Source organism: Anguilla anguilla, chromosome 4 (assembly GCF_013347855.1).
Source record: "Anguilla anguilla isolate fAngAng1 chromosome 4, fAngAng1.pri, whole genome shotgun sequence".
Taxonomy (NCBI): domain Eukaryota; kingdom Metazoa; phylum Chordata; class Actinopteri; order Anguilliformes; family Anguillidae; genus Anguilla; species Anguilla anguilla.
The window spans coordinates 54811612-54951417 of record NC_049204.1 but is presented as its reverse complement, the minus strand read 5'-3'; the positions used below and the strand labels follow the sequence as shown (position 1 = coordinate 54951417).

At 43.4% G+C, this 139806-nt stretch overlaps 9 protein-coding genes across 15 annotated transcripts; 5 read left to right on the top strand and 4 right to left on the bottom strand.

Moving 5' to 3' along the window:
• Window positions 1–19399: 19399 nt before the first annotated feature.
• Window positions 19400–23374, top strand: s1pr1 (sphingosine-1-phosphate receptor 1). Its single transcript, XM_035412143.1, has 2 exons — window positions 19400–19554; window positions 20483–23374. Exon 2 carries the CDS (start codon window positions 20687–20689, stop codon window positions 21773–21775), a length of 1089 nt encoding a protein of 362 aa, XP_035268034.1. The 5' UTR covers window positions 19400–19554; window positions 20483–20686; the 3' UTR covers window positions 21776–23374.
• A 4205-nt stretch (window positions 23375–27579) lies between these two features.
• Window positions 27580–29708, top strand: LOC118225086. Its single transcript, XM_035413119.1, has 5 exons — window positions 27580–27772; window positions 28093–28125; window positions 28285–28575; window positions 28680–28970; window positions 29159–29708. Exons 1-5 carry the CDS (start codon window positions 27700–27702, stop codon window positions 29350–29352), a joined length of 882 nt encoding a protein of 293 aa, XP_035269010.1. The 5' UTR covers window positions 27580–27699; the 3' UTR covers window positions 29353–29708.
• A 3012-nt stretch (window positions 29709–32720) lies between these two features.
• Window positions 32721–42057, top strand: zbtb37 (zinc finger and BTB domain containing 37). The gene is made up of 4 exons (XM_035415428.1): window positions 32721–33293; window positions 33748–34746; window positions 34982–35081; window positions 35399–42057. The coding sequence occupies exons 2-4, from the start codon at window positions 33767–33769 to the stop codon at window positions 35912–35914; spliced, it is 1596 nt and encodes a 531-aa protein (XP_035271319.1). The 5' UTR covers window positions 32721–33293; window positions 33748–33766; the 3' UTR covers window positions 35915–42057.
• A 1038-nt stretch (window positions 42058–43095) lies between these two features.
• serpinc1 (serpin peptidase inhibitor, clade C (antithrombin), member 1) lies at window positions 43096–49129 on the bottom strand. Its single transcript, XM_035415429.1, has 8 exons — window positions 49007–49129; window positions 47787–48150; window positions 45988–46203; window positions 45285–45422; window positions 44843–45061; window positions 44437–44611; window positions 43678–43742; window positions 43096–43444 (listed from the first exon to the last, which is right to left on the bottom strand). Exons 2-8 carry the CDS (start codon window positions 48147–48149, stop codon window positions 43265–43267), a joined length of 1356 nt encoding a protein of 451 aa, XP_035271320.1. The 5' UTR covers window position 48150; window positions 49007–49129; the 3' UTR covers window positions 43096–43264.
• Window positions 49130–49639: 510 nt separating this feature from the next.
• Window positions 49640–81972, bottom strand: rc3h1a (ring finger and CCCH-type domains 1a). 5 transcript variants are annotated; one of them, XM_035415423.1, is made up of 21 exons: window positions 81841–81959; window positions 76637–76731; window positions 73562–74008; window positions 70478–70616; window positions 69790–70029; window positions 69063–69238; window positions 68564–68764; window positions 67687–67819; window positions 67162–67280; window positions 66952–67064; window positions 66457–66750; window positions 66042–66244; window positions 65197–65615; window positions 64411–64563; window positions 64002–64160; window positions 60908–61127; window positions 60683–60773; window positions 60448–60544; window positions 59647–59808; window positions 57608–57705; window positions 49640–57059 (listed from the first exon to the last, which is right to left on the bottom strand). In XM_035415423.1, exons 3-21 carry the CDS (start codon window positions 73790–73792, stop codon window positions 56903–56905), a joined length of 3405 nt encoding a protein of 1134 aa, XP_035271314.1. In that variant the 5' UTR covers window positions 73793–74008; window positions 76637–76731; window positions 81841–81959; the 3' UTR covers window positions 49640–56902. The 5 variants fall into 5 exon arrangements, with proteins under 5 accessions (XP_035271314.1, XP_035271313.1, XP_035271315.1 ...); XM_035415422.1 differs by lacking the exon at window positions 76637–76731 and having other exon boundaries at window positions 81841–81972; XM_035415424.1 differs by lacking the exon at window positions 76637–76731 and having other exon boundaries at window positions 64002–64157; window positions 81841–81972.
• Window positions 81973–83041: 1069 nt separating this feature from the next.
• On the bottom strand, window positions 83042–94343 carry stil (STIL centriolar assembly protein). The gene is made up of 17 exons (XM_035412291.1): window positions 94011–94343; window positions 93557–93644; window positions 93250–93357; window positions 92960–93075; window positions 92540–92727; window positions 91730–91980; window positions 91552–91635; window positions 90563–90649; window positions 89809–89956; window positions 89592–89701; window positions 88662–88788; window positions 87427–88506; window positions 87110–87284; window positions 86636–86837; window positions 86208–86355; window positions 85482–85783; window positions 83042–85389 (listed from the first exon to the last, which is right to left on the bottom strand). The coding sequence occupies exons 1-17, from the start codon at window positions 94018–94020 to the stop codon at window positions 84669–84671; spliced, it is 3945 nt and encodes a 1314-aa protein (XP_035268182.1). The 5' UTR covers window positions 94021–94343; the 3' UTR covers window positions 83042–84668.
• A 6481-nt stretch (window positions 94344–100824) lies between these two features.
• On the top strand, window positions 100825–122043 carry si:dkey-121a11.3 (uncharacterized protein KIAA1614). Of its 3 annotated transcripts, XM_035412461.1 has the most exons (11): window positions 100825–101208; window positions 104425–104582; window positions 105498–106583; window positions 107547–107616; window positions 108543–108683; window positions 111143–112482; window positions 113979–114129; window positions 114879–115125; window positions 115591–115712; window positions 119010–119185; window positions 119343–122043. In XM_035412461.1, exons 3-11 carry the CDS (start codon window positions 105530–105532, stop codon window positions 119534–119536), a joined length of 3495 nt encoding a protein of 1164 aa, XP_035268352.1. In that variant the 5' UTR covers window positions 100825–101208; window positions 104425–104582; window positions 105498–105529; the 3' UTR covers window positions 119537–122043. The 3 variants fall into 3 exon arrangements, with proteins under 3 accessions (XP_035268352.1, XP_035268353.1, XP_035268351.1); XM_035412462.1 differs by lacking the exon at window positions 104425–104582 and having other exon boundaries at window positions 119013–119185; XM_035412460.1 differs by lacking the exon at window positions 104425–104582.
• Window positions 122044–124133: 2090 nt separating this feature from the next.
• Window positions 124134–132467, bottom strand: stx6 (syntaxin 6). Its single transcript, XM_035415688.1, has 8 exons — window positions 132272–132467; window positions 131117–131286; window positions 130864–130958; window positions 130267–130329; window positions 129290–129418; window positions 128532–128638; window positions 127742–127836; window positions 124134–126806 (listed from the first exon to the last, which is right to left on the bottom strand). Exons 1-8 carry the CDS (start codon window positions 132304–132306, stop codon window positions 126730–126732), a joined length of 771 nt encoding a protein of 256 aa, XP_035271579.1. The 5' UTR covers window positions 132307–132467; the 3' UTR covers window positions 124134–126729.
• A 3244-nt stretch (window positions 132468–135711) lies between these two features.
• On the top strand, window positions 135712–137889 carry ier5 (immediate early response 5). Its single transcript, XM_035416292.1, has one exon. The coding sequence runs from the start codon at window positions 136212–136214 to the stop codon at window positions 137169–137171; it is 960 nt and encodes a 319-aa protein (XP_035272183.1). The 5' UTR covers window positions 135712–136211; the 3' UTR covers window positions 137172–137889.
• The last annotated feature ends 1917 nt before the right edge of the window (window positions 137890–139806 follow it).

Genomic DNA, 139806 nt, shown 5'->3' with positions numbered 1-139806 from the left:
CTGATTTTGAGCTATGCCATCATTTATACCTTGTTCTTGTTTAAGATAAAAACATCAACAGTGCATAATTTTTATTTTTATAAACTGTAATGCTTATAGGTGACCCACTCACTGCGGTGGGATGTGACCTATCAGACTAGAGCGGCATTCTATAGTAGCTTTATCTGCACTGTGGGTGCTGCTTGCACACCACAATGATATTGGATAGCCAGAAAGGCCGATGCTCTGATAGAACTGTGATAGAGTTATATAATTTTTAAAATATGTCCCTCACTAAATTGTGATAATATGTATCTGTGTATATTGGTATGACTGTTTAAACATACATGATGAGAGAGACACTTCCCGACTGGTCTGTTGACGCAAGAATGTATAGACCGTCATGGAATTTATTGGCTTCACAATGCCTGCACATTGGTGCAGATGAATATTGCCTTGATTTTTGGAGAACTTAAGGTAAGTGAGTTAGCGCTCTTCCTTTGATCAATTCATAGAACTCATTTAGTATTAGCCATGTAAATAGTGTTCCAGTTACAGTAAAAGTCAAACTGCAGTATTCAGAACTCGTAATCAAAAAGGCAATCAATTCAACTTTGTATTCCATTTCCTCAGCCTATAAAGATGTAACATATTTGTTCTCACTCCCGGGTTACTTGTTCATATCACTAATATACAGCACAGACTGCCACTGATTAATAAATACAGAACCTTTTCTGTATTTGGGTCAGAGGAAGTGACAGGCCTCCCAGACCCATTTCACAGCATAACCTGTTCTGTAATCAAACCTTGAGTTGCGTACAGTTTGAAGAAGTTCCTGAAATAATGTGAGTACCATCCCCATGTTTCAGTGTTCTGGAGCTGACCTAGAGCTGACCAACTCTGGAGTCACAGGGACAGGCGCCCTCTGCTATGTGCTGCTCTTTTAGTTCTCACTTATTTGCATAAAATAGGCCGCTCTGATATCTTTACCAAATAAAACTCACATTTTTATTTAAGGCTTGTATAATTTGGAACTCAGCACAGCCCATCAATGACTGATTTTCCCCAGCCTGTTTAAAATGAATACTGTGTAGACAGACAGTCCTTCTGGATGCAGTGTTTTTGTCTTCTTTCATTTTGAATTCAATAATAAAAGAAAAATGTCATTCATTTTTTACTTTGCCAAATGACCTGCATTCAGTTTGTGTCTAATTCCAAAATCACATGCATATAATTAAGAATCGTATTCTTAATATTCTAAGCTAGAACTTTTAAATTCTTGTTTTCTCCAAATTTCATTACCATACAATTATTCAAACAATAACTCTTTGGACTGGGGTGGAAATTGACACTTTCTGCTAAATTAACATATGCCAACTTTACTTATACAGTATATATTAATATAAAAATGCATTACTTTTGTATAGTTAAACAACACGATTACAAAGTGGGAGAATTGTTGACAGAGTAAATAAAGATAAACTTGTCCAATAAATACAACAAGAGCAAAAAAACAAACCAAAAAGGGTAATTAGATTAATGAAATAAACAAATCACATTATCCATATTATACATCCCTATCCTCCAATCTAGGCATGAAATGAATGTTTACCTTCAGTAGCTGTTCAGTTCTCCCACGACTCAATGCAGGGAAGTCACTATTCCCTTGGTAGGCTGTTGCTACTAAGAAACAGACTTCTCAAGGGAGTATTCAAGAATTTCTTTATTTGGTTCTGGTGTGTTTTTACAGGCCCTTGTGCCCCCCCCTCCCTCCCCTCTAACCTTCTGAATGTGGAGCGGGCTGCACTCAAAATAGCCAGGTGACAGCCGTGCATTGGGAGAAAACATAGACAGAAAGCCGGTCTTAATTGGAGTTCATTTACAAGACCGAAGAAGCACTCCGTTTACCTCTCTGAGTAATATTTATGCATTTCTGCTCAAAGGTGAGCTCAGTAAACTCAACAAGGAGAACAGGGTCATGATTATTTTTTGCACATGCTTAGTTGCCAAGGAGATAATGGTCCTGGATATTCTGCACATGCTCAGTTACCATGAAGAGCAGGGTCTGTGAGATTTTTTGGAATTCTTGGAAACTCTATTGCTATCACTTTTGTTCCATTCAGATAGTGTCAGTTGAACGACTAGTGCGCAGCAGTTTGTGAATTGTGCCATAGTTGTGCTACCATAAGATATTGATCAGTCAATGAGCAATAGCGTAAATATCCTGGAATGAATATTAGATCCATCCATCCATCCATTATTCATACCACTTATCCTGAGCAGGGTCACGGGAGGTGCTGGAGCCTATCCCAGCATGCATTGGGCGAGAGGCAAGAATACACCCAGGACAGGCCGCCAATCTACGAATATTACATGTTTAAAATAAATACAGGATAGCATCAAAGTTCATCACTTAGCTCTATGAGAATTGAACCACACAATTCACATTTTTCTCTTGTCTATTCAATTAGGAATGAATGAAAAAGCTTTTGTGTGGGTGGGATTTAACTGACATTTGTCCTAATCATTTAACATTGCTCCTGAACGTAACCCTAAACTTACCTCGCCTCTAACGCTCACCATTTTCCTAACTCTATCCTAATTACACGCCTGGGAGTAATCTCATACATGGCATTTTTATATAAAAATTGATGAGAACAGTCTAAATATCATTGATTCTATGAAATATTCACTAGGATTTAAAGAATAATTTCACTGAAAAAAACCTCATGTTAGGCCCCAGTTTTATAGTATCGATAGTTTCTTCTACTGATTAGACAATTCATAGAACTGATTTCAATCAAAGAGCAGGAAAAATGCATAATACATCATTGAAACTATTGCAATGACGCAAGCCACTTTCCTTAAGGATATGCTGATATTAAAACAATAGGAGGTCAGTCATTATTTTAAGTAGACGTGTCAACGCTCATGATTGCTGACTAATAGTTGGGGTATGCACAAGGGTGGGACCAAGTCAAAGAATAGGTACAAGTTGGACAAAGCTTGAAAGGAACTGTGTCCTTTTCCAGCAAAGGGATGTCCAGGCAAATACCACTCATATCCTGTGACACCCAAACTTCCCATCGGTGCTGTCCTTGGTCTTCAGCAGACATACACATCCTTCCCCCAAAGAATCAAGAAACTGTTCAACCTTGCAAAGGAACTGCTGGAGTTCAAAGTAGCGACAAATTAATTTTTAGTGTGTGTAAGGTGCGACAGCTGAAGTACTGTGTTAATGTAGCCTTACAGGGTTATCTGCAGGAGGTGATAAAACGTCTGGACATAGTCAGGAAGGTGGAAAAGAGCAGCAGGATGCCCTGTCATATGACAAACTCTACATCACTGGGCTGTTTCCTGAAGGGATATAAAAAAAAATACAACCACATTTTTTGAGTCACTCTCAAATAAGCAGGAATGAAGCGGAATTATGTTTACAGAATGCTTGCAGCTACCTTATTAGGAGTTTTTAAGAGTCTCTGATGAGTTTGTTGGCATCTACTGTCGAGAACCAAACCAAAAGAATTGTTAACAATATAAGTTTTGGTACGAAGGGGCTCGCCCTGGTGTTTCATAACCAGCCAGTACCCCCGGGAGCACGCCGCAGAATTTCCCTGTGCTTTACTGGGGTCCTCTCAGCATTCAGAGAGGAGCTCATTACCCATGCAAAGCCCCAGGGCTGGAGCTCCGCGGTGCTCAGCGAGCTCCCTTTGTTCCATAATTGAAGATGGTTCTGTGCACTTCACAAAAAAAGATGCTCGGCCTCTCTCCTCTCTCTTTCCCACTAGCTCCCGCTAACGCCCCCCCCCCCCCCACCCAACCCCTCCACTCTCTCCTCCTATCTCTGCCGTCATTCTCATTATACCTCCACAATCTCTCACACAGTGCTTGTGTAACGTGCTTCAGAAACATACACTTGCATGGCAAGAATCTTAGGGAGAAGATCTTAGGGAATAGTTAGCTAATTCTGACCATTTAGTTTTTTAAATTTATTTTTAATTACATTTTTTATACCAAGTTTTACTGTTGGTTTGGAATAGTCATAGCTTCCTGTCTATTTGTCAATCTATCATTTGATAGATTAATATTTATTTCTATTGATCCATCTAGCTTGATTGACAGGCTGCTGTGTCCACCCCAAACCCCTGAATACCACAGTTGCAGCTGACAAAACAGAGAAGATCCTTTTAAACCCATCTTAATACTGCTTGTCCTCGCTTCCGCACATTATATAAACAGGCATAATTAGAAGCTGAATCGCAGACATGGGAATTGCTCTGCAAAAAATCTTTACATTATTCTTGAGGTTCAATCGGAATCTAGTTGTTAGTCAGGTTGATGAAATCACCAGACCAATCTAACCAGATCAAGACGGGGAAATTGATGTATATATCTTATGCCTGATGGTTCTGGAAAATGAATTGTAAGGCTGATGTACAATAAACACTAATGGCAGCATTCTTCTTCTTCTTCTTCTTCTTCTTCTTCATCATCTTCTCCTTCTCCTCCTCCTGCTCCTCCTTCTCCTTCTCCTTAAGTGACTTTATTGGTAGTTTACAATCTACTGAAAGGTGCATATCTCATACATAAAATACTGGTTAAAGCATTCGGAACAGGTCATTCAGTCCCATTTCCCAAAGTGAGACCAAGAAATAAACTGATCTTTACAATGTAATTTATCCATACACACAGAATTTAAAAGTGTATATCAATTTTTAGATCAAAGCCATTTTGCTACAGAATTATTTTATCACAAAAATTGTCATTGTCAATGGCTTACTATTTTTCTTACCATTCCACTGGACAAGTTGCATGGACATTCCTCCTACTTCATATTAACTCCTCGTACACCTTGCTTAAAAGCTCTCTGTCTAAGCATGCAGGCCTTTAGTGTGCACCTCTATTTAACCATATAGTGTGAAAATTTGAGTTAAACACAAGCAGGAAGTGGGACGGAAAACGTCTGCAGATAGCAACGGGCCTTTTTTCTTCATTTGTCTTTCTCTCACAAAAGGCTGTGCCAGCTGTGAAAACAATCATTTTAAGAGGCTCTGGTGAAATACTGTTGAAAGACTTCAAACCGGCATACCTGTGTGTTCCATGCAGGCTGTGCGACTCCATGTTTCTCTCGCTTTCCCCCGGAGAAGTCATCGCTCAGGGTTACCCTTCATAGCATTGTTCTGAACCTGGGTGGGGAAAAAATTAGGCACAATAAAATATCTCTTCTTGGAGTGGGATTGTGGTGCGAGAGATGGGGCCTGTTTGAAGGGATTTCAATCCCACACACTCACGATTAAGGCAGAAATAAGGAACTTAAAGATATGTATTTACACACAGTATCACTGCTATTTCCCCATTGTTAATCATCTCCACTCAAGCCAAATAGAGGTCTCTCCTTGGCTGCATAAATCCAAGTTTAAAAGGCTACTTTTGAAGAGTCTAGCAATCAGGAAGGCCAGGAGCCAGGTGTTCAGGCAGATAAACGCTCCTATCACTTTACAGTTGCAGCTTGCCACACTGAGTGTTTGGCCGTAGTACAGAGTGTGAGGAATTGATGATGAATATCTAACTGTCAGCTTATCAATGACCCAGACCTTTGAAAAACTCAACCCATCCAAGGATGGTGGAGAAAAGTTCAGTCAAGGTTCAGTTATCATAGTAAGATAATGGGCCTAGCATATATACAGTGCATTCTGGAAATATTTGGATGGCGACACAGTTTTTGTTGTTTTGGCAATGTGATCCAGCACATTGTACTTGAATTTAGACAATGAACACTAGGTTAAAGTACAAAAAAGCCAGCTTTAGCTGTTTGCATGGCATGGATTCAATAAGGTGCTGGAAACATTCCATAGGGATTTTGATCCATGCTGACCCAATAGCATGACAGACTTCCTGCAGATTTTTTGGCCATGCATTCATGCTGCAAACTTCCAATTCCACCTCATCCCTAAGGTGTTCTATTGGATCGAGATCTGAGTACTGTGCTGGCCATTGGAGTAATCTGAGGTTACTGTCGTGTTTGTGGAACCAGCTTGAGATGGTGCGTTCTTTGTGACATGGTGCCCTATCCTGTTGGAAGTTTCCATCTGAACAAGGGTAGACTGTGGCCATGGTCAGCAACAATGTTTAGGTATGCTGTGGCATTCAAATGATGCTCAATTCGTATTAAAGGACCGAATGTGTGCCAAGAAAACATTCCCCACATCATTACACCACCAACATCAACCTGAATTGTTGACACAATTCAAGATGGATCTATTAATCCATGCTGTTTATGCTAAATTTTGACCTTACCGTCTCCATGCTGTAGCAGAAATCGAGATCTGTCAGACCAGGCAACGTTTTTTCCGAGCTGACAGGAGTGGAACACAGTGTGGTATACGTTTTGTTTGTTGTTTTGTTTCCCGTACTTTCAAAGACTGTATAATTAGAATTCCTCGCCTAACCCCAAGGTGACTAGCGGGGCTGTGGTGGTTTGCAGAACTCACTAATTATAGAACCTTATCACGGTAGCATTTTGAGCACTGATGACGCCCCGCTCTTTCAATTCACTTGTCCAGCAGATTTCCTCTGTTGATAGAAACTCTTGGACTATTGTTGCCGAGAACACAACGTCCTTACAAAGGGCTTTTCTGCTCCCTGTCCACTAACCCTCACACACGCAGACACACACCTCACACACAGACATGCACACACACACACACACACACAGATACAGGCAGACAGACATATACTGTACATGCATGAATGTACACAAATACAGTAGGCTATATGCTGACATTCTCAATTTACACACACATACACACACGAACGCATACACACACACATAATATCAAAAATCTCAACAAACCTTTTACATTCGTTTGTAGCGTTGGTGGGCTTCATACTTAAACTTTCAAACCTCCTCTTCCTACATTGCCATATGGTGCATTTATTACATTGATTTATCTTGCCTGAACTTGTCACATGAAGTCTTTCCTTCCTATTTCTCTTGTTTAATTTTGAATTCCCAGAATTTGAGTGCTGGGGATCCCCATCTTTGTGAATTACGCATTCCACAAGAACTTTCCCCTTTCCTTGGCCCCCGTCCTCTGCTGGAAACAGATAAAGGCTATCTCTGCTCTCAGAGGGTTCTCACCTGCCAGGATTTTTGTATGCTGTCTCAACACATGAAGATTATCATCATTACATTTCTCCTTATTACTCCTGTCTGCTGCTGCAATCTGTGACATCCTCCGCATGCAAACCATGAGATACATTAACTGGTGGCATGGCAGGTACTGATTAGCATGCCTGTAGCTGGGCTAATCTAGCTTTGTGAATAATATCTTTATATATTTTAATTTATCTGTGGGTAAATTAAACGTTATAAAGTCTAAGAAAATATATTATTATGGCACCTCCTGGTCAGGAAAATATTATAGCAGGATATAGAATCCAAAAACATGACAAACTTTCCCTTTGTTTTCTTTATGTTAATGTTGTCCTAGACCTGAGGTCTAAGGCTGCCTTGTCTCTATGTGTCACCCTCACTCTCCGACCCCTATGTGTGGCAGAGATATACCAGACAACTGCAAGAGGCACATTGTACATTTTCTATGAACTAAAGTAGGTTGGAGATACCATCCTGTATGACAACCAGGTGTGTGTGTGTGTGTGTGTGTGTGTGTGTGGTATGCTTTCTGCTACTCAAGTGAAGGACATCAGACAGCAACTGAAATATATTTGGGCCCTTTTGATGTATTTTATAAATGTTGATCCCTAAATAAAGAATTAAAATGTGTGTGTATGTGTGTGTGTGTGTGCGTGTGTGTGTGTGTGTGTGTGTGTTTGTGTGCGTGCGTGCGTGTGTGTGTTTGTGTGTGTGCGTGCAAGCATGAGAGCACATGCACAGGACCCAATGGTTGAACAGTTCTCATTATTTTTTTTCTCCAATTTTAATACTGACTTCTGAATGCGTCTAAGTTAGAGTCCCTTCCTCCAAAATAAAACATGGATGTAAACCCTACAGCTGTTTCTCCTTTTACCCTCGTCACCCCACTACAGGATTCATCCAGTGACGCAGGATTGAGTGAGAAAGGACCTTTCCCAGTTCGGCTAGACAGATGCAGTCTCCTGTGCCATTATAGTTTCAATTTAATTTCTCTATTTGTTGAAATTGATAGTTTCATATATATTTTAATAATTCCCATTGTTTTAGTTGTGTTGGTATTCTGTCCAGGTTTGTTTCCACATTTTCATAATTTCTGGTTTATACCCACCCCATATGTATGACTCTATAATAGTACAGCACACTCTAGAAATGCTTCAAATATCTTTTCAAGATTACTGTATAATAATCAACTGATCTTCTTTCAGCTATATTTTGCCGTGACATCTTGGAGAACCAAAGTGGTTGGGGAATGTGAGGATTTGTGTACCCTATCAGATGTTAGGGTTAGGGTCAGATGGTCTGGCCCTTTGAGAACAGCACCAGCACATGCAGTAGCTTTCCACACCTGTGGGTGAGATTTGAACAGGTGCAGTGAGATGCTGAGGTAATGGGAATGTAATAATGGTAGATGTGTGACTCGTCAGTTTTTATACACCAGGAATTCCCAGCAGAACCATGGATGACATCAGAAGAAGTGGGGGAGAAGAGGAAGTAACATTCCTCACTAATGTTTTCCGGTGCACCCTTGGTTGTCAAGCACTGCTCCATATCCACACCAAACCACCCCCGCAACAAACTCTCTCTCTCTCTCTCTCTCTCTCTCTCTCACACACACACACACACAAATTCACTTCTCTGAGTTTATTATCCACTGAGTAATCTGTTTACTCAGAGGTTGACATCACAGTGACTCCAAAGTCTCTTTGGAATCACTGCATTAAGTCAGCAAGGACTAAAATTACAGTATAATAATTACAGACATATTGGATGTATGGATCACAAAGAAAGCCACATTTTTATTTTTTATTTTGTGGGCAAAATTTGTGCTTGAGCATGGTAAGCCAAGCTACTGCACAGTAGAACCACTGCCTACTGTCAACCACAGTGATGACTAACAGTGAAAAGCGTCGTCTGCAGATAGAGAGGCCCATGATTAATCTGGCTGAGATCTCCACGCCGCTCATTAGCAGATTGCACGGTCCTGGTTCAGTCTCCTGAGGCTCCTCCTTGTGGGCGGGCACTGCCCGGTCCAGTGGGCGGCTGCGATTCATTGCCGCCCCATTTGCATTCCCCTCAGCACGCCTGGCTGAGCCCTTTTACAAAACCACAAACCGCTTGCCCCAAACCCCTCTTCCCCCCCTTTGAGCCTCATGTGCCACCCCCCCATCCCCACTTGAGTCCCTGTGCTCCCCATCCTACAGCCCACGCTGTTTTTCCCCCTTACCCTCCCTTCCTCTCTCCTCTTCTCTCCCTCTTCAAACTGTTTTACTGGAAATGATAGTGGCTGTTGGTTCTCGCTGATGTGCCGCAATGAATTCAAATTTGAATAGTAGCTGCCTAATTGTGTGGAACTTCCAATCATAACATGCTCCCTTTTTTCTGTCCTAACCAGTGTTTTATCAAGCCAATGTTGTCACAAAACACTATGTCACAGTTTTGTGATATTAAAGTATTTTGTAATGTTTGTGAAGTATCCCTCCCCCTCTTTTATTTACATTTATTGCAAAAATTAGGATTCATTTCCCTTGGAGGGTAGCCTTCACCGTAAAATTGTAGAACTTGGTTTCATCCTATAGGCCTATGGGGAAATTAGAAAAGTCTTAAGAAATGTGTCCAAATTGGGTTAGGATTGCTGTGTTTTTACAAAAGGACAAACAAAAGGAAGTGTGGACGGGCTTTGAGAGTGTAGTCAGTGTGAGCACGGTTTCAATGAAGTGCAGTTGATTAGATTTGCACTTTGTGGATAATTCACTGATTTCATTTAAATGCATAATGAATTGAAATGCCATTGGCGAAAGCTGGTGTGCTCAGATAAAGCATTAATTCATTTTTATAGAGTGGAGTATTGCATGTCTGTTTGCGAAGAAGTCAGGTTTCATTTGTGTTGTCCTGTCCAGAGATCCTTTCCAAAATTCAGGGTTGGAAATCTGATGTCCTTTTTCCTTGCGTTGTTGATTAATTTGAATTTATTTATTGTTTATAATTGTGTTGCATTTTTGTAATTCCATACTTTCCCTATATATTTTTAGATAGTAGGTAATTCATCCAAATGATTTCTGTGCATTTATTCTTGAATTTTCTGCTCAATGTAATTGAGTGTTTATAAGTGCATTGTTTATAAAGCCCCAAATTCTGTTGGCTAGAGTTATATAGATTATTACCCCTGATCCTGAAGCTTGAGTGATGTGGATGATCTGAACTGGGCTGACCTGCTGTAACACAGGAAACTACCTCTGATTTTTTCCCCCAAGAAAAACAGCCTCCAATCTGTGAATTTTAATTGTGGCACACACAGGAAAACCCTGTGGGGGGTAGGGGTGATTACTGTACCCAGTTTTGGTTTCATACACATTAGGATTATCTTTCTTCAATCAAATACAGCACCATTGCAACAACTTTTAATATCCTCTTTCAATGGAAGAAACTGCATTTCTGTAATATTTCATGAAAATAATCTGTTACAACAGGCAAAAATTCTAATGAACTATTCTAAAACAAAAAAGAAATATTTACTTGCCAAACACTATTCTTCATTATCATTGATATTAATTATATGCAAATCAGTACGTTCCAGTCATGGCTGGTGTGTGGACATGAGTTACAGATGTGGATTATGAGGGGGCTTACACACATTATTAGTTGTTACCATAATGTGTGACCAATGCAATTTAATCACTGGTTTGCCCACCCCCACCCCTAAACATGTCTGAGAATAAATTTAATCAAGTAAAAGATTTATTGCCCCCAGATTTCCAGCCATGCACCCGATGTCTCCATGCATGAATTCATTAAAAATGGCCCCTACTTTCATTAACTTATTTATATATTCGGATTTTTGCTTCAAAATTCTCCGCCAGACCAACCAAATTAGCACAACAGGCTTTGTCTCCTTGGTGTCTCATTAGATTGAATACATTTATTCATTCATTCACTGCTCAGTATTTATGTGACTCTTCAATCACGCAGATTTGTTTGGGGAGAAGGGGAGCAATGAACACCTTTTATTTCCCATCTGGGAGAATACGCTGGATGAGAGTGTTTCCACATTTCCCCATTGTTTCTAATGGCATCAGGTGACAGCTGGTGCCTCTTCAAACGATTACTTTCTCCAGGAACATCTGGAGACACAGTCTGATTTCTCTCTAAAGCCAGGCATCCCTCCACACAGAATAATATCTGATTTCCATTAAACAATATGGTTAATTTCAAAGATGTGACTGCAATTCACATTTACACTAATACTACTTATACTACTGCTGCTGCTACTACTACTACTCCTTCTCCTGCTACTACTACTATTAATAATATAAATAATATTATTAATAATAATAATAATAATAATAATAATAATAATAATGAAACTCCAAAAGGCAATGTGAAACCAGCACTGCTGTGATTCAGATGTTTGGCTCTGGGAGCCCCAGGCCTTGGTGAGCGTCCAGGCCAACACTGTCAACCTTGTATATGACGGTCATGGAAGAAATGAGCTTGGGGAGGGGGCGTGAGAAGGAAGAGAGCAGAGATTGCTTCCTGAGAATCACAATTGAGGCAGCGGCAAATGAGCATCGGAATCTCTGCGATGTTGATAAGAGTGGCATCCTACGGTGTGAGTTCCAGTAACAGTGGCCTTTAGTGGCGGTAACCTCCAGGGGCGCACTGATGGGATGTTTGGGCGTGCCCATTGGCCGCTCTCCCCCCGCTTGCCCCGCCCGCTGCACAACTCCCAGACATTCGGGAGGTCAGGTCCAGGGATGTGTCTGCTCTGTGAACTCATTTCCTGTCCCGCTCAGGCTTGTGATCATGTGACTTCAGGGGCAAAACCCTGTCGCCGTCAGAGAAAGACAGGCCATTGTTCAGGGCCTCCTGGCAACCAGCGTAGACACTGTGTACCAACAAATCTGGTCAGGAAACAACACTGGAAAATGTGATTCCGTATTTCCAGAACTTTCAGAAATGTGAAATGTTTGAGGCTGGCCGAGGGTCAGTTTTTTTTTCATTTCTTATGATGATGATACGATGACCCGTGCGTTTTCTTTTTCAATCAGTCATGATATATTAAGCATGCAGGGTAAAAAGAAAAGTTTTTTTAATGTCCAAGTATAGTGAATCAGAGGAGGCCATAGAGGGCTTCTTCTCAGACTGGACAATGCAGTTCTAGGCTTATAATAGATGGGGTTATGAAAATATCCTGGGCCGGGCTGTGGAGCATATTTGTGAAAGGAGGTATTTATGAAGTTTTCCAAGACGTCATCGAGAACTTTATTTGTGAAATACTGTATTTGTCTGCTTTTGAAGACGTTGTATAAACAAGAAACTCAATTATGCGTCTTGTGGCACTCTCATTTTAAGAAAAACGTTGTCTACTGATATTTTACTTCTCTTAATAAATGTCATAATTATAGAAGGCTACATGTACTGTATGTGGGTCTAATCCATGCAGTAGGGCATCGTGATATGGAGGGGTTGATTGGAGGTCCCATAATAAGAGCGAGAAGGAGAGAGAGGGGCGTTGTTAAGAGGAGGGGGCATTCCTCAAACAAAAGCTTTTCCCCTTGGTGCCGTTCACTCTTTTCAGCGGTTGGCGTAGTTTTCTCCGCACCTAGGTGACCGGCCTCTTAGCCAGACCTCACAAATCCTGGCCACGGTGTCATCGCATCTGCGTCGCTTTCTCCCGTAATGTTTCTCTGGCTCTCACAAAGGCTCTGTACTGGAAGCTGGAATTCCCCACGTTCAGTTCTGAGGGAGCGTTAGTGACTCAAGTTAGCAGCTACCACACAGAGAGTTTTTTTTTTTTTAATTACTACATTCTTAACACTCAAACCCACAATCATATACAAGTCTGCAGCCACACACACAAAAAGAAAAAACACAAAATCAACAAAAGTCTTAAACAAGGAGGTTGATACTGAATCAGCATTTATTGGTTTTACATAATCAAGATATGATTAAGGAAAACTGAATGTAAAAAAATATATTTGCTATGCCTTTGTAAAACATGTCTTTAAATTGGGAGAAAGAAGTGAATATAGGAATTTCCCTTTCAAATTTGTAATACACATGCCGGGGTTTGTAAATGAAAGGGAACTTAATCTCTAATTCCAGATCAAAGAGATGAAACTGAACTGCTCACAGGGCTGGGCTGAGCACCGCTTTGGTTTGATGGCAGAGGGTGGATTCACTCCCGCTGTGTGAAGCTTGTTTATGCCTCTGTGTTCCGCCTGTGATCAGGCCTCTGTATCTGCTTACATAATCCTGTGAGTGCGTGTGTGTGTGTGTGTGTGAGTGAGAGAGTGTGTGTGCGTGTGTGAGTGAGAGAGTGTGTGTGCGTGTGTAAGTGAGTGAGTGAGTGAGTGAGTGAGAGAGTGAGAGAGTGTGTGCATGTGTGAGTGAGTGAGTGAGAGAGTGAGTGAGTGAGTGTGTGTGTGTGTGAGAGTGAGAGAGAGAGTGAGTGAGAGAGTTTGTGTGAGTGTTTCTATGAGTGTATGAGTGAATGTGCGTTTGATTGTGCACAAGACACCATTTCTTACTTCAGTTTCATTTACGTTTCCCCATCACAGTGGCCAGAAAACAACCTTACCATTTGTCTAGAGAGAAAAAATTCTTCAAAAATTCACAGGATGTTTGGGACAAATGGCGTCACAGGTGCTTTTGATTAGTCAAGTGTGTTTTATTGCTTCCTTAGTGCAGGTATAAGAGAGCTTTCAGTATCTAGTCTTGATTTTAAGGCTATTGATTGCCTTTGGAGTCCGTTATTGGTGTTTGTCAACCAGAGGACCAGAGCTGTGAGAATGAAAGTCAAAGAAACCAGTATGAGGCTGAAAAATAATTTAAAAAACAGTCAGAGACATAGACCAAACCTTAGGCTAACCAAAACTAACTTTTTCAAGCATCATTAAGAACAAAGAACGCATTGGTGAGCTCAGAATATATGCAGTATATACTTTCCATCAGGAATATGGAAAGTATATACGTCTTTGACATCTGTTAATTTTTCCCTCATCCTGTGCTCTGATGAATTTTTTTCATCCATGATTTTCAAAATGGAGCTGGCACAATTCCAAAATTCACTGGAGAGCAAAGGATTCTGGAATACTATCAAGTGAGTGGTTTCATTTTAACTCTGTGAAGGCAGAAATAAGAGACAATTCCAGGGAATCTAGAGCTTCCCACATGAAGCTAATTACAGGGAAAGGAATTTACAATGCAGCTGAAACAGAGAACACATGTGAAACCCAGGCATGTTAGTACGTCATGTGATACTTTATAAATAGGTATAATGGGCACCAGTATATCATCAGCAGAACGCACTCACCCTAGTGAGGGAGCAGCACTGAGCAGCTAGTCATCACACAAGTTATTGTTTTACTGGGAAGCTGTCCAGCATTATCTGCTCACTGAATGAAAATGTGCTACATTTTGAAGAAAAAATGGAAAGAAGTAAAATAAATAAATAAATGGAGCAACATTAGACAAAACAACTTTGTTTTATTATATTATTTGCAGGTTATCGTTTTGGATTTTGAAGATGAGCATTTATGTTGTTGGTCAGTAATTCATTAACTAAAATATAATTAATTCGTTCATGTGTTCTTCTACTGGTACATGCTGCCTCTTCCTTGGGTCGTGTGTCAAGTAAATCACAAAATGAAAATAAATCGAATAAATTTTAACAATTTTAAGTAGCTTAACATGTTTTAAGCTACTTAAAGCTTTAATAAGCAATTGCCAGTCAAGAAAAACTAAAAAAATCCTGCATGTCATCATCAAGCGGTAATCTATTAAAATAAAATGAGAAATGTTAATCAAATATGTTAATTCAAATTGTATTTATATTCCTTTCTTTAGTGAAATCACCAACAATTAATGTAGTAAACCACTTAAAATTTGGCTTGATAAGCAAATTACATAATCATATAAATTATATATAAATCATATATAAATCCCTACAAACTGACCATTATCTCAAAAGAAAAGCTTGGACCATGACCCCTCCCCAGTGCTGGTAGTGGAAGTGACGGTTGAGGTAAGCAGCCTTCTTTAGGGACTTTGTTTAATGGAGCCCCTAAAGAATTGTGCTCTCTGAGTATTTACTGGTCAGTAGATTGTGATTATCTCTTGGGGTGGGGTTTAAGAGGTCTCCCAAGACCGAGTGTGAGAACCGGAAATAGGAAGCAGAGTGGTCTTTTTGGGGCATGGGGGTGGTGAAAGGATGTAATGATTTTTATCTTCCGTTTTTTTCTTTTTTGTGCAACCTGTGTCTTGACCTGATGTTTGTGAAACTGTTGCAACTGTTTATTTTTCTGACTGAAGTTTTAAACAAGAGCTGAATAAATAAATATTGAGGGGAATGAGCACATGCTTTTTTTTCTTCTTCCTTACACTGTTGGGAAAAAGCACTGTTATTTGCTTTTTCTGAAATAACTTAATATCTTTGTGTATGTATGTGTGTGTGTGTGTGTGTGTGTCTATGGGATGGTACCTGTGCTATTCTCCATGTTAAGTCATGGTTATATCTCATTACTTTGTAATCAGATAATATTTTTTCTCAAATTGTGGTAAAAAAAACTGCGGCCTTGAAATAATACAGCTGAATTGCACCCTTTTTATAGGTGTGTTTTTGTTAAGCTTTCTCGCGTGCTCATTTCCTGCTATCGGATTCCTCGGGCATGCTTTACGAGGGCTGCTTAATGTTGTGAGTACACGACATGGGTATTTTTACGAGCCTACTTTGAAGGAGTACGAGATTACTTCACCGCCCCCAGTAACCTACCCCACTCCACCCCCCGCCCCAAACACAGAAATACAACACACACACATACACATACACACACACATAGACATGCATACACACATGCACACACCTACACGCACATTATATTGTTTAATTTCACTTCAATGCTTTCATTCCCTGCTACAATAATTTGTGTAAAGGATCAAAAATGACTTAAAACTGCTCAAGATAAATGGAATATTGCAACCCACCATACTGCAGCATACACAGTAAAATGTCCAGTGTTAAATCATGGTTCCACTTGGTCTCATATGTCCTCAGTTGGAGTTGAATTAACACTGGACATTTAACTGTGTATTGCCTCTTCATTACCCACATCAGAACTGTTGTGCGGATCACCATTGACTTAGTGCATAAAGTGTTGAAATGCAGGTCTGACCGCACAGGAAACTGGTGTGTCTGTTCTCCTGCCAGGTGCATGTTGTGATGTCAGCAAGCTGTGTTCATGGGAAAGTGGGTCCTATGAATTTTATCATTCTCCTGATAAGTCAGAAGAAGATGGAGCTGCTCTTTCAGAGCAGTCAGTCTGGTGCGGTGTAATCAACTGATTACTGATGAGCTGATTGCACAGCTCTGTTCAAGTCTGAGAGAAACACAGTGTCACATTATCCCTCCAACTGCTGATACACCCCCTTTGAGATCAGATGCACTGCACACAGCTTGGATGCCGTAAAGGACAGTTTCTATGATACTTGTGATGATGTAGGGGATCGTGCTCATTACATCATTATAAAGGCAGGCATTTTTTTCCCCATTTCTTTCTTTCCATGTTTCCTGGCCATTCTCGTGGATGTGGTTTCCCGGTGAGTAATTAGAACAACACAGGTAGTGGAAGGACACTTCCTCCTTTCCTTCTAGAACCGTGACCTCACATCCTCCTCGCTCTCTGCTGAGAGTCATGAAACCCAGTCACACACACAAAGCCAGTGGTACTCAGAATAGCCTAATGTGTCCACCCTTGTGCCCCCCCCCCCTCCAACCTCCACTTTTCCAGATAATTTCTCCCCTTCAATCCCCTCTGACAGCAGGGGGTCTTACTTCCCGAATATCCCAGCTGTTCTGTTTCTCATAAGGGAGTCCCCTTTTGCTCCCAACACTGTTTGTCTACTGTCCATGAACTCCAAAGGTCACACATGGCATAACCTTAAAATGGCACAAGAGCTTTGATTTAAAAAAATAAAAAAATAAAAAATAATATATTGATTTTCCCTGTTTACAAGTGAGGCCTATAAATAAACATGCCTTCTTGCAGCATTATTACACAATGAGCAGTTGTTTTGGTTTTACTAGAATCACAATGCTCATGTTCATCCACAGGTCTGCATGACAATGACATTGGGTTTAATGGACTGTTTTTATAATTGCAGCGCACAAGAGAACACATGCAATCTCCAAACATTCGTTTTAGACTTATGGTAATGTTCCATCATACTACAGAATCTTCTGTGGGAGAGTTAACGTCGCTTTTATCTTTTTCCTCCAAAGAGCATCTGTGTAATTTCACGGGACATCTAACTCAGTTAGGGGGGAAATATGGCTGAAAAAAGAAGGGTGACCACACAGACTCCCAAATGAAAGGCCCCATGTGTCCCTCGCCAGGCACGCCTTTGATCGTCTCTGGATTTGATACAGAGAGATTGCAGGAGATGACGAAGATGGCGGCTTCTCACACCAACCTCCGGCCACAGTCCCACGGCCCCTCTCCTGTCCCGCCTTCCCTCCACATCGGCAGCACATGCGCCCGAGAGTTTGGCTTGCCCCGCCATTCCTGTAAAAGACATTTTCATGTTTCATCACCGGTGGAGTCCACCAGAAGCCAGTTGGAAATCGCTCTCTACGAACCTGATTTCCCATAATGCCACCCAGAGGGAACCACAGTCATCTTACTCACTCAGTCCTGGATTCCTTCCTTGGGCAAGCAACATAGCTGGGACAACTCTTGCTTTCGTAACGGACTCTATTTCCTTTTCATCTTTGGGTTCTACATGAGAAGGAAGTGGATAGTGCTATAGCGGGAGAATTAAGGATGTCTTACCTCCTGCACTGACAATAACACACAATGCACCTGTACCATCCCTCAAAAAGAAAATTAAATTAGGTTGAACAACATTCCTAACAAATTCGATTTCCCACTAAGATTTTTAAAATTACCCTAGTGACTCTTTTTTTCTGCTGTAGAGAAAATAATTAGTCTAATTATAAAATAACTAGACGGGTAATGTATTAGAAAGAGTGGAATAAGCCTATCAGATCACAACCTCAAATCCCCCACAATGGACGGGAACGTGCCATACTTTCCCCAGCCTTTCACCCTGAGGCATGGAGACAGCAGGGATGGTGAGCAGCAGACCTGAAGAGACTATGCTCTCCACATGAGATTAATGTGCAGAAAAAATGGGGCACAGAGGATGGGGGGTCCTTGTGCCGTTATGTTTCAGTACTGGGGAGGACTAGCCCAGGAATATCCAGCTGGTGCGCTCCCCGAGAGTCTAATCCTAATACAATGATGACATCACCACTATAAGGGTTTTCTTGAACACTGACAACCCCATAAGGATGTATTGTGCCATATAATGTTATTTTTTGTGCAGTATCTTGTGATTCCACTGATAAATTAATTAATTAAATTTATTTATTGCAAAATCCTTTTAAATGTTCAATGAAATAAGGTTTAATAGAAAAATGTTTGTTTTAAAACAGAAAATTGCTGAACTGGTATCTCAAAATGAATTTAAATAATAATTCATTTATACTATACAGCGGAACTCAATACCCTTTAGCTGAGCTGACTCTGCTTTTGGATCTCATTTAGGCAAAGGCACAAAAGAGCTCCTTGCTAATCCACTCTTGTTATTTCCACAGACATAGGTTAATTGCTGCATGGCTTGGAAGCCAACAGAGCAAAAACACGCGTTTCCCTCCAGACTGGAATGGCTGAGACTCAGACATAATTATGCTAATAGTTCAGGTGAAGCGTGAGAGCTGCGTTATCTTTTCAGTCAACACAAATACCGCTAATGTATGGTGATTATGATGATGACTATAATAATGTTAATACTGAGAAATATGATAATGATAAAGATGATGATTTTGTTGAAGACCAAAAAAAAAAAAAAAAAATCATATAGCCTTAGCCTATATATGAAACTAAATGTAATTAATTCACAGTTATCGATTTTGTGGCCTTTTGTTTGCGATACCTAAAATGAACCTGACTTAGAGGATGTAGCAATGTGACAAGATGCCAAACCCGGTGTCAGATCACATTTATTCATTTCAATTTCAAATGTTTGTTAGGATTGAGTATTATAATTGAATCCAGTGGCGAACATTTATGACAATTAAATTGAGATCATAGTTGAATTTTAGTTGAAACAATTTAAGGTCTCAAGAATGTAGGCTGTATGGCACGACTTCATTATAATGAAAGTGAAGGGGGAGGGGAAATGAATGAGGGGCTGAACCAAAAAAAAATTGCTTTTACAGCGCCAGACTGGAGTTCGGCTTGCAGTTTGTTCTTGTAGTACACGTTGAAGAACACATCCATCGACTGGAATATATGTTGATACTTAGAATTTATATCAATGAGGTTTTTTTTGTATAAAACGCATGGATATCTACTTTTAAGGTAAGGTCAAACCATACGACACGTACGTAAAGTAATTTAACGTCTTCTCATTAAATAATATTTTAAATTGGCTTTTAAGAAACACCTCTGGGTATTGACGCGCTAATTCAAAATAACTGGAAACTTCTATTTTTATTTTCTATAATTCAGTTATTTAAGTGAATGACTAGACAATGGGTTTTCAATATCCGTTAATTTACACGCAATTTGCCTGTGCTGCTTTTTTAGAAACAGGTAGATAGGGCTACCCCATCCTAAATTTAATTTGTTTTGGTAGGCTAATATTTCAAACGAGAAGCGGTGCATTTTATAACATATGAACATGATGAGCTCTTTGCATTGCCCTGCTTTGTGCCTGCGCTCTAATAATAATTTCCATATTCATTTTATAGGCTTTAGAAACTTTCTGAGAATTGAACTGAGTTCAGAGGGACACAGGAGCTGTGAAAAAGAGCCTTTATGGACAATAGAAAATCGTGATCTCGATTAATTGCGTCAGGGAAAATCAAGCGTTTGGTGGCTAGATTATGTGGACTTTTGAAATAAAAGTAATCGCTAACAGAGTCATTACTTTTTCTCCTATTACAACAATCCAAACCTGCCGCAAGCAGAGCAAAATTGATAATAACGGGGGATGCAAGACTTCAGATAAGTTCCTTCACAGGATTACGTTTCTGTTTTGATGTCCAATTATGCACTGCGTCCTATATAATTTCTAAACTCGATAATAATATTATATTTTCCCCCGCTTTCGTTAGCTTTTAGAACTGAGGGAGATACACTTGCCGGTATATGCTGCTGCCTAATTCATAAAGCTGTACTGAGTTGGAAACGGGCGAACATGACAATACGACCCAGCTCCACATTATGCTGATAATATATGATTTGCTATTCTTTCAGTTGACTAATTATTTCTCGTTTTTTTCAGGCTTTTCACAATGCGGTCCCTCAGTATATGGTTCATATTTCTTGGCAATGAAAAGTTTTTCTTGACGGACAGTAAATAAAAATAACACATCAACAGAACGTTGGTTTAGCCAACAACGAAGCCTTGTCCACTAGCGCCCCTCAATGGACTAAGTGGAGGACTGCACATAAGTAGGAATTTTTAAGCGACAGCGCACGAGGAATAATGGCAGCCACGGATCCTAACCTGATAGCCACGCACTACAACAACACAGGAAAGGTACGGACGGACTCAGGGCTGAAGGCAGACTCTGTGATCTTCATCATTGTGTGCTGCTTCATCATCCTTGAGAATGTGCTGGTCCTTCTGACCATTTGGAGGACCAAGAAGTTCCACAAACCCATGTACTACTTCATCGGGAACCTGGCTCTGTCGGACTTGCTGGCGGGGGTGGTGTACACGGCAAACATCCTGCTTTCGGGGGCCAACACTTACAAACTAACCACCACGCAGTGGTTCTTCCGGGAGGGCAGCATGTTCGTGGCCCTGGCGGCCTCGGTGTTCAGCCTCTTGGCCATCGCCATCGAGCGCCACCTCACCATGCTGAAGATGAAGCTGCACAACAGTGGGAACACCTGCCGCGTCTTCCTGCTCATCAGCATGTGCTGGTTCATCGCCGCCATCCTGGGCGGCCTCCCCATCATGGGCTGGAACTGCATCGACCGCTTGAACAGCTGCTCCACGGTGCTGCCCCTCTACCACAAGACCTACATCCTCTTCTGCACCACCATCTTCAGCGTCATCCTCATGGCCATCGTCATCCTCTACGCCCGCATCTACGCGCTGGTGCGCACCCGCAGCCGCAAGCTGGTCTTCCGCAAGGTCTCCAACGGCCGCGGGAGCAAGAGCTCGGAGAAGTCGCTGGCGCTGCTGAAGACGGTCATCATCGTCCTCAGCTGCTTCATCGCCTGCTGGGCGCCTCTCTTCATCCTCCTCCTGCTGGACGTGGCCTGCGACATCCGCAAGTGCGACATCCTGTACAAGGCCGAGTGGTTCCTGGCGCTGGCCGTGCTCAACTCGGCCATGAACCCGCTCATCTACACGCTCACCAGCAACGAGATGCGCCGCGCCTTCCTCAGGATGCTCCTGTGCACCGTCTGCAGCAAGCCGGGGGGCAAGTCCACGCGGCCAATCATCGGCGCCGAGTTCAGCAGGAGCAAGTCCGACAACTCCTCCCATCCCAACAAGGACGAGCCGGAGTACTCGCCACGGGAGACCATAGTGTCCTCTGGGAACATCACATCCTCCTCCTAGGAAGCCTCCTGCCTTGTGGAGTGTAAATGTCCCTCACCACTAATCAGTGAATGTGTGCGTGTGTGTGTGTGTCTGTGTGTCTGTGTGCCTGTGTGCTGATGTTCGCCCTGGACATTTTTACCCCCGTTTGTAATATTATTCGGAGGAGTTCCCTAGCACTATGGAAAGGGCTGAGGCACAGTGAGAACTCTTTTGCCAGGAAAAAAAGGGCCAAACTGGAAGGAAATGTGTATATAACTACAGCTTCTTACTTGAACTGGAAACTGTTTCTTTTTGTCTGTTTCTTTCCGATGCCCAGAGGACTGCTGGTACTGGACTTTTCCCACTTTCACATGAAGATGCCACAGAGAAGCACTTAGCACCTGATTTGTAACCCTGACTAATGAGTATTATCCTTTGAATTTGCTTTTTTCATGTGAAGGAGACGTGCAGTTTCAGTTCAAGGTGTATTTGTATATTACGTACAGCACTTGTTGTAAAAGTGCAAACAAAGGACTGTTTCAGACATTATTGACACTCTCTAAAATGAGTAGTTTGAAAGAGTGTAGTCTGCAGATATTATTATTATTATTATTATTATTATTATTATTAAATATTTAAGGAATACAATTAATGATGAATTTGTATTTCTTTGACTTAAACCTTAATTTCCATTCGATGTATATCATACCCCTGATTGAGAATGTATTTTGTACTTCATTTTCTATTATTATTTCACTTTTATTGGATAGACCATTCTTCCTGTAGCTGTGCTGTGTAGTTATATTAATAATACATCTTGGAAACAGTTAAAAGCAGTATTGTATAAATGGTGGCTAGACTGAGGAAGCCTGAATGAGGTTTATTTTCTTTGACCAGTCAGGCTTTTTCCTACTTTCTCTTTCTGTGTTGCCATTGGACATGTTTCTGTTTAGATCTTTGAACCACCCATTGGCCTGTCTATTGTGTTTCCATACCGTTGTCCACTTGAATAGCCTTGGCTTTCGTCTAATTTCATGCAAATCAACAGTGCGGTTTGTACAAAGTACATGAAAGGGGCATGATTAACCATGGACTACATGAAAAGCGAAAAGAGCATCAAGCCTATGTAGAAGGCCCTCGTCATCTCTCAAACCTGTCTCCTGGGTCCGTTTGTGTCAGCCTGAAACTGCATCCAACCAATCATTTGAATATTGACATAATTCAAATGTGCATCACAAGTGGTTTGGGGTGAAAACATCCCGCAGAAACTCTTATTTTGTTTTTATGTAAAAAGTGTGTTTGCTTTGTTTGACTCCCATTTATGCTAAGTGAGAAGAAACAATTCAGTGAAGTTAATTGCCAAAATGTGTAGCTCTTTTGTTGTTCATGTTGTTCCACCACTTATTTGCACACTGTAATGTTTGTTTTGTGTTCGTATTGTTGTTAGATGGTAATAAAAATCAAACAAAAGGGTGTGTTTTCAGTTATAATTCATATCTGAACCTCACTTGGATCTCTCGCCTAAAGCTGAAAGCTGTTTGCGTAGCTGTTAGAGCTTGACCAATAGCCTGGGTTCACAGTGCAGTGTACAATATGTGTGATATTCTGTATAAGCAGACAGACAAGCCATTGTTGAAGCAAAAAAATAACAAAAACAATCAAGCTGGAGAAAAAAGCACAGGTGAACTCATCTGGTTTTATGCACATCCAGTAGACCGTTATATTACTTTTCCAACTTGCATTTCTATTTTTTTCTTTGTCTAATTTCAGGTTCTCCCACAATTATGTAATATACACCAGTTGTACTGTTAGTAATCTGTGTTTTCCCTGTATATACCAGTGAAAGAGCTATAATTTATAATTTAACATGCAGGTATTGAATTTAGGTTAAAATTACTTTGGTCTCAGGAATGAAAATATTGAAAGTCATTTTTAATTGATCTGCCTAACAATTTCTTTGTATCACAATGAAACCATGTTACAACAAACACAAAATGAACTTCACACACAAAATAAACAAGCCCTATTCCACAGCAATATCAGCCCATTTCCTAACTTGATTTGTGGTGCTGTGTTATATCATCTTGCCATCTCAAGAGAAGAAAGTGTTTCAAGCATTATGTGTCTCATTAAAGTGTGACTTTCTGACTTGTGTCATCTAAATGAACATGCTGCAGAGCTTAGCTATGGACCTTATCTAGCAAGCCTGTTGGTGAAACTAGCTTTCATATGGTCGACAAGGGGAAACTGTATTACTGGATGATTTATGTATACGAAAATAGTTTGCACATTGTTGTAAATAAAAACAGGATTGCAGTTTCACATGGGTATAACTGTAGGTATTTTCCCTCGATAATACCAGCAAAGGAGCTAATATTATAGAACTTAATGAAAGGCAGAAAGCTGTGAAAGGTACACCTCACTAAAATACAAGAGCGAGAATAGGAGCCATAGTAGGTCTAATATATTTCTAAGTTTTATATTGGGAGAAAAATAAAAATAGGCCATCATAGCAGATAACAGTACGGAAGCTGTATATATTGCCAAAAAGACATTCAAATTTACATTTTAATTAATTAACATACATTGGTGTATTTTTTCAGTATTATTCATCTGTGTAGATGCTGTGTGTTTGGTTGACAGACTCACAGGTTGTTGTTCTCCTGGTCAGTCCAAGTTAATAATAATAATAAAACGGATCCATTACAGAATATATTTTCATATGCTTTCATTTCTACTGGCAGAGGTAAGATTTTCCTTTATATGAGAACACGGCCACATATGTCTTTCTCCACAGACCTCCCCCCCAGTCCCCTTCTCAGAAAAAGACAGTTTTGTGGAGATCTTCATATTTTTATTCCATCATGTTTATCATTTACTGAACTTTGTTCCCATGTAGAATTATTACATTACCTGTTGGTGTGTTCAATTTGGTTTGACCCCCAAAAATGGGTTGTGTATTGCATGTATAATATATTAACAGACCTTGCTTGGTCCTTGTGAGTTCTGTCCTATTTATAGTTTGAGTTGCATATTTTCAAGACACACTGTGCCTTACATTTGTGAGTGCTATTGCTCAGATATTCAATTGATATTTTCTTAATTCACTAGGTTGAAATCAAGGAAATATCATATCAGGATCATATAACTCTGAGTGCTCTCTGTTAAATAGGTTTCGGTAGTGCTGAATTGCAACTAAGGAGTGCTTGTTGTCAAGCTGGTAATTTGCATATTATATATATATATATATATATATATATATATAATTGTAATAGCCTTCGTTTAGGCCACAATATTTACAGGAGGCTTCGGTCACCTCTACAGGAGGAGAAGACCACTTTTAAAACACTGCAGATTCACTCCTTCACATGCAAGTTCCTCATATCCTCACATGAACTGTTGGCTGGGAGACCAGCTGGGGCCAGAAACTATGTGTCCATGCATAGTGGTGAAGCAGTGGTGATGTGGAGAATGTTCCAATGGTCATTAGGAGACAGCAAGACAAACATGACTTGGGTTTAATCATTATATTTACATCGACCTGCACATGTTTATGTATGTTGGCTTTTCTTCCCTCAAGCACCACTGAAATGCCAGTGCTGAAAATGGGTGGCCGAACGGGGGGTAATGCTTGATGGCAAGGTCCAGGTGAACTGTGATCCCCCCAGTACCAAGGTCATGAATATATGGCATACAGGGACAGGATTCAAGTGGCTTGGATACCATGGAAACCATGGATACCGTCAGATAACAGGGAAACGACTGATGTTGTGGGAGCCCATCTCCTTATTCAACAAGATCTCTGTGACATGCAAATACAAAAGGGAAGGATGGAATTACATTTGATCGGATAGAAGCAAAGATATTGGTAGTGGGTAGGTAATCTGTCTGGACACAGCCAAAGACCACGGTGTCATAGGCATTTTCAAAATTATTTGTGGGCAGTACCACAGTCCAATAATTATTAACTGGGTTTTTATAGATTGATGTAGCTTTTGAGATACAATTTGTTCCGATATACAAATTACAGCCAAATGCTTTTTATGCATGCTTTAATGTGCTTTAATGTGTGGGAGCTAATATATTTCCTCTAGATCACAGCTGTTAAGGACAGAACAATATGTTGGCAAATAACAAGTATATTCTTTGGTTACCAAAATTTGGGCCTGTCTAACATGCTTGCCTCCCCTTGTTTTCTCACGTTGTACAGCACTCTGCCTGCTAGAGGTCGTGGTAGCCTCTTTGTCATGCCCCTTTTGAGACAATTATCCCATTTGCACCACCTTAATAATCTAAGTTGATGAAGTAATTGCCACTAATCAAGCATAGTTGATAATTGACAGCAATGTCTACAAGCGACACAAGCAACAAATTTGGGCACATGGTGCACAGAATAGCACTGTTGCCTCACGGTAAGAAGGTCCTTGATTCAAATCCCGGCCACGGCCATTCTGTGTGGAGTCTGCATGCTTTCCCCATCCATGCGGGATTCCTCTCGCAGTCCAAAGTCATGCAGGCTAGGTTAATCGGAGAGTCAAAATTTCCCCAAGTTATGAATGTGTAAGGGAATGGTGTGTGTGCCCTGCGATGGATTAGCAAACTGTCCAGGGTGTATTCCCACCTCTTGCCCAATGCAATGCAATGATTCAACTAACTAATCCTGGTTTCAAACAAGACTTTAAGTAGAGTCAGGTGTCTTAGTGCAGGGCTAAAACACAAACCTGCAGCCACACTAGTCCTATTTGTATAAGACTGGACATCCCTGCTTTATATGGATGCATTTTTCTTTCTACTTTTGTGATACACAATCCTGGTCCTGGAGAGCTACAGAGCCTGCTGGCTTTTGTTTTTTTTTCAGTGACCGATTCAGACCCCAGAAACCTGGTGACCAGACTTAACAGTGCAATCAACTGCTTTAATTGATCAATTACTGTGCTAGTCAAGCTCTGAATAACAATGAATGCCAGCAGACCCTGTGGCTCTCCATGACCAGGGGTGAGGACTACTGGCTCAAAGACATCATTTTTGTATCATTTAAAGTTCCATGTTCACTTTCTTTCCTGACTCTCTTAATATTAGATCAACAAATTGTTTTTATAAATTTCTCAATTAGACATTCAGTTGTACAATTAGGTACTTGACTCTGGTGTTGGAGTGCCTATGGGGACCCCTGGAGGATAACTGTTGAAATACAGTACAAGTTTCATTCCCTGCAAGTCACATGGTGGAGGCAAACTGGTGGCCCTACTTATCATAATATTAGCATATAGTGCATACATACATACATACATACATGTGCTATGCATGTATATATCTTGAGATAATTATTTAATAATTTGCTTTATAAAAAATAGACAATAATCTATCTAAAAATAAATAAGATTCTACTTTGTGGTATGACTTTTCACATCTTCCACATCACTGCTAAAAGATTATGGGCAATATTCACGCATACACATGCATAATTGGGGAAAACATGGTCATAGAAAACTGCCTTGTCTCTGCATACAGGACCACAAGTCGACAGACCTGCTTCTTGATGAGTGTAACAAATACTGGACCTGGCTGGACTGTGACTATGAGGAGCATTTATCACAGAGTCTGTATTCATGAAGTGTCTTTTACAATTAGTGCTGATCTACTGTAGAATCATTTTCTCCTGTCCACATCGCCACCTTATTTATGATGCTAATCCTAGAGCAGCACTCCTACACTGAGATACTTTGTGAGTAAGGGCCCAGGTGAGGTTTTTTATCAGTACTGCTCATACATTACCTAATTCTGTCACTAGATGATGCTCCATTCTAACAGCAAAGTTGGTTTGTTATTGACCCACTTACAGGTCACTGCCCACATGATCAATCAAAGGAAATGTCTACAAAATGTGACTATCAGTACAGGACATTCTAGTCACTGAAGAGGTCAAGTTCTGTTATACATTTTTGCAGATGCAATTATAAGATATGCTGTTTGCTACACACTACCCCCTTTTTCGGAAACTGTCATGTTTGTGGATTGTTGCAATCGTGACATTTGGTAAGTATTTTTGTCGTCTTTTTATTAATTATTCTTTGTGCCATCAGAGCCGTGTTACGCAATTGGTTAGCGTACATTCAGAAGTCTTGGTTACACCCTTTGTGAAATAAAATGCATTTATAGTGTGTTACAAGGCTATGGTTCTTATTTGTCGTGTCCTATTTACTCTTTGAGTTCTACGTTTTTAAGACATGCTGTGTCTTCAGATTGACTTTATAAGTGTTAAGATATCATACTGATGTTTCCTTTATTCAGTTTGGTGAACTGAGCCGTGATTACATCCTGCTGTATATCTCTGTCCATTCACATCTGTTTTACAGGCTTTTGTGGTGCTCGACGATCATACTGGAGTGGTGAGATATTTTTGTTGCCAAACTAGAGACATAACACATTTTTAAAAAATGTTATTGTAATAACATTTGTTTATGAAACTGTATTCTCGTAGCAAAATGCCAAACGAGTCATTATCAATAATGGAATAACCCATGGATCATCCTTCTCATCAATAACAGATAAACCATGGATCAATGTCAATTCTTCTGATATCGAGGATGGAGAGTGGGTGAAGGTGCTTTGTGGAGTTCCCATTGATTACACTGGAGGCTTTTGTCGCCTCTACAGAGATGAGTCCAAGGTCCCTTTAAAAACGCTTCAGACTCAGTCCTATGTTTGCGAATTCCTTCTGTCCTCACGTGAACTCTTGGCTGGGAGACCAGCCGGGACCAGAACGGCAGTTCGATGTGACTACACTCTGCAAAACTATGTGTCCGTGCCGAGCGACAGTTCAGCAGTGGTGGTGTGGGGTACGTTCTTATTTTCAATGTGAGACATGGCGACAAATACAACTTTTTTAGGTTGATGTTTTTATGCAAAGACACAAATGTTGTTTTTTTTTCTTTGCCAACAGGCACCGCTGAAAAGCCAGAGCTGAAAATGAGTCCACAGGTGGTAATGCTTGATGGCAAGGTCCGGGTGAACTGCGAAGCCCCTCGATACAAAGCTTCTGAATGTATGGTATACAGGGACGCGATTCAAGTGGCTCAGACACCATGCAGCCATTGGATAACGGGGGAAAAACTGATGTTGTGGGAGCCCGTCTCCTTATTCAACGAGATCTCTGTGACTTGCGAATACAAAAGGGAAGGATGGGATTACATTCGATCGGATAGGAGCAATCCCACAAAGATATTGGTAGTGGGTAGGTAATTTATCTGGACATAGCCTACAGCCAAAGATCACAGTGTCATAGGCATTTTCAAAATTATTTGTGGGCAGTTAGTTCCTCCAAAAAACATAAACTATGCTTTTTTAAATAATGCTATTTGGCTTATTCTGCTTCAAAAAGTAAATGAGAAATGAAACGGTGCCTTCTGTGTTTATTTTCAGATCCCACAAGGTTGCAGATTTCTACAAACCAAACAAATGCCACATTTGTCTGTGACGTCCCAGCCCGTGTTCAGGACTTTGTGTTCTTGCACACTGGTGGTAGGACGCTCAATCTGGAGATGGGTGGCAAACTCATGCTTGAAGCCATAAATAACAGCACAAGCCCATTTAATCAGACATGTCGAAGCATTTGAACAGTATATGATTTGCTTTACACACTAGCATTTGCCAGTAAATGAATAAACCATAACTCATATATTAGGTAGTCAGTTCATTTAAAGTGGCTGGCATGCTATTGCCAGCCTGAGGAACACAGGATATTTCTGGGTAAAGGTTTGCAAAAGCAATGCAATTGAGGGAATTGTACCAATTTCAGTTTGTCAGCTTATTGATAGGAAATCTCCACAATCCCAACAAATAACCTTTAAACAAGGTTTTCAAGTGGAATCGCTCTGGAAAATGTCAATCCACATAAAGGGATACGTTCTTGGTTGTGTTACCACTGTGGGTAATTGTGACTTTGGAGAAAATAAACAGTTTGAAATTTTGATTTTGCAGTCTCTCTCCTTGATCTCATTTAACTAAAATTTTCAATATAAAAAAAGAGCAACTATATTTTCTCTAGAGCACTGTTGTTAAGGAAATAAATATGTCCTAGAACTGTGAATCTGTTTTATACTTATCCCACATTCGGAGTTAACTCTCAAATCATTGTTATTGGCAATGAATATGGAATGGCTAATTATTTGGTAGTACATGAATACTACCATTTAATTCAATGTTGCTTTTATAGACCATTAGCAGACTCTATGCACATTGAATGTATTTTGATGTACTGTATTGTTGAGTAATGCATACACACAGATTAATTCAGGCACAGAAGAATGGCTTTCATTAAGTCCAAGTTCTTGGCACAGATGTTGGTCACCTTTGATCTGGGGGTACATGAAACTAATATCTAAAAAACTTTGAAGGTGAGCTTACCAGAACAGAAGTATCAATAATTTTGATGACAATGCAAACACATCCACACTCTACTCCACTCAACCTAAAACCTTGCCTGACCATGATGCTTGATGAATATACTCTGGACAGCCCCTCTGCTGGAATGCCAGCCAACACATTATAAACTCCTCAGAAAAGGTTTGGAAATTTGTGTTTGGTCGATCATATCTCTGTTGTTACTATATTATTAGCATTGTATGTTATATCATTGGAAAGCCTGTTCATTTCCCTTTACAATGGTGTCCCATTTGTAAGGATCATGCATTTGTGGGATGAGCAGCACAGCTGATTATGTGGGTGGGGTCCCAAGTGAAATGTGTCAAACAGTGTATTCTCCTGTTGGTATTGACTCTATTGTTTTGAGTTGTTTTGGGGGATTGGATGATTGAACTCTGTCAGTAACAAGGAACAAACAAGACATATTGGTAATTTTACGCTTTATTCATTGAACAAACAGTCAGGAGCCTCAGTAGCGGGTGAAAGAACCATACGCAGCCACAACAGCCTGGCACCTCCTCCTCATGCTGGTCACCAGCCTGGTCACGCATTGCTGTGGGATGGCATTCCATTCCTCAACCAGGATTTGTCGCAGGTCAGCCAACGTGGTTGCGTTGGTCACTCTAGCACGTACAGCACACCCGAGCTGATCCTACAAGTGTTCAATTGGGTTGAGGTCTGGGGTGTTGGCAGGCCATTCCATTCAACCCCGTTGGCTGACCTGCGAAGAATCCTGGTTGAGGAATGGAATGCCATCCCACAGCAATGCGTGACCAGGCTGGTGACCAGCATGAGGAGGAGGTGCCAGGCTGTTGTGGCTGCGTATGGATCTTCCACCCGCTACTGAGGCTCCTGATTGTTTGTTCAACGAATAAAGCGTAAAATTACCAATGTGTCTTGTTTGTTCCTTGTTACTGATAGAGAGTTCAATCATCCAATCCCCCAAACAACAACAGAAGAATACATTGTTTGACATTGGCAGGGAAATTTGTCACATTTCACTTGGGACAAATGGGACATCATTGTAAAGGGAAATGAATAGGCTTTCCAATTATATAACATACAATGCTAATAATATAGTAACAACAGAGATATGATCGACCAAACACAAATTTCCAAACTTTTTTTGAGGAGTTTATTTATCTTCTGTTGTTAAGGTCTTATGATCTTCCAAACAACACGTTCCTCCTTGTTTAGTCTGCCCCTTTATTTAATTAAATCTTTTCATTTCTAGCATATTTAATTAGCCTATTAAATTGTTCATAAATATTTTTGCAAAATTTTTCTGTATTTTGTAAAGTGCTTAATAGATCTTGGCATTTCTAACTGATTAACAAGTTTTTGTATTATTGAGATTTGACTGCCAATTGTATTAAATAATTGGACTCTACTGACTAAAAGGACTGAAGTAAATATATATTTGTAAATATACATTTACTTGATCAATTTGTACTATATGTGAACATTCTGTCCTGTAGACAACAAGCTACTTGTCTAGAGTTTATTGGAATGACCACTGCCAGCCCTCTCATCTTGTCATAAACCAAACCTGACAATTCATGTAATGTTCCAACCACAGAGTAGCACATTCTACAGCACAGTACCAATCACTGAGCTGGTGCATTTGATTTCTATTTGGTTCACCTGAAAGAGGGCCCCCTGCTGGCATACCAACGCCTCTTCCCTTAGCAAATTAGCTTCCCTAGGTGTCTCCACACTCATAAAAAAAGGTTTGAATAAGGTCCTATAAAAGCACAAACACTTGTCATTGGGATGGTACATAAATTGCACCTAGCCAGCAAAAAAACAAGGCATTTGTAATTTTTTTTGCTTATAAAGGTACGTATTAGTACCCAAATAGAACATTTGTTGTACTTGTTCCTTAAAAAACAAAAATGTACCTCCACTGTACCTTTATTTCTCAGAGTACACCTGCTTAGCAGCTTCAACGGTTTCAATCAAGAAGGTTGCATGGCTACTTGAGTGGCTTGGCTACTGACTTATTGATCAATTGGGATAGGTTACCAGTTTTCACTTTTATGTTGTTATTGCATTGTTTGGAATTTCAATTATGAAATGAATATATTTGACATGTATTTGTTTTATATTTTATTTTGTTACTTAATATTAATTTAATCTATAGGCTAGGTTATTCTGTTTACGGTTCTTACCATTTGTTTGAACCTTTTTTGGTATTTATTCAGCGGTGCAATTTAAATTGAAACCAAAAGATCAAAATTATAATAAAAGCTAATGTTCTGCAGTAATAGTATTCTGTTTCTATTTCTGTAAAGGTATCGTTCTCTGTGTTAATTTCAACCTCATTATTTTTTTACACTACAGAGCATTCCACAATCGTATTCATGATAGAGCTAAACAACCAAAAACTGGAAGACATACTGTTCAGTATATTTATTTTAGCAGGAGAAAAAACTGCTAGTGAACCAATAAAAATATGCACGTGGACTACTTACCCCAGAATCCTTGCATTCATATTTTAATACAAGGCATGATGGGACTGGAAGTTCTATGTAACCCGTGTCCTCGCTTTGCTCCTTCCAAAATACATAGGAAAGAACAGCATTTCCCGGAAGATTAAGCGTCTTTTACTGTATTTTGGCCCGCCCTGTATAATGGAAGTATGTGAGCGGCGAAAGGGAATAGCTGAAAAAACTAGATTTTTGAAAATGACTTAGTAATTGATGCACGGGAAATTGACATTTCCATACGTTGTTTGTCTACGGTCGCACGTATTGTTTAGTTTTGCATTGCGTATTTCATGCTTTGTTTTTGTGATTTTTGGGGTTAAACCAGGCACCACCCCGTTTCAGGCAACAGAGTGATATCGGGTAGGCTTCGGATGATCACCGTCCTGCAGTATGTTGTACTGACCGAGAAGGGGGGCTAAGGCACGGTTGTAGTGAATGGGCTTCATCGGTGGACAAAACCAGAACGAAAAAATATCGAAATATGCATGTATTAGCTATGTATAAATAAGCCAACAGTCATGAGCTAACTCGCTAGCTAACAACGTTAGCTGATGTGTTATTAGTAAAACTGATTTTCTTCTAAAATAAAGCGAGCTAGCATTGCATTCCACCTCAGTTCGACTGCATTCCACCCACTTAGAAAGGTAAGAGCGAAACTTTATGACATTTTACAAATGCAAGGATAGTCGCGGTGACTTTGGGAACTGTATAATTTCTATTTCTGGATGCAAGCTCGCTAGTTCGCTTGCCAAACTTTTCTCAGAACAAGGCATAGGCATATCAGTGTCTCTTCGGATAGCGGCAAGCTAACATCGTTATCAACTAGCTAGTTTTAATCTGTATCTTTAGTTCACCTAAGAGTAGTGGATGTCGCCAGGTTGGCAATTTCAGATCCTAAATGTTTTTTTATAACAGTACGCGAGTGCATGATGGGAAATATCTCAATGTCTTTTTCTACATGTCAAATGATTACACCATGCCAAGGTTTATATTAGCTTGCTAAGCCGTACGAAAACGTTTGTGAGGTCCTGCCGGTTATGCCATCTCTATTGTGTACAGTGCCAGTTGTGTTAACTAGGTAAACTTCTCTGTGATTAGGTTGAGTACAGCAAGCAAGATGGAGAGAGCAGGCAGCATACAACTGGACATCCCTGATTTCAGCAACTCTGTGTTATCCCACCTCAACCAACTGCGCATGCAGGGACGTCTGTGTGACATCGTGGTCAACGTGCAGGGTCAGAGTTTCCGTGCCCACAAGGTGGTCTTGGCTGCCAGCTCGCCATACTTCCGAGACCACATGTCACTGAGCGAGATGAACACCGTATCTATTTCAGTGATCCGCAACCCCACAGTGTTCGAGCAGCTCCTGTCCTTCTGCTATACAGGGCGCCTCTGCCTGCAGCTCGCTGACATAATCAGCTACCTGACAGCGGCTAGTTTCCTGCAAATGCAACACATCATCGACCGCTGCACTCAGATCTTGGAGGGCATCCACTTCAAGATCAGCGTGGCTGACGTGGCTGAAGACCTGGGGGGCAGTGGACAGACTCATAGGGGTGGGGGGCGGACCTTGGAGTCGGGAAGAGGGGGCGGGGGCTCGCGCTCTCTCAGCCCTCGGCACAGTAGCCCCAGGGTCGTAGGCGTGCGGGGAAACGGAGAGGGCGTGCTCGATATTCGGGACGTTAGAGAGGTGCGAGAGGTTACTCCCCCGGACGAGTCCATGAGCCCCCAGATCGTGGAGCACAGCGGATTGGGCTCGGAGGGTCTGAGCCGAGTCAGCAGCGTAGGGGGCAAGGAGCCCATCCTGCGGATAAACCGGGCGGGGCAGTGGTACGTGGAGACGGGGCTGGAGGCGGGGCGCGGGGGCGAGGAGGACGTGCGGGTGGTGGACGGGCTGCGGATCAAGACGGAGCGGCTGGAGGAGTGGATGGGCGCGGAGACCCAGGCGTCCGGAGAGGAGGGGAGCAGTGCGGAGGAGGTGGCCGCCATGGTGATCGACACTACGGGGCGCGGGGCGATGCCGCAGGAAAGCTACATCGCGGAGGCCTCTGGGGCCAAGAGCTCACACCCCTCCAGCAGCTTCAGCGAGACAGAAAGGTGTGTGAGCAAAGTGAGGACTGCACGTCAGACATGTAGCCTCATTAAAATCTTCCATTTGTCTGTGTTTGGGAACATGGAATGTCTTGATTTCTTATCGCCTGTTTTTAATCGTTTATTAAGTTGTCAAAAAGTGGATTAAAAAGGATTTTTTTCCCCCTAATGAAACCTGTTAAAGATATTTTGAAAAGCGAGCTTGTGTAATGGAAGTCTTTGTTTCGCTGTCCTTTGTCAGGTTCAGTCCAGCAGACAGTGTAGTGGTAATGGCTGAGCGGCAGAGAGCCAAGAGCGAGTCTCCTGGCAGAGTGGATGATCAGAGGCATCCCACATCGCAGGTGTGTTATCCGTGTTATCACCCGGCTTTGTGCACACATACGTGCACAGAGACGGATGCAGTAAAGTAAGGGATAAATTCTCTGTGCTCTTTGATTCTCTTGAACTGTGTCCCCATTTTGTCAGCACTGATCACACTGTGTGCATTCTCCAAAACATGCTGCTTGATGTCACTTATTTTCTAGCCTCAGCTGTCAGGTTCAAAATTCTCAGTGTTACCCAGAAGAGAGTTTATATCTGAGAGGCCAGTTTGAACCATTTTCTTACAGAAATTATTCATTTGCGATTTACTTCTCCACCTGATCCATTTTATTACCAGAGGGAAGAGCAGGCCATTTTTGACATGGGAGGATATGAGGACTACTTGCGCGAACAAGTAGGCGACCGCTGGTTCCGCTACAACCCCCGCCTCACCTGCATCTACTGCTGCAAGTCCTTCAACCAGAAGGGCAGCCTGGACCGGCACATGCGGCTGCACATGGGCATCACGCCGTTCGTCTGCCGCATCTGCGGGAAGAAGTACACGCGCAAGGACCAGCTGGAGTACCACATCCGCAAGCACACGGGGAACAAGCCCTTCCACTGCCACGTCTGCGGCAAGAGCTTCCCCTTCCAGGCCATCCTCAACCAGCACTTCCGCAAGAACCACCCGGGCTGCTCCTCCCGGGAGGTGTCCCACAGCGCCTCCCCCGAGACCACCACCGTCACGTCCCGCGGCGGCAACAATGGGGACGGGTCGCCCGGTCAGGAGGAGGCCGAGGGCGGCGGCGGGGGACTCGGGCCGCCATTCGGGGAGCCCGTCCAGCCATCCGTCTCCACCACAGGCCCCGATTGATGGGGGAGCTTTGGGACGGGGTGTCCAGGTTGGAGAGCCCAAAAATTAACACGCAGGCGGCTAGCTCTTCACGTTCTGCTCTCCTGCAGAGAGGGTTCGAAGGCTCACGGACAGAAGATGGAGGGTGAAAGTGAGGCTGCACCTCACGTGAGATGTCTCTTCAAAAGCGGGGTGGCTTGTTGAGCTGAAGACAGCTAGCCACCCCTTTTTTCTGAAGAGAGAATGGAAAAGATGGTGGTCTTCTGAAATAGGTGGGATCGTTTTTTTTAGTGGATCTTTTTATTCATCCTCTCGGTCAACAGGACTAGGTAAAGTGGTCATACATTCAGGATACAGAGAAAATAGCAAAACTGAATACATTTTTAGTACAGTTACTTATATGTCGTCTCTTATAACACATCTACCTTCACAGTAAATCCGTACAGAATAAGGATCAATTCTCCAGCGACCTCAGAGCCCAAATGGGTGCAGTGCAGTTTGCATTCGTCCTTTTCCATTTTATACTTCTGTTACAGCTTTTTTTTAAACCTGTTTTGTTGAGATTACTTGCTTACACAGGGGTTTAAAAATGCGGCGCTTTGAGATTATAGTTACTGTTCATCTATAGTCACAGTGTATTTATAGCTTTGCAAAAAGCTTCAGTATCGGATATAGCTAAGTTGGAAAAGAAAAATTGTGGAAGATAATATATTTTATGTCCTTTATGGAGGATTAAACTGGTAAAAGTAAAAAATAGAGAGAAATTATTCATAGTTATACTAAAATAAATATGAAAGCCTAAACCTCGGCATAAATAAGTGACAAAATAATTGTCAAGGGAAAAATTAAAAACGTGTTTCTAATATTGTAATCTGTCAGTCAGAAACCACTGACAGTATCAGACATGCCAATGGGTAATCAATGCACAGGAACTATATTTAATTATGCTTGCCTGAAGCCATGCTATATTGCAATGTAGCTTGAGCCCCAGTACAGTTTTAGGAATGGGTGATGGAAAATTACAAGGCAACTGCTCTAGAGTCCAGCACTGCTCTAGTGTTGGCTACAGTGTGGAGTGATTGGTTATAAGATATATATTTCCATCACAATATGGAGGTAATGGAACCTACACTGTGTGTAGAGGTTCAGCTATTACTGTTTGTACAGTATGTAGAGTTTTTAAAAAAATTTTTAAAGCATTCTTATCCCGCCTTGGCCTAATGGCACAGTTTGCAAAGGCATGGCAACAGTGATATGTTATACTTACAGGCTATTATGCCAAGTTGTGTGTTTGCTCTCTATAGACTAATACTGGTGGGACCCCTTATCACAAAGCATTTCTTCTGAAAGGCCCTAGCCATTTTCTGTCCACTAAATGTTATTGTAGTTAGTTGGACAATAATAACCAAATGATTCCAAGATAATTCAAAGGTAATGACAGATGAGCACCCTTCCCTTTTAAAAACTGAATATCAAACAAAAATTGCAGAAACCTTTTCATCAATCCTCAGATTTACAGTGACCATATTTTGAAATGCAGCAAATGGTGTACTATAAAAAGTTAATAAACGGTAGGAGGTAAAGGTAGTTAGTAAAAGGTACTAAACCTTGATTATAAGAAATTCTTATTTCGAGTCTGTTGATAATGACAAAAAAAGCATATTTCAATGATTTAAAAAAATAAACATGATTATGACTTGGGAAATGGTTCACAGTCATGAAGTAAACTTAATTATTATTTTATGAAAGCTCTTTTCAAATGGGTATGAAAAGAGCTTTCGTACCTGTTGTACTAGCTATGTCTTTGTCAACATCCTCACTATACCAGGGATGACTATAATATAGGAATGTGAAAAACATTCTAAATGCTACTAGAAGTGAAACTGGGTTCTCCGAGTTCAAGGAATATCACCGCTATCATATTATTTAAAGCAGACTCACTTTGTGATTCTAAATAATTATAATCTGGGCAGAAACCAATCAGTCTCAAAGACAGGGGCCACTGTATAAAATGAGAAAACTCAGCCACATTCATGTTAGCTAGCTAACAAATTTCTTTTAAAGGATAGTAAATAATTAGCTAAATAATTTTTGGGTTCGGGGAGAGAGGTAAGAAAAAGACCAGTTTTCCCAATTTACTACCATCTGGCTGTCTGGTGTGAAAAGTGCTCTTAAATCAACTGTATTTGATGGAATGTGAGTATCATTTGATGCAAAAAAGTGAAACGATAAATGTTGACAAAAATACGTGTAGATTGATGGAAATTAATTAATAATTGATTGTACACATTTATTTTTGTCAGCATATATCTGTTTCATTTTGCCAGGTTTAATCCTCCATAACACCTTTTGCCTCGAGACAATCTTAATAAGTTACTTAATAATGATTTGGGTCGGAAATAGATCCATGCCTCTTAATTACTAGCAATTTGGAAACGATATCCATTAATATCTTCTTTTATGTCCCCTGGTGTCTTCAGGAAAAGTACACTTAGTTTAATTACTTAATAAGTGCTTCTAATCACAATGGTTTGTGTCACTCAGTTTAAAGAAATGCGTACTGTTTCAAGTGTCTTGAACGAATGGTAGAAAGGCATCCTTGGACCAAACCAGCACAATGTCTGTCAGTAAACTGGTGAAGACATGCAGGGGGAAAAAGTTTAATTTAGTTTATTCAAAGAGCTCAAATAAAATCTTATGCATTTAAATAATCTGACTGGCATAGTATTGGCATAGCATTTAAAGCCAGCGAAATTGAGAGATTGCTTTATTTATCTGTATTTATTTTAAACTCTTTTTTAGTTTTTTTATATTTTCCAAATGATGAAAATCAGCTGCTGAATGTTATTTTTAAAAAAAACCTAATGTAGAAAACACAAAACGGACTTCAACTGCAGATAAGCTAAACTACAGTTACCTCTCTGGATTCAGTTACCTCACACACATATCAATACGCAATACAGCTCTGCTACAAGCAGATTGGTGCATGCACTCTGCAGAACTGTAGGTGAACTTCTCTTTTTTTGTATGTTTTGACTGTTTTATCTCTTGACTGCTTTGGAAAAAAGGCAGCCATGTTTTATATATCGTTCAGCTTGGGCTGCATGTCAGGACTCTTTTTCAGTCATAGCTGGGGGGGGGTGTATTTCACATCTGAATCTTGGGAGATGGAAATCGGTGGAGTAAGGGATGTGGGAAATGCGAGTGAACGACAAAGAAATCATGACGTGATTATACATGGATGATCATCTTAATGAATACTCTGTGGAAAGACAGGAGGATATTGATTGGGGAATGTAGAAATTCCGTGTGGAGGACCATGTGCAGAGAAGCCAGAAATCCCTTCCTCAGAAAAGAGGTCCTTTGCCTCAGGCACATGACCGAAGTTGACGGTTTCGAAATTGCCACGAATAGCTGTTTTATTTGAACGATTGACGGGATTGGACGGGATACAGGAGTCCTGAGATGCATCAGTACAACTGAGGCGTAGTTGACAACCAGAACAACGGTCCACTTCCTCTTCGAACACCTGCAAGCCAAAATGACAACATTGAGCACTAATAAAAAGATGTTTAAAACTAAATACCAATTTTTAATGACTACAGATATATATTATATATACATGTATTTAAGCAAAATTGTATTTATACAGCCATTGATTTACGACTAAAATGTTTAAAGGAAATGCTATAGCAGCAAAATGATCTGGCTGTTATCAATGTTTAGTCATTTTTAAAAATATGAGCTGTGAATCACTTATGGGTGTGAAAAGATTTTTATTGGTTGATTGCGAGTGTAAAAACAGCTACTGATTTTATATTGTTTTATTTTTCTTCTCGCTTAGTGACAGATATGGCAGGTATCCTTTTCTTCTTTACACACCTCTGTCTACACTTCAGGTCCTCAACACTTACAACAGATATCAGGTATTTTATGTTTTTTTATGCTTGTTTATATTTAAAGTTTAATATAGACTGGGTTTTAGGGTTGTCTTTCTGTAATCCAGGGATAATATCTTAGGTTATATGAACTGTTTCACAAGTGCAGTTTTTGAATATATTTAGTTCCTTTCAAAAAGTGCAAAAATATGCTAACACGGTGGTAGCTAATGACTAAGATAATAAACATTGTACATCTTAAGTTTATGGTAGCAACAAGACAATGACAGTTGCTGCAATAGATTGGCCAGATGGTTCATTATTATACATCAGAAAGGCATCGGCGACAGGGCTACTCACAGCTGTTGGCGAACTTCCAAAACACTCCCGAAGTAAGGTTAAATCTTCGTTTCTTAAATCTTCCTTTTTTTGTTTAATGTTCAAAATAATATTGGAGTGTAGCGTATGATTTCTAAATATGTAATCTTTACTGGTCTTATGTGTTTCTTTTATGGGTTTCAGGCTTTCTGGTGTAGAATGTGTGAAAGAAGTCTGATTATTGTTAAAAATTGAAAGCACTCTGATTCGAACCGTGAACGATTTTCTAATTATGACGATCGTGTGGATAAAAAAACAAAAACATTTTGTTTACAGCCTGAAGATAATGTAAGTTCCCTGATACTGAAACCACTTCTGTGCAGGACCTTGGTTTGGTTTGTGCACAGCCGTTGGTTGAAGTGTTTGTTTATGTAATAACAGAAATATCGTGCGATTTGCCCACTTACTGTATGCAACACATTAGAAAGTGTAATGAGAGGCAGAGAAGCTCTCTGCCCTTTGGGTGATGGAGTTAACTTGCCCAACTCTGGAGGAAACACTACCATTCTGCACTCTGTCTCTGTGCAATTTTAAAAAGTCTCAAATCCATTAAATCTTTATTTTAAAGCTTTAATAGTTGAACAACCAGAAAAGAAATTGTATATTTATAGTGTAAATATGAATATCTGAACATGTTTCATGTATGGATGTAAACCTAAAGATGTATTGTTTAACATCATTGACATGAACAAGCTTTCTCACACAAATTCACCATTACATAGCAGTAGTTTCATGTGTGTTTATGTTTTTTGTTTGTTTGCCCTCATTTACCTCTGTTCTATGTGAATTTTGCAATGCCATCTTAACAAGCTAGTGAAATGTTTTCATTTAAGACCTGCAATATTGTAGTTAGTAAATTCAGTTACTCCAGTGCAGCTAAGCTGTGAAACGTAAGCTGTTAAACACTGATTTCTGACCCAAGATTCGTTTCTCTAGAACAGACATGTGCACTCGCTTTATGTTGTGATGGGTCATATCAGAGGCAGGATTGCAACACAGGAATTTATCACTTAGAGAAGATTCTGACCACATTGTTCATTAAAAACAATTTCCTAGAACATACTTATTGCAACTCACATTATCATAATGCTTACAAGCCGGGCTGAGCGTACATAAAGCCTTGTGTTAGGACTTTTGCAGTCTTATATAAAGTTACAAAACGACATTTAAAGATTCTGACATTAGAATTAAGTAATTTGAGGACACAAATAGTTGATGCCGTGTCACCTGAAAATATGACTATTCTACAACTTCCCTTTTCTGTTCAAAAATCAAACTGAAGCAACCAACTGGTTAATCATTTTGTTTGGATTGCAAGAAAAAAATCTGCATCACAAAAAGAATATGGGGAAATTATTAGAACTGATCATTATAAAACCATGAACTTCAGCGAATCAGTAATACGTTTTAAAAAGAAATCCCTTTAAAACCTAGTTTTGTTTGGTGTTCTCAACTTACTTTTTCTGAATTAGTGTTTTGGAAGTTTTGCTTTAGTTGTGTCCTTAGATTGCATGGTCCAGTTGAAAAATAATCATTATGAATACATTTGTAGAATAGAGTCTGGGTTAAGCTTTGGGCCTGTGGTTGTAAGGAATGGTTAGGTTTATTACTTGGGGTCATTTTTGTGGGCCAAAGCATTTTTTTTTGTTTTGTTTTGAAGCTTTGTGTAAAATGATTAACTTGTAAAATTTATAACTTCACAATGAACCACTACACAGCATTCAATAGCCAAACAGTACTCATTTTAAAGACTCGTTCTTGTTCTGAAACAAAATAAAGCACTTTAAGTGTTACTGTGAAGGAAACTTTATTATGTCTAATTAGTATGTGAATGGCCCAAAGTTTGTTGGATATTGCAAGACCCATGCATTTCTAATATGAAATAAAATGCTGTTTTCATAAATTAAATTCAACTGTGTTCAGTGTCTTGTTTGACAAATCTTATTTTACTTACCAGTATCTAATACAGTACCCTCCAGCAGTATGATGACGGGAGAGTGAAATTTGTTATTTTTGATATATACTAAAGTAATTTGGATCTGAGATCAAAAAGATTAATATAAGACAAAAGTATTGCTCCAGTGTTTTTCCTTTTGCATGGATTGTTCGCTCATAAAAGAGCAGAGAGTGTCTAGTCTTGAGTTTTGTTTTCATCTGTGGAGATTGGATTTGGAGTCAGAGGCATACACCGTCATGAAGACCAGAGAACTAACTACGGCTGAAAAACAATTAATCTGTAAACTGAGAGAACATAAGAATTAAGAAGGATAACATAAACTGGACATATCAAGTACAGGAGTTTGGAGTCATGAAAAAGAAAGAAACCACTGGTGGACTCAAAAATAAACACTGTACAGATTAGCCAAGGAAGACAACTGCAATGGTTGATGGACATCCTAAGAGCTGTGAAGAAAAACCCTGAAACAACGGTCAGTGACATCACCACCGGTCTCCAGAGGCCAGCAGTGAGAACCACCATTTACAGAAGACTTTGAGAGCAGAATCATACATGCTACACTGCAAGATGCAAACCTCTCATCAGCAGCAAGAATCGAAAAGCCAGATCTCAATATGTGTAAAGAAATTCCTCCAACCTCATCGCTTCACATCCTGCAGCAAGACAATGACCCCAAACACAATATGAAGGCACTGTTATGGCGGCTCAGGAAATTTAGGTGACTGAACGCAGGCAGCCTGATCTCACGTGGAGGTTTTTCTGGAAGCATATCAGATGCACGTTGTGTTAAAATATTTATTTTGGGGGAGTGCTTTTCCTCAGATTACCTTGTTTTTGTACTATGAGATAGAAACAAACTCTGCACTTCTCTAATGGAGTTAAATACTCCCAGGATTGAAAATGATTACCTGACTCGCCAAATAGAGGAAATATATTTCATTTAGAAGCGCTTCGGTGTCCGCCGTGACATGGAAGAAGAAATAAACGCGTTTCTTTTTGTGTTCATTTATTTTGGAGGAGAAATAAAGAGCAAAGCACAGACTATAACACATTTCACTTTCTTCGGTGGCTATAAAATACAGGAGGACCGCGTTCTGTTCGAAGAGCGGCGTCGGCGGCTCCGCGCTCTGGGCACAGGTGTCGCCGCAGCGCAGGTCCCTAGCTTTTGGAGCAGGGGTCGGCCACGTGGCCCATGAACACCACGGTGTTGATGGTGGCTTCTCGGATGAGCAGCAGGAAGGGACGGTTGGCGATGAAGCGTTCGCGATTGAGATTGATGGAGCGGCCGATGGCCACCACAGCTGTCACCGCCGCCGCCTCGCTGCCTTCCTCGTTCACCTGCGCATGAATGCGAGCAGTGAAAGCTGAGTGTACCGCAAACAAACAGCCTGACAACAGTCATTGTCAGTGCGCTACCTTTGTGGTGAACAAGTATTATGTCCATATATATATATATATGTGCAGTTGAAGAGTGGAACTTCCTCCCCTGGAGTCTATACCAGTAACATTGTTGATCTGTTAAATGTGCATTTGCTCTCTGCACACACACACACACACCATCTCAAACATACCTCTAAGAAGGCTTTGTGGTAGGCTTCTGAAATGTACAGGTTATTCCCCTCGTCTTCAACCATCCCTGAAAATGACACCAGAAGAAATGTAAATACTGTTTCTAAATTAATAGTGGCATCCAGGTTTAGTCATAACTTACCTTACTTTACCTTACCTTACCATACCCATACCCATACGTCAAACAGTTGACTGAACAGGAGACATTCAAATGTACTATTTTTTTTTCATGAATAAATGAGATGAATATTTTTATACAGCAGTATACAAAGCAACATCATGTTAAAAAAAAAATTAAAAAAAAACTAATTGACTTGCACACTTTCCGTCCTTATTCTGGGAGTCCTTTTTACCATGGATGACAGCTCTGAAATGGGATTGTCACTTCCACTTCCATAACTATTTTTATTTTTTTTGCTTGTGAACTGATTTCGTGAATTTGAAAGGCAAATACCCTATCTGATTCAGGTCTTAATTAATTAACATTCATTTTTTCAGAAAGGTCCAGAAAATGTTTCTGTGCTTCAAATACATGATATTTGTATTTGAATACTATGGCATTTGAATACTGAAGGACAATAACTGAAGCATGGAACTAGTCCATGATTCTTCAGCTGTTAGTAATTGAACAGGGTCATTGCAGTCATATAAGGTGAAGAGACAAATATGACAATACAGGGTATATAGAATGGTATGAACTCTACAGTCTATTATTGCTTTCTCCAGAGGGTGCTGGAGAGATGGATACTCTGTCACAGTACCTGGCAGTCTGGCCTTGTGTGAGTCAAAGAGGTCCTCCAGTCCCAAGGCCTGCAGTTTGTCCTTCAGACTGAAGCTGTCCTCAATGTGAAACCTGGGCATCTGCACAGCCACCGTGGTCTCCTTCATGGCATCCAGCCAACCAGTCAGCTTCTTCAGCTCAAGAGACTCCTCCACCTCAACACAAATGTACATTCTTCATTTAAATACAGTCACTGCACAATATAAATGCATTTACACTCATTCAAACTCAAGCAATGTAAGGAAATCAGTGTACCTACAAATGACTTATAAAGGATTACAGTTACTCCTTTATACAGTTTATACAGTTAATACAATTCAGGCATGAGGAAAAATTAATTGGTAAACAGCATTAACAAAGGCAATGGCAACTGTGCTTGTACCAACCTCAGACAGAGGTGTCCCTTTAAAAGGTAGGATCAGCACCATTGTGATATCTTCACCCCTATATGGCAGCTCCAGCACCTGGACCTTGTCATTACTGAAGGTCCCATAGCGGAATTTGGTTTCCTGATACATCATGGACACTGTGCAAGTCTTGGAATCACTGAGGAAGAAATCATCATTGAAGACATCTTCCTTATCAAACTTATTTTTCCACTGGCCCTGTCAGAGAACAAGCAGAACACAAAGACATACTGAGCAAAAGAGATGAGGGCCAAGAGGTCAGTAGGCAACAGACAAATAAAAAATGGTAATCAAAGTGTCCGGCAACATACGCAAAATACACAATCTGTACCAAAGAATCGAACAAGAGGCATTTTGCCCTTTAATGCTGCAGAACATAGGTTACCATGGGCCCAGCTCACTTCGCCTGATCCACGCTCACCTTAAAATAAATGGTGTTAACCAGAACCAGCATTGTGTTGCTGTTTAGCACTCCATCTGGTAGTGTTTCCTGAATCCTGTTCTCTGTCTTGTTGGCGACCCACTCATTGATAATCTTCCGTGACTCGTCTGGCTTCTCCTGTAAGATAGGAATACTTATGCAAATGTTATATTTCAGTTTTTTATTTTTAATAAATTTGCTAAAATTTCTAAAAACCTGTTTTCGCTTTGTCATTATGGGGTAATGTGTGTAGATTGATGAGAATAAAAATGAATTTAATCCAATTTATAATAAGGCTGTAACGTAACAAAATGTGGAAAAAGTGAAGGGGTCTGAATACTTTCTGAAGGCACTGTATAAAATGTCTTTCTTTGACTCAACTCAAAGATAGCTTGGCTGTAGTGGCGTGGGTGTGGGCTGCAGTGTAAAAAGAAGCAGGCTACACCATGTGTTTCAGAGGAGAACGTTGGATGCCTTCCCTCTCCTGAAGCAGTAATGGAGATGCATGAACGTGGCATCAAATAGTTAATTAGATATTACAAATTAGGGTGGGAATTGGATATGTTGGGTGCCAAATTTATAAAAAAATAAAAAAATAAAATAAATCAATTTAAATTTAAATAGAAGGACAGGGAAAATCTGGATCTTATGATTTTTCATGCACACAGCAGCCATCAAGAAAATGTGAGAAAACAGGAGTGACCTTGAAATTGAGTGGCATCATTTTGGCTCCATATACGAGTTCACTGATTTGTTGGTACATCTCATTGAATGCCAGGGATTTCTCTCCAAACAGACGGTTAGCCAACATCAGGTCCGTCGTCTGATCTTTCTTGCGGTACAGCCGGCAGTTCAGCTTGGCGAAGAAAAAGTGAACTTGGTCCGATGTTTTCTCCTTGATTGTGTCAAACTCAAACACCTGGGGGTGAGGGGAGTGATACAGAGGTCAGTCTGAAATAAGTGAGATGATAAAGGCTGTTCATTTTGTGTTCTGGTCACTTCCGTTGGTATCACACATTCAAATGTAAATGTTGCACAAGCGCGTACCAACACACGCAGTACCTTCAAAAAGTATGATAATGGTAGATTGAAATTACTTATTTTAGCTAAATTTGGATTTGAGATCAAAAGATGAATATGGTACAAAAGTACAGACAATCAGCTTTTCTTTATGGCATTTACATGTTTCATCATTTTACAGAAACAGCTGTTTTGTGTCAAGTCGCCATCTTCAGCTGTGCAAAATTATGTTCATGGATGAACCTAGAAGTAAATCAAAGCAATTCAGTCTGATATCTGGTTGCATAGCCCTTACAGTAAATGCAATAATTGCATCAAGTCTATGACCCATTCACCTCACCAAAAGTTTGGTGTCTTCTTTAGAAATAGCTTTCAGCTGATCTTTGTCTTCAGTCTCCTCTTCAGTAAGTATAATGCATGCTCGATTGGTCTTTTCCCATTGATGAATGCTCTGGTTGCATAGGCAATGTGTTTGGGGTCACATTGTCTTGCTGCAGGATGAAGTACCAACTGAAGAAGTTGGAGGAACTTCTTTGTACATAGCCAGGCAAAATCTGTCTGTACACTTTTGAATTCATCCTAATGCTGCCAGTCTTTGTCACATCATCAGTGAGCCTGTTCCAAAGCAGTCATACCTCATCCATACTTCACAGATGAGGGGAATGCTTTGGAAAAAGAGTTGTTCCTCTTTTTGTTTTTTCCTCCACACTTGTGGTTTTCCATTGCTTTGGCAAAGGTTTATTTTAGTCTCAACTGGCCATTAAACTTTGTTCCAGAACTCTTCTGGCTTGTCTCTGTATTTTTTGGCAAATTCTAATCTGGCCTTTTCTTGATTCTTGCTGCTAATGGGAGGTTTGCATCTTGCAGTGAAGCCTGTATAATTCTGCTCTCGAAGCCTTCTGCATACAATGACCTGTGATATTTTCACCCCTGCCCTCTGAAGACTGCTGGTGCTGTCACTGGCCATTGTTGTAGGGTTTTTCTTAAGATTTGTGTCATCAACTGTAGTTGTCTTCCTTGGCTGACTAGTACAGTGTTTCTTTCTTTCCAAACTACTGTACTTGAAAAACCCAGTATCTGTGTGTCGTTATTCAGCCATAGTTATTTCTCTGGTCTTCATGATGGCTTGAAATACAATCTCCATTGATGAAAACAAAGGTTAAAACTAAGACTAGACACACTGGTCTTATGGGAAGTCAATACAAAAGCAGTAAACACCTGTCAGTATTCCATTAATTTTGCACAGCTGAAAACGGGTTGACTCAACACAGCCTTATCTGTAAAATGGTAAAACATACTTTTCTCTCCAGTTTATCTTTTAATCTCAAATCCAAATGGCTCAAGTATGTAGCAAAAACAACAAATGTAATCTACCATTACCATACTTTTGGAGGTCAGGGTATAAATCATATACAATTGGGTAGTTTAAGATGACAACCAGCTGAGATTTTCAGTGCTGTTGCCATGTAATGGGCCCCTCACGTTCATGATCTGTGCCAGTGTGTTATTGCAGGCACCCAGCTTGGTCATGGCAAAGGCAGTGGAGATACTGATGGGGGACATGAAGATGTTGGAGGTGGGGGCCTTCTCCTTGGCCAGGTGTTTATAGAGCGACAGGGCAAAGCGGCTGTTGGCCTTTGACAGTTCCCACACTCTGGGGTTTGTGTTTTCTGGAATCTTCTCCGGCTCCGGCTCCACTTCCGCGGCGTCCTGCTCAGGGCTGCGGTAGATGCACATGGGCTCTAAGGGCAGGTCTTTAGGCTTGGCACTGCAGATGTCATAGGCAGCCAGGGCAGCCGAGAGCAGAGACAATAGCCAGAGGGACTGCACGCAGAGAGAACCCATCCTACAGGATCAACAAGGTTTTCTGTTTATTTTTTAACCAATCCTATGACCAAGGAATAATGATATTTTGACAATTTTACCCATCAAACACATTAAGTTACTTTGATGTAAAAAAAAAAAAAAAAAAAAAATGAAGAAATACTCCTTCAGGATTTCATGAATGATGCACAAATTCATCTCAAGTCCTTCAGTGTGAATAGCCAACTAAGCAATTTAAACAATCACAATTTATTCAATACTAAATACGTAATAACAGATACATTAAAGGGTAGATTAATTTTCCGGGAATAACTCTTGCTGGAACCACGATTGGTTGCAAGACATTTAAAGAGAAACTGCACTTTCCGACAAACAGTAGAAGTCTAAAAGCAGTAAGACCCTCTTACTCAGTTATGCACTTAAATAGGGAGGAAATGAGTTTGCTCAAATTCGGTATACCAACCCTTGTTAATTCCTCAGTGTTATGAGCGTAAATTTGCTGCATCACAACTGTCCAAACTTGTCAAATGGAAATGTAACAGAACCATCTGACAGGGCACAAATTACGCAATACAAAAATGAATTCTGCAATGGAATATAAAGAGCTTACAACCTGGACTGTAATACCTGATATAAGCAGAGATATGATTAATCTTACCATTGACATAGTTTAGCTATATTTTTATGAGGAAATGACATTGGTTTACATTAATTTAACACTTATAAAACAAATGAAACACCACATTAACCAAAGCTTAATTTCAGGCTCTGCAATACTTCCGAATTGCCAAAAAATATAGTTTGACAAATTTGGCACGTGTTTCCATCCCCATTCTGGGTTGAAATTTGTTTTAAATAAAACTAAAATGCTACCTTACCTGTATCGAAGCTCCCTCAATAATCACCTGATGTGGAGCAGAGTCAGAACAGAGTAAGGGCTATCAGTGTAGGTACAAAGGCACCCCCTAAGGGGGGGGGGGGGGGGGGGGCACGGGTGTCAGTGTCCTGCAGGTCATCTTGGATATTGTGAACAGGAAAATTTGCTCAGATCAACCTTTGAGCTATTGACTGGTTCAGATCACTAAACATCACAGAGGAACAAATGGTGGTTCTTTTGATTCTCAAACTCCTTGAGGTCATTTCATATTTTCAAAACACAAAAACATATGACATTTCAGATACTTCAGAATTTGTGCCAGATTCGTCAAAAGCACCATAAGCTTTCTTATGTTGTGGTGATACCGCACAAACACATTTCTTCAAAACAAATGGAGGGTTTTCCTTAAAGCTACTTAAGACTAAATTATTTGAAAACCCTGGGGACATTCACTTACTGCAAGTTACCATCTGCAAGACTAGAGTACCCAAAATAGATATGCAACTTACAATTTTAGATTATCATCAAGGAAATATAGGATCTTGGGTAAATGTGTGCCCTATCATAGCAAGTTACTGTAATGGACACTCTGCTGACCTGTAGTCTGTGTGTGAAAATAAAACAAGAACAAAGGTAAATTTACAATATTATTTAATCACAGTCCCTGCCAGTAAAGAATCACTGTTGCACATAAGTTACATTTTTTTTTTTTAATTCACAGGTTTTTTTTTTGTTTTTATATTTTCTTCAAACTTCCAGTTAGTTATCCCCTCCCGTCTCAAGGAAACAAAACAAAAAGAAGCAGATTGTATTATACAAAAATGCAAACCCATTTCACACAGTGAATTCTGTTACAACAAAAAAAGGTATAATAACAGCTACATCCACATTGGAGAAATATAATTCTAAACATTCCTTAATGGAGTATAATATAAAAACAAACAAATTTCTTTTTCTTGTTGAAGTTAAACTTGTACCTTAATTTAAGCAATCTTTTACAAGACAAACTTGGGAGTAATCATCAAAAGCAATTACACTTCCCAATGTTAGGAATAAAATTAAAAAATAATGCAAAGACAGCCTGATCTTGTTACAATTAATTCCATTTGTATAGGCAATGAGCGCTCAGATTGAACGAGAGAGAGAGAGAGAGAGAGAGAGAGAGAGAGAGAGAGAGAAAAAGGAGCGAACAACACTCCCATTGGGACGCCTATTCACACAGAAAATCAACTCCTAGTGGCTTTCCTATAGCTACAAGCTAAAACACTAGCGCCTGTGTGCACGCACGTACGCGAGCACGTTACTGGTTTGTCCATTCCTTCGCTATGTTCTGTTTTACAGCTGGCCAGAGGCATTCCGCTCTCAATAGTGAATGTTTTAGTACTGGGCGTGAATACAGCAAGACTGATACAGTGACCAATCTCACAGATATCCAAACTACAAGCTTGAGCTAATTGATGATACATCAAGATCAGCAATCAGTACACCTTCCCACTGCAAGCAGATCAGATTAAATACTCTGTAAATCCATTCCCAGGTAGATTCCAATGACACAGTACCTCTAAGGTCACACTGCTTTGTGTACACACTATCAATGCATGCAAAAACTATTGGAAATAATCCTCACACACTGCTTTCCAGTCCACTGTGTCATTCTTCAGGAAAATAATAATTCAGGGAAAATGGCATAACTGTGTATCAAAGCAGTATATCCATTTCTGTAAGAAATTCTATAAAAGAAAACCTAATGTGATCAATGACTCCCAATGAGAGTAAAATATCTACTTAACATGTGCTTATCTCAACAAATAATGCAAATATAGTAAAAATGTGGAGGACTAGCAACGGGTAAACAGATTAACTGAAGATGACAATCAATGTGACGGTTTAACAATCTTCATAGAGGAAAGGTAAAATATTCAGTTTTTGTTACTTGACTACATTTCCTTTAGCAATTTAATACCAATAGTTAACATTTCCTACACGGTCAGTTCCAAGTCAGTATTTTGTGAATCTAATTGCTCAGTGTTGTATGCTCAAACATAGCTGTCATTTGAATAAATATGAAAACACCACTGCAGATATCTGGGACAGATTTAAGACCAACTGAACAATGGAGCTCCATGGTGTTGGGTTTGGGCAGGCTTTGCATTGACCAGACTTGTAAACAGATTTAATTTTACAACAGATTTAAGAAATCTATTGAACAATGGTTTTCCTCCTCTCTAAACAATTACTGTTTACCCAAAGCTCACCCAACTCCACACACTAATCTTAAATAAGAATCTTCACTCCATGACTCAACTGCAAGCTCAAAGAAAAACAAATGTGAATATGTCAACATGCCCCCCCACCCCCCTCGCCCCCCACTTACGCTACGGTGAGCTTTATTACCCGAAACACACACCAATCAATACTGCACAACAACGAAACATGCCAAACTAAAGATTTTCTTCCCCAATTAAAGTTTTTTTTCTTCTTCTTTTTGAACAGACACAAAATGGTTAAGTAAACAAAGGTTATAATTTCTGGCACTGAACGCCTTTGTCTCAGAAAGGACAAGCGATACTCAGCTCTGCATTGGCAACCAGTTAACTGACAGATGTTTGCATTACTGATTCTGTAGAGATCATTTAATATAAATGCTGACTCTGAATGAGTGGATTAATAGTTGCACATTATGGTACTATTTACAGGCGAGTGCGTGCCCAAAGCTTAAATATAGTCAGGAGCCTGCTGAAAGGCACTCCGAAGGATGGGACCGACTGACTGACTGCTCCGGAGATCTGAATGACCGCACCGTCCAGAGCATTCCTATGCAAGGCAGAACCTCAGCCAGTTCATTCAAACCCTGCTCCCATTTCGAAAAAAATCAAGCAAAAAAAAGCCATGGGGCATGTGTGCAATACATTACTCCACATGGGCTTCATCAATGCTTGGCCAAGATGAGCACGAAAACCTTTGCAATAGGAAAGATAGAACCGTAGCATTACTTAACGCAGACCAAGTCATCCCAAGACAGAGCCAGCTAAGGGTATGGAGAATTATTTTCTTCTTTTTTTTTGTGTGCTCATTTCGATTGATGGTAAATGAAACACCAGATAATTACAGGAGTGGTTCCGAGACAGAAACCACTAATACGTATGATATGGAGCCAATAGACCTTGGCTCAATGCTACACACCACTTTAAAGATGTTACATTTTTTTATTTAGAAGGCGTGCCTTTCATCTACTTCTCTATGTCTAAGCTAGGCTCGTTCTTATCCAATCTTGACGATTGCTTAAATGTCAAAAGCTCTTTCCCAAGCAATAGTAACAACGATAATCATAACAACAACAATAGTAATAATAATTGTAATGTTACACATAGATTATACTTAAAAAGAAATCCCACCAAAATTGGTGCTTTAAGATTGTAGACTGTCTCAAGAGACCAGTATATGTCGGTCTACAAAATAGTAACAAACACGTCAAAGAGAAGCATCACCGGAGAAGACATGTACCAAGAACGTACATTATTAGTTCCACCTGTCCGATTCATCAATGGAGAGCCCGGTCACGTGAAAGCCGTCCGAAGACACGGGAGATCTAGATCTCAGAGACGCAGGAGTCTGATCCTACCCTCCGGGGGAGCTTGTCTCTTCCGTTTTGGTAATGCTACACCGACTACACTCCAGTGTCTTCAGAAGCTTGGCAATTTCTGGCTGTAAGTGCCAATGTAAAGCAAGTGTCAGCCTGCATCCAGGAGGGCAACAGTTTCTCAGGAAACCCTTGGTCAGTGAATCTGTGCACGTCCATTACCTGATTAACTACAACAATTTGTCAACGAGTCAGATTGGTTTAATGTTTTGACACAGCCAGGGAACCTATCGCTGTGCAGATTATTTGCTTGGAGGCCAAATTACTGTGAATTACTGTGCATGAACACGAGGACTGGGAATCACTGCCCTATAAATAACTTAGAGAAGTGATGTTCAGCCATCTGAGTATTTAAAAAAACAGGCCACTCCCACACTTGCCACACAAACGTCATGTAATCAGTAAATTCAATAATGAAAAACAGGGTCAGTGTGAGCGCTACATTTAACATCAAAGTGTCAAGCATGTCGGCCAACATCTGCTTTACAAGAAAGTAGCTGATCGCTCGGCCATTTCAGCAGCCGCTGAGACGGGTCTGTAATGCACTCACACGGTTTTACAGTAATTCAAAGACTTTGCTTCAATCTCAAGTTGCTGCAAGGCAATCCGGATGCAAAGAGAGTGGACAGAATCGGTTTACGCCAGTGCTACGAATGTCCGCGGATCAAACAAAAGGAACTCCATTACCCAGCTGCCATTAGCAACTGTGTGCACTGCTGTGAGAACTGCTGCATTCAGTGGCTACATGCAGCCTTCCAGACGGCTTCCATGGAAACACATGGTAGGCAGTCTAGACTTTAACTAAGGCTCCATTTCACTGCAATGCCAGCCTTGTGACACAATCCAATTCCAACGACAGCTTGTAAATCACACTGAAGTCAGAATGAACTTTTACTCAACCTCGATGAGGAAGCGAGAAATAAACAGAGTCACAGAAATTAATATTGCAATGCTACTTGTCAAAATGACCCGTTAATGGATCAGGTAAGCATCCAGTCGACATAACATTACTCGGGACACATAGTTGTAACTTAGCACATACACAAATGAGAAATCACGCGGTGGTTACAAACTCCAGCTTGGCATTCAACCTGCAGTGCCCGCAACTATGTTTGGTTATTCTGAATACCCAAGTGAAAATGACTATGTCAACAACAGGGAAATGTATGAGCATTACTATGCAGCCAGGTTTCTATTTAGATTTAACAGTCATATTTTTGATAATATTGCTATCTCACCAACACAGATATCGAATGCCTTCATATCCTGCTTTAGAAGGTAGACATTAGGTCACTGATAAGATTACTGAGCTCAAAAGGTAGCTACATATGGACAGGATTGAAGGACACAGCAGATGGGTGGGTCGGAGGGGGGGGGGGGGTCATCTGTTTAAAATCAGATCAAATTTCAAACAGGCAGGAGGGTATTATATTCAATCTCTAGAGACCACTGGTCCACCAGGACCTTAAATTGCGTTTTTGAAGTTTCAATAAAATGACTGCGTCTCAAAAGTGAGACATAACTTAAGTGAATACACCTACATACAGCTGAACACTTTTATAAAAATAAGAAAAGCCTTTAGGCGATTCCATCCACCATTGAACATTCAACAATTTCAAAGAAAAGATTAAAGCCACAACTGCTCAAATATGAACCCTTACAGATGTGAGGTGGAAGTGAATATTTTTCCTTTTTGGAAGACCCAAAATCTGTACCTTCGCCAGCTTTCATTAAAACTTAAGACACAACCGATTGGCCTGCCAGTATTATAACCCCACCCTCTTCTCAGCCCCTTGGGGAAATGGTCAACCGAAATATGAATATAGAATAGAAAAAAAAAAAAAAACGTCTTTTCCTGCAACTTCATAGAAGTTAATGAAAAAGAAACCAATAAAATAAAGCTCGGTTCAGTTCACAGCTGTTGGCAAAAAATGTGATCAGAGCATTCTGAGGGCATTCTAACAAAGTAAGAGTGCAAATGATCAAAGTGCTGACGCCAGCCATATAAGGAGACTCCTCTCCTGGCCTGCACAGTGCTGTTTTCCTGACAGGATGTGCTGCAAGCAAGAGAACAGAGTGCGTCGGCAAAAACTTGAAGTCTGTGCAAATACCCCAGAGGAAACAAACAAGCTGAATGGCACAGTGTCGCCCTGCTTAAGACGAGCAGGTGTTTTTTTTTTTTTGTGTGCAAAACGTATCAAAACATCTCAATAACAAAATAGCAAAAAACGCATTATAAAAAATACATATTCTTAAAAACAGAATATGTTCAAGAATTGTGTTCTCCCTTTATAAAACAAAAATAGGCATCTGCCTCAGTATGAAACTTTAAAGAATACCCTCAGAATAATAATTTAACTTTATACATCGAGGATTGCGTAAACACATCCACCTCTGTCCTTCGCTCCAACTATGAAGACCTCAGTAATTCTGATCAACACCATGCCAACAGAAGCCTTGGGCTTAAAAAAAAAACAAAAAAAAAAACTTTCCAACTTCCCCTTCCCTGGACTCTTGTTGCGGCTATTAAAAACAAAGTCTGAAATAAAAGCTTGAATTCCAAGCCAAAGCCTGCTTCCCCCCCCTATATCAGCCATGCATGGTAGATCAAATTCAATGTGAAAGAGTAGTTTGCTGTGGCTGGCGTCTGCCTATTTCTCCAGGGGTCTGCTGCCTGAGGAGGCGTGGGGTTCATGGCCTACTGGCAGGCCAGTTGACTCCTGAGGAGCAGTGGGCCATCCAGGCGCATACCATCAGCCTTACGGTCACAGCACACACTAAAGCTGGAAAACACACAGGTTTAAAGAGGTTCACTCCATCAGTGGTACATTTTCACAGCTCGACAGGTCGAGAATTCAAGACCTGATCATTGAGTTTTAAAGGAGCATGAAAAGGTATCATTGATAGTAAACCAACTAAAGACTACACTTAATTTATAAATTGCAATTATGTTGATTAATTACCAAGTTTAAACTGATTCCACAAAATAACTTTAGCAAAAGATTGAAACACTGAGGCAACAAAGACAGTGACGTCTCTGTTGGGGGACTGTAGATACCGTTCGCTGATGGTATGCTCCCTTCAACGGTTGTCTAAAAGGGTCAGGTACAGGGAAAAAAAAAAATCTATTTTCATTAATAATGGATTCATTAGGTCATCTCTACTTAAGTGATGTCAACACAAAAAATGCACTATGAAATGGAAGGTATGATATAAAATGGTATTGGATCATATTGTGAAGTTGTCCATCTGCTTCAGCAAAGTTTGGTAATAAGAAAGGAACTGTAGGCTTACTGATGATCTTAGCGAATACCACTCCTGCGTTTTTTTTTTCCTTGTCAACATTAAATGCGCTACCTCAAACTTCAGCAATCTAGGTCAGGGTCAACACTATGGTCAGTTTATGATGGGCACTGCACAAGGGAAGTTTGCCTACTCAGGAAAAAAAAAATTACTGTTAAGCTTGGTTTATGAAGACAAACAAAAATCTGTGTCTGACATTCCACACAAAAGCCATGTAGGCAGGACTGTAAGGAGACTACTAAATATGCAGCTCTAGCAGAATCCTCTTATAGTAAAAGCTGAACAACATAAGCTGACTGAATTACAGCTGACTCCAAGATGGTAGGTGTGTAATTATTTCACCAGGGAAACTTTATCATTATCGTGTTACTCCTTTTGTTGCAATTCCTGGCTTGTGTGTTATTAAATGCAATGATTGAAAAGAATCCATCTTGTAAAAAAAATCAAATGCCCTGGCACCCAAGGCAATGAGAAGTCATATATTAAGAAAAATAATAAAGTTCATTCACAGAACAAAAAGAGGAGAATATTGAATTCACGGCAGATACTGCTTATTTCTAAATAAAACAAAAAGGTGTATGTGCGCAGGTTGTGTGTGTATGCATGTGTGTCGGGTCTCCAATCGTTTATGCACCCCATCCACATGAGAGAATATCAAAACCGGCAACTTCTCTTATTGGTTGAGCTCCAGCCGTAGCCCTTGCATGCAATGAAGCTAAAGGGGTTGGAAACCGCAAACAGTCTTTATCGAAACTGGAGGCGAGGAAAGGCCCTGGGTCGCCAACCCCCAGCGATGACACGGGCGCAAGTCAGCGTTCTGCCAATGTGGGTGGGGTGCATCAGACCGAGAAGCTGGACGAACTGCATCTATAATTCCCCCCCCCCTCCCTCCCCAGCGTTGGCGAGGGCGGGGTCGCCCTGTTATCGGTGGCGGTGGCGAGGGGGCCCGCGCGCTCAGGAGCAGGGGTGCACCACCCCGTTCTTCTGCAGGTCCGAGCCGCCGGGCCCCAGGTCGGAGGACAGGCTGAGGGAGGACGTCTTGCTGGACAGAGACGCCATGCTGCCGCCGCCGCCGTCCGCCAACATGCCGCTGGAACCGTTCGAGCCCTCACTGGAGACCAACGGAGAGGAGAGACAGAGAGAGGACATCACAGTTCATTACCCATTACAGGACATGCATAATTAATGCATAACTGTACACTGCTTATATAAAACCCCGTTTTGCACATCACAGAACTGGGTACCTGTGGTGTACACCAATTTTTGTTCAGAGAGGTTATTCTGGTGTATATAACCTTTAATAGTGATCTCTGGAAATGTTTTTCGTCAGAGGTGCATTTAAAAGGAAGATAAAACGTGCAGGACTGTTCAACAAATTTATTTTAAAAGGTCAATCTAACCGATGAATGTCAAAACATCAAATCCAGATCAGCATGTAAATTAACAGCTCAATTAAACTCAATTAGTTGAGCTCGGCTGCACTGGAGACTGCATACAAATTGGGCTCCTGGAACCAGCGTTGGCAACAATTATTTTAGCAATGAGGACTGGCCATGCACTTGTATCCATTAGCATAGGAGTGTGACCGCTGGTCTGAGCAAACGGGGACCAGGCAGTGCCCCCCGCCCCCCCCCATGCCCACAGTAGCACAATGCTGACCTGAGCGCTATGGGGTCCTCTCGCTGGACTTTGTGGTCCGGCTGCCCGTTCTCCGCAGCCTTCAGCTTGTATTTCACATCGTGGGCTGCGTGATTCTCCTGCAAGGCGAAGCAATACGTATGTGCAATGAGCATAACAGAGGTCAAAACAAAGACTCGTTCCATTAGAAGAACAAAAAATAAAAATGACTAGGCCTAAATGTTCTAGTGGGCCTTCCTGTATAGTGAGATGAGCACCATCTGATGCATCTCAATGTGCAACTAAGAAACAGGACAAAAAAATCCATTAAAACTCAACAGCCCTTCTGAGGCAGGGGGAGACACAAGTGGTGACTATTGATGGGCATGGAGAGGGAACAACAGGTTTATCTTCACATGATCCTGAAGCACCCGAATCAGCAGGACAGGGGCGGCTGGTTAACCTCTTCCAATGAATTCAGTTATTTCATTTTAAATGTTGCCAACGTGACAGCACTGTGACTGAATGGGGATAATGCAAACGGCACAAAGTGGTTTGACACAGGGCTCTCAACTGAACTTCCCTTTGGACAACATTCATTCCTTAGCCAAAAAATATATTAAACACATCGTAAGGAGTTTGAAAAGACATTTGGTTTTCTTGCAGTAAGAATTTTTGGCAGGAAAAAAACAATTTGCCATCGTTTATAATAATCTGACTAGTAAACACAGCCATGTAATCTCCACTCACAAATGAAAACAGAGGAAAGTCTAACTAAAAATCTATTGGGCGGCTCTGTTGACCAAAACTGGCCAATTATGCGAGGGCTGCACCTGCAAGGCAGGCTGGTGTTGTGTTTGTCCTCTGTGGTTTCCATGAAACGCCCGCTGAAAATCTTGGCCTGACGCCTACACATTTTTTAAGCGGTGTGGAAAAACGGGGCCGTTCTTCTTTAAGAATCTGACCTTGTCGAAACGGCGAGGTTACTGGTTACTGCAGCATTAGTGACGCAACATTATGAAAACACAGGAAATATTGAATTACGCCATTGGTCAATTATTTACTAATAAACCAATTATATATCATCCCCCGGAGGAAGCAATTTGGTAAATTCAGTCAAGTCAAAGATTAACCAAAAAGCCTTTGCTGAAATCTGCCCAAATAAAAAGGAAACATTTAGCATAAAGTTCAGGGCACATGGGTTAATTTTAAGGAACGGGCAGGTAAATGAGGAAAATGTATCCAAAGCAAGGGATTAAAATGCGTTGTTTAGTCTAATTACAGGTAAGAGCATGTACCGATTCTCTTTCTATACAACACTTTCAGAAGAGTCATTTGCACAAAAAAGCAAACATCCATAATTAATTTAGAAAGCGTTTTTATCACAACACCAGAATACCACTGATGTGCCTCCGCTCCAACTCTCTGAGTGACTGCTTAATTGCCAGCAAGTCACCAAGGGCCCGAGAGGATTTTGATATGGACAAACTCGGATGGCGTCTCTCCAGGAAGCAGAACCGGAGCCCTGTAACTGATTCAAACTGTGGCGGCTACGGTTCTAGCGCTATCAGAGGGGAGGCTCGATTTTCCCGCTCATTTCAGCGTCCCGTTAACAGACACCTGCTGGACCTCCAGGACGGCCCGCCCCCGTGGAGGGCCCCCGTGGGGAGGGGCATGCATGCGGCGCTCTGTGTGCAGGCGGACGCGTGCGTCCCATCGGTGACGACTGCGGTGTTATGGCAAAGGAAAGCAGTGGGAGAGGCAGCGCACACCCTACACAGCCCCGGCCATGCAACACAGCAAGCGAGCGCACCCAAGGACCGCACCCAGGGGCGGCACACAGGGGCCGCACCCGGGAACCGCACACAGGGGCTACACCCAGGGACCACACCATCCGGGCCAGAAGCACGCTTCCAAAAGCCCCGCTCTGGATCCAGATTCGCTTCGTCGTTCGTTGTTAGGGGCAGCCCCTGCAAAGGCCCCGCTCTCCCCCACCGTTAACCAGGGATGACGGGGGAGGGAGGGAGGGAGGGAGGGAATGTGGGGATTGGCACTGGCTCCGGCCCCCTCTCCTCACTCACCATGGCCATCTCGCGGGTCCTCTTGCCGATCTCCCTCTCCACGTGGTGCAGCTCCAGGCTCAGCTGCTCGCTGGAGACGTTTCCCGCGGACCACTCGCCGGGCCCCGGGGGGGCGGCCAGGGCGCCGGCGTCCCTCTGCAGCAGCAAGGCGCTGCCGGCGGCCTGCGACAGCGGGGGGGGGGGGCACAGGCGCCCGAGCACAGGGATCAGCTGAGCGCCTCGGTTCGGCACAGGCAACGCAACACAGGGCCCGTCACTGGTGTGAACATTCAACGCGACACGCAACGGGCTTAACGCCCTTTTACACAAGGGGCCAGATGAACTGCAGGGCAGGAGTTACATCCCCACCCGCCCCCTGTGGAAATGGACTAGCGGGAGAAACACCAGCAACGAGGAAGCGTCATCACAACACAGGCCCGCAGGACAAATCCACCAGGCAAAATAAAACGCTTGAGAGGCCCAAGCAATGCACACAGACAGAGCACGTTCCAGCAGGCATTACAACAACAAAGAAATGAAACACAGGCAATTCACTGACTGTGCAAACAGACCATTAAAGTAGTGTACAGAAGAAGTTCAGCCACTACAGTGATTCAGTTACATTGGTGAAATCTCTACTGGTAAATAAATCATGACAACTACCGTTTTCATCATTACTGCAGACTGAATTCCATCAGTCGCCAACACCAAACTCTAGTGAGTGAGATGTTTCCAAGGGTTCTGTCCGTGCATTATGAGAGACAGAACGAGAGTTTGGCGGGAGAGACAGGGGATATACGAGACCGTGTGCACCATGCTCACCTCCATGCCGCGGACGTGGGTCTGTTGGTTGATCTGCTGGTTCACCTGCTGGAGTTCCATCTTCAGCTGCTCCCTGTCCTGGGCTGGGATGGGCAGACTGGAAGAAAGAGGAGAGGAGAGGGTGGAACAAGACCCATTATGTGAGAGAGCCACGTGCCAGAACTACTGAGAAGCACAGAATTAACATAACATCATGGGACTGGAATGAGGAAGACGAAGGAGCTCTGCTCCTTACCGCTCGCTCAAATGTCCCTGAGGCGTCATGTTTTGGTGCTGAGGGTAGGAGGCCCCGCCCCAGCTTCCGTGATTCCCGTACATGTAATCAGCTGTGTGCGGGGCAGACAGACAAAAAAAAAGCAACATTACAAAACAGAGTTTCATTTTCGGCTGCAAAATGAGGCCTCCGCTAAGCAAAGGCACAACTGAACGCCCGCGGGCGGAGCTGGAGGTCATGGGGCACCTGCTACAGTGATGTGTTTGGTGGCAGATCCCTGGGAAGAGGCCATGGCCTGGACCGGCCCGGTGGTTTGGTAGCCGGTCTTGGAGGTGCGGGAAATGGCCCCGAAGCGGGACACGGTGGGCAGGGGCCCGAAGGGGATGATGGGGTCGTCGTCTTTGGCCTCGGCCGACCTGCGCTGCATGTCCACGGCCGGCTCCCGTAAGCCTTTGCTGTCTACATTCTGTGAACGGAGAAAAGTCTCCACTTTACGCGGGTCCTTCCAATGCAAGCTCACCTTCAGGCCACACAATGCATTTCAGCGCTTATCTTTTGAAACACGTTTGCCCAACTATGCACAAATCAACTTTTAAATAAAATGAGCAAACTTAGCTTCTAAATTTAAATGGCAAATGTAGACACGCAGGGCCAACACATACCAACTGACAACAGAAACAATGTCAGATACAGTGTGCTCGCCATTGCAACAAGACTGAAATCAAAGAAAATTCAATAATACTAAGATATTTAAGCAACTGTACACTAAGAAGTTAATAACCAATATAAATTCAATCTTAAACTTAATTTTCATTTCAAGTCAAACTTAACTGCTTTTCATGCACAAGAAATAAACATTAATGCACACACAAAAGCATGTGGACGCCCCTTATAATTAGTGGTTTTGGCTATTTCCACCACACCCACTGGTAACAGGTGCGTAAAATCAAGCACACAGCTGTACAAACTCCATTGACAAACACTGGCGGTAGAATGGGTCATGGGTGACTTTCAACGTGGCACTGTCATAGGATGCCACCTTTCCAACATGTCATTTTCTGCCCTGCTAGAGCTGCCCTAGGTCAACTGTAAGTGCCGTTATTGCGAAGCAGAAACGTACAGGAGCAACAACAGCTCAGCCGTGAAGCGGTAGGCCATACAAGCTAACAAAACGGGACCGCCGAGTGCTGAAGTGTGTAGCGCGTAAAAATCATCTGTCCTCGGTTGATGCACTCACTAGAGTTATAAACAACTCTGGAAACAATGTCAGCACAAGAATCAGTCGTCAAGAGCTTTATGAAATGGGTTTCCGTGGCCGAGCAGCCGTACACAAGCCTAACATTACCATGCGCAATCCCGAGTGTTTGCTGTTTTGGTGTAAAACACACCGCCACTGGACTCTGGAGCAGTGGGAACGCGTTCTCTGGAGCGATGAATCACGCTTCACTATCTGCCAGTTTGACAGACAAGTCCAGGTTTGGCAGAATGCATAGTGCCAACAGTTTGGGAAAGGTGCTTTCCTGTTTCGGTACGACAGTGCCCCCGTGCACAAAGCAAGGGCCATTAAGAAATGGTTTGCTGAGTTTGGTGGAGAAGAACTTGACTGGCCTGCACTGAGCCCTGACCACTACCCCCATCAAACACCTTTGGGATGAATTGGAATGGTGACAGCAAGCCAGGCCTTACGCCCAACCGCACTAATGCTCTTGCGGCAGAACGGAAGCGAATCCCTGCAGCCATGTTCCAAAATCTACTGGAAAGCCTTCCCAGAAGAGTGGAGGCTGTTACAGGGGGGTCCAACTCCATATTAATGCCCATGGTTTTGGAATGAGATGGACAACAAGCACATATGGGTGTGATGTTCATGTGTCCACTTACTTTTGGAAATGTAGCGTATGTATTTCCAGTGCGTAAAATTAAATACCATACGATTTTGTTATGCCTCTCAAAATAACATTTCATCACAAAAATAAAAGAACACGCTTGCTCCAAACCACTGAAAGCAAACGCCTCTTCTGCAAATGCACTTTGCTCAGTCAACAGAGCATAAAGAGAACAAACAAAACCCGGGCGAATGGGAGATAACCTTTTGTCTTCCGTGGAGCGCTCTTCTTATAAGGACAAAGGTCGCCCGGGAGAAAGGCCTAATCGTACAGGACAAACGCAATATCAAGGATCTCCCGTCTTTGAAGTCGCTGGCGTCTGGCTTTGCATAGTGATGCTGGGCATTTCCCTGCACTTATCCCGAGCGCGTTTATTTTTACTTTCGTTCTGGTTAGCTGGCATTTTCTCCGCGTTTGTGTTTGGGAAAGGAACGGGAAGCAATGAACTGGACGCAGGCCGAGGGCCAATATTTACAGTACAGCGCGCAGGTCCTGTATCTTCGCATTGGCCCACCTCCCACGCATGGGGCAACCCGAGTCACTGCTATACGTGCCTTTTCGCAACGCTTTGCACAACCAGCGGTTGCACAAAAATCAAATAACTGAGAATAACAGAGCCTCTTGAGTTTACAATCAAATCTGCCCTCTTAAAACACCTTCGTTCATATAATTTTGCTCTTAAACTCTTCGGGCTGCTTGTTCTGGGACAGCTACAAGTTGCTGCTACTTTTATTTACTCTTTTTTTTTTTTTTTTTTAAACTGAATTCATGGTAGGTTAAAATTACTGTTCCAAATAAATGAATGATAGAAGAAGCAGAGACGTCACAAAACAAATTTAACAAGCTCCTTGAAGCATCCGTGTTCGAAGAGGCCAACAGCACCCTGGTGGTTTTATGTAACACCTGTGATGTTCACATTTTCACAAGGAAATGTACGACCCACAGTAGCCAAGCACAGGGTGTGCAGTTTGACACGTAACAAGGAAACAGATTTTAGTTTCATACCAGCAGGTACTGACTATTGTAAGGAACAATGGTATACATAAAGTCTACTGTCTCACTTAAAAGGAAAGTATTCATTTTCATTATTTATTGTAAATGTGTATTTGTAAAGACACAATAAAACTTGCAACAATGATGATGGAATCTCAGTGGAGTTGAATTATTCCCTCTGTAAGATGGTGTGTTAGAGGCTACCTAGCATGGGTTCTGTCATGGGATCATGATCGCTGCCCCTCATTTTCCCTTTCTGAACCTTAACCAATACATCAGTACGGAACACCTCTGCCTAGATTACACCAATAATTCTATCTACCCCTGGTGCCTTGCCCATTTTTAACTATGATGTTGTCCTGGCATCAAAACATACACATGTAAAAAAAATTCCTTGCCCAAACTAACATTTTTTCACCACAGTTCCATGCAATGCTCTTCAGTACCGTTCATTACCAACTCACCATCATCTCCATGGCACCACCTGCCATGACGTCTTTGGACTTGACTTCCTTGGCCCCAATGTAGGAACTGATGGTGTCACATGACCAGGGGGAGTACTGGCCAGCGTAGTCCGGCTCCCGACACTTCCCGAAGGCTTGAGGGTTCTCTTCCATGTACTGCTTTCAAAAGCAACCACACAACGCGAGAAAAAGAGTGAGAGAAGGCAACGCGACCTTTTACGACGACTCCTCCGGTTTATCACGACAATTTCACAGCAGAGGCAAAACAAATTCAATGCAACGTGAAGCAGAATTGTCGAGGCTGCACGTCGACAAGCTCTCAGCTACAAAAATGCAAGGTGCAGGCACTCCACAAGGTGCTGCTCTGATTGGCTGGTGGCGCTGCACTGTTGCCGGGCAGAACTCTCACCTCTTGCGGGTAGTTGGTGGGGAAAGTGTGGGGCAGGGTAGGCGAGGGGGCGAAGGGCGGGGGAGAGATGACCTTCCTCTCCTCCAGCTGGGCCATGATCTCCTTGCGCCGGCGGTGCAGGTAATCCAGACTGTGCTGGGGGCGACAGGGGTCCTGCGGGACAGAGGAAGGATGCGTAAGCGGGAGAGGGACACCAGTTCACCCAAAAAGGGAACACACTGTGTGGCAGGTAGAGAATTATACCTGCTAATTAAATGCCTTTAATATTATGTACTTTGTAAATATACTTCGTTAGTATGCAATTTTCAGTAATGGGTTGAGAAAGAGGAATCTTTCAGACCTACATCTGAGATGTTTTTTCACACTTTGGAAAAAAAAAAAACGATGACCAATGTCATCACCCAGCCCACTTCCTCATCAACACAAAGCAACATCTCTCACCCAAACTGCCCACATTAAAGCAATAGTGACTTGGCTTCCTGTTTAGATTACTGCTGCAGCTTCACACTTTGCTAAACACACAGAGGTCACACAGCTGCATTACAGTTTACTTTTAATGTGTTAAAAGATTTGGAAAGTTTCAATCCAAACACCTTTTGAACACAACCCAGTAATTATTATGCCTTTAAAATGGCCGCCAGTAACCGGGAGACTAAGACAGGAATTTGGTGGAGTACCTTGTAAAAAGGAGTCACTGGGATGAAGCCTATTTTATTAGCTTATTAATCATTTGCGTGAACTGTGTACGTGCAAACGGATAACACACAGACGCAGAGTTGCGCTCACCCGGGCATATGACCTCATCTGGCTGTGGTGGGGGCCCACAGGGTAGTAGCCTTCTGGGGGGTACCGGTCCCGAGAGGACTCGGACAGGTACGGGGAGCCGGCGGCCGGGGGCGGGGGCGGGGGCGGGACGTCCACGGGCACGGGGCTCATCCTGACCGGCTCGTCCCGCGGCTGGAAGGACTGGGGCGGCGGGCCGGCGTAGGGGGAGTGGCGGCGACCGTCGTAGTGAGGGGGGTACACGTGCTGGGTCATGGCGGAGAACTGGGGGCCGGACTGAGGGGCGGCGTACTGCCGGTCCTGAACGTAGGGGCCGGGGTACGGGTCCTGGTACGGGGGCATGCCCGGCTCGCTGGGGGGAGGGGCGTTACGGATGTAGCGCGGCTGGACGTACTGCGAGGGCTGGTAGGGGTACGGGTTACCTGGGGGGAGGGAGAAAACAATGCCACATTTAAAAACCTTCAAACTAGTACACTGGCATAATGCTATAACGCTATAGTACTACACATACTACTATACACATAAGGCTGCAGGATGAAAATGTCTTCATGGAATGTTTATTTGAACTGCAGTTGTCATCCTTATTTTTTTATATCTAACACTCCCTGTTCAACTAAGTGGTTTCCATAGAGGAACCTAAAACCAACCACGAAAACAGAAACGCAGGCCTAAATAGTCCTGAAGGCACTTTTCCCAGCAGAGTAAACTTGCATGATTTGGTTTTACGACGATACATGATTTAAAGCTTCTTTCCTACACGTTTTACATCAACAGCTTGTACTCCACGCGGGTCTTTCTTACGGTGTTAAATACGATCGGGGGGTAAAGGGACGCGTGAGGCCTCTTACCCGCGGGGTACTGGGAGCTCTCATACTGCGACGCGGAGGCCGGGGGCCTGGGCTCCGGGTAGAACAGTTCAGGCTGCTGTTGGGGGTACATCTGGGGCACCCTGGGCACCACGGGCATCTGCTTGTGCATGGAAAGGCCGTCCGCCATCCTGGGGTGGGACATGCCGTGGGGGTTCATGGCCATCACAGACTTGGGGTCCAAACTGAAGAGAGTAAAACGTCAGTTGGTCACGAGGTCCCATCCAGCCCTGTGATTAAGCCACAACTCTCACACTCTACATGTTTCTGGAGAACTATGAAAAGTAGAGCGGAATCAAGGCAGCTGGTAGAGATGGGACTAGACACAGACTCGACCGAATGAGGAAGTCCATTCAGAACAGGGGACGTAGTCGGTCGTATCCGATTGGCTACTCACGAGTCCGGGGGAGACCCTGGCGCGCTCAGGCTGACGGAGTCCATCTTGCCGGGCTTGCGCCCCGGGTCGTAGGTGGGGTCGGTGTTGCGGGAGATGAGCTGCGACAGCGCCGACCCGGACCCCGCCGCCACGATGCCGTTGGTCAGGGACGAGGGCTTGCGGCCCATCACCTCCACGCCGCCGTCGTCCTCGGGCTGCAGGCCCGGCGAGCAGGGGAGCCCCACCTCCTTCAGCTGGGTCAGGGATTGGCTGAGGGGCCGGCGGGCCGCCAGGCGCTTGTTCACTTTTCGGTACCTGAGAGAGGAAGAGAGACCGCATGTCAGTGGTGCACAGCTCTGGAGGCTTCCGGCCGGGCTCCGGAAAGCTTTTTGGCCGGGAGCTCGGGAAAGCTTCTGGCCAGTCTAGAGAAAGCTTCCTGCCGGGCTAGAGAAAGCTGTGGAAAGCTTCTCAGCCGGTCCCCGTGTGGCCGTTGGTCACGCGTCTGAACACACTCACTTGTCGAGCTCCTCCTGGGAGTGGGCGAAGGTGCAGCTGGCCCCGCGGGGGCAGCCGCCCTTCTGCTTCATGTCCCGGCACATGTAGGTCTTGTACTTGCTGTGCTGGGGAGGCTGGAGACGGAAGAGAGAGGCGTTTCTTCAGCACATTCACAGACTGTATTACTACCGCACCGAGCATAGGGACTCTGTGAGGAAAGCTGTGACTAACCTGCTGCTGGTCGCTTCCCTTCTTGCTGTGGTTCTGGATGAAGTCCACCAGGCCGTGGACCACCGTCTTTACCGCCACCAAGCCCTTATCCAGCTGCTCCCAGGTGGGGGGCGGAGCATCTGAGACGACAAAGACAGGGAGCCAATCAGGACCAATGAGCTCACTGTCTGAGTGATGTACCACTCAGCTTCACTCCTACCATATAACGCAAGGTGCCTCTCCATTAAGCACAATCAAACAAGCTGTCACAGTGTCTATGACACAAGCAGCAATGCAGTCAGACTAAAGCATGAGTATTTGGTCATGATGATATACAGCTTTATTCTGATCTGATAAAACAGAAAAAGAGGCTATTTGTTGGGTGGGGAAGCATTTTTATACAAGGAAGTGCAGTTTGAAGTATGCGTGCGTGTGTGTGTGTATGTATATCTGTGGTGTGTGCGTGTGTGTGTCTGTATGTATATCTGTGTGCGTGTGTGTGTGTGCGTGCGCGTCAAAGAGAGAGAGAGAGAGACGGTGTCAGACCTGGACTGGGGTCGATGTTGGCCAGCAGCTCCAGGTGCGGTCTCAGCCTGTTGAGGTTGGCTGGGTCCCCGGTCCGCTGCAGGGCGATGGTCAGCTCCTGCACGCTCTGGGCGAAGGACGCCGGCGTCTGCAGCTAACGCACACAAGCAGAGCGCACGTTCAGCAAACAAGCGGCCAGCTAGCGGCCAGCACACCCTTCCCTCACGGCCTCAGCAAAATCTGGCACCACCTAGTGAACGCTTCCTGTGCAGCCCGCCTGCTGAGCGTGTAAATAAAGCACTGCCATTTACGAGGGGGGACAGGAATGCACTTCATAAAACAGCTCTGCAAACACAGTCGTTTTTCCTAAAGCTACATTTTCAGACATGCAAATACTCAATTCAACACACCAGCGGTTTTGCTTAATTAATGTAGATTAACGCGCTGTTTGGAAGCCGACCAAGGCAACTGCCAAGTCTATAAATTCTGTACAGCAGCCACATTTCTGATTTAAATAATACAACTGTATTTCTCTGAACTTCTTCTGTTCTGTTTTCTATAACATTTCCTGTAAAAATTGTACATACAAACGGTTCTCCGTTTATTCTTCTCCATTTCAGAATATGAGCAGTAGGATCAGTGATTTGATTTGTTCAACATTTATATGTGCAGTGCACTTGCTCATTATAGCTAGCCCTCAGCAGGTGACAAATACTGCTACTGTGTATTCAAGAACCCGCCATACAGCCAATGTGTAAGCGGAGAGGAATTTCTCTATATGGCGCAAAATGGTGTAAGGTCATTAACAATGAGCCTGCGAAGTGAAGACGGTGTCTCTGGGCTGTCGGACAGCGCGGCGGGGGGCTGGCGGGCGCTCCCGCGCAACGCAGGCGCGCACCTTGTCGATGATGGACTGCATGTGGGACTTGTGGGACTGGTCGCCGTACAGCAGGGAGGACCACTGGTCGGGCGCGATGCGCAGGCCGCCCTCCATGGCGATCTGCACGATCTGCGAGTCGTGCTCCCGCCGCAGGGCCTCGTACGTGCGGAACTCCTCCTTCAGCTGCATCAGGGACGAGTCCTCGTCGCGCTTCGTCACCTGGCGACAGACGCGCGCGCGCGGCGGACGGTCAGTCAGTGAACCGCCATCCGGAACGTACCGGACAAACTCCGGGGCTTTAAAATCAGGGCTGGGATCGATTCTGCTTCCATTCGGTCAATTCGGGGAAACGACCCACAAAATGGCTAATGATGCCCAAGAGGATTTTTTTTCAAATCGTGAACTGAATTTAAATTCAAAGGGAGCTGAAACAGAACCGACCCCGACTCCTGCTGTAAATGTTGTAACTGCGGCTGTCAATCACAGGTGGGGGGGGGGGGGGCAGAGGCGGGGCTACCTTGAAGCAGGAGGCCCGGTAGAGGAGCTGCACCACGTGTCCGATGCTGGTTTTGGAGGCCTGGGGGAAGCGGGGCTCCAGCCTCTGCACCACAAACAGAACCAGAACTTTCCGGGACAGGGCCGAGCCGTCCTCCAGGGCGAGCAGAACCAGCTTCAGGGCCTCTTCCTGCATAGCTACAGAAAACACACACACAAAACTCTATTTCTGCTGTAAAACAGAGCAGCACCACACACACCACTTCCAGAAATAAACACGGCTAGGGTTACAGAACTTTGAAAACTCCCCAATGACATCACGGTTCTTTTTACTGCTCAGTTTCACATAATAAAATCTCTGGCATCAGAACCGCTCCAAAATAAACAGGCTTTGGCTCAGTTAACCAGTCCAGCTTCCTCTTCTCTACGCCAGTGATTCCCAAACTGGAATAAAACCGTCATATGACGAAGTCTGGCAACCAAAGCCCTACACCATTTTAAGAGTACACAAGATAAATGAGAAGTTTCGTTTACACTATCAAGTCACGTAGCTAGTAAAATATACCCTATAATATGTAGAATTTACATCATAAACATTTCAGAAATGCATTAGAACAGCAGAAGGAAAATACTGTCAGTCCAATTTATATTCCTTATTTGATAAATACTGAACGATTCAGCCTTTTATTCAGAGTAACGGTACAGATACGGTCGGCACACGGAAGTAACCCCCGTCCCCCCAGACGCACCAGGGCCCAGGAACTGGCAGCCGCGGGCGCGCACGGCGGCCCACAGGTTGGAGGACAGCTGCTGGGGGTTCTGGTGCTGGAGGATGAGCTCGGTGACGGTGCGCTCGCCCAGGGAGCGGGCCGCCCGCATGGCCCGGATGCGGCCCTCCTCCTCCACCAGCTGGCAGTGCACCAGCGTCACCAGCTTCCGCTGCATGGGCCGGCTCAGCATGCTCTGGGCCGCGCTGCTCAGACCCACCCCTGGGGGAGAGCGGGGAAGGGGGAGAGGGGAGAGGGAGGGACCAGGGACACAGAGGAAGAGGTGTTGAACAGATACGGACCTCAAAATTATTTTTCACATGCATAGAGAATGAATTTTTTTCCATAAGCACAGAGAACTTTACCTATGTGTTTGACACATGCAGAAATACAACTCACAGCACTCATAAAACCGCACACTGATGATGTAAGCACACGGGCTACACTTCTCTTTTTTTTGCGGACTGCAGTGGCCTCCAGACAACCTATAACTTCTACTTAGCCATGCTGCCACAGCCATTGGCTTTACAAGAGGACGCTGGAGCACGGTGTGTCTCCCCCTGCCTGGGGCATGCATCTTTGGGCTAAGGCGTAAGGGAGGGGAGCTGGGGTGGGAGGAAGGGGGGAGGGGGGGCGGGGTGGGGGGTAGGGGGGCCTGGCGGCTGCTCACCGGTGCAGTGCGGCTCACCTCTGGTGCTGCCGAGAGGTTTGAGGTAAAGAGCCAGCTCCTCCACGCACTTGCGGGCCTCATCGTAGTGCTTGGTGTCTTCCGCCCCCGTCAGCAGGGTGAGGGGCTGCTGCTTGGGCACCTGCAGGGGACAGACGGGAGAGCCTCTGAGCGCCTTTTTTTTTACGCTAACAAAACGCAAAACGTCCCGCAACAAACCTGAGGCGCCTCTCAAGAGCGCCATTCCGGGAAACAAGGCTTCAGTTACACGGCTCGCCTCGGGCCGAACTTCCAGAAGTCCCTTTCATTCCCGACTCTGGAATTCTTCCAGGACATTCCAAAATTACCTATTTAGCGACGTCATCACAAACAGCCCGACTGTGAGCAACGGACAGCGGAAATTCACCAGTGTAGCAGTCGCACAGACGGGAGGGGGGGGAAGAGACTCCGGAAACGGAGCGCTGTGTTTTCCAGGAAACTCATCGTGACTCAACAGGATCCGTCATGTGCCCGAAGCCGCCTCTGGACTGCACGGCGCACCGCCTCGCGACGGAATCTCAGTTTCGGAAAAAAGGCCTTGCTTTCATCTGGCGGCCCGTCGGGAGGGCCTCAAAGAACACGCGCCATGGAAATCAATACATGGTTTCATACTCTCAAAACATCACCAGACTGTCCTTACAGCACGGAAGATAACATCGAAACCACAAAATTCTCTGGTTAAAAAAAAAAAAAAAAAAAAAAAAATTATCCAGTTTCAACTTGAGAAGGTTCAATAACGTACGGCTTTTCGCTGTTGAGACTGAAGCGTTTCATAAGCTCACCCTAAAGGGAATGTGTGTGGGTAAAACAGAGCTGATCTGACCGGTGAAAGCAGAACTAAGAACAAGAATGAGAGCCACTCCTTTAGACCCAGCTTATCATCTGATCAATTTAATTAGGGTTCATTTTACGCAAGCTTGCCGTATTTACGAAATTAAAAACAAGTCGGAAAAAGATGTTTCTTCCATTTCAAGCTTATTATGACTCACATAGAAAATGACACATTGACTAGTACACAGTGTCGTGCTTTATTGAGCTCATATGCATGTTCCACCTGCACCCACAGGCATCAAAAGGTTCCGAAAACAATATTTTTGGGAGGAAAACAGTACATTTGTTTAACACTGGGAGTTGCACCTGTATCCTAAGGCGCAGTTCTGGCACGTGGGCCCTAGGGTCTGTACTGAATCCGGACCGTGCTGTCGCTGACTGCGGCTGGCTGCCCCACTGCGTAAAGCAGCAGATGAGGAGTCTTCCTGACTCATGTCTGTGTCTCCTGAACTATGATGACATCACACGTCACACGCTACCGAGCAGAACGGCCTAATTTGCTGCCCTGAGGTCCGGGCTCCACAGAAGGCTGAAATCAGTACAGGAATCAGTGCACAGCTGCGAGAGGAATTTGTTTTTAAATGAGGTCTCCCCTTTATACCATAAGCATTCCATAGCATCAAACCAAAACATTTAAAGCCTCTTGTTTCTATTGGCACCAAAGTACGGAAGAGAAGAACTCAACAGACAGGATATTACATTCCTTTGAGGACTGTCATAAAGGCAGGGATTGGGTGTTTTTCCTACCCAACAGAAACTGCCTCAGCTCAGTTTCATGTAGTGTGGCATAATGTTTTCTATCAGGATGGACCTTCAGTTGCAAAATCTTCCAGGATAACCCTGATGACTCAGCAAGGATTGGTATGCAGGCGCACACACAAACACACACACATACACGCGCACACACACGCGCGTGCGCACGCACACACACACACACACACACACACACACACAAAGCTGCCAGTATCGCAGGGAGCTGAGGCCACACCCCGCAGCACTGTGTCATCCTGTCTGAAATCTCACCCAGCCGGAACAACCGCTCCACACTGCCTCAGACCTTGTGTAACGCAATTCCCAAATAGCCAATAACAAACATTTCCACAGACTTCCGCTCCATCTATCCCTTCTGTTGAGGAGAATCACTGACTTCCATGATGTCACCAAGTGTTCCCCCCTTCCCTAAGTCAGCACAGCAGCAGGTGCCACTCCTGTCCCATGAATAATGCATCCTTTTCAGCAGAGCAAACATCCCCCAACAAGCTGTTCCAATCGTTTCCGATTAATACCCCTGAAGTCTTTAGCAGAGCTGACGAACAACAAAACTAGCAGCTTTCTGGTAGTTTCACAGCGAGGGAAAAAAAAAAAAAGAGTTGAAAGCAAGTGAGGCAAAGGGGAAACTCCCTAAATTCCTCTGCATGAACAAGAGCTAAAAGTCAACTCTGAGTCAGATTAGGGAAAATAAATCGTTTCAAGTAGGGGCTTTCAACCTTACTGCACGTCTAGGCCACAACATACAATGACTGCCGGAGCAGCACATCTTTCCGGACCAAATAAGCCTAAGTTACTGTTTAACTGATGGCCCCGTGTGTAAATAAGCAATTAGGTAATTTACAATTCTGTACATTTGATAGGCACCGTAATTCTAAATTTGATGCCGCCATCTGATATCGTAAACTAGACAGAAAATATATGGAGCAGCAGCATGAAATTTAAGCCTTTATGAACCTGAGCATGGCAATGTTTCTGAACCATGACTTTTCTAAAAAATGAAGAACAACACCAAAATTCTCTCTTAAATACGAGAGTGCCAAGTCCAGGTAAGGCACTGCATTTACGTGAGCTCACGCCAGTGTCTGCAGACCAATCATTTCAATGTAACGCCCAAGCGAGCCTCACTAGTAAGCTTCGCTCAGGAGGACGTGATGCAGCACCAAAGAACACTCTTTGTTCACTGAACTGCAGGGAACAGAAGTATTTGCGAGTATGCGTGGGTGCATCCTTTAAAGCGCTCAACCACAGCCCACGATTTGCTGTCAACAGGTCTTGGTGTCATCGCGCACAGATTGTACAACCCAAGGCACATTAATCAAGCTACATTTTATTCAGGACAACAACTACGGCTTTAGGCCAAAGGCAAAACACACACAATAGAGCCAGACGCGGTGAGACGACAGGGGGGAGGGGAAGGAGAGATTAACTTTGCACGTCGAGTCTTACCTGTCCACCAACCAGCTGCAGCAGGGCGGAGTTGACGGGCAGCTGCTCGATGTCGGTGTTGATGGTGGTCTGGTCGAAGGGGCAGGCCTTGCGATGCAGCTTGTTCAGGCACATCTTGCAGACGGTGTGGCCACAGCCCAGGCTGATGGGCTTGCGGATGGTCTCCTCGAACGTTTGGGTGCAGATCGGGCACAAAAGGAATTCCGTCCATTGTGGAGCTTGTACGGGCATTGTAACGGACGTGCGCTATGGGGAAACTGCGTCTCGAGATCTTTAGTTTCTTGAGTGTGTGTATGCGTTAGCTTTTTTTTTTTGTTTTTTTAAAAACAAAAAGAAACAAAAAATCCTACAGATTCCACTGGAATCAAAAAAACTCTTCAAAGCATCAATATTCTTAAATATTTTCAAACATCGTGGACATTCAGCACACAGTGTGAAGTATATAACCTGAAAGACAAAAAAAGAGAGAATACTTAATGTTGGCAACATGCACATCACATCGGACACTGTTTGTTCTTAACTAAAGAAAGACAATCTTCCTGCTTTCCTAACAGTTTTGGTTGACTGCAGTTTGCGAGTTGAAAATCTTACGTACGTTTACCCAGATTTGCCACCACGTGCACAAAAGGACTGAGCAGCCGGACAAAGAAAAGGACTTTGTGCTGTAAGAACATGGTAACTGCAGAGCTGGAGCTGCCCAGCTCCATGGTGGTGTCCATCAAATGCGAGCCGAAGAGTAAACAAGCAGATGAGTTGCAGGCCTATTTATAATACAGCCATTCAGCCAATAACGAGAGCATCTCTGAGCAGAATTCGAGGCTACAAAGCCAGTACAAATATTCTTACCAGCCCTGCCTTAAGGGGCCTCAAACCCAGCACATATCTGGCTCTTACCAGCACTGAACCCTCTGGCATACAAGCCAACACACATACCATTCCTTCAGTGGTTCTAACCATCAGCGCAGGTAGATTGCTTAAGACATCAGCCAACCTTTCTTTGCAAGCACCGAAATGAGCATTGGCCCAAGCCAAGGTCATTTCCAAGAATCCAAAATCATTTTGTTAAGTCTACATGACCAAGCATGTCGCAAAAATACAAGCATAACCTGATTGCAGCACTAAAGATAAAAAAACTGCTTTAATTACACAACACAAAACTGTCTTTAGAGCTGTGATTGGGTTTTCCTCTCTGCAATCAAAGATAAGAAAATGGCCAAGTATTTTTTTAACGATCTATGCTTCCTTCTCCATGGTTTCAATTGTCGTCTATATTTTTAAAATAACTCAAATGTTTACAAGAAATGCCATTATATTAAATTTACAGCATTGAAAGCATTGTGGTCTTTTTACGATGCTTCCCTGGGTGCTTGTGCAACATACTGCCAGAGTTCCGTCCCTGCAGGAGTTCCTCTTCTAACCAGCATCGAAACCACAGCTGTGCACCAACACACCCAGCTTCACCTGTACTCACAAGCAGGTGTTCTTTCCCTCTACAGGACTTCCAGGAGGCTAAATATAGCCAAGAGCACACGCTGCTGATAATGGCGTCTTATCTGCAGTGAACGCAGCGCACGGCTGTACGTCCCTGTGTGACTCTGACAAGCGTGCGTACATGAAATAGGAAGAGGAAACGTCCCAGTGTTGGTGTGTGCATGTGTGTGTGTGCGCACATAAGTGTGTGTGTGTGTGTGTGAGAGAACGCCCTCTGCACACGCCCTCACACCAGGCGACTCAGTGTGACTTCTGGGAGGGGAGAGGAGCGAGGGAACACCCTTTTGTTCTGGACCAGGACCAGAAGCAATAGGCACGGGAAAACCCACATTGCTTTCATTATGCTATAAATACCCGGCACACTGCAATGTGCTACATTAATAAACACAGGAATGCATGCATTCTTGGACCATCTCTGGTGTGTGACTCCAAATGCAACTATGGGACATGGTATAATGGTCATACAAAGCTTTTAAAACATAAACTAGATCCCTCACTGCATGGTACTGAACATACAGGAAATAAACTGTTAATGAGTGAATTTCAGCTCTTTCCTTCCAAATGCCAAATTAAGATTTGATTTCACACGTGCCCCCATGTACATGAGAAGTTCAAAGAGAGCAGTTCATGATGAAGTCACAACGATCAAGAAAAACCGGTAAGCAGTTAAGATATTTCGTTGCCCTTGACATTCCCTCTCAGAGCATCCTGGGCAATGCATGTGAGGTAGGCTATCTTGTATTGTGTGCGCCAAGAGGCACGGGAGCTTAATGAGCACCAAGCTGAAGGCTTCTCATTTTATGGCACATAAACCATATAGAATCTACTGAATAATAGACAATACATATACTGTGCTCTCTGCCAACTGAAGGAGTCTCTGGCATGTGAAAAGACTTGTTTTAAAGTACTTCGTTTTTGTGGAGACATTACCACTGATGTACAGCAAACAAGGCTACACACAAAACCGGCCACACTTGCACATTATGTGCACTAGCTTTGTGTATATATTAAAAAACAACTAGCCTTTCAGAAAAATGTAATCAGAGCTGTTACAGAGCTAAAAGCAGTAGCCCTTATTAAACTGGCACAGTAATTCCGACATTTGACAGGCTTGATCACATGCAGATCAGATACTGGCTTGTCGCCTTGGTATACTTTTAAAAGAAAAATCATAGGCTCATTAGTCCTGTCTTGTGTTGAGGTTGTCTGCTCGACGATTTGCGATCTTATAAGCTACCAGTCCTAAGAGAAAGATCACATACAAAATGCAATAAAACAGCATGACCATAAAACATGCAATGTAAATTATCATTAGGCCCAACTTTATTGCTTTCATTTCAAGTTGTTAGGTCAAGTCTGTGTGTCAGGTTACATGGAAACAACACATTACATACAAATTTCTCTGCCTCCACGCTCAATCCGTACTCAGGCTGTAAGCAGAAACAAGAACAGCCTGTCCATCTGAAACTAAATGACCAGACTACAAAAGTTCTTTACATGACAACTGTAGCACAAGACATGAAATTGAAACAAAAGGCCAGACTGTACATTTCACAAAATTCGCCAACTCAAAGGCCTCCTGACCTTGTGTTCTTGTCCACCCTTTTCCCAGACAGTGATGCAACACACCCCCACTTCCAGAAGAAATCCGTAAGAAATGTGCTGTGTCTTGCATCTCCCTGCCGAGCAGAGTTAAGATTACATGACTATATATACTCACTTCTGCTAGACACCCTGTCCAACTTGGATTTAAAACCAGCAATGGTAACACATCCATCTTCTCAATAAGGCAACGTCAATACAGTCCATAAACAGCTTTACATAATGCCTGTGCTAATTCACTCATTTCATACTATTTTTTTTTTTCCATTGAGGACCATAGTTACTGATTTAAGATTTTCCTTACCTTCACCTACTGTCAGTAAATCTATATGATCTAGGATCTATATGAAAACTTGGCAGACTATGACCATCTCAAAGCTCTTACCTGGGGACTAGAAATAGCAAACTATTTATACCTGCAGTTCTCACATGGTGTGATAAAGAATTTTAAAAAGTCAAAATGTACAATAACCTTTTTTTATTTTATTTAAGGTGGCTAAAAGATTTCTGATAAATTTAGAAACAAACATACATGACATATGTACTCCACAAAGTAGGGTGGGCTGAAAAAGCAAAAGTACTAATCAATATTTCATTATAGATGAAGTTTAGAGTTAAACACCCTACAAGCTCTACATAGATAATGATAATAGGAAAACTTCCAGAATGTTAAAATTGAGTCACACAGTACAGCCAGAGGGCTCTTGCTCAAAAAGGCATTTAGTAAGTCTGATTTTTTTGGTCCTTCCTCAAAACATTGCAGCAATCCACAACTGATGAGTCTATTTTACTTTTTGCTAGAGTATTAAACAAAATAATTAATTGAATGAGAGTCGAGAGCACTAATCCACATTCATTTCTAATTCAATATCTACAGTGAATTCAACTCCTAGTTCTGCACTTGGGTAGTGCTTGAAACGCATTTTTATTAAAGTTCTACATTTAGACACGGCAAAGACACTGCACTCAATGTTAATTAAGATTAAATCAGACTATATCTACAGCAGCTAAGGGTGAATAAAAAGAGGACTCCACATTGTCAAACAGAGAGAAAAAAGGAGATTTATAGGTATATATCCAAGCATGACTGACTGTTCTCTCTATGCACCTTGACAGAGTCGCCAATTTGGTCATGGAGCCAAATGTAACCGAATCAGCTTCAGCTGTCTGGTGCCAACAGAAATGCACACAGACAAGTAAGCATTAAGACCTTACAAAACAATGATTCAGGTCACTGCTATCAGCTTGCAGATGTATCCCTTATCAAAGAGGTAACTACACCTATAGGATAACTTCTGGGAAGTAAGACCATTATTCATGCTGTCTCCAAACATTCATCAGCAGGCAAACATGTAGTTTCCTTGTATTTTAGGGCAACCGCATCATTTGATTGTTTTGGTACAGAGGATTTAAATTAACCTAAAATGTGACAAATGCAGTAATTAAACCACCCTTAAGTCAACAGTACTGGTTTTACAGAACACACAAACGCCTATCTGAAAAGTAACCATTTACATGCCTAAAGCAATCATGTCAAGGAAGCCAAGGACTAAAGCAGCTGGCCTTGAAAGATGAGGGTACATGGAAAAGGATGACTCATATCAAGTCATGGTTTCCCCCAGGTATTGCTAACAGCGGATGAGCCACACCTTTGTTGAATTCACGAGTGTGTAGGCAAACATTAGATAAAAGGCAACGAAACCTCAGACCCAGATCTCCATAATAATATGTTTAATAATTAAATAAGTTGTGGCATTTAAAATCGGCATTGTGCAGTCAGGTCTTCACCAGGTCAGGTGTTGGCTATGCCTTGTGCATACAGATGGCGACTGCACACCGCTGCTGCTTACCCCCTGAGGCACGTCCCCTTCCACTACTTTTCTGGGGGAAACCCTGCAAGTGATGATCACACCTCTGTGGTCTTTAATCTAAGACCATGTGTGCTGCTACTCAGTGGAAAAACTTACGGCATGGTTCCCCCAGAAATGCACCCAAGGCAATATCAAAGAAATTCAAAGCCATCAAATTCACCCACAAAACAAATTTAAAGAGGGTTCTGCAGAAAGGTTTCCATCAACAACCGTCCTGCGAAACATTAAACAATGAAAAAAGTGTGCTTTGGTAGCTACACCAACACAAATGTAGATATGCACCGATGTTATGGATTGCCATTTAACTGCCCATATGAGTATAGCAGCATTGGACGAGGGGAAAATATCACATTTGAAATATTTTGTCACAAGTAAGTTTGACACTACATGAGCATAAAGTAGGCTACTTTGTGAATCAAGCAATTAAAGTTTCCTGGTTAATCCTAGATCCTTTATACTTAGTACCATATCAGCAAATAAATGAAAATTAGAGCATTGATTAAACACTAAAATTTACAAGATGAAAACACCAAGAATATGGTTTTGCAACAGCTGCTATAACTTTTATTTAACAGAATAATATTAGTTGTCATTTAATTGCTGAAATAAAAAATTAAAATCCAATGATTCAAAAGATTGTGGTTTCAAAAAAAACCCAGTCAAAACATAATGTAAACATACTGTACAGGTTTTAAAATGTTTTTAATGTGTTCATAAATATCGGGAAGCAGCAAGCCCAATGAACGTGGACAAACTATAAAACTGATGCATCAAAGCTATATATGTGCAGATAAGAAAAGATAGAGAAAGAAGAGAAGTCCATTTTTATTTTGGGTGATATGCTTGTACACAGATTGCTGCCATTTTAGAGTAAATACAAAGTGCAGCATTTAATATCTTTCCTGAATCTCAATCCTTGTTTTTCAGAAATCCACACAATTCTCATCACTACCAAACACGGACTTATTTAACTAAAGTTGACGAAATCACTGTCACATTGCGCTTAGGTACATGGTATGGTTACGAGCAGTTAGACTTTTAGCCATTGCTCATCTAAAATATTGGTACCTCACACAGAACAGGTTTTAAACAAAGAAAATGACTTAAATAAGGTGGGGGTTTCCAGCACTGTCCTGGCTGACTCATCTTGCATTTTCCATTCAGAATCTCACAGCCATAAAAAAAAAGAAAATTCTGAAAGTTGACAGAATTATTTATTTAAAAAATAATAATTAAAAAAAAAAAAAAACCCTTATGACCATTTAATAACGCATCCTAATTGTTGAGCAACTGTGACAGTCTTTTCAGATCTGCTAACCCGTAGTTTCGCTACCCTAAATCGTGACTGGCTTGTAACAGCACTGAAGTGCTTTCCTTCCACGCAGTCACAGATAAATAATAGTTTCTGCATCTACTATGTAAACAATCGGTTGTAAATTTAAAAAGCCAAATTACCCATTACCAGAAGCACAGCGTATGCTTCAAATGTATCTAGTGTTATTTAGTCTAGCCAACAACGAACTGACTTTACTCGGCCAGCTAACGTACTTTGTGGTTAAGGAAATCCATTGTTAGCTGAACTACAGGCTAGCAAATGTCATATCAATTGTTGCATCTCCGCGAGTATGTTAGCTGGTAACATATCTAACGATAGCTAATGTCAGGCTGAAGACAAAAGTAGCCTCAAGTTGGCCAACTAATTTCTTGAGTGAGGCACGCAACTCTTACACAGCATACGCGATGAAAAACTACATTAGGACACCTAAGCTTTCACGACGAGAAATAAATAGCCAGGGAGCGACTAAGCTAGTCATCAACAGTCTCAACTGAGCGAACAGATTGGGTTGCCACCCCACCCATTATTTTGCGGGGACGAGGCTAGCTAGCTGCCTACTTATATCAAATGTTTGTACCGAACCGCCGCAAAGGACGTATAATTTAATATAAATTAAATGTAAACAACTAACGCACGACAAGTTTGTGTACAGATCATAAAAATATAAAAAATTAAATGACGCACTATTTTCCAGTTAGCTAACTGAGCCAACGCTAGTCATATCCAGATTACAAACAAAACCCACTGAAAGCCTGCGGCCTAAAACAGATGGGACAAAGAAATTGACTCGTACGATATATCAGGTAGCGAATTTGCTATATTAATAGTCAGTACTGAGAGGAGGCTATTATCAAACACTTCTAACAATCTAATCATGCAGCTAATTAACCAGTTAACAATCAGAAAATGTTTCTGGTCAACAAAAAAACTGCTGTGCTAGCCACCTGCCATCCAACTATAGCTAGGCTAAGTAGGCCATGGCAGTAAACTAGCTTGCTAAATTACCAGAGACGGCTAGCTACAAACAAATCAATTGGTGGATTACATTGCCTAGTTTTAACACAACTGACGTTGGCCATCTACACAATCAACTTACTATTAAACGGATCGCTTAGCTAGTAATATTAACTATGTGCCATGTCTTAACGTTAACTAACGTTATATCTAATGTTGCAGTTGACGTAATGTTGCAGTTGGTGTACTGCTAACAGGCTACCTGCCTACCTACCAACCACCGTTCCTAAAACGAGAAAAAATTCTACCCAACATTCCAACCTGCTACCATATAACATTATCCAGGATAACCTTTTTCTTATTTTACTTTGCCCGCTGACTTATGGTAGCTACGCTAGCTAGCTGGGCCACATACAACGAACACAGTAACGATAACTATAACAAATGCTAAAGCTAGCCATTTAGATCCCATTGTAGTTGTCGTTTATCGAACTTGGGCCAAGACCAGGAAAACGGCTACTGGTGGGCTCGTTTGCTTGCTTATTACCGCTAGTAGCTAGGTAACTTGTGCTAGCCATCAAAACAAATGCTAAGCACAATTACATTAGATAACCACCCGAGCGATGCGATGGGGGTAGGCAGTTTAACATTAGATTAGCTAGCTAGTGGCTGTTAGCTACTTTGAGCTAAACAAACCATGAATCACAATCATCGAGGAATATACGAATGTTAGACTAAATTAAGACTTGCAGCTTATAATTTTGTTAACAGAAACCTAAAATTCAATAAAAATAAATGTTCGATCGTCGAGAGGCCTTTCTCCAGCGTTATTCTTGAGGATAAGAAAGGCAACCGCAAGCTCACTTGGCTAGCAGTTGATCATACGCAAACTAGCCAGCCATCCATGATACCGGTATCCGTGTTTAACGCACAGTTTAAACCATTGCTGTATAAAACTAAGGTTTTAATAACACAGGAAACAACTGGAAAACACACAACCACTGAACACGGCTAACGTTACTTACAATCTCCGATTGAACGTGGTCAATCTTCAGCTGTTTTTAGGCAAATATCGTTGCATTTTCTCGGTCGCCATGTCGACCGTGCAGCTGCAGCCGAAGTTCTATGGAAAGGATTACAACTGACACAAACACCCCGCGGGGGGGCGGGCAAGAAAGCATAACCCTACGCACTGAACAAAATATACCCCGTGTGGGAAAATTGTGCAACTGCATCATTGGTAGACATCTTAAAGACAAAGAGTTTATATACTAGTTTTTTTATTTTTTTGTTATTTAATTTTTTTTTTACTCAGAGCTAAAACTTTGACCCCAGTCAACCTATGGCTACGAACTGTCCATTCCGTAAGGTGGCTTCAGTTGATACACGAACGAAGAAGTATTAACCCAACATGATCTTCAGTCAGCATGAGGATTTTGGATTTAGGATTTTACAAGATTCTTCCCGATTTAGGTACATTACACATCAATTCAACTTGACTGGTTAAAAAAAACCCCTATATACATTATGCATATTACTGTATAGCTCTACAAGCAGTGCATTTTATATGTAGTGAGTGAACAACTGATGGGGGAACAGCCTCAATTTAGGCGCTATGACTCCTTGGCCTAACTGCCATTACCGTCAAAAACTAAGCATCACTTGCAAGCACAAGAAAGCTTTGTTAATACAAAAAACAAAGTGATAAAAGCCTTGGCTGGACTTACAAGACCCTTAGTCATACTCTGTACTTAACCATTATCCAGTTATTGCTTAAAACTAATTTGAAGGTCACTGGAAAAGCAATGTAAAGTGGCGACAGCAGCAGCATGTTGTAGTCTGCACACAGAAATTAACAGGAGATGTTGCAGATGGGGATTCGAAAATGAAGGAATTAAAGAAATAAAAATTAATATCTTCAGAAGTCAGAGACTTATTTCAATGAGACTCGCTGAAATAATTGCCTATGGGACAAATAATTTTAAAAATCTAACCTCAAGAGCAAAATTTATACATGTTGGCACATACCCATCCAGTTTCAGTACTGTGCTTCTGGTTTTTAATTATTTTAACATTTTTATCTTTGCAGTACAAGCAACCACTAGTTGGCAATGGTATGCAATTGATTTGCATTCCTTACAGTACATTTAACTTAAACGAAAGTAGCCTATGTTGCATTGTGCATCAGTTTATTCCAAGAAAATGCTTCCGACAATTTTTTAAAAAAGAATCAAGATCTTTATTTAAACACATAAATGCTGAATATAACAAACACACACAGTCTTAAATAAGCACATAAACGTAAACAAAATAAAGCTATAATACTGATTTATTCACAACAAACAAATTTGTGAGAGGAAAAAAGGGCAGTTTGAAGATACACCTTTATCCTTCTTCTTCTTCATTGTTTGGAAAGCCAATCTTACTGCAGTCCCTTTAAAGACAGTCATTCATAACCTGGGCACAAACTTAAAAACTTAAAGGCAACCCCTAGATGCCGACAACAGTCAACATATCCACTCAATGTGCGCAATGTTTGCATTTCTTTTCCGATAAAAGCACCAAAAACACAAGTTAACCATGTCACAGACAAACATACATTGAAATGCTGGAGGCCACAGTGATTTTAAAACAAATAAGGACTGCTGGTAAATCATGGCACCCTGGCAAGACTTAAAATCTTGCACCTGACCCTTAAGATACATTTTTAAAAAAGTTCTAATGCAACTGGGATATTTCTTGTAATTCAATAGGAAATAGTTGTACTTGTTCTACCAGAATTACGTATAATGACAACAGTGTAAAAATAGACAGAATATAACAACCATAGATAGAGTAAGTGAGGTTTTATACATAAAAAACACAAATTAAAAGTAAATACACAATCACTATACAATCAAGTTTGAAGCTTACATGTAAACCATTTGAAAGGGATAGTTCACTTTTTGTAGTTTTATATATATATATCATTTTAGATTTAGTGTAGGTTTTTGATTGCTCCAGACCATTGTTGTCTACAACAAAGAATATTTTTGATATTTTGGCCTGCTGGCTTTACAATGGCTGGTATGAGGCAATCCCATGTTTGTTGTTTAAAGCAAAACACACACTTAAGGTAATTTAGCTTGCATAGTGACAATATGCCTGCAGAGGTATGTATACATGTGTGTATTATCTAATTATTATAATTTTTTAAAATTACATTTAACCTTATTTTGGACTGGAACCATTTAATACGATATGCCACCGGAGACTGCTGCGATTAATGACAGAAAAACCGATAAAACTTAGAAAGAGGTATCTGTTTATAATAATGAATGAACGCTATAATTTATTGTGTTCATATGTATAGCCTCTGGAGACATAACATCACTGCACATGCTGCTCTGAAGTTACGTCATGTGCATTTTTTGCTTTAAACCACAAATTTGTGATTGCCCTGTACTAACCATTATAAAGCAAAGTTGTCAGAAACTTTTGTAAATATCAAAAGTAACCTTCATCGCATACAAAAACTGTGGGTCACTCAAGAAAATACACAAAAACTGAGACGATATTAAAAACCTCCAGAAAGGGAACGATTCCTTTAAGTTTCAATGACTGGACTGTACTTACTGCCGTACAGCACTATTAGTGCTGCATAAATGGCTTTGACCATGTCAGTCCTGAACAAGACAAATAGTTTTACACTACTCAGACTGAGATCATAGATTTCAGGAAATCTGCAGTAAACAAATTTGTTGAAGTACTCCCAAACAACTTAAAACCTGAGCTAAAAACGATTAGCTAAAGATTAAATTTCAATAAGTCAAAGTATTTCCCCCTGTTGTTTCACTGTGCTAATCGTCAGTGGTCAGAAGAGTTTGGGCAGCTGTCGAAGCCGGCTCAGGTCTAGGAAGTTGCCCATGGACTCCTCCGACCCGGAGGTCCTCTGGGCTTCCGCCAGTCCAGGCTGTGGTTTTGGCGGGGCCAGGGGCGCACTGTTCTCCTTCTGCGGGCTTCTTCTGCCACCGTGGGAGAGGCGCTGCATTTTCGGCCGCAAATCTCGGAGCAGCTGGCTCTGCGTATCCAGAGATTTCTGGAGGGGCAGAGGGATGGAGTGAGGCAACTCATTTGTGATGTTTTTAAGGACCAAACTCCTCTCCTCTTTTCCACCATGTCCCACAATGAAGTTCCCCGGGACCTCTGACTGCTGAGCTCCCCTGTCTTCCTCTTCATCAGTGACCACTTCCTCCTCTTCGCTGCTCTCTCCGCCCTCCATCAGCCCGTATTTCTTCATGTACTTCCTGGTGGCAAAGGACATGTTGCTAGGAGACAGTATGCTGAGCCCCACACCACTCTTTTCTGTTGGGGCTTTCCCTGAGAGCAAGGCACTGTGGGCCTCTAGCGGACCTGCCAGCCGAGCCCCCCTTGAGAACTGGGAGAGGTGGGAGTCGCTGAGGTACTTCAGCGCGATGGCGTTAGCCTCCAAGCTCAGATCCGTGCTGCCACTGGGGCCCCACATGCTGGCCCCTACCGATTCGGAGAGAGTCAACCTGGGAACCACCGCTTCGGGGTTTATGCAGGCCAGTGTGCTGGAAGGAAAAATGCGTACACAATCAAACTTTTCTGCCAAAAGGAGTCAAACAGAAATAAGCAGAAGAACGTGGAGAAGGGAACACCGTACCTAGCGCTGTCTACAGTGGTGCGGATGGCCCTGCTGGGGCTGGCAGAGTCCAGCTCCAGGGTCACGCCCAGCTGCTTCAGCTGTCGGAGGGTAGCCTGTAGCACCTGGTCCTTATCAGAATGCTTGGGACTGGAGTTCTTCTTTTGCCTGTGAGGCCTGGGAGACGTGGGGAAGGCCTGGAGGGGCTTTGACTTCGGGGGCGAGAAGCTCTCTCTCGACTTGGAGTGTGATGGCCGTGTGGTTTCCCCTTCCTCTTCCTCATCTTCGCTTGCACAGCCCTGGAGTCGACTGTTCACCTGGCCCTGGAGACAGCACAAGCTCACACTCACTCTGGCTTCATTAGGCATGCATGCAGTGGTGAAGGCCTTAAGACCTTCCATTTCCAGGCAGGTTGATGACAATGCCAGAAGAGAGACACCAGAACATGCAACAATGACATCAGTTCATCCACGAGCAGAACACATTTATGGTGGTCTTTTTATTTACCATCTGCAGACATTAATACGAACAACTCAAAGCAAGATACATACAATGGCCTTACAAGACAGCATTCCAGAAAGATAAAGAAAATACTCCTGATGTGAAGGAGTACTGACATGGGTTACCACCACCAATAACATTTCAGATTCCAGATTCCAAACGTTCAGCCACATCCACTATACTCAAATATCAGCAAAAAATATTTGATATTAAAAATCAAGTTGACGAATTCAGAATGAAACTCACCAACAGGTCCTGATAAAACTTCTGCTCCTGTTCCTCGCTTCCAGCTTCCCGACACGGGCCGTCTCTAACCGGAGACTGGGACTGATAGCACATGCTGGCACTCTCCCCCAGCACAGGGCTCTGAAACTCCTGGCCTCCAGATGCAGTGCTGTAAAACACACAGACCACATGCACCATTACGTTCACCACCTTGACTTCAACTACACACAAGCCACTGAACAAATAAGTGTGTCCGCACCTGGGAAGCAAGGCATGATCCCCCCCCGCCCCCCCAAACCCTTTTACAAACCGAGCAGACGCTAAGGCTGGTCGTTCCCATACAATTCAGTACAGGCGGAAATAATTTTGAAAGGCTTTCCAGCTCAGAGCCCACAGGTCCAAGGCATCTTTCTGCGAGCGTGTAACGGCTCGACTGCGAGAAGCGGTACCTGGGGGTGTCTGGGCGTGGCCTCCTCGGCTCCTCCCCCTCCTCCTCCGCGAGGTCCGCGTGGCGGGCGAAGCGGGGGGTTTCGCGGGCGAGCGAGGAGTGGGGGGAGGAGCCCACACACGCCGACCCCGCCTTGGCCTCGGCCTGCCACTCGTCCCCGAGAGAGGAGCCTTCCGCAGGGGAGCTCCAAAACAAGCTGGCTCCTGCGTCACAGAGCGGCGAGAGAGAGAGAGAGAGAGAGAGAGAGAACCAGCCAGGACCGTTACAGCCAGCCACCAGCACAGCACACCTCATTTACAGCCGCAATGCATTACACCAGCGCACGTGGCACGACAAGCGCACGGAGACGCGCCAGGAAAAGCTCAGGCATTACAATATTGATTAGGGTAACATCAGATATGGGAGAATAAGAATAGAGCCGTCGGGGCGTGAGAGGAGCGGAAATTCTAGAGCGGCGGGGACTCTTAAGCAGTACCGGTGCACACTGCAACACTGACGCTCCTCCTGGCCTGTTCTGCCGGGGCCGTCTGCGTCTGCGAGCCCACACTCTCCTGCTGAGCCCTGGCCTGCTCGGAGCACGCCGGGGGGGGTGCGCTGGACGGAGGAGAGGGGCTCGCCGTTTTAGCCTGAGCCTCCAGCAGCCTCTGGATCTGGAAACGACCCGAAAAACAGACTTTAACCCAAACTGATCTCGTGCAGACGGTGAGCTCTGGGTCGGTACAGGAGGATTCAGCGGGCTGGAGGGAAAAGGGGTGTAATGTGAATGTGGGGGAAACGTATGCAGGCTCAGACCTGGGCCTGCAGCAGCTTCAGCTGGCGGTCCTGATCCACCAGGATCCTGTAGGCGTCGGCGGGCAGGAGGCCCAGCGCTGCCCCGGCCATGGGCAGGGAGGGGCCCGCTGGCAGCGCGTGGTAACCGGGCGGGCCCTGGCAGCACTGCGCCGGACACTCCGCCGGCACTCTGCCGTGGGGGCCGCGCTCCTCCGCGGGGGAGTAGACCCCGTGCGGGGAGGGGTGGCGCGCGGGGCTGCTGGCGGCGCAGACGGGGCTCTGGCGAGGGGACGGCGGGTGGCTCAGGGGCTGCTGGGAAGGCGAGCAGCAGCAGTCGCGGTGCGGGGAGCTTTCGGAGGGGGGGCAGCAGACCCCGCCGGGGCGGCCGGGGGCCACGTGGGGCGGGGCAGGAGTGCCGGACACGCCCTGCCAGGGGCTGCCGAGGCAAACCGGGGCGTGGCCATGCTGGTGGGGGCAGCAGGCGTAGGGCACGCCCCCGGAAGTGGGGGAGGGGGTGCTGTGGACGTTTTTGAGGTGGTGCGGGTGCACGGGGGGCGGGTTGGGGCAGCCGGAGCTGTGTCTGGGGCTCCGGTAGCCGGGCGGGGGGGTGAGGGTGGGGGACGCGTGCGGGGGGCAGGGGCTGACCGGGGACACGCCCCTGTGAGGCGGAGCTGCGGGGAAGGGCTGCTGCCTGTGCTGGTGCAGGGAGCTGTTGGGGGAACAGCCCATCCTGGGAGTGGAGGAAGACGAAGACGAGGACGTGGAGGAGGCCGAAGAGCCCCCCGTGCTCCTCCTCCCGGAGGGCGGGCCGGGCTTCCTGCTGGTACAGGGCTGGAGCTGCTGTTGGACGGGGGGGCTGGTGTGGCCCTTCACGCCCTTTCCCAGCGGGATGACGGCGGTGAGGGGCCTCCTGATGGGAGGCGGGCCGTTAGGCTGGACCTGATCGGGGGCTCGAGACCCGCTGCCCCTGCGCTGCAGAGCGGGAGGACCCGCGTGTCCCAGGGGGGCAGCGGATTCGTGGGCCGCAGCCTTTCTCCCATCCAGGAAACTGCCATCCATCACCAGAGACAGCTCGGGCACCGACGGCTGGACCCGCTTTGCCTGGAGACACAAAGATTCTAATAAAATATAAACGTTTATGACACCGATCTGAAACTAAAGCTATCAGTTCTTAAAGAGAGCCACTTAACACTGCACAGGTGCACACATGCGTGCACACGCATGCATGCATCACACACACACACGGACACACACACCTGCTGAGTGAGGGGGTGAGGGTTGGGGGATGGCCTGGGGGAGAGGTCCTCGTCTTCCACTCCAGAGTCGTGATCACTGATGGAGAGCTTGCTCTGAGGAGAGGCTGTTGCTGACACTGCTGCACTCCTGATCATGACACGGGCAGTAATAAGCTTAATTAGTTCTGTTCCTGTTTGCGGACTGGTCCATACAGCCCAACTCTGCAAACTTCTATAAAAGCAACACAGTACTTCATAGATACCATGGCATTGTATGCATTTTTTCTTCCTATTGCCAGACTCTGCAAACCCAAAGTGGAGAAAACACAAACACACAACAGATTTGTGAGCTTATCATGCCCACCAGGGAATATGGAGCAACATTAAATCTCCAGGTGCTTTTACATAATCTTTTGTACTTCTCACTGGAGAGACTATCAGCTTAATTAAAATTACCCAGCTATGTAAAACTCAATCAACATCACATGGTGAAAAATCCTGAAACGCTTTGCTAAGGGGGTCCACAGTGTGGGCCGTGCAAATTTGTGTGATTTGATATTGAACAGCAAAGTTCTGCCAACCCATAGACAAAGGACTACGGAGAATAATATTGTGAGAGAAATAATTACAACGAGCTATTGGGGCACACAATAATAGCTGATTGTAATTCACTAAAGGGCAACTGGTAACCACAATTAGAGAAAGTGATCATTTAGGGCAGACGAGTGAACATGTAATGTGATGACGTAAAAGGAATCCACCTCACAGATCACAGCCTGTATCCAATGCATTTAGATTTCCTCCTCTTCAATATGGCAAATGTGATTATTTGAAATCTGAGATTTTAACGCTTCATCAAGCAGATGCTAACAGAAAACAGTTCCTGGAGATTTGACGGGAGGGCTGGGCTCCAGAGAAGGTGAAGGAAGGGGAGTGGGGAAGCGGCCCTACCTGCTGAGGGACGCGCGGGACGCCACTTCCTTGAAGAACTCGGTTTCCTGGTTCTGGTGCTCAGCGCTCAGCTCAAACTGCAGAGCCCTTCCTTCCGACACCTCCACGTGCTTCAAAAAGAAACGCCGCGTCAATGACAGTACAGCAGAAGCCAATGTAAAAACTGTGCTTGTGAAAAGCCAGGGGTGAGAGTGAATCTCAGCGAGGCTCCAGAGACCTTGTAGAGGGTCAGCGCGTCTGTGCCCGTCAGCAGCTGGAAGCCCATCTCCTGCTGCCCGCTGCACAGCTGGCACTGGTAGAACTCGGGGTCCCTGTGGGTCAGCGAGTACAGGACGACCAGGAAGGCCCCGCCCTCCGACATCACCCTGCAACGACAGCGCCGCGCGCCTTTCAGAAACCGCCGGCACCAAGAGCTCGCGCCGAGGCTAGGCTAGGCCTTCATTACGGGAGGAATCAAAACAGGGAGGGCCAGAAGAGGGGGAAAAAAACCTGATTGAGACAATTTAGGGGAAAACTGGATAATTCTTCCTCTAACCCTGAAAAGGCAACCAATCAATACAGGAGCAAAAATGACTCTCGTTATGCACTGGTGTAACTCACGCAGGGTAAGAATGTCTGAAAAATGGCTAAATGTAAATCTACCTTTTTTTTCCCCCAAGTTAAATCTTAGCTTAATTAAGGAAAGCATTCACATTCGTCAATATTCCTTCTTTTGCGAGGAAGACTAGCGCAAGACTCTACTACTGAAATTCTTACGGAAAGTGTTTACTTCTTTATACGCACCCATGACTTGATGCAAAGACCATACTTATTTTCAGTTTACATCCTGCTGTGCTCATTAGTTTCCTCAAGCAGCACCATGCAATTTTAACACACGGAGAATCGAGCACAGATGTCACTGCGAAAAACGGTTGAGCGTGCAGCCTTCGCCTGCACCAGACAGACACAGGACAGATGGGAGCAGAACTCACTTGTCCTGCAGAGAGGAGCTGTACAGGTAGCGGAGGCACCACGCCCACACCTGGGGATTATGGATGTGCGTGATTCCGCTCAGCCATCTGCCGCCGGGGGAGAAAGTCACAGGATGAGCCCGCGCGTATATAATCAAACCGGGCGGCGACGCCGACGTAATCGGCCCCGACAACTGTCGCAGCGCCGCGACAGCTACAAACGCATTCAGCGCTAAGACGTTTCACTACACTTAAAAGAGTCGCTTTAACACTCTGAACAAAACGAATAGCCAGATTATGTGGCGCAGCTAAACAAAGGCAGGCTAGAGTCAGGTTCTCGGCGGTAAAATTCAAGAGTACCTGGGCCGAATCACGTCAGCTCTGAGCTGTGCAACAGCAGTACTTTTTGCAGGTATGCCAGCATCAGTGAAAGGCGTTTGAACTCAGACATATGACCCATACGAAAAGCACCAGAGCTCAACTGCAGTGTTAACAGCTAGTGTGAAAGGGCACAGAAACACATGCCGAAGGTAACCCCTTTTAAATTTTATGAGCACAGGCTATTCATAGTAGACGATGTGCAAGTTGCTTGTGTGCCCAGGATATATGGAGAGAGCAGCGAAGGGTCTCTTGTGTATTTATTACTGCTGCCATACTCAAATTCTAGCACATTAAATAAGCATTGTTCATTACACAATTCAATGACAGCCATTATGTTGTAATGTTTCTCCCAGTAATGTAATATCACAAAACTCAGACATTCTCAGTATTTTGAGTTTATTGGAGGTGTTTGTAAAGAAGGCCTCTCAATTCTTCACACCACAACAGCACAGTGAGCCAACCAACAGCCACTAAGCCTGCTATGGAGCTGAGAGGAATATCTTGAAAGCCCATCTCATATTGAGGTATAGCCAAAAGCAAACTAGTGTAAAAACATGGCACGTGAGCAAAGAAACACACTGATAAGTGATCCACCAACAACTACTGAAACAACGGTAAAGCATACTCACACTCCCACTAGAGGCAGAGTGTAGGCCTTTGGGTCCGACTCGAGCAGCAGCAGCAGCTTGCGGGTCTGATCCATAGTCAGAAACCTGCAGCAGGAACGGCAAGAGGCCATGACAAAATGACCGGCTGATTCTGCGTGCTTAGCAGGCAGAAAGCAGAGACGCTAACCGATGCCCTCACCCCTGCTTTCGGCTTGCGCTCAGCGGCTGGGCCAGGCTGGCCGGGCTGCTGAGGTTCCGGGCCAGAGCGGTGGGAATGATGGGCACCGGCCTCACGGGGACGGCATCCAGCGTGTTAGCAATTGTGACGGCCACCCAGTTCAGACTGAAGTCCACACTGTCCGAGTGCTCGGAACAGCCGATGTGAGCCCGGAGGGTGAGCAGCTTCGACAGCTCCATAGCCTCCCTGCTACAACAGCCATGCTGAAGCATCTGGCAAACAGAATTTTAGAGAATTTAACAGAATTTACAAAATTGCACATCCCTCCCATTGTAATTTCAGCTGCATTCGTTAATCAGTAACAGGTGTTAGAATGGAAATTCAGCAAACCTATAATGATATCTAAATGTCTCAGAGGTACGTATCCAGCAATGCAGTGTCTAACAAACACCGGGCAACAACAATTATCCGTTTTATGGGAGGGGCCAAACACCTGTTGGCGACAGGTTGCAGTAACTGCCAAGCTGAGGTTGTCAATGTGTGGCTGCCGTTACCCATGGCAACTAGTCTCTCAAGCAGCTTCAAAATGGGAGAAAGCAGTTGAAGCTTGAAATTTAACAAAACAGATTACCTGGCTTAACAGTTACACAATGACACTTTTTTTTTGTTTCTGTGAGGGGAAAAATATAAATCAGACTAATTTCTGAAGAAAAAAGCAAACAAGTAACCTTGGGGGTTGAATTTGACCTCAAAGAAGGATTTAAGAGATGAGAATCTCAAACACTGATTTATTGTTTATTACTTCAATAAATGTCCTGCCATTGCCATTACCTTAAAGGAGATGTGGAAATCATCAGCAGAGTGAACCATGGTGTCAGTGGACAGCACAGACTGTGTACAGACTGTGCAGGGTACCAAGAAGTCCCCAGGTAACACGGCAGTAGGTGCCTTTCCTAAGGAACCTGGCTGTTCTCGACCCGGGTCGAAGCGGTCCAGCTTCAACATCACACTCTCCTCATCTAGAAGACGAAAGCCAATTGAAGTCAAAGGATCAGCCCAGCAAAGAGAACAGGAAAATCGTAAAAAAAAAAGTGGAGAAAACAAAGAAAACTGATGCCAGCTAGTTTCATTTCAACAATTGTTCACATTCAGGTGTGTACTCAAAGTGCATTCTTTGTCTACCCTGGGTAAGCTAGGTCTAGGTAAAAGCAGAGGCTCAAATTACAAAGGTTAAATGGTTACAAAACTCACCATTTTCCACAGACAAGGCCCCCAATAAGTAGCATGAAAATGTTGGGTTGTTACTCTGTCGCGCATGTCGATGGGCTAAACGAAGTGCTTTCTCTGTCACAAGTAGCGTAGGGTTCCTGCACAGCACAGTACCAAAGAGAGTTCGATACAGATAATCAGTTCTCTGGTTTCTGATCATTCTGGAAATCTTGACATTTTTAGCTAATGCGAAATAACAATGGTGGATCAGTCAACACTTATGGTGGCTTGTTATTATTAGATCTAGTTGTCATAGGTAAAATATTCTTCACCTGTAATAGGAGAGGTGTAGGCTAACCACATCCCCATTGGGAGTGGGATCCCAGAGGGCAACTTTGGATTTGGGAAAGGTGAGAGGAGTGGGGTTATTATCTGATGTCCTGTTGGAGGGAAAATAAAGCACACTTCATATTTTGTAAAGTGACGTGATTTTAAACAATAACGCTACCAGAGCGATCATAACACAATTAACAAACTATCTTACCAGTTATGACTATGATGTTCCCTTCCGGGATAACCTTCTATGACATGGAAAAATTAGCTAGACAAAGTACGAATTAAGAAAATGAATTCTGATACCTGGATATTCTTTGTTGATCAGATTTCGTGTAAGCACCCTCCAGTATGTGGGGAGGCAGTCCTCTAAAGTTCACTGGAACACTCATTTCTTAAAACGAGAAAACACACTGCAATTAGGTTTGTTTTGAATTGCTAAACGTTGGCAAAACAGTACATACTAACAAGCGATCACCATCAGTCATAATCTACAAGGCCCAATCGAGAAAGAAATTTTTTTAGACATCACATTTGTCCGCATAATATGCTAGTTAATTTAGCAATCCGACCTGAGGCCGGCTAACGAAGACTGAAACTCGAGCAAGCGCAGCTAGTCAGCTAACATTAGCTAGCGAGGTAGTCAAGCTATAATGGGGTAGCTAGCTAGTCCGATTGTTGTAATGCTGTAACACGCTATAAACACTCAATTTAGCAACACTTATCTAGCTAGTCAGCTTTCGGTGTTGTCTAGTCTTACCAGTACACATCTGTCAGGTTTGTTCATTGGCCCGAAAAGAATCCGTGATTTTCGCTTATTAGCAACAAGTCATATCACCTCTCTCCAGATGCCTTAAAGCGCTAACGTTAGTCTTGTTCCAACCCTCTTGCAGACAGTAAGTTAAATTCGTTGATAAGACTGATTCAATAAAGCCACAGTTGGACAGAGCGGTAGCAAACGCGGGAATAATCGGAGGCTGCTGTCTTAACGATTCCTAGAATTAAAGATCCACAATAACACTCCAGCAGAGGTAGTAAACCCACTACAAAGTCAATAGATTAGTTTCGTGAAGTCAAATGTAAATTTGTGGCGCTGTTTCTAGGCTCCAATGGCGGGGCAAGATTTTCATCCAATAGCAATTCATGACAGTCCAACCCTCTGCGAATCAGCGGCTTGGATCTTACCCGCCCAGCCCACCGGTTTTTTCGAACGGAGCGAAGTATTAACTGCTCCGACTTCACATCCTGCTGGATGTAACTCGCGAACTGTAGGCCGTGTGCTAAATACAGAATTAAGATATTGTCTTATTTGACAGCAGGGAAAGCACGGGACACATAAAGATCGTGTTGCCCTGTCCGCGATTTAACTCACTCAAAGGGGATATTTTGAGTATGAAATCGAGGTGGAAAATCTGAGGGTTGCAGATTTTAGGCTCGGTTTGAAATGTAGCCTACCGAGGGCGTGGTCAGGCGAAATTCACGGCGCAATAAATAAGGTTATGTATCTACCCGTGAAACGGATAATTTAGAACCCTGCTTCACAGTTCGTCTCTGCTTTTGCAATCTAATCTTGCATGCAGACTTCACTTCATATTAAACCTCTTTATTTGCTCTGTACACTATACTGACATTCACAGTTACAAGTTCTTCATGCTACAATGTCTTCACGATTTTTGTCTAGATCTCATTCTTTATTCTCTTCATTCTGACCTTTTATTCATTTATCATTTTTCTCAATCAAAAACAGGCATCATGCAGTTGTAAAGAACAGAATTGTTACAGACTGTGCAACATACAAAATGAGGTTGCAAAAATAATGTACCTGTAGGCCTACATAAAAGAAACTAAATAATATAACACCATAGCATAATAGAAATCGTTAAAAAAACAAATATATAACTAAATACATTATAAGATCACAGAAATTCTATGACAAATCCTATTATGAAGAATATGGGCTTGCTTCAGTTTTACTGAATTCAGACTGTTTTTAAAAAACGTATAATGCAGGCTACCACTAGGAGGCGTTGCTTTATAGCAAATTGAATGATTCGGTTGGGCCATTTTTAGTCCGTCTGCAGCTGGACAACTGCTGTGTAGCTAAGAACATTCCTGGTACTGTTGCTGCATAATTATAAGAACATTTACGAACATAGCCGTATGATTTTTTATTCTAAAAAAACAGAAAACATTTTTTGGAATAGGACATATCTAATGGGACATTTAGCTGCTAAAGATCTTCTGCCAACGTGACTAATTTATAGGCTAAAATATTAAAGTTATGTAAAATTGAATACCCTACACAGGCTGACTGACTCTTATAAACTACAGTATAATTGCTTGTCCGTTAATTGTAACTTGTTTCACAGACACAGCCTGTCAATGTTAGCAAAAGCTTTGTTCTGTTACCTGTGAAACTGTTAGCCTGTACCCCGGGCATTATTGGGATTTTGAAGCAATAGTCCAGAGAAGTTACATTTATGCAAACGTTCTCAATACATTGTATTTATCTCAATTCCAAACAATAATAACCAGTGGTTAATGGTTGCCCTTGCACCTCTGAGTTCACATCCAACAATGAAAGTAAGATGGCATGGGGGCATAAATCACGTTTATATGTGAAATCTGTGAATTAAAATGAAACAAAGTTTTCATCAGTAGACTATTGATTTTTGTTGTTTTTAACTTACATTCTCAGTTATTTTTAATCTTTGCCTTATTCGGCCTATATATAAAGAAACCATAAATAAAAAAATATTAAGCACTTAGCAGATCATATTATTACAGATGATGAACGACAAATAGAAACAAAACAAGAACGAAATCAAACGTGTCATTCCTCATTTCCTTCCCATTAAAGAAAAAAATACACAAGTGTTAACTATACAAAAAAAAAAAAAAAATAGCTCGCTTTGTATTTACTTGTGAAAATACCATCTTTATTGTAACCACTACATTTTGTGTTTTCCTCTCGATAATCTCTGCAGGAATAAAAATTGTTTCGGCTTGTGTAGGTATTACTGTTAAAACGTAGACTACCCTTATCAGCACATATCAACGAGGATGGAAGTATGGATAGAGCATTTTTCTGTCCGAGCAACTATAATCTCAAAGCTTTATTTCGTGTTTGCTAGGGGTACGCAGTGGAACTGGCTCACAGATTGCAGAGATTTACGCAACATCTAATGCTGTGGTTGGCAGCGGTAGAATTCATTTTTGTCTGGCCTAATCCGCTTGATTTTTTTTTTTTTTTTTTGAAAGGATTAACAAACCAATCCAGAATATTGAGAGAGAGAGAGAGAGAGAGAGAGAGAGACGCGTGCGAAAGTAGAAATACTTGGTGACCCTGGGTAAACTAGCTTCAGTAAATGGACAGCACATATCGGTACGGATAGCCTGTGACTGAGTGAGAGAGAGGAAATCCAACTCAGAGCCTCCACCTCCGCAGACTCATCATGTGCTGCATGTTCCTACTAAAGACAGTCAGGAGCTAAAGATTTTCATGGTGCTGTCAGTTTTGAGCAGGACTACCGATCCACCTGTATTTCCAGACGATCGTGATCTACTTCACCGAAGAAAACAATTTGCTGAGGTAATGGATTTAGGTAGTCTATTCCTTTTTGGTTGCATATAGGTTGTCATAGCCTATACAGTACATGAGTTAAATGTTCCTGTTGGGACAGTAATATATGTGCTGTAGACTTACTGTAGTTTATGAAAATGTTTCAGTTTCCCTGTGCGCTAGATTGCATTAAAAATAAAATCTGTCATCAGAGGTACTAATACCACGCTGTTGCCAATCTATATTCAGCAAAACAGACTGAATTTTAACTGCACTTAAAAATTGTGAATGAAAAGGGTCCAGATTGTCAAGGGCATAATTACATTTGAAAACTGATGTGAACTTGAATTGAAAAATGAAATCCTGGAGTGAAATGTTTTCTGGTTCAGACTGAGTGCAAAGTGAAAAAAAAGAATGCAAAATAAAAAATTCAGGGCCTACTATTAGTGAATGAAATGTATATTTTCTTTGAGTGTACAATGATTCAAATTAATTTACTGTACAAAAATTCAACATTAATGATTGGATGGCTCCTGTATATCTGACAGATTTTCCAAGAATTTGGACGTGGTGTTTACGGGGGTGAAGAGATCAGATCCACCAAATACCGCTAAATCCTCAATCTCGTATTCCAATCAGGAGTCTCAGACTGACGTCATGTTGTGCAACACCACGTCAGGGGCCTGTGAAATCTCTGATCCATGCTGGAACCTCAGTATCTGAACAAACCTGCCACTGCATAACAAATTACACAGCGTGTGACATCCCTATCTCCCTTTTACATTACATTACATTACAGGCATTTGGCAGACGCTCTTATCCAGAGCGACGTACAACAAAGTGTATAACCATAACCAGGAACAAGTATGACGAAACCCCTAGAGAGAAGTACCGGTCCAAGTACAGGGAACAACCGCATAGTTCAACTTGGACCCTGGTGGTTAAACTGATTAACACTAACAACGAGAACGGCAACAACGCAATCTATGGAAAAATAAAAAATAAAAATACAAGTAGTCATTAAGACTGGCGCATCAACTAAGTCACCTATTAAACAGCTGCCTAGTTACACCCCTAAGTGTAGTCATTTACAGGGGGGGAAGGGAGGGATGGGGAGAGGTGCAGCCTGAAGAGGTGGGTCTTCAGTCGTCGTTTGAAATTGTTCACAGTCTCAGCTGTTCTGACCTCCACAGGGAGGTCATTCCACCATCGTGGGGCCAGAACAGACAGGAGACGTGTTCTGGAAGTGCAGGTGCGAAGAGGGGGAGGTGCTAGGCGTCCTGAGGTAGCAGAACGGAGGGATCTGGCTGGCATGTAGGGTTTGAAAATCTTGTGAAGGTATGCTGGGGCTGATCCCTTGACTGCCTGGTATGCTAGAACCAATGTTTTGAATTTGATGCGAGCTATAACAGGCAGCCAGTGGAGGGTAGTGAGCAGGGGAGTTACGTGGGAGTGTCTGGGGAGGTTGAAGACCAGACGAGCCGCAGCATTCTGGATGAGCTGCAGGGGTCTGGTGGCAGATGCCGGTAGTCCAGCCAGAAGAGAGTTGCAGTAGTCCAGGCGGGATAGAACCATTGCTTGGACCAGGAGCTGGGTTGAGTAGGTGGTGAGAAAGGGGCGGATTCTGCGGATGTTATATAGGAAAAATCTGCATGCCCGGGTTACTGCTGCAATGTTGTTGGAGAGGGACAGCCTGTTGTCCATCATCACTCCGAGATTCTTGGCGCAGGGTGATGATGTCACTACGGTGTCCCCTTAAATTTCATTTGCTCGTTCAAGGTGAGGAGAATCTTCTTATCCAGGGTTTATGAGAATGTTTTAACTGTACAACCATTCATATGGTATATAAACCTAGACAAGACTTGTAAACATGTGAAAAACAAAATCCATACTAATGTACACATAAGGAACTCAGCTGTCTTAAATAGTGACAGCTTTAAACTAAACACTGTGGATTTCATAGTGAAATTCTGTGTTCTCATTGGTCGAAAATGTGCTTGGCCATGGCTGTGTGGAGTTCCACTGAAATGTCCTCAGGAGGAACATGTAATGTCAGATCCATTCCAGCTGCATCAGAAGTCAGTTTAAGATTTAATCTTTCAATAGAGCAGGACAGAGAATTGCTCCTCTCTTTAAAATGTATGCTGAGTGCAAGTTTAAGCTGACCTAGAGGAAGCTAACTGAAGTTATAAAGAACATGGAGATTGAATGGGAATAAAAACATTTGTCTCTCTTCACTACAGCTACTCAGCTTTGAGGGATACTGTTGCTTCATCGATCACTGCGGCCATACTTACATTCGTTTTAATTTGTGTAACAATAATACATTAATTTAAAATTCATTTTAAATATCAGAATTGAAGGCAGTACATGTTTTATGTTAACATTTAGGCACCTGTTAAGTCAATCAAAAATTTAACAGTGAGAGACCTGACACAACAAGTTGTATCTGGAGGTACTGCATATAGGACTAAACGTTCCCATGTTTGCATATATTTGAAACTGGGATCACTTAATCGTGGCATAGTCTTACATCAGAGGGGGTATTTCTGGTGAAGATAATTACATCATAAGGATGGTGAAGAGTGAAAGGTCTTTAGTCCTTTGCTGCATCACTGTGTTTTAAAATTATGACTGGTGTGCCTTGGGGGAAAAATGACCTACCTCACTAATCTGTCGTTCTTGACCTCATTATGAATTTCAAGTGTTATTGCACTTTTTCCACACAGGAATGTGATGACCTCAGTGCCATTTGCACTTGGGTGTGTGCACCTTACAGAGAGTAGTTTTACCACAAGCCAACAGTATCTGAACCTTGCCAAGCAGCTGACAGCATATGGTCACTTCTGTGAAATATGTAATATGCTCAGTATTTGTATGTTATTGTGACCCTCCAAATGGCATGTTCAAGTAAACTGTTCTCCTACATACTTTCTCTTTGAATATCAGTCCTACTACTGTCTGCCTGTTATCCAAAAATGCTTTACCCTGGTGCTTAAATTAGGTCAAGAATGACTTTCAGGAGAAGTGCTTCTCCTGCAACTGCTGTACTGAATTGTACATTTTGGGTAACTTTCTGTAGATAGTAGAGTACGCCTCAGAGAGAGTTTGTACAGACACACTGCCCGCGTTCCTGACCTAGAGAAGGAAGTGGAGGCATCGGGGTGAGGTTGAGTCAGGCTCCCAGTACCAGGGCTGCTCTCAAAAGCACAATAGTGTTTTTGTTAGAAAATGTGTAGGAGGGAGCAGGGATTTTTTTAACTTGTTAGAATGCTAGCAGAGGCCAGTCAAGCACTGCAGAGAAAAAACTAAGTTGAATGATTTCAGCGTATTGTTGTACAAACCTTAATTGAACAGCTGGATGGCTGTGGGGTCTGATTTGGAGTCAGTTTTTTCATGTGGAATGCACACAAATGTTTCCCATAGTGTGTGGAGGTCTGTAATAATTGCTTCAGTATTTGAGAATGTATTAACCCAGCTGTGCATCCTTGGCTGTGTAGAGTGTAATATTTGGAGCACATAGTTTCTTATTACCTCCAGTTCTGTTTTAAATTAGCCCCTGCTGCTCTTAACGGATCTATAACCCACCCCTCCCAAAAGACAAACACAAGAGATTTCACAGAGACTTGCTGTAATTATCATTTTAATTGGATTGTGTGATTGTCCTTTTCGTGCATTTTCTCAAATGCATTTAAGCCTTTATTTAGAAGAGAAGATTAAATGTTGCAAATCAGCCCTGTTAAATCCTCAATAAACAAAGGAAATTCCTGGGCAGCTGGAATATGTGCTTGGAGACTTGTGCACTTCCTTTGCGCTCTACGTTTAGGATTCCTTCTCTCCTTTTTTCCCCTCAAATTCAAGGGTAGAGTTACGTAGCCCCTCCCACAAGGGGAGGTGGGTTTCGACCTCTCCACCAATAGTCTCGTGCTTGCACTCGGTCTGGAACTTTGGGACAGCCAATCATCATTGTAGTTGGCCGTGACCGTCTCCCAGGGCAACACCGAGATCCCACACATGTGGATCACCTTTTACAGTCAGCTACTGCCTACTGTCTGGTGTGGATGTTTTTTAGACGGAGGGAGGGAGGAGTGCTAGCAGTGGTTGTGAAGGACGGGACAGCTGGTGTGAGGCCAAGGTTTTTCACTTAAGAAAAAAGGGAGTGCATAGCGCAGACGCTCCTGACAGGAAAAACTGTCCCAGCTCGGCTTGGAGTGGAGAAAGAGGGCAAAGGGGTGTACATAGTGGAGCTTGTTTTAAAAACTGGGTTTGTTTTTATACTCTGCTGTTTGTCTGCGTTGCTTCATAATTCCTGATGGGTTTCCAGAAACTGGAAGCCGTAGAGTACAGACGAGGAAAAGAAAATCTTCACAGTCCGAACTTCGATGGGGAAAGAGAGGTAGGACGGACCTCTGCCTTTTCTTAGATCTGTTTATGTTTTTTTGTTCGAGGGAAAGTGTATTTGTTATGAGTTGAATATTTCACAGTAAAAGGCCTACCTCATGCATGTTGCTACTGGGCCACTGGATTGAGAAACCGTATTTGATTTAAATGTATTTAATCGAATTGACTAAAGCATTTTAGGAATTTTAAGAGCAGAAGGTGAGTCGAAGAGAGAATTGCAGAGTGTCTTTATAGTTTTCACTCTAAGTCTTTTTGTAATAAGGTCCTGTTAAGAGAAGGAACTGTGATGAATCACGGGAGATTGAGGAGGAATTTTAGTTTCTCCGCAGCCATTGTTTCCCTCTCTTGCTTCCCTCTCACGTTGACCTTTGCATTGAGGGTCAGTAACTCAGGCATTTAAACACACATCTGTGGTTATGTATTGCGAGGTTATGCGAGAACACAAACGAGGAGCATATGATATGGCCCCAGTCACTTTGTCAATTTGGTGGTGTGCATTTCTGGCTGATTTGTGGTTAAAACTAAAATAACTCCCATGGTGGAGCAAGCAAACTCTAGACCTGGTTTGAAAGTGGCAAGGTCTTTTACAGGGAGACAAAGTGGAAAAAGATGTAGACACTGACTAATAATGACTAGCTGTCACTAAAGCTCTTACAAATTCATGACGGCTCACTTTTAGGGGTGTTTTTAATTGTAAGAATCCATGGAACGGTTAATGTGTTTTCATTTATTATCTCATTCTGTTTTTATTTATTTTATTTTGTTTTCATCTCTGTCTCCCTCTCGTCTCCCCTTGGTTCAGACTCTGGACTCTAAGTGTCCTGCTTGGCCTGAAGAAAAAATTAGGAAATAACTGTCCTGTGAAGTATGGGTGTGATAAGACAACAGGGCTTACAAATCTCAGCTTTCCAGATTTGCTAAAATAAATGACATTCTTTCCTAGCACTGGCATTAAAGGTCTGGTTAAACGTTATGCTCCAGGCTTTTTGTTATTTACTGTATGACTAGTGTTTGTTTTACTGTAGCAATAAGTTCAGCATTATATTTGTGACCAGAGCAGATCAGCCAGGTCACAAATGTTTTGCCGTGGGATTGCTTTTCTGTAAGAAGCAGATCAAAGAGGCTTTTTGATAACACTAACTATTAGGATTAGAGTTGCAGAAAGTGTGTGTGTGTGTGTGTGTGCTTGCATGAGTGTGTGTATTCTTTATGTAGATGTGTAGATTAGTACCTAAGCATTTGTGATGTGGTGATTCATGAGTACCTGTTGGTAGCAATGCTGTGTAGTGGCTGTGAAAGCTGCCTGAGGTACTGCACGGAGCGCAAGTGTGGATCTCTCATTAAGCTGAGACAAATTAAATTAAATTAGCCTCTCAAAGGAGTCAGTTGTGCATGTCATCCTCCTAGCAACTTCCTTCAGTCTACTTACCACAATGACAAGTCTTGTGCTTAACGATTATTTAGGAGAAATGGCAGGTCACAGCAACATCGATGCTTACCACAGCAGCTTTTGCAGTCCTGGAGCATTGCCTGTGTTTTTCTCTGAGATATGAGACAACGTTATATGTTTTACTGTATGTAGAATTTTCCATAACCTCCTGGGACTCCAGGATCCAACCTTTCAGGGACTCTTTTAAATTAGCTTTTAAAACTGAAACAGAAAAGAGCAACAATCAATAAATATGTTTAGGGATCGAGAGTCAAGATAGGTATTAGTTTCCCAGTGCCTCTAGTTTTATAACTGAAGGAGGCGTTTTGCAGTGAAATGCTTTAGTGTTAATTTGTATTTTTGACTGCCAAATTAGTAATCAGTGAAATGCAAGTAATCTGGTTTTTGTAACTTTGTTGGCTGTGCTGATTTGTTTTGAGGGTATCAACCTTTAATTTGAATTTTTTGGGTCTCAATTTAATTTTTGTCAAAGCTCAGTCTTCTTTCATACTTTATCCCTCCAATTTTACAGAACCTCAGTTCCTCAAGGGTGATGGATGAGTTTCCATCAAGTCAGCTGAAGCTAATGCTAAAAATATTCTCACGTTGTTATTGTAAGAAAGGCTTCATTCTGGTAATTAGTGATTCCTGCTAGAATTTTATTTTCACATCTGAACCCATTTATAGGTTTTCTTATGAACAAAAATATATGGTGCATTCTTGTGGATTGCAGTGTTGTCCGTTTTTTCAGTTAGACCAGGAAGCCTTATGGATCTGCTGTGGATTTGGGTTTGCATATCAGAGTGTAAAACCAACCCCCGCCCAACTGAAAAGAATTTCCTGGTATAAATATCTTGGAGATAAGCAAAAATGTGTGAATCTTCATTTAGTATGAGGCGAGATGCTTTGCATGGGGCAACAATGGTTGCTCTACTGCTTTGTCCCACCTGGGGAACAAATGTCAGCTCAAAGCTTCCTGTGAATCCTGTGGCAAGATTCACCATATAAAGTCACAGAACTCAACCCACACAGCGATGATGGAAATCTTACTGGCAAACTCTGTAGCCTCTGATACTGATGAGCACTCTGAGTGGTAGCGTTTCAGATTCATATATTTATATGGGACCCCCCAACTCAGTTCTTATGTAGCTACATAGTGTAGCTAGCTGAAATAATATAGCAACAAAATTAAAAATAGAAAGTTGTTTGTACAGCTGCAGTTTTTTGTTTAGCAGACTGCATCAACGGAGATGAACTTTGAAAATTGATAATACACAAAATGTTTTCTACAATTCCAGCAAGATATACATATTCCAGATTTCATTTCAGTCAGAGTTAACCTGTTTCCTTATATGCATACGAAGTTTAAAGTGAAATATTGTGTCATTGAAATGGAATTGGCTGCATTGCTAGTTTATTTATTGTCCCAATGCTGATTTATTTAATAAAAATAGCTCGTTACTGTCTGTGAAGGGTCTTGTCCACTGTGCAGATTCAACATTTGAATTAAGTACCACACTGAAGGTCTAGGTAAAAACTTTTTTCCTCAATGTTAAGATAAAAATATTGTCTGTACTATGTGCCCATTGACACACAATCAAAATTATGTTTCTTAATTGATTCTAAATATGGTGTGTATTTGTATAATTTACTGAAACTTGAAAAATATGATAACACGGAGGTGGTACAAGTAATGACAAATATAACTGTTAAAATGGAGTGTGTTTATTTTCAGTTCAATTTTTTAAATCTTAAGAAGTTATTCCTTGGTCTTATATGCAGGAGAAGGCCTCACACATGAACACATGAAAAGATGCTACAACCCCTGGCTATTACTCAGTGTTGTCATGGTGACAAAGTGCTGTCAGCTGCAGGGGGAATCGCTGGAAGGGTAGCCATAGCAATCAGCTGCCCAGCCAGGCTAAGTGTCTGGTCGCCAGGTAACTATTCAGGAAGGCACAGTCCCTTTATTTTAAATTAATAAAACAGACTTTAATTCATGTTTTGATGTCATCTTACCCTCTATTGAGGTAAAAAAAGAATGTTTCATTTTTTCCCCCGTTATGTTGCATTAATTGCTGCGTAACCGGGTGGGTCTAACATTTAACAAAAAAGCACCCTGTAGTTGATCTTTGTACTTAAGATAATTATTTTAATACTGAGATGTGTAGACATGTGAAATAACCTGCTGTTTCGTTTGCATTACTCTTTTTTACTGACCTGGTTCATTAAAGCTCAGTGACAGACGTGCCCATGGCTGCATCTGATCTTGCAGCCGTGCAGCTGTTTTGATATTGCTCTGTGCAGACATAATAGCTCTGAACAGAGTACAGAGTAAATTAGAGTGTTATTTGTTTGTACAACTAGAGAGAACAACGAAGACCAAGCTTTTACTTTTCCAACTACAATAATAATTAAGTGGCTTTTTGACAGAGAGGCTACATTGTATAAACTACATAATTATACTGCATGACAGGATAAATAACTTAAGTATATGACATAAATTTCTACTCCCAAATCACATTGCTGTCTAAAACCATTGTGTCCTTGAAATGTTATTTAAACATTATAGGGTTCAGCAGGATTTAGTTACTGCATGTTCCATTCTTTCTGAAAGTGGAGGTTCTCTCCATCACGGCCTTCCCCCGGCTGCTGAGCGGATTACTGAGGGAGGTGCACTATCTCAGTCTCTGTCAGGAGTGGCTGGAGCACAGACTGGGCTTTAGCTGTATTATCTGATGAAATTGAAAAACTGAAATGAAAGCGCATTCAGGAATATTCCTGGGTGTAACCACAGGAGCCACCGCTGATCAGGTCACTTTCGTTCACTGTGGTCTCCCCTCCTCCCTCTGCAGCCTCGCCTCTCCCCTGACGGCCTGAACTCGCCATGGAGGACGTGTCGCCGGCCGACGGCTCTGACCCTCTTAGCGGTGTTCTAGAGAGGGCGGAGCTGGCCAGGAAGCCGGATGCCGCCCCGCGCGTGAGCGACGACCAGCCGCACCGCAGCCCTGGCGCCGAGCCCGGGCCTGGGCCTGGCACCCCCTCCTCCCCCAGCTGCTCGCCCGGCTCGCCCGGCTCGCCCTGCGGCGCCAGCGCTCAATGGCAGCTGCAGTCCCCTCTGGGCTCCGCCGTGTCCGCCCTGCAGTCCAAAGTCCGGGCCCTGTCCGAGCGGCGGGCGGCGGGCCAAACCGCCGCGGCGCTCCTGACGGCGCCTGGCCAGCCGCAGGCCGCTAAGAGAGCCTCGCCCTCTGTCCTGGGGCCCGCGGCCGCGGGGAGATGGCTGTCCAGCAGCAGCGAGGAAGAGGCGGAGCCCCAGGCACACTCTTACCTGGCTAATTTCCCTTCGCCAGGAGACATAGAGACTCAGGGGGAGGGGGTAGTAGGGGGGGACGGGTGCGAGGCAGGCCTCAGCGCAGGCCTGGTGCCTCTGTCCCGAGAGCTGGGAGAGGGGGCCAGTCTGGAGAGCCTGTCTGACGTGGGCTGCAGTCTCCCTGACGAGCCCCCGTCCATGAAGTCCTGGGCTCCTCCGAAGGGGTTCTGGAAGGCCGCCCGGCCCGAGACGCTGCTTCTGAACGGGGACGCCCCGCTGGCGGGGGACAGGCCCCCCGGCGGCCCGGCGGCGGGCGCGGCGGCTCAGAAGAAGGCCTGGGCGGCGGGGGGACGGGGGGTGCGCAGGGAGATCCAGAGGTCGGACAGCCTGGAGGGCCACCTGCGCAGGTGCGTGCAGACGGAGGCGGGGCCGGAGGGCCCGCTGGGGGGGCTGTGGAGGGCCGACAGCTGGGAGAGCGTGTGCAGCAGCGGGAGCTCCCTGTCTCTGGCGGAGCGGGTGGAGATGAACCGGGGTCTCCTCAGGCAGATGCTGAGCAGGCCCAGCGGGAAAGGCCTGGAGGGCCTGGAGGGCGAGCACAGGGCTGAGGACCCCGCAGAGTGCAACGGCAGAGGTACCCCGCTCTCACCGCCTCCCCTCCATCCACTTTAAACCGGCAGCCGCATTTCAAACAGCCGGGATTAGAGCAATGCATGAGGACTCTGGGTTTGGGAAATAATCTCTTAAATCTGGCTGATGTTCAGGATGGCAGGTAACAGCATGCATCTCAGAGAGGGGGGGGGGGGAGAAGGAAGAGCACAGGGTTCATTTCAGACCGGATCAGAGTGACGTCACTGCGCTCATTATCCTGTTTCTCAGAACTGCTTTCGTTCTAAATATACAATACAGAATGCAGGAAACAGAGAGGCTACATAGAGAATGCTCAGGTAGAAAGAAGGGGTCAGGTCTGAGGCAGCGAGAAATAAAGAATGTAAAGATAGTCCAGGAACAAGCAGAGTGGTGATACTGAGCAGGCAGCCAGATGTTCTGCTGCCTAATTGGACTCTAGTCTCTCCAACCGCAGTTTCTCTCTGGCTGTAAGTAAAAGGCCCGCGTGTGCCAATGTGTCCTGAGATAAACACAGCTGTCCTATTATTAGAGAAAATGGAGGACAGAACACAAACACCTACTAGTGTTTTGATAGAACCAAACATTTCAGAAGCTGAAATGTTTTTTGCCTGAACGTGTTACGGTGCCGTGAGCTTCGTATACTGTTGGCAGTTTAAGCTGTATGGCCTGTGGGTTTAAAAGGCTGGTTTTCATAAATTTATTCAGAGCAGACGATAGTTTGAAGAAAATTACAGTTACCTGCATATGAGCCGATATCAAGAATCCACTCCTCATGACAAATATAATATTTACAGTATTATTTTCACTGCGCAGTTCCACATAACAATTAAAAACTTAATCTATGAAACATGCTAATGAAGCGGGTTGTAAAATAATTGTAATTGTAAAAAAAGGCTATTTTAGATCATGGAACAAAGCTGGAGCTCTTTTGTAATTGAAGTTAGGCTACGTGTCTCTGTCTTCAAAGGATTGGTGGCCCTGAACGACAGTGACTGGGACTCTGGGATATCTCTGCAAGACAGCGAACACAGTCAGAGGTACGCCTGGCAGCCTTTGCACTCCCGCATCCCATACAGGCCAGCCCGGCTACCAGGAAGAGCTTAGCTGCTTACAGTAGAACATCAGCACGCTTGCCCCCTCCCCTGCTGGCATTGATAAGTGTGCTTTCGTGTTAATCTGGGAGGTCTGTGTGCGTCAGAGCTCTGCGTGTAGGACTACAAATGTGCCAGGAGACACCGTGCGGAGGAACAACTGGCCATGGCTGAGCCAAGTGCTCATCAGAAGGAGATTAAGATTATGTCACTCCCATGTCCGTGCCCCTTCCCCTCAGCATCATTGCATAATGTGGCTTTATAATATTCCAGTATTTAAACAGGCAGACCATCTCTCTCCTTTTCTTGGAAGGTTTGAATTGGCTCTTGATTTGCTTCTTGCTTCTTGCTGCTTGTAATGTCTTTCAACTGGAATAGCAAATGGAAGAATGCGCAGAATTGCCCAGTATACATAAATAATCACTGACTATAAATGTCAAAGAAGGAACAAAAGCTGCTTGGGCTAACAGGCAGAGGAAAGAGATATTTCTGTTTTATAAGACACACACACACTCGCGCACACATGTGCACACGCACACACACGCAGACTCACACACTCACACACATACACAGACACACTCTCACACACATGCAGACACACTCTCACAGACGCACACTCACACTCACACACGCACGCAGACACACACACACACACACTCACAGACACCCTCTCTCTCTCTCTCTCACACACACACACACACTGACAGACACCCTCTCTCTCACACACACACACACACACACACACTGGGCTCCGTCAGCCTAATTAGCTGTGACGGGCCGCTCTGCCCTAATCTCCGCACTGTGCGAGCTCTCTCCCGGACGCTGGCTGACGTGCGCCTCTCCTGTGTCTCCCCCTCCCGCTGGGACGGCAGGGCCTTTGTGCTGAGCGACGAGCTGCCCCTGAGCCCCCGGCACGAGCAGGCCAAGCGCCTGCTGGAGCGAGCGCGCATGAAGGCCCGGTCCTGCCCTCTCAAAGCCGACCACACCATCCTGCCGGTCCAGAGGGACAGCCCGTAAGTGTGTGTGTGTGCGCTTCCTCTCCGGCTCCGCGCGCGCGAGCGTGTGTGTGTGTGTGTGTATCCTCCGTGTGCTCGCTCTGTTGTTTCCTGGAGAGGCTTAGCTCTCCAAGCAGCACCTGGCTCCCCGCTTTTCCCAGTCCCAGCCCCCCTCTAAACGAGGCGAATTGTCGCCAGGATTTTTGCCCGTCGCCTGCCGTTCGCCTCATTTTGGTTGCAGGACAGGGGGGGGGCTGTGCACCACCCTAGCCCACCCGAGCTTTTGTGTGCGGCCGCTGTTTTGTGTTTGGCGTCTGTTCGGTTAGCGCGCCGCGGGATGTGAGTTTGGGCTGAAGTGCGGTTGTCCGTGTCCTGAGTAAACGACGTGCTTTTGTGTTTTAAAATGGACTGGAGTAGGGAGAGGAGGACAGGAGCAGCAGCTGCTCTGTTGGTGCTGCTCTTTAACTATGATGATGCAACAGGTGCTGTGTATCTGGTACATGTGGAAAAGAATCTTTGCGCTTTGTGTGGATTTTTGGTTTTAATTGGTTGCTTTCCCATTTCCTTTCAAACTGAAATATGTTGGGTTTTCCAGACATATCTTCATATTCTTCAAATTAAGTTTATTTGTAATCTGTAGGTCATGAATTCAAATTACCCCACTAAAGTAGCTATTACAGTACTGATGTAAAACATAGCTGTGTATATGTATTTTTATATTTATCATTTTTACATTTTGTGTTTGGGAGCCAGGTAGCACTGCTGCCTTTCCTGCCACAGTTCTATTTCTGCTGTGAACGTTATGCAAGCAAACGGGAATTATGCAACATACACGCAGGAGTGCCCTTCACATGGAGCCTTGATTAACGCAGTGCATGCGGCTGATTCTATAGGGCCACCTGTGTCTTCATATACCAATGATTAGCAAAGATTGTGGTAGATTAGATCTTCCATGTATAACTAAATACAGCAGTTTAAAGTAATATTTATTAATGATCCATGGTGTGGTAGAATATGTCATTTGTGACTGAAATCATTCCCAAACTCCCTAAATGTCTGATTCTCTTTATAATAACTGGGCATGAGAAACATATACCACCAATTTACAAAGCTGAAAAGAGTTGCGAACATTTCTTTCTTGTTTTTCCTGTCTGCATTTTTTCTGAAGGTTTGATGTGCGAAGTCTAATTTACTTTCCTGCATCACCGCACCTGTCATATCTGCCAGCTGCCCCCCCGTTCCCTCCCTCCCCCCTCCTCCCCAGGGAACCACTAGATTAGCAGTGTGTACCCTGATAACACCTCAGAGCGACACAACACTCTGCTTCCCCAGGGAACCCCCCAGAAGAGCTGTGCTATACACACTTCCTCCAAAAACTCAATTTCCCAGTGTGCTCTTTGGTCTTTTTCAGAAGTTAAACCCATATTTATTAAATCAGTGCTACTTGATCATAATAGTATTTTTGCTAAATGTTTTGAATAATACCGCAAGGCTTTGATTGTAGGATTTTAAGTTTATAATAATAGTCTTCTTGTAAAACAATATTGTTCTCCTTAAATAGTCAACTAAATACTGAATAATTCACATGAATCGAAGAATATAGGTCTTATCCATTATTATGCATTTACAGTGGTTCCTCTGGAATGTTATTGAGAACCCCATAATCATTCAACTGTACCATGTTGACCGTAAAAGCAATAGTGATGAAGTTCTTTTCATCAATGTCCAGTAGGTCTATTTAATTAAAGGATTATTCAGAATATTTGCCACACATTTAATATGACCTTTTAATAATGTCCTTGGTGGTCAGTCATTCCTAGACAGTGTTAAGTCCAGTTCTGTCTGCAGACTGCGTTGTGTGTGACCAAACTGCGTAATTTGATTTGTCTCAGAGAGCTGCATACTGTAGGTTCTTGCTTGCCCAGTGGGAACATGCTGAATGTCTGGATGGAGAGAGCTCTGTTAGACTAATTACAGTTTGTCTCTTCCCTCAAGCAGAGAAAGAGCATGTCTGGAATGCCGTAGCCTTAGAGAAACAGGAGCCAGTCCACAACAGACAAAGAATTCCATAGGCATTTAAGCAATCTTCCATGTGCGGAGAGAAAGCAGAGTGCCATGTGTAAACTCTGCTGTGTGTGTGTGTGTGTGTGTGTGTGCGTGTGTATATGTGTATGTGTGTGTGGTGATCATGCTTGTGTGTGTGTATGTGTGATGTTCATGCATGCGCGTGTGTATGTTGTTTGTGTGTGTGTGTGTTTTTGTGTGGTGAACATGCCTGTGTGTGTCTGTGTGTGTGTGTATGCTCATCTGTGTGTGTGTGTTTTTACATTACATTACAGGCATTTGGCAGACTCTCTTATCCAGAGCGACGTACAACAAAGTGTATAACCATAACCAGGAACAAGTGTGTTGAAATGTGTGTGTGTGTGTGTGTGTGTGTGTGCGTGTATGTGTGTGTGTGTGTTTGTATGCCGCAGGGATCCGTCGTCCAGGGCTGGAGTGTCGCTGCGCACGGCTCCGCTCGCGGGGAAGGAGGGCGCGGCGGCCGTTTCGGGGAACCTGAGCGACTCCTCCAGCGGGGACTCGGCGTGCGGCCCCCGCCGGCGGCACGGCCAGTCGCCCACGCGCGTGCGCTTCGAGGACGAGTCGGAGAAGGATGCGGAGGTGCGCTACCTGGAGCGCCTGCGCCAGCGCCGCCGGGCCGGCGAGAGGGCCCAGGGCCTGCTGGTGTCCAAGCCCAGCCTCTCCTCCTACGTCAACGGCAGGAAGGACAGCGAGACCGCCGCCGAGCCCAGCCGGGCTCCAGAGAGCGCCCCCTTGTGGAGCAAGAAGACCAGGAGGACCCAGGACAGGGCCGCAGCAAACGGAGGCACCCACGGCAAGGCCGTGCCGCAGGAAGTAGCCGGCAGGAAGTGCAACTCCTGCGGGTCTGTCTTGGACGGTGCCTCGGCTGTGCATTTGACCCCCGACTCAAACTGCCAGCCCCCCCAGACGGCCTGCCACCATGACTCTGAAGGGAAGGCGGTGCCCGTGTGGGTGGCCCCCACCCTCACTGACCGCACGGTGCGCACCGAGATCATAAAGGAGACCTACATCGGGGAGGTGGAGGCCTCCGGTGAGCAGGCGGGGGGGAGCGGCGCTGGGGAACGCGTCTCCACTTTGGGGAAGCTGAAGAGGAGGAGCAGGAAGGGTGAAGGCCGGCAGGAGGCGGGGCTCAGCCCGTACGCCAGGACGGCGGCGGCGGCGGCGGCGGGCGGTTGCCAGGAGACGTCCGCCTGCAGGCCGAGGCGCGGCGGGGCGGAGCTGAGCGCGCCCCGCGGGACAGGGGCGCTGCCGCCCAACCCCTACGCCTCAGAACAGCCGGGCCGCCGCCCCGCCTCCCCAGCCACAGACGGGGTGCCGGTGCCCCCCCTGCTGGACGCTCCCCCCAACCCGCTGCCCATGAAATCCGCTCTGAAGTCCGGGGCCAGGAACCGGCCGAGCGGGCAGCGCGTGGTCAAGCTCGTGCCCCCGCCGGAGCACCGCCTCGTTCGGCTGGACGGCCTGGAGGACGCCCGCGACCTGGAGCCCCGCCTCCCGCCCGGACCCGCCGCGGAGCAGCCCCTGGAGCCTGAGGCTCTGCTCCAGCGCCTGGAGGAGCAGCAGTGCGCCGTGCCAAGCTACGGGGAGGACGGCCCCTCTCTCCTCAAGCCCTGCCCCCCTACCGGCGGCAGCCCCGCCCCCTGCCTAAGGCCCTCCTCCCTCAGGTACTCTCCAGCCGGAGGCCTCTCTGACTACGAGGTTGCAGAGTCCTGGGACCCTGCCGCAGAAGAAACAGGTCAGCCCCAGCACACACAAATCTGCTTAAACTGCACAACACGCAGAAATCCCAGACAGCGTGACTTCACATTGGGAACAAATGCTGAAATGAACGTTGTATTAATGTTGTGTCAGACTTGTTTTAGAATCTGGAGGCTTAGGAAGGTTATCGCATTAAAAGTAAACAGGCCTTTAAGGCATACAGAGCTAGGTCAGACCAGAGACCTATTTGCTCTTCATTCACTTGGTTGAAACTAGTAGACCTGACACTTCAATCTGTTCAGTATGAAACTTACTTTGAGGGCTCCTAATTTTCTTATGCAGAACAACATATATATATACATACATACATACATACATACATACATACATTTCTATGGCTGAAAGTTTTATTTTCACAGGTCTAAGTTAAGGACCTTTCTTGAGGATACAACAACAGTGCAGAAATTTGAGTATCAAACTGCAGCCCTTAAATATCACGCTGCTGCCACATCTGATAATGAAAATGTGTCCCATAAATCACACAAATACCACCTGGAGAGCTGCCGGTGATAAAACATCCCTTATTTCATTACTGGAGTGAGGTCAAATTGTTGTGTTAAAGGAGGATATGTCAGCCAGATTCTCATACACGTTTAGCTTTACTGAGAAGCAAGGCGGGTCTGAACACTAGGTTACTTTGGCATCCATTTCAGATGGTTTTTTAAGTGATATAACATGTGGTGCAGATATTTCATGGTGTGCAGCTGGTTTGAGTGAGAGAGGATGCGCGTAATTTTTAGCTTTTTTGGCAGTTTGTATGTGTGAGTGGGCTGGGCGGGGTTCCGCCCGGATGGAAGCAGAGAAGAGGCCTGTTCGATGGGTGGGGTGGGGGGGGGGCTGAGTGAGTCAGAGGCGTCAGCTCTCACACCGTCTCTGTGGGGGTGGTGTGACGTCAGCGGGCCTGCCGCACGTGCTCAGTGCGCCCGGGAGAGAAGCGGCTGTCAGCAGATCCCCGTGGCCCCTGCCTGATTGCCCCGGGGAGCCCCGATCATTTCACGCGGATCCTCCGCTTAATGAGGGCCCTCGCTCCTCTGAAAGCTCCCTCTGCACTTTCCCTTCAAATTCAAACAGAAAAAAAGTCATAACATAACATATATTCCACCAGAAACAAACATATACAGTATGCTTTTAAAGTAATAACTGTAAATTGATTTTTTCAGCAAATGAAAAACCAATGTGCGCCAAAAAAATAATTTCTAGCCGTTACAAGTGAGATTTTTTTGGGCATCTCGCTAGGTTACAGCAGGCAGTTAGGTACTGTGCTCCGTCTCTACTCCATCTCTACCATTCAATGCCTCTCTTACCATTCCATTTCTCTTTCTCCTGTTTAGTCTCTCCTCTGTTTCTTTCATGTCATGCCATAAACAAAGAGCAGAGAAGAATCAATCACTTACTACAAAGACTTAGTCTATAAATAAACAGAGATTTGATGGTACACTCTGGGTGTTGATTGGCCTGTTCTCTCCTCTGCAGCTGTGGGCCGGCTACTCCAGGCCAATGGAGAGCTGTGCCATGATCCAGCCAATGTGTGCTCCGCCCCTGCCACCCGCTGTGTCAGTGATGGGCGAGTCAGGGGACCAATGAGGGTGGAGCATCTGAGGGAGGACAACCCTGACCTGAAACAGTGAGTTCCCCACGCTGCACCTTTCAGTGACTGGCCAATCACAGGCCTCAGACTGAGTGGCGAGGATAAGATGTTTTTGGCAACTGCTCATTTTAAATACACTGCATATTGTGACTTCTTGTATTAGCAGTAGCAGGGCACATTATACATACGCTGCATATTGTGTGTAGTAGTAGTAGCAGGGTTTTTATTTGCTTTTGTTTGGTGTATTTTTTTAAGTCTGTTAATAATGAAGTAACTGGATTGTTCTCCAGGATTTTCACACAAATCAAAGTGACAAATCACTTGTTGACTCACCAAATACTTTACAATGTAATCTGTGGTAGCTCAGAAGCAGAGGTTTAAGAGTAGCGGTTTGGAATTCAAGACAATTGAATTCTTGTTTAAACAGTTTTTTCCCCATTTTTTGCCAACAGCAAGCAGCCTGGCAGTCCCAACTGCCTTAATTCAACACAGCGCTGCCCTCTACTGGCCTTAAAGCAATACATGCATTTTGGTTTCTGTCACGCACTTTTATCCAGAGCAATTTACACAGCCTTCATTTGACATGTTATCAATTTATACAGCTGGGTAGTTTATTCATCAACTTGGGATAAGTGCCTTGTCCAAGGTGTACTGCAGCAGTGCCCAACTGAGTGTACCTCAGTTCCCTAGCCATCGTGCTACACCTCCGCTCCAGTTGTATATTTTGGACCCTAACTCTCCTGTTTCTCTGCTTTGCCTGTCTCCCTCTGTGTTTGTTCACCCAGTGGAGTGGAGATGCACAAGAGAGTTGTGTTCGAAGGTTTCGACCAGCGGGAAGGCAAGCCGAGGCTTTCTCTGCGCCGGTTCTTCTCGGCCATCGGACTCAACAGCCTGGGCAAGCACAGCAAAGGGCGCTCCAGCAGCATGGAGCAGCTGAGCTTCTGCCCGAAGAGCAGCCCCGCCTCCCCCGGCCCTGCGCACAGGCACTGCGGCCAGCTGCAGAAGGCCCCCTCGCTCCAGTCCCTGCGCATGGTGAGCCACAGCGGCTTCTAACACAGACACCCAAAAACCTCCGAACCTCATCCGCTGCACAATAAACCTCTTCTAGGTCAGTGGTTGCCCCCGGTTTCCTGTGAAAGAGTTAAGGTGGGGCATGAGTATTATGTAAGAACACCACATTCTTCTGTTAGTCAGATCAGACATTGAATACCTTACAGGCTCCTTACAGTGTTGCTAGCTGTGCTGAGGTGCTGGTATTATGGTGTTAAATTTATACATCTGTTGTGACATATGTTGTGGTGTTATACCTTAGAGTACCTGCATTATATTTGATATATGAAAATTGCAAGTCAAATATTCTGAAATAATAATTATTTTGATATGTTGTAATTATTGTAATGTCGCATAATTGTATTTTAATTTTAGTTAAGTATTACGAATTTAGCATTCAGGAACCACTGTTGTATGAAAAGCTGTGGTGTGTTTCCTCACCAGCAGGGGTCGCCATTTGCCCAGCTGCGGAAAGCCTCATCAGTACAGAGTCTACAAGTACCGAAGAAGAAGGGAGACCGCTCCAGTGCATATACGCCCGGAGAACAAAACTGCAGCCCGGCATACAGGTACTGATGAATCTGAGTCTCTGGAGTATCTCAGATGCTCTGTAGGTCACATGATCTGGGCCTGTGAAAGACCCTTATTTGCATTCTTTCCAGAGAGCACCAATCTATCTTCTATTCTATGACCGAAGACTATGAGCAAACTCTATTTGTTTTTCTTCTCTAATTAAACACCATCACAGAAAGGTCACTCAGCAGAAGGAATAAACCGCCAGCATCAAAAGTCAGATGGATTGTAATCCTTTTTCCATTATAAACCAAGTAGGGTGAATTGATGCACGCTAATGCATTCCACCCAATTAGCCAATGAACCTGTCTTATGCCCATACCAGCTAAGATTTAGCATTTTTCCATCCCTGTCCCCCTAATGTGTCAGTAATGCATAGCTTTTCTATGCTCATTGGCAACATATTTTACATTACCTTAATGCATAACCCCTTTATGTTCTACAAGCCAATGCTAGCTGTTTTAGGCCCTGTTTAAAGGCTACTAAAAAGGGAGAAAAGCTTTCAGAGTGTGGAAGAATTGCTAGAATGTTCTGACCTTTGTTTTTATAGGACAGGGAAGCAGTGGCTCTCTTAAAATAATGTTGGGAAGAATTGTTTGTGTGTAGAACACAAACTACAGCATACTATGCTTAAGTTGAAATGTGCAGTTGACATTTAAATGTGCGCTGGCATATTTGAAACTAGAACCAATTCCTGGATGGACTGGTGTGGTTCAGGGTGGAGAAGAGGCAAGAGAGGGTGGTATGACCTCATAAGTGTGGGGCTGCTAAGTGATTGGAGGAGGGAGGTCTCGGTGACCTAGCTGGGGTATAAGTTCTGTCAGGTTCCACCATGTCCTAGAAAACCTGGAATTTGTAATGCAGTTTTTCAGCCATGGAAAATCATGGAAAATGAAAAATTGCCAAAATGTCTTGGAAAACAGTTGTTCTGGAAAATGTTTTTAGTGTAACGTTATAGGCCAAAACCACAGGTTCCCGGTCCACGATAACAATCTCCCCCTCTATATATTACATGTGTGCTCACATAAAAAGTCCTGGAAATATCTTGAAAACTGTGGGTACCCTGGTCTGAAAATCACATTGGCTGTCCAATAAGCTGCCAGCAGGGTTTTAAACATTTTTCAGGCTGCAGTTGGGAGCCAGTGGAAGGCAACGAGAAGAGCTGTGATGTGCATGGTCCATTTCTTCGGCTAATGAAAGCAATTCAGAGCTTCATCTGATGTCATACAGGAAACACCAGCATTGTGGTGTTATTATGTGGTGTGATTGTGTCACCAATGCAGTGGGTTCTGGGCTGGGTCAGGGTGTCTGCTGAGTCAGGGTGTGTGTTGGGTCAGGGTCTGGGCTGATTCAGGGTCTGGGCTGGGTCAGGATGTGTGCTGGGTCAGGGTCTGGGCTGGGTCAGTCTCTGTGCTGGTTCAGGGCTGAGTTAGCTGCTATAATTAGATGCAGGGAGGGAAGTGTTCGCTTCTGTACGCTTCTGTATTAGGTACACAAAGTACTGTGGCCATTGCTATTGTTTGCAATGAGCAGTACATTTTTTAACGGGACACTAAACCACTTTAGTATGTGGCAAACAAATAGTACAAACAGGCAAAACAGGTATAGTCTGCAAAGGAGTGACCTGAATGAAACATAAAATACATATTTTGCAGACACCTTTAGCCAAAGCAGCTTTTAAAAGGGCATTTAATGTGGAACTATTCGCTGATTATGGATATTAAATTGCAGACAGACTACACCCAGAACATTGTTTGGTGATAACAACACAGAAAAGTACACAGCACAAGTACATAGTTCAAGAGAAATGCAGAGAATGCAATTTGTCTTATGTACACTATGGCATTGCCTTTAACTGAATTCTCGCACGGCCGGATTTTCTACTCTGAAAGCAAATAATGTCAGATTGTCAGCTCTGAACTCTGTGTGCTGTTCTATGTAAGACACTGAGTGATATTTCTGCATCTTGAGCTGCTCTAAAGACAATGTGCTCACACCTCTAGAGCTCCAGTTAAGCCTGTAAGCAATCTTCAGAACAACATGTGGAGACATGATTGAGGGTAACACCATTATAGGAAAATAACTTTTAATTCGTATCATCTGTTGGTGATTAAGAAATGCTGGAGGATATATTTTCTTACGGTGCTATGATTTAATAATGATTATTCCGTTAGAGTCCTGAAATTGTTACATCAAAAAATTATTACTCTTGCTGTAACGAAAGACATTGTATGGCTATGCCAAACTTGGTGCATTGACTGACTCGTCTGACTGTGTCTCCCTCAGTGAAGAGTTTATGAATGAAGAGAATCATAAATCATGATTTGTCAGGTGGGGAGGTGGCGTGGGATTTGGCGGGTGCTCAGGGCAGCTCGAGCATTCCCTGTATGCGCAGACAGCTGGTGCACGTTGTGCAACTCCTGAACGCTTTCTGTGTTCAGCCGTACATGCTGCTGCCGCCTGGAAGGTAAAAATAGAGCCTGCCGCCCTGCCAGAGGAGGAGGAGGGATGACGTGGAGCGTCTTCAGTTGCTTGGTGGAGAGATGGCGCTTGGCGCTTGCTTGTTGACACTGCATAGTGAGCGGTGTGCAGTTGATATCCAGCAAGCGTACGTGCGTCCCATAGCTGCAGTCACATAAGAGCTTTGAACGCTTGAGAAGTCTGAGTGGAAATTCCCACACACTGTGACTCAAGATGCAACGCTTACGTCACCTTCCTCGAGAGCCAATCAGAAACCCGATAGCGGTATGACAAGGGCAGTCTATAAATGACTTGCAATCAATCTCACAGGAGGCGAGATGACAGTATGAGTCTCTTGCTGCTACTGCAGTAGTACATGTTTTGGCCACAGTGTTCAACATCACCGTTTGCTGTACCTCATGTGTTTTGCTTGGGTGTATTGCTCATAACTCTTCTGTCACAGAATAAAGCCTCACAGGGCTTCATTCCAAAAGTGTAAACATTGTCTATAATCTCTGATATTATGTAGTTATGGTTGCAAATACACTATGAGAAGGTTTACAACCCATATACATGCTTTAATATATTGTTTTAATAAGAGTTTTCATTCATCATCTATGTGAATACCATGTTTTTGCATGTATCTGTTTTACTGCAATTCTGTGTTCGGCCATTTGCTTTTCTGTTGTTGTCAGTTTATCAGTGTGTGCCTGCATCTAGAGTACATCTAGTCACCTGCTCGTGTCTGTCTCTTTGGGGGGAGTACATCTGTACCCACGTCACTGGGCCGCGTCCCCCTCCCTGACCCTGTGTTCCCTGCCGTGTGTGTCCAGCAGGGGGCTGCAGCGAGCTCTGAGTGTGGAGGATGTGGGGAGTCCCAGCTCCGTGCGCTCTGTGGGACGGGTGGCCCAGGCCTTCCCGGACGGGACCCTGCTGCTGGAGCTCCGAAGGCCCCCCAACGGCCCCTTCGGGTTCCTTATCTCCCGGGGTAAAGGTCGGCCTGACTCAGGTATTAGGAAGCCCCTTCAGTGAAGTAAATGACTGACTGATTCAATTACAGGGTCTCTTTACATACAGATGGTTCAGTTAAATTACTCACTCAACTGCCCTTGGATTCCTTGATAGATGTAATCAAGCTATTGTGTGTGTGTGTGTGTGTTTTGCAGGCGTGTACGTAGAGGAGATGGGAGACAGCAGCACACAGAAGCTGTACGCGGGGCTGCTGGGGGTCGGGGATGAAATCCTGGAGGTGAACGGGGAGAAGGTAGCGGGCCTGACCCTGGAACAGGTGACCCGGATCATGACGCAGGACTGCAGCGCCTCCATCCGCGTGCTCCGACACCGGCGGGTCCCGCGCTGACGCACAGAGCGGCCGGGGCGGGGAGCAACGAGCGGCGCACCACGGAGAGGCCAGACGGAGGACAGGAGTCTGTTACAGAGCACGACTCTCACAACCGGCTTTCAGTGAGCAGCGGGGAGACCCAGGAGTCAACAACAACAACAACAACAACAACAACAACAACAACAACAAACCTAATTCAAGGAGCATCTGGGAGAAGAAACCAGCGCAGGAAAAAATCAGCTCCTCTACTTAGTTTTGATTTGGTGCAGTGCTGAGGAAAGCACTGTATTTATCCACAGTATACGTCTGCAGTGAATTCAAGTCCCCAAACTGAGAACTAGGGTTCTGGAAAGTCAATCCTACCCCCTTTTTTCCTCAAGGTGCTTCATACTTGATCTCACAAATGTGAGACCCCCAATGAAAGACCGCCCACCCCCCCCCACCCCCCTTGAGCTTCCAGTGCCATTGTGTTTGCTCAAAGATAACAGAACTCAGTAGTCATCCTCTAGAAACATAGCTGGCCTTGTACCTCATTGATTGTTTCATCTGTTAAAAGGCTCCTCAGATTAGAGCAATCTCTGTGCAATAAAAACGTTTTACTGTAGAAACCATGATTACCAAATACAGGTGTGAGGCACAGACAGATAGGATTGAGTAGTAATTCAAATGGTCATCGTAGAAATGTGGGACAAACAGCATGATTTCATTCAAGAGACCTCTCAAAACAGTTACTTACTTCACTGTTAATGAAAGAGCTTCTATTTCATTCAGATACATACAAAAAAAGCTTTCTGCAATTTGCAACACCAGAATTAAGAAGGATGAAAAGGTACAGATGGAGTGCTTAACAGCTTTGGAAAGTGCAATCTCCGACCACTCTCAAATCTGGGATATATATAGACGGTGAAACACCACATCAAAGATAAATTAGACGATGGCTAAAACGGAATGTGTGTGTGGAACTCAAGGTGTGTGGCGCAGTTTGTGTTGCACAGTCAAAGGCTCTACCACACATTCAGAACTTGAGCAGCTGATCTTTGAGCTGAGCTTTTCTACTCCCTGTATCAACAGCCATTGCACCAGAGGTTTGTTCAGCTGCTCTGGAGCGTAGAACAGAATCACGGGAAAATACATTAGCAGAGGAATACTCTAAATGGATTGGTTTTTAAAGTATGTGTAATGGCAGGTTATTACTCCAGTATATGGATGACAAATTCAAAGCTCTAATGTATTAGGAGACTCAAGGATTTTATTTTCCTTAAGTTAAGTTAGTTTTTGCAGAGCGCAGATTACTGCTCTTTTGGGGTTTATGCGTGGTGTAAGAAATGTTTCTGTGCTCTGCTCTAAAATGAGGGCACAATGCTCTGTGTACATTTTCTGCTCCCAACAGGTTTTTACATTGAACCGAAGAGTCAAATTTGACCACATGCAACAGTCCTCAATCAATCAACCAGCAACCCTTCCTTTCCGTGACATAGAGACATAATCTGCATATTAACAAGTTTCTAATGAATGTTGTTATTCCCACACCGTTTTTCATCATTGTAAAGGAGGTTCATTTACTGTCTTGTTTATAAATGATGGCAAACAACAAGATAAATGGCCCAATGTGTGGGACCATACATGGGGGCCATGAATGGCATGGCTCCAAGTCATTCAGATGTCTTATTCCTGGTGTTTGTGGATCAGAGTTTGGTTCTTCATCCTTTGCTTCTGGATCTGCCATGGAAAACATCAATATTCTGTCTTTTATGCAGTCTTTTAAAGTCTTTTTAGATCAGGTTCCTTCGGTGAAGTAATCATAGAGAAGGCAAATATAATTCCACAAGTCTTCTGCATTTTGTTGACTTTTCATGATGTCATTCTGGGTATGTTCCTTCGTCCAGCCTGCCTGTAGTAGTCCTGTGAGCTTCATCGTTTTTAATAGCCGTTTATGACTCATTTACCTCATAGAGGCGGGCGGAATGTTTTCAAGGCTGACAATAAATTCTGCCAGTGTTACGCCATATTCATGTTATGCCATATCAAAAATGTACAATAATGTGACACCTTCAGTTGCTTGTGGATAGAAATAGCTGAGATGTGTGGTTTGAAATTCTGAAATATGCAGTGTGCTGTTTTGCCATTTCAGTATTCACATTTTAGGAAGAAAAGTAGAACCAGTGAGTGACAGTGGGACAATCATGAAGCACCAATGATGGTGGAGTCCTTCCATACCTATCAGTATTAAAGTGTACAAAAAAGTGAATTGAAATCTCCCTGTCATACAGTCCATGCATTTTGTTACTTTTATTTATATTGAATACAAGGCAAATAAAATATTTGAACATGTGCTTGTGTTCATGTAAGACAATGGCTTGTTCTTGAAAAGCACTATTAAGGCTGCATTCAATTCATTGCACGGAAGGTATATTATAGCTCTTTAAATGCTCAGTCATCATGTGTGCGTTGCGTGTTATCTGATCTAATATATCCGCATACTATACAAATCTGTGTACTGAAATCACTCTTTGAGCTCCTCAATTAAAAAGCACCCACTTGATTTAGTGCACAACCATAAAAAGATGGACAGCATCCCTTGCTGGTGTCCCCTCATAGAATTCTAAAGAATGAGCCACTTGGGAGAACAGGGCCTGTCCCTTTAAGAGAAGGGTGTGGGGGGTGGGAGGGCAGGGTAGAGAGGTGGTGACAGATGTGTGAAGAGCTCAGGGTCTCAGGTGGCCTGACAGCCCAGCGAGGGGAGCTGCCATGGGGGAGGGGTGACTGATCAATACAATATCCCCCACCAGGGGTGGACTAACAAAGATCAAACACGCACACACACACACACTCACAGTGCTAGAGATACACACAGGAGCTGACAAGAATGAACAGAAAAGGGCAAATCCACTCTTGTATTTCTCACACTGTGGTTGTAATATCTCCAGTTATTGTTCAAGATTGTTAACTTTCCGTTGTGGTTTCCTGTAGCTTTGGGCTGGTAAATGTGCTGGAGTCACATCGCTCTCAGATGTGCGTAATTGGTGTAGGCGATGTGAGAGACTGGGTCCATTGCAGACACAGGTGCAGTACTCTGCATCTCTGAAAAGCTGTTAATTCATCCAACGTGAAAACAGGGGGGCTGGTAGTGAGCTGAACGCGGTGTACCACAACGCCTACATCTCTAGGAATATAAATGTCACGTCAGTCCTCAAACTACTAGCTGTTTTTTTAGCGCATACATTTTGAATAGTAAACAGCTCATGTGTTTGAACTTTCTACATAGTGAGCTGAACAATGTTATCAAACGCAGAGCTGTTTCAGTCCTTGTGGGAGAGACAGAGCTGGTCTCATGTGTAAGAAGTCAGGCAACCTGATTTTGGTTATCATAACCCAGCCCTACTTATGTTCCTATGCACATGCACTAACCTTGCTTCGGAAGTTCATTACAATGGCTGAGTGCTTACAAAAACAAAAACCTAATTCTGAGCTTTAAGATATGATGTGTTCATTGGTCCTATGATTTAGTACATTCTCTATCCGTTTCCTGCTCCTTTTGACCACCGTTTCGCCGCTGGTTTTTCCGTGCGGTTGTGGGCGTGCGGCACAGAGAGGCATCAGTGAATGTATGAATGTCCCTCGGCGCTGCTCTGAGCCATCTCCCTCGCTCCACGCTGCCTGTTCTGCCCGCCCGGCCCCTCCCAGCGCTCGCCTCCCCTCTCCGTACGGTCCGAGGCCCTGCATTGCAATGCTAATGAGCCCAGCTGTCTGGGGCAGCTTGCTCCGGCCCCGCGCCCTCTTCCCCAGGGGGGCGTGTGCTCAGCTGTCCCTTCCGTCCCCCTCTCTGTTCCAGGATAAAGAGGCCGAGCTGGAAACCTGCAGCCTGCACCTGCCGCCTGCTGGAGCCCATCCCCCCCGCGCAGACACGTCCTTCTGTAATTATCCCTCCGACAGACAGGCCACGCCCACTTCTTAAAAAAAAAAAAAAAAAAAACCCCTATCGGAACACTGCTCCTTTGCTCGAGGTGTTGGAAAAAAGGGGGGGGGGGTGTCATTGACTGATGGAGGAGGAAGTCCCCTTGCCTTGTTAGTGTGATACTGGGTCATCTTCCTAATGTAAATGATAGCACTGTGTAACAAAGGACTGTATTGGCTGGGCCCTCTGTATCAGCTAATGGAACTTTGATAAGGACACAAATTGTGCTGTGGAAATATTAGGCTATTAGAGGCTTACTGCTCATTTTCAGATTTGGAACTTCTAAATAAATATCGGCTTAACATTTATTGAAAAATACGCAATAATTTAACACTAACATTCAAAACTGCAGCTCAGGAAGTGAACAGTCTTCTGACAATCAGGTAGAATGATTTGCCCACTGAGAGCACTCAAAGACATAACATAACTAATTAACTATTCTCCATTTGAGCGGTCTGTGGACCCTGACCATGAGCTGGGTCATATAGTGGGTGTGGTTTCACACCCAAAAAGGTCTGCCGTATTAACCCCCTTCCCTCTCCACCTGTTCACACAGGCCATGATTCCCCAATACTTAAAACTGTCGCACAGCTCAGTTAACCTACAACATTTCTGAACACTCAAAATGACATATGAGCACAGAATTAAGACAGACAAGCATTTTAATGAACTGGGCCTTTTTTTATTTATTATTTTGCAGCCTTTTATTTTCCAGAACTCAGACTCCGCAACCGAACACCACACAGACAGACACTCAGGGACATGACTCGGAGGTCGAACGTTGAGGTTCTGAGTTCTTAGGACACAAAGCAGAGAAAATTATGCCCACACACCCCAGCAGCATGAACACAAGCCAGACAAGAGTAGCAACATATACAGTAGTTTTACACATATGATTTATAGCATCCATGTGCCAATTCGCCAACATATCGTCTTTCAAATTCATCACCACCTTACAAGACCAGTGATGTGATTGTACGCCTATTTTCTTTTTCCCTTAATGTTGCACATGAAAGGCTTTAATGCTTTTGAAACAGTCTTCGAACCACAGTTAAAGTAGTACTAGTATTTCTTTACATTGCATTCTTCTGTGAAACCCAGAGCAAGATGGTTATTGTTTTGCCTTATGGGACCCCACTGCACTACCAAATTAAAAGCACCGCATATTATACTTTTAAAAATCACTTCCCTGTAAGAATATTCTTCCTACCAACAAACTACACTGTGCAACAGTGTGACAGTCCGTAAACACTGACCAACTTGAAATGCAAAAACCAAACAAGAGCATAAAAATCAACCATAAATGTAAATAACAGGAAACGTGTTTAAACCATCTTAATATTAGTAAGTACATTTGATTTTATCAATCACAGCTATCTATCTATTTAGTGTTATTTTATTCAGGACACTAACATTAGATTATTTTTACTTTCTTCTTAAGACCCAAAAGGGAGTTAACAATAATGTTACCTCAAAGAAAAGTAGTTCCTCACAGAAAAGCTCCGTATTGAGTATAGGTGCTCATATCAGAGATATGTTCAGTGCATCTCAGAATAGTTATTCAATTCACTATTAGATGTCTTCACATGAAGGGTGGATTTGGATCCTTCTCAGGGAGGCTGGACTGGTGGGCTGGTGGGTTACATACCTGGTTACATTCGGCACTGAAGCCATCATAGTAGTCACAAATACTTCACATCACCACCACAGCTGCACCACAGTTAAGCAGCAGCAGGACACACTCCTCACTTACAGGAATGTGGCTGTAAATGTAGGCTGATCATGCACAATGTGTGCCAACGCGTGCCAATGTATGCCAAGGTGTGCCAATGTGTGCCAATGTGCCTGGGCTGAGCAGGGAAAGGCCTGCTCAATCACACCTCAGACTCTCCTCAACCTAAGGCACAGTCAATAGTAACAGGCTAACTACATGATATCAGCCCACACTACAGGCTCTCAGTCCTCAGGACTAAACATCAGTTTAACTCCGGTCAATAAACCTGACTTTGCTTCTGTCACTGGACAAAAATACTTGGGAGAGCCAAAATTAAAATTAAAATCTATCTAACTCAAGTTACCTAGGTGATCAACTGTGACTACGAGACACTGAGGAATGCCTGAAATACGGAAGACATGAACATTGACTACCAGTCAAATATATGAAGGGATGCTTGAGCAAAGTTTAAATCTACATCCCAGTCCACCACTGAAAGACAACGGAGCCTATTAAATGTCGATGGGATTATGACCAGCAATTTTCCCAGGTAAGTCACAGGTACAGTTACAACTAAGTCAATTAGACCTCACGTATAAATATTGCCTGGCTCTCAGCTCGGGGCAAAAACAAATTCAACATTGGACTATTGCATCAGCCTAAACAGTGGTAATACCAATAAAATGTATGATCGTCACTGGTGTCCTACCCAAGGAGACGGATTTATCACTGCAGTGCTGCCAATGCGACCTCCATATTTTTTTCTCGCATTGACACCTCTGCAATTCATGAGGACACCTCACATTTAAAAAATAAATGCTACCGTTACAGTTAGTGTGGTTAGTAACACACGCTCTTACTAGTAGTAATACCATTGCATCTTACAGCCCTTCAGTATTCTTTCTAAATGTACTGCCTTCAACAGACACGGGAGCAGCCCTTAAAGGGATGTACTGAGAGAGGAAGGGAACGCTAATGCTAATGAATTCACATCGCTCAAGCAGGCGGCAGTGCTGTTTCTTTAAATTCTAAAACTGAGTCCTGCTTTACACCCCCGAAACAAACTGAGAATTTCATAAAACCGTGGGGAAAAAGTCATACTCCACCAGAGTAAGATAACGGAAGCTAATATAGCAGAATAAAAGCGTAAGGAAAAAATGCATTCGCTTGGCCCAAGCATCCCTAGGACACTTAATTATCTAAGCGGCCATATTGTGGAAGGTATGTTATGTTGTGCTATAGCCAAGTGCACTTGTTAGTTCAATTTCAATAAGTCAAGAATTAATAACCAAACTCTTTTGCCTGAACCAATCTGTCCTAATTTGGTGGTAGTAGGATAAGAAATTAAAAGAAATCTTCAGGGGTGCAAACCTGATTTGTGTACAGTATAAATGCATCTGGAGGAGATGGGAGGGAAAGAAAGAGTCAGTGGCAAGTGTCATTCTAATCCCCAGTCCAGGACCAGCAGTCCATCAGAAAGAGCGGAGTGAGAGAGAAAGGGAGGGAACGGTGTGGTGGGGAAGGATCATCACGGGGGCATCGTCACAGAGCAAAGAAGAGGATGAGCACAACGAACAGGATGGCCAGGAGGATTCCGATGGCACACCACTGCCTACGGTCTGCAAGAGAACCAGAAGAGACCAGAAGCAACGTTACACAAACGCGGCCCCAGCAAAGACAAAACGATGTGGACACATGCAAGTCATTACGCTGCTCAGACAACATTGTGAAGTCACACAAACACCATGAATCATTAAAGGAGAGCACCCACTTGGCTGTGGTCTGCATCCAGTTGGACAAGTACCAATTTTAACATTTTCATTGCGGTGGGGCTGTCCCATTTGCACGAGAGAAATTAGTAAGAACATGAAGAGGGAAATGCAATACAATGAAGTTTTATGAAAGCTCAGCAAAAACCTCAGGAAAATAAAACTGACAGGACGTCCTGGTTAAAAAAAGGGCAAGATTTCATCTTATTTCCTGTCTCTGCAGCAACCACTTCCTGTGAGGGCAACAGGTTGGGTTTCCTAGGGTTTGAAAACAATGCCTTATTAGGAGGCGCCATCCTCAGTAAGCCACACCTTTCCTTCCTGTCCGAAGAGGGGCACTAGCTGATTCCAGGATGTCTACATTACAAACACCTCCCAGCAAAATGTGCTTGAATAGCTTCCCTTTCATACATGTAATAATTAATACTGTAAATCACACTTCTACATTAATCCCATCACATGGCACAGAAATGGAACTGTGCTGTACTCAGATTAATATGTGGGCCAAGTTGTCTTCAGAGTATAAACACCTGTTTTGGTTTGATTTGTTCGCATGATCTGATACCTCACTAAAAATAACATAATTTTCACAAATATGTTTCAGCAGGCTTCTTGGATTCAAGTCAATTACCTAATTCCCCACATATTACTGTTATAAGTCACTTATCTGTGGGTCAGACATTAGTGTGCTTAATAAATACTAGTTCCATCACAGACTGAGCTGTGTGCTGGTTGCTGAGAGTAAACTGACAGAGCTAGAATGCACTGTGTGGCACAACACTCACCACTGGTCATGTGGGAGACTTTAGCCAGCTTCTTCATCACGTTGTCCAGCCGTGACTGGGAGTTGTCCATCTCATGGGAGAAGTCATCCAGCATCCTGCAAACCAAGGGGAGGGAAGAATTCCATCAGACACATCTGTTTGTACACAGCAGAGTCTGGTGGTCAACGGTAAAGTCCAAAGTCATGGAGAGGTACTCTGTAAAGCTGAGCATTGTGTTCTGGCAGCCAGTGAAAAGCATACTAGGGTTTAAAATGAAATACCTGTTGTCCTGCACTGGTTAATCTTGACCTGAATAGGCTGGTCTGTATAAATCCTTCCAAAGACAGCAAATATGCAGTATGGCTCTTCTGTGGGGTGCTATAGCAATCATGCCACTGTCGAGTACAGCTAAATCTATTATATATTTTCATCAATAACTACAGTTCACTCAGTAAACAACAGCATGCATGAAAAACATATTATGTAGGAAAAAGTCTACTTTAAATCTGTAGAGATGGGGGTCCTATCACTTCATGGGAGCGGGGGGGTCCTAATTCATTAATGACAAAATCTTAATCTGTGTCATATAAATACATAATGTAATTCATTTAAAATCTTAAACAGCAAGTGATACCAGCTCCTCAAACCCATCTAAATAAGGATTCTAAAAAATTTTTTTTTTTTTTTTTAAAGGATTCATTTCAGGATAGGAATGTTGTACAGCACTTTGTACATTTTCCGACCTGCTTCCCCGTAGCTGTGTTCAGTTGTCTTATTGCACAATGTCTAATTCACAGAGTATAAAACTCACACAGCCTGCTCATCCAGCTCATCGCCAATCCTCTGGGACATGTTCTTCAGAACCCCAATGGTGCCAGACACCAACTCCAGATGTTCATCCTGCTGGTCAGCAATCAACTGAGGCACACACACACACACACACACACACACAGAGTTAGTACTTAATAAATCTACACATGTCATAAACATCAAAATTACATATACTTAGTACTGGCCTTCAAAGCAGCCAATATACAAATGGGTCAAACATGAACACAGTCCATTCTGTGGACTACACCAATACAGCTTGGTTCCAAAAATAGCAATGGGCACACTGAGCTGGCTCACATTATGACAGGAAGTGCCTCCTGCTAAGCTGAGTTTGGGCTCCATATTGTTATTGCAATAAAAACAATAAGGACAGGAAGTAAATAACAAGGCCTGTGTCCGTGTGTTAGACTTGGCTCAAATACACAACTATTTAGGTATCTGCATTGGAAAACACAATTTACTTATTTAAAATTTAATTTTGAAATATTTTCTAATAAAACACACCAAAAAAATAATGACTTCTGTGTCATATTTTTGAAGAAGGACTAGTGTAACCAAGCAGACTGACACCCATGCTAACCAAACAAAACTAAGCAGGTATAAAAGCTTTGATCGTGTAAAAAGGGAAACAGTGTCAGGTCTGTTGTGAGGTACATGCTGGCACTTGCTCTAGGGTAACACTCATGAGCACAGGCTTCTGTGTGTCATTACTTTGGAGCGATGCAAGCGCCTGCTTACCTGCTGCTGGGAATGCTGCTCCTCGATGAACTGCGAGTTGGCGGTCTGCAACTCGCGGTCCAGCCGGCTGTATTTGTCTGCGCCGGGCTGCCACGCCATACCCTGAGGTACACTCTCCCCCAGCAAACCCTGAGAACAGGAGAAACGTGTTCCTCAAGTAGCATTATAAATATGCTCATTCTGTAACCAAGGCCTAGTTATGAAAGTGTGCACATTTGGAAACTACAGGAAACAGACGGGTACTTCATTGACTCCAAAAAGGGACCCAAAATGGCTTTACGGGTGTGAATTTAAAGAATTAGTTCCACTCACATGAAACACCTACAAACTTCACAAATAGAAGGGAAAACTGGAAGCCACTACTTTCTATAGGCACACAAAAAACAGTGAAAGACCAGCACTTGACGGGCACATTAATACTGTCCAGTTAGTGGTCAATGGGGTCATTACCGGTCAGCAGCACTTACGACATTATAAATAACGAAAACAAGGCCAGCAGACCCTAACAGACAGCGGTGGGAGGTGCCCCCAGACACCGAGTATGCTGAGCAGCGAATGTAAGGACAGCTGCTGATTCTCTGATAGCCACTGGACTATGATCAGGGCACATAAGGACTTGATCCATCATCCAGGTTCTGTTCCTGTGATACACTCTGTGCTGTTTATTCACGGTGTTGTTGTATTGGCCTTTTCCCTCTACAGGTTCCAGACACAAACAGGAACCAACCACCACCCCCCACACTCTAATCCCTCTGTTCAGGCCTGCATCTGGGAGATTGCTGCCACAAGGGAAACAGTTTGCAAGGGCTAGGGGAATGCTAAAATCAGAAAGCCTGTAAAGACTGGTCTCTTTAGCTAAATAGCAAGAGGCTTACAGCTGTGGAAGTGAAAGCAAAAATTGTTGCAGTATTTTTCACATACGCATCTCATTTTTATCCAGGCAATTAAAAGAAATAACATGGGAATCCAAGACCAACCTGTCTGGTTTTCCTGTCTGACATTGCTTGAGCCATCGGACAAGACATCTGGTCTTTCATTTCCTGAAGGGAAAGGGTTTAAAACATCATACATAGATCACATAACCATGTTGTCACAGAGCATTATTGAATTCTCATAATTCACAGAAACGGTTAGAAAATAAAAATATGGGTACATTTATTGATTCAGTACACTTTCATGTGCATGGGGAGGGGAAGTAGCAATGGCACACAAGAATTAGACCACAAAACCCCCAAAGTCCCTATTGCAGCCACTGTAAAGTCAGCAGGCCATCAGAAACTTTGGTAAATATATAAAATGTCCTGTAATGTCCAAAATCCCAAAAAATATCTGGACCACTCAAATTAAAACTATATCAAAAACCCAGAAACTGAACTTTCTTTTGAACATGCAGTCAAAATGTCAAATTATTCAATGGTGAATAATCAAATTGATAATGTTTAGATCACAACTACATCGCCTACTTGAGGGACCACAAACACATTCATAAGAATTTACAAGGTCCACCATTTGGCAATTTGGGGCTGTTGCTACTTCTGGGCAGGATTCAGTGCTTTCTTCCCCTGCCAACTCACCTTCACGGTCTGCCGGGTGCTTGTGATGAAGGCTTTACGTTTGGTCAGCTCCATCGCATCCAAATTGAACTTCCTGGGATTAGCCTCCACAATGCTTGCACTCACAGTTAAGGCAAGACAGAACAAGCCAATGTGCAATAAGACATGCATCCACAATAAACTGGTTGAAACTGACACCAACAGGCAGCTGTGTTCAAATTTGAATAGCAAACACAATACTCCTCTTTGCCACTGATTTATACTGTCAGGATATTTATGGTCTCATCCAGGTCCTCCAGGTCCCATTCGATGGACCTCAGGCTGTTCCTCAACTCATTGGTTGTCCAGTCCACCTCCTCCTTGGATGCACTGCTGGGATCCTGCAGCAATTCGAGCCATCGCTGGTGTAGGCCTTGGGCTGTGTTCACCGCTTTCTGCACCTCACTAAGCACAAGTTGACACACAAACACAGATAAGCCCAGAGACTAGAACACAGTGGGTGTGAGATATGAGGGGAAACAACACACTAAGTTTGTGTTCTCACTGCTTGTCAGTGAAATGTTAAGGTCATACTTAGCTAGCATTGTGACAATGACCACCAGAAAACGGACACCCGTCCTTTTAGCTACTGAATACACTGTATACAACAGGTGAGCAACACAATTCGTCACAATTAATTGTTTTACACAGTTAGTGTTAATAATTGAGATGGCACGTTAGCGAGCAGTCGATCTGTACACCTGTACCCGTTTGAACTTGTTAACATTAGCGAAACACTCCGACAACCAAACCAACCCAAAGTAAGCTAGGCAAGTTAATTTGCAAAGCTGCTCTGACTCACATCCACTTTCTTTCTATGTAACTCAGCTTACTAATGTCGCAAAGTCAAAAGTCAAGCATCATATGTTCACAAGAGAGCAACTGGCATCAGCGCACTTGTCTTGGTTATCAAGATGTCTTCAGCTACCCACGATTACTTATACAACTTGTGAGCTCAAAACCAGAATTTCTAGACCGCTGCGGACATAGACCGACTAGCTCGCAAGAAAAAACGGGTAACTTTATTAGCGTTCTCAGTCACTTAGCTGCAAAGCTAACTTACATCCTTCTAGCGACCAAGATGATCAAGGACACATTCACAAAAAGGCAGGCAAGCTAGATTTCAGTGCTAAATAGACTAGTTAGCTCTGCAATCGTTTCACTGAAATTAATTTTTACAGAGACAAGAAAATCGTCTCGGTTCAGTATTGGTAGCTACTTAATTGAGTTTGTAGCTAGACAGCCATCAGCAAAGCCCCGTTGTACAAACGTTAGTTTAGCTAACTTAGCTACTTCTCAGATACGTGCGCTTTAGCTAGCTAGCTAGCTAATATTAGCTCGTTTAGCTAACGTACGCTACCACACTTGTGCTGAAAATTCCTTATCTTACCCTTTGACAACGAAAAAGGGGTCCTCCATTGACATTTTGCCGCTTAGTTGCCGTAACGTTTACACGGTAACCTCATGCTCCGTCAACAGAGCGCATTTGTCAGTGTGCTCCAATGTATAAATGTACAGCTGTAATTTACTGTTTACATTCAGATAAAAATCGCCTCCCCCTCAGCCGCCATATCTGCTTAAAAAAAAAAAACCCATATCCGGTTCAGGGGTCATCCTGTGTGCTTGAAAGAGGACTTCAATGGGATGGAATAAGCTAACATGTACAGACCTGGAACTTAATATTCTGGACATATAGGAAATTTTACAAATGAATATGTGAATTTAGGCACAGCTTACATATTAATACATTCAAAATGACCAATTACATTTGATGATCAGTTTTCAATTCTCAAAAACTAGCTAGGGCTTCAGTTATGACAGCATGTAGATACAGTGAAGTAGGCCTACCATTACTTGTTAGATATATTTTTATTACTTTATTTGCTTTTGAGTCTTTTTTCTTTCTTAAATTTGTGGAACTGAATGTGTAATATTGAGTTGGTGGACATGTTTGTTTTTACACCAACCATATTTACAGCATTTCTGGTATTTTCCATAATTAATTCCATTTGTTGGATTTTGGGAAAAGTAAAAAAAAAAAAAAGACGGGGGGAGGGGGGTTAAAATTCTTGGAAAAAGACTGACATAATTAGAAAAACATGTTACTTCCACAGTGATTGAACTTGGCATTGCATTGCCTTCCAGGGGGATTTCAGTGGAACTAAAAAAATGTGGAAGTTGAAGTTAGGTCAAGATGAAACTGACTAGTTCCATCTGACATCTAACTTGAGTGGTGTGTGTCTTGAAGGTTAAACTGCTTTGGCAGAGAGCTGACTGTGAATATGTTCTTTTGCACATATCTTCATTACAAGATGATTTCTCTTTTTCCCCACTGCTATGTTGCAAATTCCTTTGCCCCAATTTCTTAGCATCTAAACCACTGAAACTGAAGCATGTGAGAGTCTTCGATCATTGTTGCTACTACTGCCACACGCACACACACACCCTTTATTACTGACAGCAGCACTGTCTTCAAATCAATTATTAATGCCACTTACTCCCTAATTAGACACAAATACCAGTTGTGTTCCTATGCTGTGTGACTGTGTGTCAGGTTTTCCACACTGTGCAAGAACAGGAGGGGAGCTCCCAGGACAGGCAGCGACTCTTGCTCTATCGTAATTTCTCAGTCTGTATGTGGTCCTGAAGATTTTGTTTCTCTATGCTGAGTTGGGTAGAACTGTAACTCAGTGGAACTTGCTATGACAGTAAACTGCAAAACCTTCTTGTTCTAAAGCTTTTACATTTTCTGTGCCTATTCAAGACCTTAATGAGATTTGCACCATTGCAAAGACAAGATCTGCCAAGACCAACTCTTGTAGAAACATGCAGATCATCTACATCCAAATGACAAAATCATGTGTATGAAAACAAAGTTAAATGTAATTAAGGTGAACCGTTTTTTCCAACTGAAAACAGAATTCTGGGTTTTCTGAATATGCAAGCTTGTAATGTTTCTTTTTTCCAAAAACTGCACAGAGCATTGATGCACTTGTTCCTAGTGAGTTATTTTGTCCTTAATTATTTAGAACAGCTGCTGCTCACAGCTTCAGGAGTTGAAAAAGAAGCAGGGTAGCAGGGAGTAGCTTGTTAGATTCTGACATGTTACCTTCGGGGTTACTTATGCTGTCATACAAAGGGGTCTGTTTCTGATTTTTATTTATTTCAGGCATGTAGCTCCCAGCTAGACGAGTGATTTTTGTGCTCTTTTACCATGGCCTGTCATTCTCTCAATTTTGCACGAGTTAAGCTTCCAGGGATATAACCACTAGCTCTCAAAAGAACAAGGATGACCATCAATACAGAACAGGTAAAGGGAAGATATGCATTTGTCTAAAAGCCTCTTTAAATTATATGATAACAGGTCAGATAGTATTACCACCAAGTACTTTGGATATCTCCAGATGTCAACATAAACACAATTATTCACAAGAAAATTCAAAACACTTTCCTGACAGATATGATTGAACTTAAAGAAACAGTATATAGTACAGAATACATACTATACTATACACACATTCAGAGGTTACACTGATCAACACATGGAGGAATGGAAAAATATAAAAAATTATGTTAATGTGGACAATTGAATGCGTTTATATAATGATCAAACCAAAATTGGATAAACCCTTACAAGTATTTTTTCCCTCTTTAACAACTGTTGCCGAATTTCGATGGTTTCCAGACTCTTGTTTTACACACGGGGAGTGTTGTTGTAAGGAAGCTTCCCTTCTGAATACATTAATTTATTTGTTACAGTAGCCTCGAGTTAAACATCGCGTTTATCCAGAACTTAAACAGGCATTTCCTCACTGACCCACTGCCTAGACGAAACTACCCCGGTAATTTTGTACTTAGGCTATTCTATCATGAGTGATACGCGGTGCTACGCTATTCTTGCCAAACCGATTAAAACGTGTCAAAGAACCCTTGGTCCCTTCCCCCACCCATACCAAACAGCTCCTTGAAACAAAACACCACCATCACCCAATCCTCCCCCCTTTCTCTTAACTGCTCCATTCAATAGCATAGGCCAGACACCGTAAATGTAGGTCTCATTCGCACAAAAGAGTCACGTGACTTGAGTAAACCAGACAAACCATTACATCAGTCAAGGAAGTCGGCCACCAAAATAAAAACACTCTTAAAGGGGAAACGCCACAGGCTGATCGTGACGTTTCAGATAACCCCTGGTTATTATAACATTTGGCCGCTGAAATCACAGAATAACAACCGCCGTTCAAGTTGTAATAGTTCAGTGGTGTAGTCTATGCTCGAGATTTCACCGACATGTCTAGAGCCGTTGCAATTAGTCAAACGTACTGTAACCAGTCAAAATGTGCCATTACGTAAATAATAATTGGGAATATGTGCCATTATTTCAGTAACACAAATGATACACTAATTTACCTCCTGGTGAGTAAAAATAGTCACTGATATGAAGAATGCAAAAGGACATGTAAGGTAATGTTTAACTCAGAAATGTACTTCATAGATTGCATTATCTGTAAATTGCTTATTTATACATATTTGATTATAATAATAGAGAAACAATGACCACATGGGTAGGCTATTTGTTGTCGCCTACTTATTTATTTTTCTCATCTGATGTCAAGTCGTGCTTAAAGGTCTAGTTTTAAATACGGATTTTCCCCTTTAAATTGTTCTCCCACGTTAGTATTTAAATCTAACTTACCCCCAGAACGTACAGCTATTGGCCAGTGTAGATTTGGCGGGGCGGTTTTTACGAACGGTTGTAACAGAAGATATGCCGTTTCATTGGCTAGTATAATCATTACGTAGAGCTATATATCTGAGTTAAAAATAGACTCCACTGTCATTTTCAGTGGAAATTGGTAGTGGAAGGTCGAGGGGAAAAGGGGTTAGCATACATTTCGATCTTCATTCAAAATATGAGTTCCTCGACTAGTGTTTATTTATAAATGCGAACGAGGAAGTAATATCAGCTGCAGGACGTTCGCATCGAAAACAAACAGATCAAATACTAGTATAAATCATTAACTAGCTAAAGCTCTGCGTTGAAGAGCAAACTTTTACCTGGATCAAGTTCCTGATATTAAAGGACAAACAACGGACATTTGAGGAAAGGCTAATTGATGTTTTGAAATTCTGACCAAACTTGATTAGCGGAAAAATTTACGTATCCAAGTGAATCTCCGAGACTCACTGAACCACAGTGAGGGAAATTCAATTTCTAACGGACTTAAAAGACGCCATACAAGCGTGGTGGCTTACTGGAAGTTGGGGCATTAGAATTGAAGAAAAACAGAACGCTACTGACCTTAGCCTTTCAGGGGCTACTTTTAAACATGGAATATAAAGTGGAGGCGCATCGAATCATGAGCATTTCCTTGGGGAAAATCTACAATTCTAGAGTGCAACGGGGCGGAATCAAACTTCACAAAAACCTGCTCGTCTCCCTGGTTCTTCGGAGCGCTCGGCAAGTGTATCTGAGCGACTACTACGGAGGTGTGTGCCTGAACGCCCAGCAAATGGAAGGGAGAGAATGGGGAGAGCGAGAAATGGACTCAGAGCAAGTGAAATTGCTCCCGGAGACTACGAACAACCCCCACTCACCCTCAGATAGTCCCCAAGATGGATTTGCGCAGCCCACAGAAGAGGAGGCGGCAGAAATGGTAGACACTACCGCACAGCCACAAGTTCAAGTAACTTCACCTCCCAGCGAGCAGTCGAGCTCAGAAGAAATGGCTTCAAAATCTGATTTCAGCGGCCTAACGACCCAGGAAGTGGACAGAGACAGCGTCTCGGCTTCTGTGGACTCCGGTACCAACGAGGTATCGGTCAGTTCTCCCGTTCCAGCTCTGTGTGTTAATTCGGGACTGTCCAAAACTCAAACGACAACGGCCAAAGAAAGTCGGAGCGAAAGTGGCTGCATGGTAGCTGTTGAAGAATGCGATTCTCAGGAACCAAAATCGCAGCACCCAACAGCCCCGGTCTCCTGTTGTACCAGGAAAAGAAGTGCCGAGAAGTCTCCACGCACAGCTTCCCCCAAAAAAACCAAACTGACTGCTTCCACCGCCCCCGCTTCCCCAGTCAGTAGTGAAGACGAGGGGGCAGAGGAAATGGACACCAGTAATGTATCAAGTCTCATCACAATATTCGGTTCCAGCTTCTCTGGCCTGTTGAGTAAGGACAGTGCCCAGGCAGAGCCTGAGTCTGAAGACAGTGACTCAGGGGCTGGGCAAATTTGTTGTGAACAAATGCTCAAGAACCTGAACCCCTGGAATACCGCTATTGTAGCATTTTAACATTGTTTTTGACCAGGCTGACGTTTGAGATTGTAAAAGTGGATTGTTTACGATTTCAAGATGTAGTGAGCCGCCGAAACTCTACTCCTATCTACCTACATTGCTAACTATTGGTTACATTCTTCGTGGGGCTCCAAATGCGTAAACCACGTGTGTGTTCAGGGGGGTTCCCCTTGCACCATACTTAGGTTAAGCGCGAGCTTTACCACAAACTGCATTTTCGGGCGTGTTTTGATCAAGGTATATGTGAATGTTGGCACTACAGTGATATTAAGTTTAGGGAAGGAGGGGGTACGCGCAATAAGAATGGATAAACATGCAGACCATAGTCGTAAAGGGTTACTGTTAAACCGACATGTTGTGATTTTTGCACACTTCACAGAAAGAAAATGAGTTGACGCACAGTTTGCAAAATATAAAAGGTTAGGATAATGTCATTTCTCTGTGTGTTTAATCAGGTGTTAATTGAAATGCCGTTTGAAATATTTGATCATTGCTAAATGTATGTTACAGGACTCGGTGCTAAAGCCACAAAGTCATGCCTATGATTTGGGTCACTGATCTTTCCACTGTCTTTGTTTTAAAAAGACCTGTATATTTGTACTGATATGATTGTACAGATCTGTCCATGTCTTCTAAATCTCTGTATTTTGATATTTGTTATCAATTGACATTTTATTTGTGTGGGATACACACGTATTAAATGCCTTTAAAAACATTTCTTACCGTTCTCTTTTTTTCAACTGTATGTGCTTGCTTGTGTGTGATGTATGCGAGATTTAATTCTCTGCAAATTGGAGTGTCAGTTGCTTTTCCTTAGCTAGCGGCCAGGGTTACATTGTGCCTATGGATAAATAGTTGCGAAATTGCTCCATGTTAACTTGTAGCACTCTGAGCACGACTGACATCACTTGTTTTAGAAGTGCAGTTGTGTCGTAATAGTTTTAGAAGCCTTTGGTAAAGAGGCCTTCTTACAACCTTTTAAGGATATTTCCAAAAAGCATCAGAGCTTGGATTACTGTCAAGAGGAAATGTCCAGGTCAAAAAATATCACCCTCAACACTACCACTAGATTTTTATAAGCTACGTAACCAAGTTTCTTTTCTTTCCATGCATATTTTAATGTTTCATTTTTTTTTTTTAAGATCACGTCTACGTAACTCTTTAATTTTCTACAAATCTCGCACATTCATGTGAAGGCACGAATCTGGTGAGTTTGCTCACAATGGTTAAATTAGCTTTTTTGTTTTATTTTTGAATGAGCTTTTTAGTTTTATTTTAAAATGAAATATATTCACTATCCTAGGAAAATTAAGATTGGCAACTTTCAATCATGTGACTGAGTAGCTTGCCATCTTCCTATGCTTATTTTAGTATGTTATTGCCTGCAGTTTAAAAATATCTTTTCAAATGGTGATAGTGCAAACTTACATAACCTTCTAAGGGCAGTGGCTCCCTGCCTGCATTGTGCATTAATTTTGAAAGAGGGGTACACATCACAGCACAGTTCTATGTTAGACATTGGCAAATGGCCTATGGGGGAGGGGGTGATCCTCCCTTCATGATGTCATAGATGAGTGACTAGACTGCTGGACTCTGTTTAGGGGTGGGTGCCAAACAGAAAAATGCCAATTTGCTGAATAGGCTCCTCAGATTTTGTAGGTTACCTCAATGTTCTGTGTATTGAGCAAAGAAAGTTGCTTAAGCCTATCGGTAAAGGGATAATTTAAAGCAAACTGACATTTAATGTAAAATTACATGGGAATTGTCTGTGTCAGATTCACCCGTAACCTGTTAGGATTGTTGTAACTGGTGTTTAATATTATGATCCTTAAAGTAGTACTTGAAAATAGTTTCATTTGTGAAGAATAGAGGAAGTTTGAAACAGGAACTTACATATATTGTAATGTTTATTTTGAAATCCTTATTTTGGTATACTTAACACTAAATGCTATCCCTAACCATTCAGGTTAAGTCAGTACATTTAATTTCAAGTGCAGTCAAATATAGAGATGGTTTTTAAATGCACAAGAAATATCTGAGGTATTGAAGCATGTCTGCATTAAATCAATATGACTTAGGCCTATATGTGGACTTCACAGAGGAGAATGCCATTAGTAGCCATTGCTGTACACTGCAAAAACAAAAAACAACAAAAAATAATTTAACCAGATATTTTTCCCCCTTAATGCACATAAAGTTCAAGTAAACAAGCAGGAAACCTGAGCACATTTGTTTACACTTTTTAAAGAAATATGTGAGGTTTCAGGAAGAACGTTTTCTTCAATGGGCAGTTGTTTTTGCTGTGTGTAATTTGAACTCCTTATTCTTCATTACTTTTTCATGTAGTACTATAGTGTCAAGTTGATATAATATGGATATAACGTTGAACGTTGCTCTTCAAGAAGTTTTGCAACTAGTTTATGTCCAATAAATTATTTGTTGCTTATCCTAGAATAGAGGACCCATAAGGCCACACTCCTTCAAAATGGCCTTTAAGGAGAATCTGAAAACACTAATTGTGAGATGGTCAAACTGGTTTTGACAGCATGCTGAAAACATACCTTATGAGTCAGTGTGGCTCTTTGGCTCCAGTTTTGTATACTAGTATCGTGACCAGGAGGCTGAGCGGTCC

What these genes read in the sequence shown, in the direction of transcription:
- s1pr1 (XM_035412143.1), top strand. Translation starts at nt 20,687, where the DNA reads ATGGCAGCCACGGATCCTAACCTGATAGCCACGCACTACAACAACACA.
- LOC118225086 (XM_035413119.1), top strand. Translation starts at nt 27,700, where the DNA reads ATGCTGTTTGCTACACACTACCCCCTTTTTCGGAAACTGTCATGTTTG. An exon ending in TTCAGCAGTGGTGGTGTGGG is followed by an intron (nt 28,576 to 28,679) that starts GTACGTTCTTAT and finishes CTTTGCCAACAG; the next exon opens with GCACCGCTGAAAAGCCAGAG. An exon ending in CACAAAGATATTGGTAGTGG is followed by an intron (nt 28,971 to 29,158) that starts GTAGGTAATTTA and finishes GTTTATTTTCAG; the next exon opens with ATCCCACAAGGTTGCAGATT.
- zbtb37 (XM_035415428.1), top strand. Translation starts at nt 33,767, where the DNA reads ATGGAGAGAGCAGGCAGCATACAACTGGACATCCCTGATTTCAGCAAC. An exon ending in AGCTTCAGCGAGACAGAAAG is followed by an intron (nt 34,747 to 34,981) that starts GTGTGTGAGCAA and finishes GTCCTTTGTCAG; the next exon opens with GTTCAGTCCAGCAGACAGTG. An exon ending in AGAGGCATCCCACATCGCAG is followed by an intron (nt 35,082 to 35,398) that starts GTGTGTTATCCG and finishes TTTTATTACCAG; the next exon opens with AGGGAAGAGCAGGCCATTTT.
- serpinc1 (XM_035415429.1), bottom strand. Translation starts at nt 48,149, where the DNA reads ATGGGTTCTCTCTGCGTGCAGTCCCTCTGGCTATTGTCTCTGCTCTCG. An exon ending in CACTGGCACAGATCATGAAC is followed by an intron (nt 46,204 to 47,786) that starts GTGAGGGGCCCA and finishes CCTCACCCCCAG; the next exon opens with GTGTTTGAGTTTGACACAAT. An exon ending in TTAACACCATTTATTTTAAG is followed by an intron (nt 45,062 to 45,284) that starts GTGAGCGTGGAT and finishes GTTCTCTGACAG; the next exon opens with GGCCAGTGGAAAAATAAGTT.
- rc3h1a (XM_035415422.1), bottom strand. Translation starts at nt 73,792, where the DNA reads ATGCCCGTACAAGCTCCACAATGGACGGAATTCCTTTTGTGCCCGATC. An exon ending in TGCAGCTGGTTGGTGGACAG is followed by an intron (nt 70,617 to 73,561) that starts GTAAGACTCGAC and finishes TGTCCCCTGCAG; the next exon opens with GTGCCCAAGCAGCAGCCCCT. An exon ending in AGATGAGGTCATATGCCCGG is followed by an intron (nt 64,564 to 65,196) that starts GTGAGCGCAACT and finishes TCTGTCCCGCAG; the next exon opens with GACCCCTGTCGCCCCCAGCA.
- stil (XM_035412291.1), bottom strand. An exon ending in GATCAACAAAGAATATCCAG is followed by an intron (nt 93,358 to 93,556) that starts GTATCAGAATTC and finishes TCCCTCCAACAG; the next exon opens with GACATCAGATAATAACCCCA. An exon ending in ACTCTGCCTCTAGTGGGAGT is followed by an intron (nt 90,650 to 91,551) that starts GTGAGTATGCTT and finishes CCCCGGCGGCAG; the next exon opens with ATGGCTGAGCGGAATCACGC.
- si:dkey-121a11.3 (XM_035412460.1), top strand. Translation starts at nt 105,530, where the DNA reads ATGGAGGACGTGTCGCCGGCCGACGGCTCTGACCCTCTTAGCGGTGTT. An exon ending in CGCAGAGTGCAACGGCAGAG is followed by an intron (nt 106,584 to 107,546) that starts GTACCCCGCTCT and finishes CTGTCTTCAAAG; the next exon opens with GATTGGTGGCCCTGAACGAC. An exon ending in CCGGTCCAGAGGGACAGCCC is followed by an intron (nt 108,684 to 111,142) that starts GTAAGTGTGTGT and finishes TGTATGCCGCAG; the next exon opens with GGATCCGTCGTCCAGGGCTG.
- stx6 (XM_035415688.1), bottom strand. Translation starts at nt 132,306, where the DNA reads ATGTCAATGGAGGACCCCTTTTTCGTTGTCAAAGG. An exon ending in CAGACAGGAAAACCAGACAG is followed by an intron (nt 129,419 to 130,266) that starts GTTGGTCTTGGA and finishes TCCTGTTCTCAG; the next exon opens with GGTTTGCTGGGGGAGAGTGT. An exon ending in AGCAGCATTCCCAGCAGCAG is followed by an intron (nt 128,639 to 129,289) that starts GTAAGCAGGCGC and finishes TGTGTGCCTCAG; the next exon opens with TTGATTGCTGACCAGCAGGA.
- ier5 (XM_035416292.1), top strand. Translation starts at nt 136,212, where the DNA reads ATGGAATATAAAGTGGAGGCGCATCGAATCATGAGCATTTCCTTGGGG.